Source organism: Salmo salar, chromosome 01 (assembly GCF_965601325.2).
Source record: "Salmo salar chromosome 01, fSalSal1, whole genome shotgun sequence".
In the NCBI taxonomy this organism is placed as follows: domain Eukaryota; kingdom Metazoa; phylum Chordata; class Actinopteri; order Salmoniformes; family Salmonidae; genus Salmo; species Salmo salar.
Window position 1 is genome coordinate 45,914,424 of NC_138291.1, and position 103,854 is coordinate 46,018,277.

At 44.1% G+C, this 103,854-nt stretch overlaps 3 protein-coding genes across 10 annotated transcripts; 1 reads left to right on the forward strand and 2 right to left on the reverse strand.

The window, feature by feature from the left end:
* Nucleotides 1-30,662: 30,662 nt before the first annotated feature.
* LOC106603155 (intron Large complex component GCFC2) lies at nt 30,663-46,861 on the reverse strand. Of its 7 annotated transcripts, XM_045718366.2 has the most exons (17): nt 44,335-44,956; nt 37,560-37,748; nt 37,075-37,320; nt 36,128-36,234; nt 35,892-36,019; nt 35,543-35,726; nt 33,811-33,934; nt 33,557-33,620; nt 33,353-33,438; nt 32,938-33,137; nt 32,591-32,735; nt 32,355-32,476; nt 31,925-32,001; nt 31,734-31,800; nt 31,321-31,467; nt 30,998-31,131; nt 30,663-30,883 (listed from the first exon to the last, which is right to left on the reverse strand). In XM_045718366.2, exons 1-17 carry the CDS (start codon nt 44,612-44,614, stop codon nt 30,781-30,783), a joined length of 2,403 nt encoding a protein of 800 aa, XP_045574322.1. In that variant the 5' UTR covers nt 44,615-44,956; the 3' UTR covers nt 30,663-30,780. The 7 variants fall into 7 exon arrangements, with proteins under 7 accessions (XP_045574322.1, XP_045574329.1, XP_045574321.1 ...); XM_045718373.1 differs by lacking the exon at nt 44,335-44,956 and adding an exon at nt 46,730-46,861 and having other exon boundaries at nt 35,892-36,234; XM_045718365.2 differs by having other exon boundaries at nt 32,938-33,134; nt 35,892-36,234; nt 44,335-44,958.
* Nucleotides 46,107-84,521, forward strand: itsn2b (intersectin 2b). 2 transcript variants are annotated; one of them, XM_014196451.3, is made up of 39 exons: nt 46,107-46,319; nt 57,964-58,039; nt 59,929-60,021; nt 60,155-60,218; nt 60,339-60,517; nt 60,602-60,916; nt 61,139-61,232; nt 61,376-61,518; nt 62,316-62,379; nt 62,525-62,662; nt 62,780-62,868; nt 63,016-63,278; nt 63,365-63,514; nt 66,158-66,298; nt 66,413-66,500; nt 66,756-66,895; nt 67,586-67,725; nt 68,860-69,635; nt 69,849-69,973; nt 70,092-70,309; nt 70,485-70,578; nt 72,010-72,206; nt 72,377-72,432; nt 72,522-72,688; nt 72,777-72,822; nt 72,936-73,057; nt 73,157-73,253; nt 73,384-73,578; nt 76,873-76,994; nt 77,099-77,205; nt 77,331-77,514; nt 77,801-77,899; nt 78,110-78,277; nt 78,356-78,568; nt 78,787-78,905; nt 79,051-79,133; nt 79,225-79,308; nt 81,311-81,484; nt 81,742-84,521. In XM_014196451.3, exons 2-39 carry the CDS (start codon nt 58,033-58,035, stop codon nt 81,897-81,899), a joined length of 5,712 nt encoding a protein of 1,903 aa, XP_014051926.1. In that variant the 5' UTR covers nt 46,107-46,319; nt 57,964-58,032; the 3' UTR covers nt 81,900-84,521. The 2 variants fall into 2 exon arrangements, with proteins under 2 accessions (XP_014051926.1, XP_045574310.1); XM_045718354.2 differs by having other exon boundaries at nt 61,202-61,232.
* A 2,803-nt stretch (nt 84,522-87,324) lies between these two features.
* kcnk13a (potassium channel, subfamily K, member 13a) lies at nt 87,325-97,686 on the reverse strand. The gene is made up of 4 exons (XM_014196436.3): nt 97,330-97,686; nt 90,522-91,060; nt 89,941-90,195; nt 87,325-89,194 (listed from the first exon to the last, which is right to left on the reverse strand). The coding sequence occupies exons 1-4, from the start codon at nt 97,658-97,660 to the stop codon at nt 89,033-89,035; spliced, it is 1,287 nt and encodes a 428-aa protein (XP_014051911.3). The 5' UTR covers nt 97,661-97,686; the 3' UTR covers nt 87,325-89,032.
* Between the last annotated feature and the right edge of the window lie 6,168 nt (nt 97,687-103,854).

The window sequence follows — 103,854 nt, forward strand, 5'->3', positions numbered from 1 at the left end:
GTGTGTGTGTGTGTGTGTGGGTGTGTGTGTGTGTGTGTGTGTGTGTGTGTGTGTGTGTGTGTGTGTGTGTGTGTGTGTGTGTGTGTGTGTGCCTGAGAGCTGCAACAATGATCAAAGAATCTGAAAGAGCCAATCAAATGCCATCAGTGTTAGATGATAAGGAAACATGACATCTGTCTTTCACTCTGTTGAATGAAAAGGCTGTTGACTGCATAATTTATTCTACCAGACCTTAGTAATGCACAACATACCAATACAACTTTTTCCCTAGGGAACAACAATATACACAACTTTGACCAATAACGCACCATCGCTCACAACTCTCACACAACCTTTAAGAGAACAACACAACCACCATACAACCTACACACAACCCCATTTCACCTACCTCTTGACCTGCCAACAGGGCAGCCATTCAGTCCTCTGTGTGAGAACAGCTATTGTGTGCCTCTATGATTGTCCTCTCTCTTTCTCTCTGTGTGTGTGTGTGTGTGTGTGTGTGTGTGTGTGTGTGTGTGTGTGTGTGTGTGTGTGTGTGTCAACTTTGTATATACTGTATATATTATATGTATTTATATATTTCTTAATTCCATTCTTTTACTTTGAGATGTGTGTGTAATGTTGTGAATTGTTAGATACTACTGCGCTGTTGGAGCTACAAACACAATTCTGGATATTGTCGTTTGCTTACAACCAGGAAATGTAGATGGCCCGTGTCTACCGGTGAGATGAAGAAATGCTCATTCGAATGACGCATATTACATGTTAATAACATATTAATGACTAGATTAGGAGAGGGACTCACAGAAAGAGAGAAAGCCCGAGAGAGAAATCTGGATAAAGAGGAGAGGAAGAGGACGAGTCAGATTGGGCCTCTGCTCCAGCTGACTCGGTCATGGGAATGATTCGATTAGCACTGTGCATGAGCACGACTTACGTAACATACACACAAACATCTCAAAAAATAATGAAGGGACTGTCTCTGAGCCAAAAACCCAAACCAACCAAGACTAGCATTCAGATAGAGGTCACGTCAGGGAAAATACACCTCCCTTTTTCTCCAGCACATACAGTATACTGTATAAAAATACTTTTAGCGGTGTTAATACAAAAAATGACATTAACATGTCGCAATGGCAGATGATTGCACGACTCAAGACTGTGTGAGCCCACTGAGCTAAAAGTGTGAGCCCACTGAGCTCAAGTTACAGGCAAGGGTAGCTCTGCTCATTAGGGAATTGACAGATGTGTTAGTGCAGGGGTGGAGAAAACCCCTGCCTTAAAGTTCCAGTGAGAAGCTTCACATGAATTAGTCACATTCGATTTATATAGATACAGTATACTGCACAATGGAGATGGAGTGCTCTCAAAAGTAAACACTTCTCTGATAAGTGGGTCATGGAGTGCACTTGAGAGTTGTCACTATGCAGACGTAGCGGCGTACAGGACATTTCAGTGTCGTTAGTGCGCATTGCTGCCCCTCACTTACCCACAACCCTCTGTGCCTCTATCTCATTGGAGGATCATTATGTAACCTTTCAGCCATTGTCTCTCTGTGCTGAAAGAATTTCCTCCACTAACCCTAAGAAATAATCTGCCTTCAGGTTACAAAGATCTTTGTTTCTGTGAGTTGTGTTGACAATGCTTGCTCTCTATAGATGTGATGTTGCTCTCCATGTTGTTCTCCAACCGTGCGTGCGTGCGAGTGTGCGTGTGCATGTGCGAGTGTATGCCTGTTTGTCTCTGTGTATGTGTTTGTGTGTGAAACAACATGGACGTGTGGAGAGATTCTCTCAGACTGCCCGTCCTCCATTTTTAGAGGTTTCAACCAGAACTGAGCAACAAACGTAACACATCTTTAAGAGCACTTTGGTCCTAACCACGTGACGAGAGAGCAGCAGCAGAGTGTGTGTGTTTGTGTACTGCCGTGCGTTCTTGTTAGTCTCTCTGCCTGTGTGTGTGTTGGCCAGTGAACAGACAGAGATTGGTTAACAAACCCACTGTACCACACAGCCTGTCATCCACTGGCTCCTCTCCAGTGTTACACTGTCATATAGGCTTTACTGAGGGTTTGACCTCAGGGCCAGGTTAGGGATGATAAAAGCCATGTGTTTGTTGTGTGTGTGTGTGTGTGTGTGTGTGTGTGTGTGTGTGTGTGTGTGTGTGTGTGTGTGTGTGTGTGTGTGTGTGTGTGTGTGTGTGTGTGTGTGTGTGTGTGTGTGTGTGTGTGTGTGTGTGTGTGTGTGTGTGTGTGTGTGTGTGTGTGTGTAATATTGGCTAAGTGTGGGTTTAACCTCAGTGCCAGACAGGATTCATTCAGGCTACATCAGAGTTAAGCTCAGTTGAACTGACAGTGCACTCAGATATAGATTTCCTTCATGAGTAAATTCATTTACACAGCTTCAGCTCTAAAACATTCAGGATGTGTGTGTGTGTGTGTGTGTGTGTGTGTGTGTGTGTGTGTGTGTGTGTGTGTGTGTGTGTGTGTGTGTGTGTGTGTGTGTGTGTGTGTGTGTGTGTGTGTGCGTGTGCCATGTGTGTCTGCAATCACATACAGTGAGGTCCATTTGGACAGTGACAAATGTTTTGTTGTTTTGGCTCTGCACTTGAAATTATACAATGACGATGAGGTTAAAGTGCAGACTGTCAGATTTCATTTGATGGTATTTTCATCCATATTGGGTGAACCGTTTACAGCACCTTTTGTACAGAGTCGCCCCATTTTTGGGAACCAAAAGTATTTGGACAAATTAACTTAGAATGTGTATTAAAGGATATTTTTTTACAACCAAATCTCTATTTTTGATGTAAATGGCATGTTATAGAAGGGTCCAGATACTTTTTTTCACTTGTTTTTGAGAAATCCCAACCAGCGATTCACTTCCTCATCCTCGTTGTGCAGTACGGGGGCTCATGAACAAATGCTCCACAAACACTCAAATATGTCCTTTTAGAAACTGAAAAGCTCTCAGTACAGTGATGCAGGTCTTTAAATGTTTTTGGTCTTTAAAAAAATATTCTGAGCCCCTGTACTGCACAACAAGTATGAGGAAGTGAATCGCTGGTTGGGGTAAGTGCACTTAATTCCCTTTTAAAGTAGTCAAATATTTAGTATTTGGTCCCATATTCTTAGCACACAATGACTACATCATGCTTGTGACTCTACAAGCTTGTTGGATGCATTTGCAGTTTATTTTGATTGTGTTTCAGATTATTTTGTGTCCAACAGAAAATAATGTATATGTTTCTGAACACTTCTACATTAATGTGGTTGCTACCATGATTACGGATAATCCTGAATGAATTGTGAATACTGATGACTGAAAAAGATACAGAGGAACTAAGACCATACCCCCAAGACATGTTAACCTTTTACCATTACCAATAACAGGGGAGGTTAGCATGTCTTGGGGGTATGATATTTGTGCATCTGTAACGTTCTCACTCATCGATATTCATGATTCATTCAGGATTATCCGCAATCATGGCAGCAACCACATTAATGTAGAAGTGTTCAGAAACATTATATTCTTATTTACAATAAAAGTTCATCTAAAATGACACAATACATTATTTACCAATCATCTGAAACACAACCAAAACAAACTTCAAATACTTCCAACAAGTGTGTAGAGTCACAAGGCTGATGTAATCATTGCATTCTTGGAATATGGGACCAAATACTAAACCTTTAACTGCATTAATTTACACATACAGTTGAAGTCGGAAGTTTATATACACCTTAGCCAACTACATTTAAACTCAGTTTTTCAACACTCCTGACATTTAATCCTAGTAAAAATTCCCTGTTTTAGGTCAGTTAGGATCACCACTTTATTTTAAGAATGTGAAATGTCAGAATAATGGTAGAAAGAATAATTTATTTTAGCTTTATTTCTTTCATCACATTCCCAGTGGGTCAGAAGTTTACATACACTCAATTAGTATTTGGTTGCATTGCCTTTCAATTGTTTAACTTGGGTCAAACGTTTCGGGTACCCTTCCACAAGCCTCCCACAATAAGTTGGGTGAATTTTGGCCCATTCCTCCTGACAGAGCTGGTGTAACTGAGTCAGGTTTATAGTCCTCCTTGCTCGCACATGCTTTTTCAGTTCTACCAACAAATTTTATGTAGGATTGAGGTCAGGGCTTTATGATGGCCACTCCAATACCTTGACTTTTTTGTCCTTAAGCCATTTTGCCACAACTTTGGAAGTATGCTTGGGGTCATTGTCCATTTGGAAGACCCATTTGCAACCAAGCGTTAACTTCCTGACTGATGTCTTGAGATGTTGCTTCAATATATCCACGTCCTTTTCCATCCTCATGATGCCATCTACTTTGTGAAGTGCACCAGTCCCTCCTGCAGCAAAGCACCCCCACAACATGATGCTGCCGCCCCCATGCTTCACGGTTGGGATGGTGTTCTTCGGCTTGCAAGCCTCCCCCTTTTTCCTCCAAACATAAGGGTGGTCATCACTGCCAAACAGCTATATTTTTGTTTCATCAGACCAGAGGACATTTCTCCAAAAAGTACGATCTTTGTCCCAATGTGCAGTTGCAAACCGTAGTCTGGCTTTTTTTATGGCGGTTTTGGAGCAGTGGCTTCTTCCTTGTTGAGCGGCCTTTCAGATTATGTTGATATAGGACTTATTTTACTGTGGATATAGATACTTTTGTACCTGTTTCCTCCAGCATCTTCACAAGATCCTTTGCTGTTGTTCTGGGATTGATTTGCACTTTTCACACCAAAGTACGTTAATCTCTAGGAGACAGAACGCGTCGCGTCTCCATCCTGAGCGGTGTGACGGCTGCGTGGTCCCATGGTGTTTATACTTGCGTACTATTGTTTGTACAGATGAACATGGTACCTTCAGGCGTTTAGAAATTGCTCCCAAGGATAAACCAGACTTGTGGAGGTCTACAATTTTTTTTCTGAGGTCTTGGCTGATTTCTTTTGATATTCCCATGATGTCAAGCAAAGAGGCACTGAGTTTGAAGGTAGGCCTTGAAATACATCCACAGGTACACCTCCAATTGACTCAAATTATGTCAATTAGCCAGTTAGTCAATGTCAATGTCAATTAGTCAATCAGAAGCTTCTAAAACCATGACATCATTTTCCGGAATTTTCCAAGCTGTCTAAAGGCACAAAGTAGATGTCCTAACCGACTTGCCAAAACTATAGTTTGTTAACAAGAAATTTGTGGAGTGGTTCAGAAACGAGTTTTAATGACTCCAACTTCCAACTTCAAATGTAAGTGAATTTGTCCAAATACTTTTGGTTCCCTAAAATGGGGGACTATGTACAAAAAGTGCTGTAATTTCAAAACGGTTCATCCGATATGGATGCAAATACCTTCAAATGAAATCTGACAGTCTGCACTTAGTCATTGTATAATTTCAAATCCAAAGTGATGGAGTACAGAGCCAAAACAACAGAAAATGTGTCACTGTCCAAATACTTTTGAACCTCACTCTGTGTGTGTGTGTGTGTGTCTGTAGTTCGGTTAATAATGTTATCGCCAGAGGGGGTTGGAGACTAATTGGAGCATTTGAACAGAACATCTGAGATGAGATGAACGCAGACAGTTTAACAGGCCGTAGCCGCGAGGCCCCAAACCCTGTCCTTCAGCTGAGGAGTAGAATCAGGTGTGTTAGAGCAGGGTTGGATCTAAAGCCCTCTTCAGGTATACAGCTGAAATGCATATGGGTCTTTCTATAAACTAGGCTACCAGTGAGGATTTCCTACTCTGGACAACTTCTTACAGCTGTTGATAAGTCATTGATAATAATCTGCCAATTTTGTTCATGTCTGTAACAAATTATGCTAGTACGAACTCCAACCCAGGCGCAGAAAAACACAGCAAGCAGAGGTAAGGGTAAATCCAGAACATTTACTTAGAGTCTTCACAAAAACAAGGCAACAGCACAAGAGCACACTAATAAAACATGAGACCTAAGCAATGATACAGGCCAACTGAGAAACCTAAATAACAAGGCAACCAGGTGAACAGAGAAGGTAATTAAACATTGGTGAATCCAATAAGTAATAATCAGGGTGACCTGGAAACTAGAAAACCAGGTAAGGGTGCACTCCAGCGGTAACCTAAGGAAACAACAATCAAATAACACAGAAATAGTGACACATGTCATTACGTTAAGATATAAAGGTGGAACATAGCTATCTATATTTAATTAAATTCACAAGTTGATTTAAAACCTGCTTAATAACCCTTTATCGTGGTTGGTGTCTTGCAGTTGTGTGTATTCATGGATGCCAAGTGAAGCTAAGCTTCCCCAAAAATTTGACCAATAAAAAAATGTAAATGATAAAATAATGTATCTTTCTTCTCTCTGTGTTTTCCGTCAATTCGCAAGTGTTGATGTTGTGTTGATGTCCTTGCTAAATTGTCGCTTTCCTAAGCCATGGATGGAGATGTGGATTTGAACTTGTGGTTTTGACTTAATTCTCTGTACAGGCCAATGATTATGACAGCGATTCTGATCTAATCATAAATGAATTATCTTGTGCCACTGGCCTGAGATGATCAATAGGTAGCCTAGATAACTAGCTAGCTAACATAGCTGGTTCATTGTTACCCATGCAAGGAAGTTAGGCTAGAAAGCATTTTAGCTAGGTAGCCTATATGCATATGGGTCTAAAGGCACAAAATGTTTGTTTTCAGTGTATTAAACTAAGCATATATAGCCTTGTTGATTTGATGATGTTTAAATGTTTAAGTTGAAATGGTGCTGGAATAGTGGAAGGGAAGCTTGTGGAAGGCTACCCGAAACGTTTGACTCAAGTTAAACAATTTAAAGGCAATGCTACCAAATACTAATTGAGTGTATGTAAACTTCTGACCCACTGGGAATGTGATGAAAGAAATAAAAGCTGAAATAAATCATTCTCTTTACTATTATTCTGACATTTCACATTCTTAAAATAAAGTGGTGATCCTAACTGACCTAAGGCAGGGAATTTTTACTAGGATTAAATGTCAGGAATTGTGAAAAACTGAGTATTTGGCTAAGGTGTATGTAAACTTCTGACTTCAACTGTATATGCTGTATCCTATTCTATTCTACTTTATTTTAGTCTATGCCGCTCCGACATTGCTCGTCCAAATATGTAGATATTCTTAATTCCATTCTTTTACTTTAAATTGGTTGTATTGTGTGTATTGTTGTGAAATTGTTAGATATTACTTGTTAGATATTACTGCACTGTTGGAGCTAGAAACACAAGCATTTCACTACACCCTCAATAACATCTGCTAAATATGTGTATGTGACCAATAAAATTTGATTTGATTTATTCCGCCACTGTGTGACTGTTGTCTTTTTGTTGTCACGACCATATCATATCTCACAGTTGCGAAAGAGTTGCAGAGCAAACAGTGCAATTATCACAACATAAGTTGTAATATGGCTTTTTTACTGGCTTGGCTTCCCCAGTGATTTTACCCACGCACCACTGCTGGTGTGTTGACAGATTTGTCCAAAATTGTGTTACATTACTTTTCTGTCTTTTCATTTATAACAATATTAGATATCATTATATCATATACAGTATTAAGCATTAATCAGTTAATTTAGACATTGAATTTGAACCCTGTACGAATCCTGGATCTAGCTGTCAGACAGTTTTTATGTATAAAGATCTTAGAAATGTAGTGTAACATTTCATGTCTCATGTTAGGGGGTGAAAAATGTTTCTAAACGAAAGAGTCACCTTACCTTGATACTTAAAATCTAAATCGATACTGTCATTAACGTTTCTTCAACAATTATGCATAATTGCAATGACAAAGCGAAAACAGGTTTTTAGACATTTTATCAAATGTATAAAAATAAAATAAAAACGTATTTACATAAGTATTCAGACTCTTTGCTATGAGACTCCAAATTGAGCTCAGGTGCACCCTGTTTCCATTAATCATCCTTGAGATGCTTTTACAACTTTATTGGAATCCATCTGTGGTAAATTTAATTGATTGGATATAATTTGGAACGGCATACACCTGTCTATATAAGGTTCCACAGTTGACAGTGCATGTCAGAGCAAAAACCAAGCCATGACGTTGAAGGAAAAGTCCGTAGAGCTCCGAGACAGGATTCTGTCGAGGCACAGAGCTGGGGAATGGTACCAAAACATTTCTGCAGCATATAAGGTCCCCAAGAACACAGTGGCCTCCATCATTCTTAAATGAAAGAAATGTGGAACCACCAAGAATCTTCCTAGAGCTGACCGCCTGGCCAAACTGAGCAATCGGGGGAGAAGAGCCTTGGTCTGGGAGGTGACCAAGAACTTGATGGTCCCTCTGACAGAGCTCTAGAGTTCCTCTGTGGATATGGGAGAACCTTCCAGAAGGACAACCATCTCTGCAGCATTCCACCAATCAGGCCTGCTCCAGAGTGCTCAGGACCTCGGACTGGAGCAAAGATTCACCTTCCAACAGAACAACAACCCTAAGCACACAGCTAAGACAACGCAGGAGTGGCTTTGGGACAAGTCTCTGAATGTTCTTGAGTGGCCCAGCCAGAGCACGGACTTAAACCCAATCGAACATCTCTGGAGAGACTTGAAAATAGCTGTGCAGCGACGCTCCCCATCCAACCTGACAGAGCTTGAGAGGATCTGCAAAGAAGAATGGGAGAAACTTCCCAAATACAGATGTGCCATGCTTGTAGTGTCATACCCAAGAAGCATTGAGGCTGTAATCACTGCCAAATGTGCTTCAACAAAGTAGTGAGTGAAGGATCTGAATAATTATGTAAATGTGATACGTCATTATGAGGTATTGTGTGTAGATTGATGAGGGGAAAAAACTAAACCATTTTAGAATAAAGCTGTAAAGTAACAAAATGTAAAAAAAGTCAAGGGGTATGAATACTTTCCGAATGCACTGTAGTATTTGTTTGCGGACCTCAATAATATCAAAGAAGAAGACCCCGTACTGTAGATGGCAGCAATGCACCAATAGGTGTAGTCTGACATAAAACTTTAAAGCATTACATGGGCTTGCTCCTACCTATCTTTCCGATTTGGTCCTGCCGTACATACCTACACGTACGCTACAGTCACAAGACGCAGGCCTCCTAATTGTCCCTAGAATTTCTAAGCAAACAGCTGGAGGCAGGGCTTTCTCCTATAGAGCTCCATTTATATGGAATGGTCTGCCTACCCATGTGAGAGATGCAGACTCGGTCTCAACCTTTAAGTCTTTATTGAAGACTCATTTCTTCAGTAGGTCCTATGATTGAGTGTAGTCTGGCCCAGGAGAGTGAAGGTGAACGGAAAGGCACTGGAGCAACGAACCGCCCTTGCTGTCTCTGCCTTGCCGGTTCCCCTCTCTCCACTGGGATTCTCTGCATCTAACCCTGTTACAGGGGCTGAGTCACTGGCTTATTGGTGCTCTTCCATGCCGTCCCTAGGAGGGGTGCGTCACTTGAGTGGGTTGAGTCACTGACGTGGTCTTCCTGTCTGGGTTGGCACCCCCCCTTGGGTTGTGCCGTGGCGGAGATCGTTGTGGGCTATACTCGGCCTTGTCTCAGGATGGTAAGTTGGTGGTTGAAGATATCCCTCTAGTGGTGTGGGGGCTGTACTTTGGGTGGGGTTATATCCTTCCTGTTTGGCCCTGTCCAGGGGTATCGTCGGATGGGGCCACAGTGTCTCCTGACCCCTCCTGTCTCAGCCTCCAGTATTTATGCTGCAGTAGTTATGTGTCGGGGGGCTAGGGTCAGTCTGTTATATCTGGAGTATTTCTCCTGTCTTATCAGGTGTCCTGTGTGAATTTAAGTATGCTCTCTCTAATTCTCTCTTTCTCTCTTTCTTTCTTTCTCTCTCTTGGAGGACCTGAGCCCTAGGACCATGCCTCAGGACTACCTGACATGATGACTCCTTGCTGTCCCCAGTCCACCTGTTCGTGCTGCTGCTCCAGTTTCAACTATTCTGCCTGCGGCTATGGAACCTTGACCTGTTCACCGGACGTGCTACCTGTCCCAGACCTGCTGTTTTCAACTCTCTAGAGACAGCAGGAGCGGTAGAGATACTCTCAATGATCGGCTATGAAAAGCCAACTGACATTTACTCTTGAGGTGCTGACTTGTTGCACCCTCGACAACTGTGATTATTATTATTTGACCATGCTGGTAATTTATGAACATTTGAACATCTTGGCCATGTTCTGTTAAAATCTCCACCCGGCACAGCCAGAAGAGGACTGGCCACCCCTCATAGCCTGGTTCCTCTCTAGGTTTCTTCTTGGGTTTTGGCATTTCTTGGGAGTTTTTCCTAGCCACTGTGCTTCTACACCTGCATTGCTTGCTGTTTGGGGTTTTAGGCTGGGTTTCTGTACAGCACTTTGAGATATCAGCTGATGTAAGAAGGGCTATATAAATACATTTGATTTGATTTTGAAAGAAGAAGAAGGTGTTCACGAAGAACGTCCAGAATATTTGTGTTTCCACTGTAATTCACATTAAGACCACAAGATGTCGCAAAATTATTTTCCCAACACTTTCCCTGGCTGCCACTGCTCTTGCTCAACAAAAATGTTCCTGTTTCATCACAACATTTGGAGATAATTCAACAAAACAATTTTGTGCTAAATTGAACCATTTTTTTAACATTTTGAAAAAGTTGTAGATATATTCCATTGAAGTTTGATCTCATTTTTTGTTTAATATACAAGGAGGAAAGCCTTAAGATAAATAATCCACTTGTTTAGAAGGAAACATTCACATAATTTTTGAGTAAAGTAGTAAAATGTTGAATGAGTGTGTTGGGGACAACTGGGGGCTAGTTACCCCTTTATGGTTATGAATGTGTTTCTACCTGACTTGCCCAGTAGGCGCTAGTTTATGCTAACTTGCTAGCTAGCAACTTCACCCACACCTACGGTCACCTACTTTTTCACTCCACGGGGAGTTGAGATGTAGCAGGGTGCTGCGTTCCCTCCTCCAAGAGGCGTACGTAACATCAAGTAACAGACACATCTCAACATCAACTGTTCAGAGGAGACTGCATGAATCAGGTCTTCATGGTCGAATTGCTGCAAAGAAACCACTACTAAAGGACACCAATAATAAAAAGAGATTTGCTTGGGCCAAGAAACACGAGCAATGGACATCAAAAGATGGAGCCGAAGAACAAGACTGACGTTTTACAATCTCCCAACCAATTGTGCTATTGTCTTTTTGCGTGTTGTGTAACTTCTTTTTTAACTTATTTTGTACATAATGTTGCTGCCACCGTGCTTCTTTCACATGCATTGCTTGCTGTTTGGGGTTTTAGGCTGGGTTTCTGTACAGCACTTTGAGATATCAGCTGATGTACGAAGGGCTATATAAATACATTTGATTTGATTTGATTTCCTACTGTCTTTTATGATTGATAATAACTTCTGGACATCAGACAGCGATTACTCACCGCGGACTGGAAGAAACTTTTCCCTTAATCAAGTCTGACGAGAAGGATACACTGCTTTCACTGGAATAGGCCCAGATCCCCGTAATTTGCTTGAAGAAAAGGAGCAGGAAAAGGGGCCGCAGCTCGGGCTGCCTCCTGAGAATCCGTAGGCGAGCGAATTAACACCCACTGCTCTCCATTCTACTGGCTAACGTGCAATCGTTGGAAAATACAATTGATGACCTACGATTAAGATCATCCTACCAACGGGACAGTAAAAACTGTAATATCTTGTGTTTCACCGAGACGTGGCTGAACGATGATACGGATAATATAGACCTGGCGGGATTTTCCATGCACCGGCAGAACAGAGAAACTATGTCTGGTAAGACGAGGGGTGGGGGTGTGTGACTATTTGTCAATAACAGCTGGTGCGCGATGTCTAATATTAAAGAAGTCTCGGGGTCTTGCTCGCCTGAGGTTGAGTACGTTATGATAAGCTGTAGACCACACAATCTACCAAGAGAGTTCTCATCTATATTATTCGTAGCCGTCTATTTACCACCACAGAATGAAGCTGGCACTAAGACCGCTCTCAACCAACAGGGACTTTAATGTAGGGCAACTTAAATCAGTTTTGCCAAATTTTTACCAGCATGTCACATGTGCAACCACAGGAAAAAAAATCATAGACCACATTTACTGAACACACAGAGATGCATACAAAGCTCTCCCCCGCCCTCCATTTGGCAAAGCTGACCATAATTCTATCCTCCTGATTCCTGCTTACAAGCAAAAATGAATGCAGGAAGTACCAGTAACTCGCTCAATATGGAAGTGGTCAGATGATGCGGATGCTACACTACAGGACTGTTTTGCTAGCACAGGCTGGAATATGTTCCGGGATTCATCTAATGGCATTGAGGAGTACACCACCTCAGTCATCTGCTTCATAAATAAGTACATCGACGACATCGTCCCCAGAGTGACAGTACGTATAGTTGAAATTGGAAGTTAACATGCACCTTAGCCAAATACATTTAAACTCAGTTTTTTACAATTCCTGACATTTAATCCTAGTAAACATTCCCTGTCTTTGGTCAGTTAGGATCAGCACTTTATCTTACGAATGTGAAATGTCAGAATAATAATAGAGAGAATAATTTATTTCAGCTATTACTTCTTTCATCACATTCCCAGTGGGTCAGAAGTTTACACTCAATTATTATTTGGTAGCATTGCCTTTAAATTGGTTAACTTGGGTCAAACGTTTCGGGTAGCCTTCCACAAGCTTCCCACAATAAGTTGGGTGAATTTTGGCAAATTCCTCCTGACAGAGCTGGTGTAACTGAGTCAGGTTTGTAGGCCTCCTTGCTCGCACACACTTTTTCAGTTCTGCCAACAAATCTTCCATAGGATTGAGGTCAGGGCTTTATGATGGCCACTCCAATACCTCGACTTTGTTGTCCTTAAGCCATTTTGCCACAACTTTGGAAGTATGCTTGGGGTCATTGTCCATTTGGAAGACCCATTTGTGACCAAGATTTAATGTTGCTTCAATATATCCACATTAATTTTCCATCCTCATGATGCCATCTATTTTGTGAAGTGCACCAGTCCCTCCTGCAGCAAAGCACCCCCACAACATGATGCTGCCACCCCCCTGCTTCACAGTTGGGAGGGTGTCCTTCGGCTTGCAAGCCTCCCCCTTTTTCCTCCAAAAATAACGATTGTCATTATGGCCAAAACTTTCTATTTTTGTTTCATCAGACTAGAGGACATTCCTCCAATAAGTACAATATTTGTCCTCATATGCAGTTGCAAACCATAGTCTGGCTTTTTTTAAGGTGGTTTTGGAGCAGTGGCTTCTTCCTTGCTGAGCAGCCTTTCAGGTTATGTCAATACAGGACTCGTTTTACTGTTGATATAGATACGTCTGCACCTGTTGCCTCCAGCATCTTCACAACGTCCTTTGCTGTTGTTCTGGGATTGCACTTTTCGCACCAAAGTACGTTCATCTCTAGGAGACAGAACGTGTCTGCTTCCTGAGTGGTATGACGGCTGCGTGGTCCCATTGTGTTTATACAGTGAGGGAAAAAAGTATTTGATCCCCTGCTGATTTTGTACGTTTGCCCACTGACAAAGAAATGATCAGTCTATAATTTTAATGGTAGGTTTATTTGAACAGTGAGAGACAGAATAACAACAAACAAACAAAAAATCCAGAAAAACGCATGTCAAAAATGTTATAAATTGATTTGCATTTTAATGAGGGAAAAAATTATTTGACCCCCTCTCAATCAGAAAGATTTCTGGCTCCCAGGTGTCTTTTATACAGGTAACGAGCTGAGATTAGGAGCACACTCTTAAAGGGAGTGCTCCTAACCGCAGCTTGTTACCTGTAAAAAAGACACCTGTCCACAGAAGCAATCAATCAATCAGATTCCAAACTCTCTACCATGGCCAAGACCAAAGAGCTCTCCAAGGATGTCAGGGACAAGATTGTAGACCTACACAAGGCTGGAATGGGCTACAAGACCGTCGCCAAGCAGCTTGGTGAGAAGGTGACAACAGTTGGTACGATTATTCGCAAATGAAAGAAACACAAAATAACTGTCAATCTCCCTCGACCTGGGGCTCCATGCAAGATCTCACCTCGTGGAGTTGCAATGATCATGAGAACAGTGAGGAATCAGCCCAGAACTACACGGGAGGATCTTGTCAATGATCTCAAGGCAGCTGGGACCATAGTCACCAAGAAAACAATTGGTAACACATTACGCCGTGAAGGACTGAAATGCCCGCATTGTCCCCCTGCTCAAGAATGCACATATACATGCCCGTCTGAAGTTGGCCAATGAACATCTGAATGATTCAGAGGACAACTGGGTGAAAGTGTTGTGGTCAGATGAGACTAAAATGGAGTTCTTTGGCATCAACTCAACTCGCTGTGTTTGGAGGAGGAGGAATGCTGCCTATGACCCCAAGAACACCATCCCCACCGTCAAACATGGAGATGGAAACATTATGCTTTGGGGGTGTTTTTCTGCTAAGGGGACAGGACAACTTCACTGCATCAAAGGGACAATGGACGGGGCCATGTACCGTCAAATCTTGGGTGAGAACCTCCTTCCCTCAGCCAGGGCATTGAAAATGGGTCGTGGATGGGTTTTCCAGCACGACAATGACCCAAAACACACGGCCAAGGCAACAAAGGATTGGCTCAAGAAGAAGCACATTAAGGTCCTGGAGTGGCCTAGCCAGTCTCCAGACCTTAATCCCATAGAAAATCTGTGGAGGGAGCTCAAGGTTTGAGTTGTCAAACGTCAGCCTCGAAACCTTAATGACTTGTAGAAGATCTGCAAAGAGGAGTGGGACAAAATCCCTCCTGAGATGTGTGCAAACCTGGTGGCCAACTACAAGAAACGTCTGACCTCTGTGATTACCAACAAGGGTTTTGCCACCAAGTACTAAGTCATGTTTTGCAGAGGGGTCAAATACTTATTTCCCTCATTAAAATGCAAATCAATTGATAACATTTTTTACGTGTTTTTCTGGATTTTTTTGTTGTTATTCTGTCTCTCACTGTTCAAATAAACCTACCATTAAAATTATAGACTGATCATTTCTTTGTCAGTGGGCAAACTTACAAAATCAGCATGGGATCAAATACTTTTTTCCCTCACTGTACTTGCGCACTATTGTTTGTACAGATGAACGTGGAACCTTCAGGCATTTGGAAATTGCTCCCAAGGATGAACCAGACTTGTGGAGGTCTACAATTGTTTTTCTGAGGTCTTTTCTGATTTCTTTTGATTTTCCCATGATGTCAAGCGAAGAGGTACTGAGTTTGAAGGTAGGCCTTGAAATACCTCTACAGGTACACCTCCAATTGACTAAAATTATGTCAATTAGCCAATCAGAAGCTTCTAAAGCCATGACATAATTTTCTGGAATTTTCCAAGCTGTTTAAAGGCACAGTCAACTTAGTGTATGTAAACCTCTGACCCACTGGAATTGTGATACAGTGAATTATAAGTGAAATAATCTGTCTGTAAACAATTGTTGGAAAAATTACTTGTGTCATGCACACAGTAGATGTCCTAACAGACTTGCCAAAACTATAGTATGTTAACAAGAAATTTGTGGAATCGTTGAAAAACGAGTTTTAATGACGCCAACCTAAGTGCACGTAAACTTCCGCCTTCAACTGTACATATCCAAACCAGAAGCCATGAATTACACCGCAACTTCCGCATCGAGCTAAAGGTTAGAGCTGCCGCTTTCAGAGCAGGAGCAGGAGACTAATCCAGACGCTTATAAGAAATCCTGCTATGCCCTCAGACGATCCATCAAACAAGCGTCAATCCAGGATTAAGATTGAATCGGCTCTGACGCTCGTCGGATGTGGCAGGGCTTGAAAACTATTATGGTCTACAAAGGGAAACCCAGACACGAGCTGCCCAGTGATGTGAGCCTACCAGATGAGCTAAATGCCTTTTATGCTCGCTTCGAGGCAAGCAACACTGAAGCATGCATAAGAGCACCAGCTGTTCTGGATGACTGTGTGATAACGCTTTCAGTAGCCGATGTGAACAAAACCTTTAAACAGGTCAACATTCACAAAGCCGCTGGGCCAGACGGATTACCAGGACGTGTACTCAAAGCATGCGCGGACCAACTGTCAAGTATCTTTACTGACATTTTCAACCTCTCCCTGACCGAGTCTGTAATACCTACATGTAATACCTTCAAGCAGACCACCATAGTCCCTGTGCCCAAGGAAGCGAAGGTAACCTGCCTAAATGATTACCGCCCCGTAGCACTCACGTCGGTTGCCATGAAGTGCTCTGAAAGGCTGGTCATGGCTCACATCAACAGCATCCTCCCGGACCCCCTAGACCCACTCCAATATTATGTTTGGACACGACAAATCCTTTTCCCCTTCAGGACACTGAAAAGATTTGGCATGGGTCCCCAGATCCTCAAAACGTTCCACAGCTGCACCATCGAGAGCATCCTGACCGGTTGCATCACCGCCTGGTATGGCAACTGCTCTGCATCTGACCGTAAGGCACTACAGAGGGTAATGCTTACGGCCCAGTACATCACTGGAGCCAACCTTCCTGCCATCCAGGACCTATATAAAAAGCGGTGTCAGAGGAAAGCCCATCAAATTGTCAGAGACTCCAGTCACCCAAGTCATAGACTGTTTTCTCTGCTACTGTACTGCAAGCTGTACCAGACAGCCAAGTCCAGGACCAAAAGGATCCTCAATAGCATCTTCACCCAGGCCATAAGACTGCTGAACAATTACTAAAATCGCCACCGGACTATTTACATTTGCCCCCCCTCCCTTTTGTACACTGCTGCTACACGTTGTTTATTATCTATGCATAGTCACTTCACCCCTACCTACATGTACAAACTACCTCAAATAACCTGTACCCCCGCACACTGACTCAGTACCGGTACCCCTTGTACAGTCGTGGCCAAAGGTTTTGGGAACGACACAAATATTAATTTTCACAAAGTCTACTGCCTCAGTGACTTTATATACTTTTGTCAGATGTTACTATGGAATACTGAAGTATAATTACAAGCATTTCATAAGTATCAAAGGCTTTTATTGACAATTACATGAAGTTGATGCAGTCAATATTTGCAGTGTTGACCCTTCTTTTTCAAGACCTCTGTAACCCACCCTGGCATGCTGTCAATTAACTTCTGGGCCACATCCTGACTGATGGCAGCCCATTCTTGCATAATCAGTGCTTGGAGTTTGTCAGAAGTTGTGGGTTTTTGTTTGTCCACCCGCCTCTTGAGGATTGACCACAAGTTCTCAATGGGATTAAGGTCTGGGGAGTTTCCTGGCCATGGACCCAAAATATCGATGTTTTGTTCCCCGAGCCACTTAGTTATCACTTTTGCCTTATGGCAAGGTGCTCCATCATGCTGGAAAGGGCATTGTTTGTCACCAAACTGTTCCTGGATGTTTGGGAGAAGTTGTTCTCGGAGGATGTGTTGGTACCATTCTTTATTCATGGCTGTGTTCTTAGGCAAAATTGTGAGTGAGCCCACTCCCTTGGCTGAGAAGCAACCCCACACATGATTGGTCTCAGGATGCTTTACTGTTGTCATGACACAGGACTGATGGTAGCGCTCACCTTGTCTTCTCCGGACAAGCTTTTTCCGGATGCCCCATACAGTTGGAAAGGGGATTCATCAGAGAAAATGACTTTACCCCAGTCCTCAGCAGTCCAATCCCTGTACCTTTTGCAGAATATCAGTCTGTCCCTGATGTTTTTCCTGGAGAGAAGTGGCTTCTTTGCTGCCCTTCTTGAAACCAGGCCATCCTCCAAAAGTCTTTGCCTCACTGTGCGTGCAGATGCACTCACACCTGCCTGCTGCCATTCCTGAGCAAGCTCTGGACTGGTGGTACCCCGATCCTGCAGCTGAATCACGTTTAGGAGACGGTCCTGGCATTTGCTGGACATTCTTGGGCGCCCTGAAGCCTTCTTCACAACAATTGAACCGCTCTCCTTGAAGTTCTTGATGATCCGATAAATGGTTGATTTAGGTGCAATCTTACTGGCAGCAATATCCTTGCCTGTTACGCCCTTTTTGTGCAAAGCAATGATGACGGCATGTGTTTCCTTGCAGGTAACCATAGTTGACAGAGGAAGAACAATGATTCCAAGCACCATCCTCCTTTTGAAGCTTCCAGTCTGTTATTCAAACTCAATCAGCATGACAGAGTGATCTCCAGCCTTGTCCTCGTCAACACTCACACCTGTGTTAACGAGAGAATCACTGACATGATGTCAGCTAGTCCTTTTGTGACAGGGCTGAAATGCAGTGGAAATGTTTTTTGGGGATTCAGATCATTTGCATGGCAAAGAGGGACTTTGCAATTAATTGCAATTCATCTGATCACTCTTCATAACATTCTGGAGTATATGCAAATTGCCATCATACAAACTGAGGCAGCAGACTTTGTGAAAATGTAACGATCGTCGTAGAGAGGGGACCAAGATGCAGCGTGGCACGTGTTCATGATTAATTTATTTGAATCAAACAAACACTCGAACAAAAATAACAAAGGGAAACGAAAGCGCACAGTTCTGTCAGGTACAGAAGCACAAAACAGAAAACAACTACCCACCAACACAGGTGGGAAAAGGCTGCCTAAGTATGATTCCTAATCAGAAACAACGATAGACAGCTGCCTCTGATTAGGAACCACACTCGGCCCAAAACAAAGGTGCGGAAAGGTGCGGACTCCCGGCCGCAAACCTGAACCTATAGGGGAGGGTCCGGGTGGGCATCTATTCTTGGCGGTGGCTCTGGTACGGGGCGTAGCCCCCACTCCACCCGCTGATCCCCCCGCTTCTGTGTTGCCGGAGGAACCAGACCGTGGATCATCGCCAGAGGCTCTGAACTGCCGACCGCCGCTGAAGACTCCGGACTGCAGGCCGCCGCTGAAGACTCCGGGCTGCAGACCGCCGCTGAAGACTCCGGGCTGCAGACCGTCACTGAAGGTTCCGGGCTGCAGGCCGTCGCTGAAGGTTCCGGGCTGCAGGCCGTCGCTGAAGGTTCCGGGCTGCAGACCGTCTCAGGAGGTTCCGGACTGTGGACCGTCGCTGGAGGCTCCGGACTGTGGAGTGTCGCTGGAGGCTCCGGACTGGGGAGCGTCGCTGGAGGCTCCGGACTGGGGAGCGTCGCTGGAGGCTTCAGACTGGGGAGCGTCGCTGGAGGCTCCGGACTGGGGAGCATCGCTGGAGGCTCCGGACTGGAGAGCGTCGCTGAAGGCTCCGGACTGGAGAGAGTCGCTACAGGCTCCGTGCCATGGATCATCACTACAGGTTCCACACCATGGATCATCACTGGAGGCTTCTTGCCATGGATCATCACTGGAGGCTTTGTGCCATGGATCATCACTGGAGGCTTCGGACCATGGATCATCACTGGAGGCTTCTTACGTGGATCCGGAACAGGTCTCACCGGACTGAGGAGACGTACTGACAGCCTGGTACGTGGAGCAGGCACAGGGCGTACCAGGCTGAATAGACTCACTGGAGGGAGAGTGCGAGGAGCAGGCATAGGACGTACTGGGCTGTGGAGGCGCACTGGAGGGAGAGTGCGAGGAGCAGGCATAGGACGTACTGGGCTGTGGAGGCGCACTGGAGGGAGAGTGCGAGGAGCAGGCACAGGACGTACTGGGCTGTGGATGCGCACTGGAGATACATCGTGCATCACCACGATAAGCACGGGGAGTTGGCTCAGGTCTCAACCCTGACTCCGCCAATCTACCCGTGTGCCCCCCAAAAAAAATAATTTGGGGGCTGCCTCTCGTGCTTCCATCCTTGCCGTGCTAGTTCCTCTCTCGCTGCCTTCACCTGCTTCCCCGGCAGGCTTCTGTATCTCTCCAATACTTGCCCCCAAGTCCAGTCTCTCCTTTCCTCAAACTCCTCCAGAGACCAGGAATCCATCTCCTCCCGGGCACGCTGCTTGATCCAGTTGTGGTGGGTAGTTCTGTAACGATCGTCGTAGAGAGGGGACCAAGATGCAGCATGGCACGTGTTCATGATTAATTTATTTGAATCAAACAAACACTCAAACAAAAATAACAAAGGGAAACGAAAGCGCACAGTTCTGTCAGGTACAGAAGCACAAAACAGAAAACAACATTTTCAACCTCTCCCTGACTGAGTCTGTAATACCAACATGTTTCAAGCAGACCACCATAGCCCCTGTGCCCAAGAACACTAAGGTAGCCTGCCTAAATGACTACCGACCCATCTGTAGCCATGAAGTGCTTTGAAAGGCTGGTCATGGCTCACATCAACACCATTATCCCAGAAACCCTAGACCCACTCCAATTTGCATACCGGCCCAACAGATCAACAGATGATGCAATCTCTATTGCACTCAACACTGCCCTTTCCCACCTGGACAAAATGAACACCTATGTGGGAATGCTATTCATTGACTACAGCTCAGCGTTCAACACCACAGTATCTTCGAAGCTCATCACTAAGCTAAGGACCCTGGGACTAAACACCTCCCTCTGCAACTGGATTCTGGACTTCCTGACGGGCCGCCCCCAGGTTGTAAGGGTAGGTAACAACAGTCCCCTCCTGTACTCCCTGTTCACTCATGACTGCATGGCCAGGCACGACTCCAACACCATCATCAAGTTTGCCGATGACACAACAGTGGTACATGTAAGCCTGATCACAGACAACAATGAGACAGCCTATAGGAAGGACGTCAGAGACCTGACCGTGTGGTGCCAGGACAACAACCTCTCCCTCAACGTGATCAAGACAAAGGAGCAGATCGTGGATTACAGGAAAAGGAGGACCGAGCACGCCCCCATTCTCATCAACAGGGCTGTAGTGGAGCAGGTTGAGAGCTTCAAGTTCCTTGGTGTCCACATCACCAACAAACTATCACAGTCCAAACACACTAAGACAGTCGTAAAGAGGGCACGACAAAGCCTATTCCCCCTCAGGAGACTGAAAATATTTGGGATGGGTCCTCAAAAGGTTCTACAGCTGCACCATCGAGAGCATCCTGACCAGTTGCATCACTGCCTGCTCGTCCTCCGACCGCAAGGCACTACAGAGGGTAGTGTGTACGGCCCAGTACATCACTGGGGCCAAAGCTTCCTGCCATCCAGGACCTCTATACCAGGCGGTGTCAGAGGATGGCCCTAAAAATTGTTAAAGACTCCAGCCACCCTAGTCATAGACTGTTCTCTCTGCTACCGCATGGCAAGCGGTACCGGTGTGCCAAGTCTAGGTCCAAAAGGCTTCTTAACAACTTCTTCCCCCAAGCCATAAGACTCTTTAACAGCTAATCAAGGGGCTACCCAGACTATTTGCATTGCCCCTCCCACTTATCTTTTTTTTTACTTAACACTTATTTATCTTAACTGCATTGTTGGTTAAGGGCTTGTAAGTAACAATTTCACTGTAAGGTTGCATTCGACCCATGTGATAAATAGAAATTAATTTGATTTATTTCCCTTTATAGTTTATTCGCCTTAGCATGACCTTCATACACATACAATTTATTTTCCAAACATAGTTTTTTTGTGTCAGCAATTAGACATTGTTCTTAGGGGGAGCTAGTTACCCCCTAGTACCCTAATTGTGCCTGGATCCACTTTAGATCTAATATCCCTAGCGAATTGATGTTGATCATCTGTTGTCTGCTTGATATACAGCAGGGTTTAGTTCTTTAACAGAGAAAGCATCAAGGTAATGAGTCCATGTTTTTTTGCGTCGGATTGGACACCGACTGTAATGTGCACAATTGTGTAGGATAGAATACTGCACAACACTCAACACTATTCCTATTAATTATTCTGGATATAATGACAACAAATGACATAGCCTAGTGGGCTATTCACACCTTGATCTGGTAATGAAGTAACATACATTTTGTTTTCCATGTTACACCTTCAATTTTAAACATTACAAGTGGGGGATAGATTGAAATTTACTGGGGGGAGGGGTGGTGAAAAATATGGGAGGGTTGTCCCCCCCAAAATTGCTTTGGGGAGGGTTGTGTGATTTTTTTGGGGGGGGGGGGGGGGGGGGGCACAGGGGAGGGTAGGTTGTTTTTCCATTGTTTACATTCGCTCTTCTGCTCGTATTTTTCCTATAAACAATGGCTTGACTTACTTTTGATATTACCACAATTAAGTTTACTGGAAGAAAGAGATCTACACACTGTCGAATAAAGGAATAGATCCAAAACTGAGGCTTGAATGCAAAATAAAGATGTTTATTGGAACATCATGGTGCCCAAAGAATATATCATAGTGCAAGATAGTGCATCAATTAAAGGTAAAAACAAACGTTTCAGCCTCAGGCCTTCATCAGTGTAAATTATCAGCACACACACCTGTTTTCCATTGCAATGATAATTGCATATGTCACATGATTGGGCAAGAAAAGACATCAGAAAATCTATAAACTGTATTTATTTATTTTATTTCACCTTTATTTAGCCAGGTAGGTAAGTTGAGAACAAGTTCACATTTACAACTGCGACCTGGCCAACAATAAAGCAAAGCAGTTCGACACATACAACAACACAGTTACACATGGAATAAACAAAACATACAGTCAATAATACAGTTGAAGAAAATATATATACAGTGTGTGCAAATGAAGTAAGAAAAGGGAGGTAAGGCAATAAATAGGCCATGGTGGCGAAGTAATTACAATATACCAATTAGACACTAGAGTGATTGATGTGCAGAAGATGAATGCGCAAGTAGAGATACAGGGGTGCAAAGGAGCAAGATAAATAAATAAATACAGTATGGGGATGAGGTGTTGGATGGGCTATTTATAGATGGGCTATGTACAGGTGCAGTGATCTGTGAGCTGCTCTGACAGCTGGTGCTTAAAGCTAGTGAGGGAGGTAAGAGTCTCCAGCTTCAGTGATTTTTGCAATTCATTCCAGTCATTGGCAGCAGAGAACTGGAAGGAAAGGCGGCCAAAGAAGGAATTGGCTTTGGGGGTGACTAGAGAGATATACCTGCTGGAGCGCATGCTACGAGTGGGTGCTGCTATGGTGACCAGTGAGCTGAGATAAGGCGGGACTTTACCTAGCAAAGACTTGTAGATGACCTGAAGCCAGTGGGTTTGGTGACGAGTATGAAGCGAGGGCCAGCCAACGAGAGCGTACAGGTCGCAGTGGTAGGTAGTATATGGGGCTTTGGTGACAAAACATATGGCATTGTGATAGACTGAATCCAATTTGTTGAGTAGAGTGTTGGTGACTATTTTGTATTTTGTATTTTGTAAATGATAGTACCTAGTACAATAGAATGCATGATCTACTTAATATACAAAAGCGGACAGTGAAACATCATAAATTACTGCTTATACATATACTGTCCCATGTGAACATTTCCTCATAAGAAATAACACAGGATTTAAAGAGTAGGAAGCTAGAGACACCACTAGATGGAGGTATAAAACACAGAGGCAATATACCAGTTACAGAAAACACTTCAATAACAATTATTCATTCAAGCCTGATGGGTGGAGAATTTTTAAATAGAACATCCACCTGCATTCTATCTGGAGAAGACTTCATTGAAGATGGCCACTCCTTTGTGAACGTTTTATCTGCTGTTAAACACAGAAGGATATGGAAGAGACGGGGTGACCGCCCTCTGAGAAATGACATGCGATAGGGGATTTAGTGTCATTTCTCCTTACAGTACTCTTGTGTTCTATAATACGTGTTCCTATCGGTCTGGTTCTTACTGGTTTTGCCCACATATTGCTTATTGCATGGACAAGAGATAAGGTATATGACATTTAAAGAGCTGCAAGTGAGGAACTGTTTGATAATGTATTGTTAGCCAGTGGCAGGAATCCCTACATGCCGCACAACTGCGACAGGGGTAGAAGTCACCTCATCTAGTCTTCCGTCATTTCTTATAGGGGAGACATGAGTGTTTGCCCAAGCAATGAAGTCCCTGATATTCCTGCCCTGCAGCGTGAAAGGAGAGGGGGGTCAGATAGATTTTTTGGGCAAGCAGGATCAGCCATAAGCACATTCCAATGTTTCTTAGCAGCTCCCTTGATGTCATCGCTCAAAGGACAATATGTAGTGGTACAGATACAATGTTTTATTTTATTACTTTTATCCCTTCTGGTAGAGGTCTCATCAATGGTACGTACTTTACTGAGAGCGTCATCAAGCCATTCTTTCGTGTATGAGCGGGCCTCAAACAGTCTATACATTTTCATAGCCTCGTTTTCAAAGTCCGTTTTACTAGTACAAATGCGTTTCAGTCTCAGAAATTGTGTGTACGGTAATCCCTTTTTCAGAAATGTGGGATGCGCAGTAGCTGCATGTGGGAGACTTTTCTTGTGTGTAGGCTTTGTGTACAAAGTAGTGGACAAAGTAGACCCTGAGTGAAGGTGCACCAGTGTACCAAGGAAAGATATATCGCCATTACCAATCTCTGCTGTAAACTTGATAGATTGAACCATAACATTAAGGTCAGCGAGAAAATCAAACACATTGAGGGGACCGTTCCAAATGAGAAACACATAATCAACATATATTTTACACATACTTATATGATAGGAGAAGGGTTATTGTGCCCAATGAACTTGTCTTCAAGATAACCCACAAATAGACATGAATTGTTAGGAGAGAAAATGGAGCCCATAGTCGCTACCTGTTTTTGTAAATAGTAACAGTCTTAAAATAAAAAATAGTTATTGAACAGGAGGGTACTCAGATCCAACAAAAAACCTGTAGAGGACGTTGTGTCCCCCTCTCTGTTCCAAAAATAACTTCAAAGCCTCCAGTCCTTTGTCATCTAGGGTGATGAGAGAGATAGCTAAATAGTCATCCCCAATTTCAAGTTCAGATAGTTGTTTAAGGAAATCGCCCGTGTCTCACGAGTATGAGGGCAATTGCACCACTATAGTATGTAGGATCCAGTCAATATAATGGGAAATAGGTTCAGTTAAACTGTCCTTACATGCTACAATAAGCCGTCCAGGAGGCTTCTCTAGTGATTTGTGAACCTTAGGAAGGCAGTACTTAAGAGCGACTGAAGGAATGCGCTTTGGAGAAAAGAGTCAAATTCATCCTTAAAATTGTGGTATGGTTGCTTTTCAAGTTGGTGTAACAAGTCTCATTAGAGAGTTGGGACATGAGTTCAAAGTCTTAATTCTCTTTATTTAACAATACTAAGCCGCCTCCTTTGTCAGTGGGTTTCCAAACCACATTCCTGTTGCTGCTCAGGGACAATAATTTATCACATTAAACTTTACCAATATCTCTATGTTTAGAAGACTGCAGGATTAAGTCAATATCTCCATCCACCAGATTACAAAAAGTATCAATAGCGACATTGTTGACTGGTGGACAAAAGTTACTTTTGACTCTTAGAGTGGTTTGCACATTGTCTTTGTTGTAGAAATATTTCAGCTTGATGGATCTATAGAATTGGAACATCTGAACTTTAAGCTTAAATGGATTAGTAGTAGAAGGGGGGGACATATGACAAACCTTTCTTAAGAAGGCGTTGCTTGGGACGGTGTCAGGTTGTTGTCAGACAGATAGATGATTAGGTTATTGTCCTGCTGCTCGGGTGGTGCTGACGTTTTTCTCCCCATTCCACATCGACCCCCTCCGCACCCACTTTGTCTGGTATTGTAGCGGTACTGTTGGGGTCTTGATCACGTTCCGGGGCTGTGTTGTCCTTCTTCCCGTTGACAATCCTGGTCCTGGCTTTATTGAGGACCTCACACCACTTGGTGCAGAATTTTTAATCTTTGCGACCCAGAGTAGGTACTTTCTGAATACGGAGGCCTCTTGGGATCCTCTTAGACCGTACGTACTCACTCAGTGTCATGCCATGTAGTTTTAGCCTGGTTTCCTTTAGGTGCAGATATTTCAGATTGGGAGAGAGGTTGTCAGCTGAGGGAGCTGGCATATGGACATGGCCCGTGTCAGGAAAAAGGATGTTTTCAATGTCCGCATCGATGTAAATCTGTGTGTGTGCTTGGCATCAGTTAAGCCTCGGATTTCTGCAAACGAATAATGTTTAGAAATTTGGTATGGCTATTATTAAACTTTAGCTACCACAGGCCTATGATTTTAAGGCAGTGGGCCCCGTCGCTCCAACTGGCTTGGACAGTTGAATTATTTTGTTTTTTTTAACCTTTATTTAACTAGGCAAGTCAGTTAAGAACACATTCTTATTTTCAATGAGCCTAGGAACTGCTTTGTTCAGGGTCAGAACGACTGATTTTTACCTTGTCAGCTCGGGGATTCGGTCTTGCAACCTTTCGGGTTACTAGTCCAACGCTCTCACCACTAGGCTACCTGCCGACCTCACTTGAGGTGAGGAAGATGGTTTCAGGTCTACCAGAGTTACTTCTATAATCTAACAATATAATGCTATCTTCATACAAAATATTTGGATCGAAAATTAACGAATTACCCTTCTTCTGAACGTCTATATTTGTATAGCAGACGCAGTAGCCATCTCACAAAAATAAATGCATGCCTCCAGCATATCTCTATCCCTCTGGGGTTAGGCCTAAGCTTCTCTTTCTTTATACTGTAAGCTGTACAGGGTTCTGTAAGATCAAACAGAAGTTAGACATTCCGATATGTCCAAATAATGTTTATTTGGAGTGTAAAATATTTAATGCTAACTCAAAAACAGAACTGGGTATTCAAGAAGAATGTTATATGATCTCTACAAACCATTTCTGTATGGACCTCGCTTTGTGCATGGGGGCATTGTCATGGTGAAACAGGAAAGGGCCTTCCCTAAACAAAGTTGGAAGCACAGAATCGTCTAGAATGTCATTGTATGAGGTAGCGTTAAGATTTCCCTTCACTGGAACTAAGGGGCCTAGCCCGATCTACGAAAAACAGCCTCAGACCATTATTCCTCCTCCACCAAATTTTACAGTTGGCACTATGCATTGGGGCAGGTAGGGCTCTCCTGGCATCCGCCAAACCCAGATTCATCCGTTGGACTGCTAGATGGTGAAGCATGATTCATCACTCCAGAGATCGCGTTTCCAACTTGGTAGTGAGTGTTGCAGCCAAGGACAAATTCTTTTTTACACGCTTCAGCACTCAGCAGTGATGTTCTGTGAGCTTGTGTGGTCTACCAATTTGCGGCTGAGCCTTTGTTGCTCCTAGATGTTTCCACTTCACAATAATAGCACTTACAGTTGACCGGGGCAGCTCTAGCAGGGCAGAAATTTGACTGACTGACTTGTTTGAAAGGTGGCATCCTATGACGATGCCACGTTGAAAGTCACTGAGCTCTTCAGTAAGGCCATTCAACTGCCAATGTTTGTCTATGGAGATTGCATGGCTGTGTGCTCAATTTTATACACCTGTCAGCAACGGGTGTGGCAGAAATAGCTGAACCCACTAATTTGAAGGGGTGTCCACATACTTTTGTATATAGTGTATATTAAAAGGCTTTCCCAAAAACGTTCGCAATTAGTTGTTATCAAGAAAGTAGCCTATGCTTACCTGGCAGAATGGCTATTTTCATCAATCCAGTGGGCATTTGTTTTGCAAACTCTACCATCACATGTTCACTACAAAAACACGACTTAACAATAGCCTCTTGATAAGTGCACACTTAAATGAAAGGGTACCCCAAAATAAAAATGTATTCTCTTTTCTTTTTATTTACAAATCTCAAAAGTGGTTTCCTGATGTGGTTTAAGCATTGTGGTGCACTTATAACACCACATTTTATTGTTTTTCTATTAATAAAAGTGTGATATTGAGAGCGAAAACTGTTTTTTTTGTGTGTTTTAATTTTTGGGATTTTACCCCCTTTTTTCATGATATATAATTGCGATCTTGTCTCATCGCTGCAACTCCCCAACGGGCTCGGGAGAGGCATACATCCTCCGAAACATGACCCGCCATTCCACGCTTCTTAACACTCGCCTGCTTAACCCGCAAGCCAGCCCCACCAATGTGTCGGGGGAAACATCATCCAACTGACAACCCGAAGCTAGCCTGCAGGCACGATCAGCCAAGTAAAGCCCCCCAGCCAATCCCTCCCCTAACACAGACGATGCTGGAACACCCTATGGGACTCCCGGTCACAGCCGGTTGGGACACAGCCTGGGATCAAACCCAGGTCTGTAGTGACACCTCAAGCACTGCAATGCAGTGCCTTAGACCGCTGCGCCACTCGTGAGGCCTAATTTTTTTGTTTTAATAAAATGCATAATTTGAAGAACAAACATTGTGGCAATTCATATCTTGCAGTAAAACTGTAAATAAGACTTTAATCTCAAGAGAAGACCGGTTAAATGTTAAAAAGGTTGAATGTTCTCTTACTTAGAAAATAGTCCTGATCATTCAAGCCTAGGCAGTATCCAAAACAACTAACAATACACTGAATATAAATTCAATAATTTCACTGTGTATTTCAGATGGAATTTAGGCATTAGAATGTACCACCAAAAGAGAACCCTGGGGGACACCTGGCTGGTAACTTGTATTATTTGGCGGGCTGCTCTATGTACTTGTGGAAAACACTGGTCTAAGTGAACGTTATCTTTAAAAATTGTACTCTTTATGACAATACTACATACAGATAACAGCCAAAATAAAGGAAACACTTGAGTAAATGAGGAATACAAAGTATATTGAAAGCAGGTGCTTCTACACAGGTGTGGTTCCTGAGTTAAGCATTTAACATAAATGCCCAGTTGCCCATTATTTTGTCTACCATGGCTAGAAGAGATCTGGGACTTTGAAAGCGGCATCTCAAAAGAAACTTATGTGGTTTAAAGGTTACGTGTTTGTGTCTCAGTCACCAGATCTCAACCCAGTTGAACACTTATGGGAGATTCTTGTCCTTTTAAAAACCTGCTCTATGTAAAATATTGTGTGATATAGCTTGGAAAATAAACATGACTGGAAGACATGATGTTCGTTTCCAACATACGGGCTATTTTCGTAAAGAAGTTCAATTCTCATGTTTTGTTTCTTTGCCACGAAACGAATGAAGATACTGGTATTGTCCCAGCCATATTATTAAGATACTTTATGTTGGTGTTGCATTTATTATGGCAGATACCTGTATATCATAAGCCTTTTTTGTTGTTGTTGAGTTATACCTTAACACATTGGTCTGAAACTACTGAACATCAAGCCGGCAAGCCACATTATACTGGCTTGCAAAGTGATGTGTAATTCCTATTGGAATCCAGCCAGAGTGAGGATGTCTAACAATTTTTGAACTTTTAAATCACCTGCAACCTGCTTTCAGAATGACTGCCCAGGTAAGAATTGATTATTGAGCCTACCTAAATAATATAAACTGGAACAGCCATCTCAGTAACGGGTGCAAGTCCAACTAAAATATTGGATTAGTTTAGAAAAATGTATGGCTAATGCTACTTCCTGATGTTCAGCCAATCAGGTTGCGGCAGTCTGTTGTTTACCCCCGTCTGAACGCAGTATGCAACATCAAGAAGTAGCATTCGCCACTCTAGCATGGTGGTGGAAAATTCTGTTTTATTAAGAGGAAATGGGTGGGGTTATATCCTGCCTGTATCGTCAGACGGGGCCACAGTGTCTCCTGACCCCTCCTCTCAGTCTCCAGTATTTATGTTGCAATAGTTTGTGTCAGGGGGCTAGGGTCAGTCTGTTATATCTGGAGTGTTTCTCCAGTCTTATCCGGTGTGAATTTAAGTATGCTCTCTCTAATTCTCTCTTGGAGGACCTGAGCTCTAGGACCATGCCTCATGACTACCTGGCCTGATGACTCCTTGCTGTCCCCAGTCCACCTGGTCGTGCTGCTGCTCCAGTTTCAACTGTTCTGCCTGCGGCTATGGAACCCTGACCTGTTCACCGGACGTGCCAACTTGTCCCAGACCTGCTGTTTTCAACTCTCTAGAGACAGCAGGAGTAGTAGATGATGATCGGCAATGAAAAGCCAACTCTGAATGATCGGCAATGAAAAGCCAACTGACATTTACTCCTGAGGTGCTGACCTGTTGCACCCTCTACAACCACTGTGATTATTATTATTTAACCCTGCTGGTCATCTATGAACATTTGAACATCTTGGCCATGTTCTGTTATAAATCTCCACCCGGCACAGCCAGAAGAGGACTGGCCACCCCTCATAGCCTGGGTCCTCTCTAGGTTTCTTCCTAGGTTCCGGCCTTTCTAGGGAGTTTTTCCTAGCCACCGTGCTTCTACACCTGCATTTCTTGCTGTTTGGGGTTTTAGGCTGGGTTTCTGTACAGCACGTTGTGACATCAGCTGATGTAAAAAGGGCTTTATAAATACATTTGATTGAACTTTGATTGAAATAGAGGAAATGGATGCCCTTGCACCCTGAATGTAGAATGTTTTATGTACGAGCCGGGCGCTGGGGGGGATACGAGTGTATTGCCGGCTACATAAATTCCAGTTGGGATGCAGACAAACGACCTAAAAGTTAAAATAGTGCCATCTGCCGGCCACCCGTGATACATTTTGCACACGTCAATAAAAAAAAACTCCACTGCCATTACATACTGTAAAATAACTTGTTTTCTCCTCATATATACACACTAAGACCTATTCAACAACATTTTTGAAGGATGGATGCATACTTAGCCCTGGGGATGAAGTTACAAGCACTGACTTTTTCTGAAAGAGGTAAGACAGAAACAAAAATAAAAACAGTTTGGAGGGGAACTGGACCAAACATCTGTTAGATGTATTTATATATTAAAAAAATAAGTACAAATATAGTTGTGTAATGTACAAAATTACAACAAATATTACATGATGTATGGTTGACACAGTAGGACACACTAGGACACCAGGTCTTTGTAATGGTATTTGTCTGATATAGTCGACACCTTGTCCCAGGCCTTGATGCTTCCCAGAACAGTCAGCACATCGCTCACCACGGCCCTACAGGAAATAGAAACCACATTACATACATTATCAAAACACTACCCTGACCATATCACATGATTCTGCCTGTATCATAAAAGTATATATTTGAGGTAGGTAAGGCAGTGTTACCGTGTGTTGGGGTGGTCAGGCTGTTGTTTGTAGACTGAATGGGCAGTCTGCAGGAGATGGTCACTGAAGGACTTCAGCTGAGAGGGACAGGAGCTCACGTCTTTAAACCAGGACTGAGGAAAACACGCCGCGACCTGCTCAGCGAAAGAGATGGAGAGACGAGAGAGAGCAATAAATCTCAGTTAATTTTGAGAAAAACCTGAAAATGACACCACTAAACTGAGCCATCTCGAAGACGGCAGAGCAATTACTCCCCTAGGAAACACCTTGAAACCCCCGTAGACAACACACTAACATTAGACACACGCAATTCACCTACACACATTTTTGCATTTATGGACAGAGTCCTGAGATTGGGTCTCGTTGAGTAGCGTCATCATCAGGTAGCAGTTCAGAAGTTTGTCCAACATCAGCTCCTTTAGAGCGTGTTCAGGTATCAAACCGTCCCACTGGCCCACGTTACCTAGGAGCTGACACGCAAGAGAAACACCACTAAAGCAATGCATGTTACGGAAATGGCAAGAGAGAGCACGCAGTAAAGGCAGGGCAATAGCTGCACATGGCAGCACACAAGGAGCTGTGACGAAAGCCCTCCCATCTCTTGACTGGACTTTATTGGTAGATGTTGTAATGGGCTAACTAGCCACATGGTCCCTCACCACAGTACACTATACCCCTCTCTTAGAAAACACATCGTTGAAAAAAAATCATCTTTAAACGGAGTGTTGTTACGTACCTTCACAGCTGTCCAGAACTGCTGGTCTCTGAACCGCCTCTGTGGAGAAGACTTGTCATCTAAAAACCTGCCAAAAGACCAGGCCGTTATGGTAAAGTACTGTAAGCTACGGTAAGACACATGAATTCCAGTAACTACTTAAATAAATCACATGTCCTCTAAGTGTTGAGATATCTGGTGGAGTCACTCACTTCTTAGGGTAGTGAGGAATGAAGATTTCATTATCCACTGAACTCCCCAATCTGCCACTCACTGCTTCTAAAAACACCTGGCAGGGGACAGGACAGGGACAGACAGAGGGAACAGGACATATTTCCATTCTGACACTCACAGGTAGTAGTTAAGTTTCAAAAGGTGCTCTCTCATTTTGTGACTGCTGTCTGGCATTCTTTGTGACTAGAGCCATGAATAGAGTTTGGTCCGAATGTTGGATTGTCTGTGAAAGCCATTTTACATTTTTTGTAAAAAAAAAAAGTTGGGATACAGGCAAGTGGTACAAACGTAGGAAGGGAGGACACGGGGATTGAACCAAGGTCTCCGGTGGGGAGTAGTAAATATGACTGGCTGGGAGAAATACTGCTAGTGCGGGCACTGCACTGTGGAAGCAGTTTTAACTGTTACCTTGACTGCTTTGCTCTGCTCTCCCTCAAACAGAGAGTAGTCGTCCTGCAGCCTGCGACACAGCTCAGACAGACACACTGACTGACGGCTGGACAGAGGGTCCCACACTAACTCCACAATACCTGTGAGGAGGACACATTAAAGTGAGACACACCTCAGTAAAATCACAGGGACACTCATGACAAAATTGAAAGGGGAGTGCTATACACATCCATAGGGTGTGTGTTTCTGTAGACCTTGTATCTTGGGTAACAGGGTCTTCTCTATGATAGCAGGCAGTGTTTTTCGGTCTGTGTGCTCTGCCTCCTGGTAACCCAGTCCGTGACAGAAGGTCTCAACAGCAGAGTACCACGGCAGAGCCTCAAAGTCCTCCCCTGCAGCCTGATACACAGAGAGAAAATGACAGAGGCACTGTCGCTCAAATTACATACATTTGAAATGAAAATGAGCTCTGTCAACAGATATAAATCTGAAACACAGACTTCCAGTACTAATTTTCAATGCTGATTTTGGCTAATACAATTAGCATTACCGCCAGTGCTAAGATTTACCATTGCACTAGGTTTGTGTGTATATAGCGTACCTGTAAGGGGTTCCAGCCTAAGAGCTGGAGTCTGATGAGTGGGTTGAGTAGTTTGGGCAGACAGAGGCTGATGTAGGCTGAGTGGTAGGACTCGGAGAAGGCTCCTCTCCATTCGTCGAAGCGAGACAGAACCTTCTTCACCACCCAGAAGTCCTCATTCACGTCACAGAACACACCCTGGGACCTGCTCAGGATCTCTGCTGGATTAGACAGGAGGGAAAAAGATGTCTGTTATTCTATGGGTTAGAGAGCTAGCACTAACTAATTCTGTAAGGAACAGAATGGCCAATTGTTTGATAAAGAAAAATACAGAAACCAATTTGGAAATTAAATACTGGGCTAAAATCAAGGTGTCACCAACACATTTGGTAAGTGGAGGACATTTGTCCTCGCCCAGTACAGCTACAATCCTCACCTCTCCCCTTCTGCAGTTCTGCCTCTTCCTCAGTTGAAAGCTCACTGTCGGCCGGCAGGCTACCACAGTCCTCCTCACCTGGCTCACTGGATGGAGAGACAATGATATCATAGAGTACATCAGGATGCAGTGAAGAATGAAGGAATTCACCTAAAAGCTAAAGCGACGTGAAGTGTCAGTAATAAAGGGAATATTCCCACTCACAATTTATTCTGTTTTTCATTCACGCTTTCCCCTGAATCTCCTTCACAGTGTGGAACAGTGGCATCTGGAGAGCGAGAGAGCAAGTTTATAAATGCACCCGACTACAGCTAATCAAAAATAAACAGATCAACGGTGTGAGGAGGTGAACTATGGTAGAAAGTTCACCTCCCGCCATTTCACTGACTGGGACCACGCACACGCACGCACGCACGCACGCACGCACGCACGCACGCACGCAAAAAAGAACAACTCACAGCTGAGCTGCTGTAAGCGAGAGGACTCCAGTTGTACGGCCTTTCGTCTCCTTGACAACAGTTCCTCCGCCTGTTCAGACAGCAGAGTGTGCATGTCCACCTCCACACTGTTGATCTCCACCACCTAGGGATGATCAATCCATATGTTTTATTACATGTAAAATGTGACCCCCCCCCAACCTCAATAACACTGTCTGATCACCACATTTTACATTTGAGTCATTTAGCAGACGCTCTTACCCAGAGCAACTTACAGTCAGCGCATTCATCTTAAAATAGCTAAGTGGGACAACCACATATCACAGTCAGAGTAAGTACATTTTTCCTCAAAGTAGCCATCAGCAAAGCCGGTGCTAGAATGGGGGGGGGGGAGGGGGGGAGTCACGTGCGAGTGTTAGTTCCCAAAAGGGGGTGCTGTGGGATTATTTAAGACACTTTCAGATACAGTGAAGAGCTTTGACGGCTGAGTGGGAGCTGCCTTCCTGTAGGGGTGGAAGGGTAGAGAGACCAGAGGTGGCAGAACGGAGTACTCGGGTTGGGGGGGGGGGGGGGTAGGGTTTGAGCATAGCCTGAAGGTAGGGAGGGGCAGTTCTTCTTGCTGTTCTGTAGGCAAGTTCCATGGTCTTGTAGTGGATGCGAGCTTCGACTGGAAGCCAGTGAAGTGTGCAGCCGGGCGGGGTGACATGGGAGAATTTGGGAAGGTTGCACACCAGGCGGGCTGCAGCGTTCTGGATAAGTTGCAGGGGTTTGATGCACAAGCAGGGAGCCCAGCCAACAGCAAATTGCAGTAGTCCAGATGGGAGATAAGTGCTTAGACTAGGACCTGCACTGCTTCCTGTGTGAGTTAGTATCGTACTCTACGGAATTGTTGTAGAGCATGAATCTGCAGGAGCGAGTCACTGCTTTGATGTTTGCAGAGAACGACAGGGTGTTGTCCAAGGTCACACCAAGGTTATTTGCACTCTGGGAGGGGGACATTGTAGAGCTGTCAACCATGGAGGAACCATGCAGGCCTTTCCCGGGAGGAAGAGCAGCGCCGTCTTGTCGAGCTTGAGGTGGTGGGCCGACATCCAAGCTGAAATGTCTGCCTGGCATGCCTTTTATATCAGAAAAGAAAGAAAGAAGGGATACCGATCTGTAGTTTGATGTCAGAGGGGTTGAGTGTTGTTTTCTTGAGGCGGGGAGCAACTCTGGCCATTTTGAAGCCAGAGGGGACGCAATCAGTGGTCAGGGATGGGGGAAGTGAGGAATGAGAGAAGGTCTCCAGAGATGGTCTGGAGGGGATGGGGTCGAGCGGGCTGGTTGTCCGGTGGCCAGACCTCACTGGTCGCAGGATTTCATCTGGAGAGAAAGAGGTCAAGGCGTAGGGTAGTTCTGTGTGAGAGGGACCAGTGGACTCAATAGGCTGAGAGAATGAGGAGCGGATGTTGACAAAGTCGTCCACTGAGAAGGAGGAGGGGGATGGAGGCTTGAGGGGGGAGGAGAAGGTGGAAGAGAGGCAGAAGCTTTAGAGTGATAGAAAGTGGTTTTAGCAGCAGATACAGAGGAAGAGAAGGTAGAGGGAGTGGAAGGATGATAGGTCCTTCAGGAAGTTTAGTTTTCCTCCATTTTCACTCATTCTACCTCAAGGTGGTGCTTCTTGTCATTTTAAAGACTTATAAAACACCTAACACTTTCGGCACAGAGCATGCTAACAGACTCTTCATGTTACCCAGAAGCCCTCTGATCTGACCTTCTCTCTCAGACATTCCACCAGGTTCTGAACGTAGGCGGTGGTGGCGCGGTAGAACCGTAGCTGGCGGTCGGCGGAACTGTCCTCAAGGTTCTCCAGAGAGGTTCTAGAGCTGTCCATGTCCACCTCCATCCTCCTCAGGTCTGCCTCATGAGCCCTGTGGACCTCCCGCAGATCACACAGTCTGGTGAGTAGGAGGAGAGGAATGGGGAGAGATATGTAGGGAGGAGGAGAGGAAAAGAGAGAGATTTACTAGACAAGCATCTTATCTTGCAGTTCAATTACATTAGGTATATAGTATAGAGAGGCCAATGTAAAGATAGATGAATGGAAAAATGAATTAACTCACTTCCGAGTGATCCTCTTCTTGACCATGCTGAGGCTGACGGGAGGCAGAGACTCTGGGATGTTGACTCTCTGTTTCCGCCTGCTGCTGCTTATCCTCACAGAGCCACTGCCTTCACTGCCTGATGGACTCTGCAGGGGCAGACAGACACACAGAGAGAGAGAGAGAGAGAGAGAGAGAGAGAGAGAGAGAAAGTGTGTTTGTGTGTGACTTAGAAAGTAGAGGGGTGAATATCGTACCTGTTCCCCAGGGTGTCGCTTCACTCCCTTCCCAATCTGTTGCTCCTCCCACAGGTTATTATCCTCTCTCTCCTGGTCATCAGAGCCACTGTCACCACCGTCACTCCCTCCAGTATTAATAAGCACGGAGTGAGCCACCGAGCCAGATACAGAAATACAGAGAGAAAGACATTCACTACCTCCTGTACCAACACAACAAGGACTAAAAAACAAAGCGCATAACGACAACTGATTTCAGCACCCAGTCAAAGGAGGTGTGATATACGCCGAGTATACAAAACATTAGGAACACCTGCTCTTTCCATGACATAGACTGACCAGGTGAAAGCTAGGATCCCTTATTGATTCCATTTGTTAAATCCACTTCAATCAGTGCAGATGAAGGGGAGGAGACAGGTTAAAGAAGGATTTTAAGCTTTGACACAATTGAGACGGATTGTGTATGTGTGCCATTCAGATGGTGAATGGGAAAGAAAAAATATTTAACTGCCTTTGAACGGGGTATGGTAGTAGGTGCCAGGCACATCGGTTTGCGTCAAGAACTGCAATGCTGCTGGGTGTTTCACACTCAACAGTTTCCCGTGTGTATTAAGAACGGTCCACCACCCAAAGGACATCCAGCCAACTTGACAACTGTGGGAAGCACTGGAGTCAACATGGGCCAGCATCCCAGTGGAATGCTTGACATCTTGTAGAGTCCATGCCCTGACAAATATTAGGAAGGTGTTCCTAATGTTTGATATTCTCAGTATTAGTTCAGCTGCAACTCTCACGCCACTTTCTATAACCGACGCATATAACATTCTGGGGTTTGATTATAGATTGTCTGTTTATTATCCATGCATTAGCCTAATGTTTAGTGCAAAAAAATGTTTAAAAAAAGCTTAAACGGTCATCCGAGAGAACAAATCAATACATTCTCTCTTCCTGTTCCCCTCCTCTGTTACCCATCTTCTCTGCTATCCTCTCCCTGATTGTTTTGGACCGTGGGGCAAACTTGATCCTTCGCTCATGGTCATCTGGCGTATCATCATCATCATTATCCTCATCACTGCGTTCCTCCAGGTCCTCGTGGTCTGGTGTCCGGGGGGAGCTCTCCCAGTCTCTGCCCAGGGAGATGTGGTCCTTCTGGGCTCTGGCTTTCTGACGCTGCCTCCTGGCTGCCTGAATCCTCCTCGTGTCCGGAATCACCACTACACACAACAACACAAGGGATATCATTCAGAACACTGCCTATCTGCCTGTCTCTGTGTAGACCAGGGGTGGACCACCCTATCTTGCAAAGACAGGTGTGGAGGCAAAAAAAATTTGTGAAGACAAACTCACTCTTGATAATACTGTGCATGGAAGTATTCATACTCTTTGATTTTGTTTACTTAATTTATTGCAGCCTTTCCGTTGGAGAGCGAGCCTAGCCATCGGCGTGACTGACCTGGTTTATGTTTCTGAGTGGAGGACATGGAGGATCTGGAAGACTTGGATGATCTGGATGACATGGAGGAGGCAGAAGTGGATGTGGTTGACTTGGCGTCTCCGTCGCTCTCTGGGGACAGCTCTTCTCCGGACACATCACTACCGGACTGCTCTTTCGGGGACGCAACCACAGTCACATCTCTCCTGGCTGGGGTCAACACCGAGACATGGTTAGAGAGATCAATCATGTATCCTAAACAGGGGTGTGTTTTTACAACAATATAGATAGGTGATCATAAAGAAATTGTGTTTTTATGTCCGTGACTAGTGTCTCTTGTCTAGATTATTTGTGGTTGTAGTAGTAGACAATTTGACAATAAATGCCAATGTTGTGCTTGCCACGACGGGAAGTCTTGACGGGAAGTCTTTGCAGGGGAAGCCTCCTTCCTCCTGGCTTGGATACTTTTGTACCGGTTTCCTCCAGCATCTTCACAAGGTCCTTTGCTCTGGGATTGATTTGCACTTTTCGCCACAAAAGTATGTTCATCTCTAGGAAACAGAACGAGTCTCCTTCCTGAGTGGTATGACGGCTGCGTGGTCCCATGGTGTTTATACTTGCGTACTATTGTTTGGACATATGAACGTGGTACCTTCAGACGTTTGGAAATTGCTCCCAAGGATGAACCAGACTTGTTGAGGCCTACAATTGTTTTTCTGAGGTCTTCGCTGATTTCTTTTCATTTTCCCATGAAGTCAAGCAAAGTTTGAAGGTAGGCCTTGAAATACATCCACAACACCAATTGACTCAAATGCTGTCAGGCCCTACACCCAAACAAGGGCACTGCGTTCATCCACCTCTGGCCTGCTGGCCCCCCTACCTCTGAGGAAGCACAGTTCCCGCTCAGCCCAGTCAAAACTGTTCGCTGCTCTGACACCCCAATGGTGGAACAAGCTCCCTCACGACGCCAGGACAGCGGAGTCAATCACCACCTTCCGGAGACACCTGAAACCCCACCTCTTTAAGGAATACCTAGGATAGGATAAAGGAATCCTTCTAACCCCCCCCCCCCTTAAAAGATTTAGATGCACTATTGTAAAGTGGTTGTTCCACTGGATATCATAAGGTGAATGCACCAATTTGTAAGTCGCTCTGGATAAGAGCGTCTGCTAAATGACTTAAATGTAATGTCAATTAGCCTGTCAGAAGCTTCTAAACTATGACATAATTTTCTGGATTTTTCCAAGCTGTTTAAAGGGACAGTCAACTTAGTGTATGTAAACTTCTGACCCACTGGAATTGTTATACAGTGAATTATAAGTGAAATAATCTGTTTGTAAACAATTGTTGGAAAAATTACTTGTGCACAAAAAAGATGTCCTAACCGACTTGCCAAAGCCATTGTCTGTTAACAAGAAATTTGCGGAATGGTTGAAAAATGAGTTTTAATGACTCCAACCTAACAGGCTGACTACACCGCTCGCGTCGCGTGCATTGCAAGAAATTTTGAAATCTATATTATTCAAATTATTGCACCCACACTGTGCGCTCCAACGAGTGTCTGAGTTGCCAAGGGCTAAAATAGCAGTCAGTTCTATTTCTGACGCAGATCGCGCTGCAGATCCTGCCTCTCCCATCTCCTCATTGGTTTATAGAAGCAGATGCCCACGTGCCATCTCATCATTGGTTATACCCACGTCCAGCGTTGAGATTGCCTGCAATGACAACAAGCTCAGTCCGATGATGCTGCGACACGCCGCCCCAGAGCATGACGGATCCTCCACCTCCAAATCGATCCCTCTCCAGAGTACAGGCCTCGGTGTAAGGCTCATTCCTTCGACGATAAATGCGAATCCTACCATCACCCCTGGTGAGACAAAACCGCGACTTGTCAATGAAGAGCACTTTTTGCCAGTCCTGTCTGGTCCAGCGACGGTGGGTTTGTGCCCATAGGCGACGTTGTCGCCGGTGATGTCTGGTGAGGACCTGCCTTACAACAGGCCAACAAGCCTTCAGTCCAGCCGCTCTCAGCCTATTGTGGCCAGTCTGAGCACTGATGGGAGGGATTGTGCTTTCCTTATGTAACTCGGGAAGTTGTTGTTTCCATCCTGTACCTGTCCCGCATCTGTGTACGGATGTACCAATCCTGTGCAGGTGTTGTTACACATGGTCTGCCACTGTGAGGACGATCAGATGTCCATCCGGTCTCCCTGTAGCGCTGTCTTAGGCATCTCACAGTACGGACATTGCAATTTATTTCCTGGGCCACATCTGCAGTAATCATGCCTCCTTGCAGCATGCCTAAGGCACGTTCACGCAGATGAGCAGGGACCCAGGGCATCTTTCTTTTGGTGTTTTTCAGAGTCAGTAGAAATGCCTCTTTAGTGTCCCAAGTTTTCATAATTGTGACCTTAATTGCCTACAGGGTCCTGAAAAAGGGCAGTTTCTTTTTTTGCTGAGTTTATGTACATGTAGGTAGAGTTATTAAAGTGACTATGCATAGATAATAACAGGAGAGTAGCAGTGGCATAGAGGGGGGGGCAATGCAAATAGTCTGGGTAGCCATTTGATTAGCTGTTCAGTAGTCTTATGGCTTGGGGGTAGAATCTGTTAAGAAGCCTTTTGGACCTAGACTTGGTGCTCCGGTACTGCTTGCCGTGCAGTAGCAGAGAGAACAGCCTATGTCTAGGGTGGCTGGAGTCTTTGGCAATTCTTTGGGCCTTCCTCTGACACCACCTGGTATAGAGGTCCAGGATGGCAAGAAGCTTTGGCCCCAATGATGTACTGGACCTTACACACTACCCTCTGTAGTGTCTTGTGGTCAGAGGCCGAGCAGTTGCAATACCAGGCAGTGATGCAAGATTAGGATGCTCTCGATGGTGCAACTGTAAAACCTTTTGAAAATGTCAGTGAAGACACTTGCCAGTTGGTTAGTGCATGCTCTGAGTACACATCCTGGTAATCCGTCTGGCCCTGCGGCCTTGTGAATGTTGACCTGTTTAAAAAGGTATTACCCACATCGGCTTTGGAGAACGTGATCACACAGTCGTCCGGAACAGCTGATGCTCTCATGCATGTTTCAGTGTTACTTGCCTCGAAGTGAGCATAGAAGTGATTTAGCTCATCTGGTAGGCTCGTGTCACTGGGCAGCTCTCGGGTGTGCTTCCCTTTGTAGTCTAATAGTTTGCGAGCCCTGCCACATACGACGAGCATCAGTGCCGGTGTAGTAAAATTCAATCTTAGTCCTGTATTGATGCTTTGCCTGTTTGATGGTTCGGAGGGCATTGCCGGATTTCTTATAAGCTTCCGGGTTAGAGTCCCGCTCCTTGAAAGCGGCAGCTCTACCCTTTAGCTCTGTGCGAATGTTGCCTGTAATCCATGGTTTCTGGTTGGGGTATGTACGTACAGTCACTGTGGGGACTACGTCCTCATTGTACTTATTGATAAAGCCAGTGACTGATGTGGTGTACTCCTCAATGGCATCGGAAGAATCCCAGAACATATTCCAGTCTGAGCTAGCAAAACAGTCCTGTAGTTTAGCAACTGCTTCATCTGATGACTTTTTTTATAAACCGAGTCACTGGTGCTTCCTGCTTTAATTTTTGCTTGTAAGCAGGAATCAATCAGGAGGATAGAGTTATGGTCAGATTTGCCAAATGGAGGGCGAGGGAGAGCTTTGTAGGTGTCTCTGTGTGTGGAGTAAAGGTGGTCTAGATGTTTTTTTTCTCCTCTGGTAGCACATTTAACATGCTGAATGAAATTAGGTAAAACTGATTTAGGTTTCCCTGCATTAAAAGTTCCCGGTCACTAGGAGCACCGCCTCTGGATGAGCAGTTTCCTTTTCCAGCAAATCATGGGGATCTGGGCCTGGTCGGGTGTCTGTTGTAGTATATCCGACTCATTGAAGAAAAACTCTTCGTCCAATTTGAGATGAGTAATCCCAGTTCTGATATCCAGAAGCGATTTTCGGGCAGAAGAGACGGTAGCAGCAACATTATGTACAAAACAAGTTATGAACAACGCGAAAAAACAAACAAAATAGCATGGTTGGTTAGGAGCCGATAAGACGGTAGCCACCCCCTCCGGCGACATTATCACTGATTAATGAGTATGGAGATTTTTTCATTTTACCTTTATTTAACTAGGCAAGTCAGTTAAGAACAAATTCTTATTTTCAATGACAGCCTAGGAACAGTGGGTTGACTGCCTTGTTCAGGGGCAGAACGACAGATTTTTACCTTGTCAGCTCGGGGATTTGATCTTGCAACCTTTCGGTGACTAGTCCAATGCTCTAACCACTAGGCTACCTGCCGCCCCAAGATGTGAAGGTGTGAAGCAGGAGTCATTACTGACCCAAATTAGAGCAATGTTAATCTCAGAGCCATTCCGCAATTATGCAAGCATGACATGCCCAGTTATAAAATAGCAAATTAGGTAGTGCCAGGCCTCCTAAATTATATGGTAGCTGCAGTTTACTAATTGTCAACCTTGGTCTTTTTCTGTACCATATACAGACTGAAAGGTATTTACTGAGTTAATTACAAGTATTTTTCATTATATAAATAATGGGACCGCCTGGGGAGGATACAGTCTGGGGAAAACATTCATTTCAAATCAGATTCATTCTACCCAACCATTATAATGGCATGTCCCTCTACCTACCTAGGTCTTCCTTAACTGCCCTAAATACAGGTGCAAAGTTGCCATTAGACAGGTTGTGAAGTTTATTCAAAATGTTTAACCCAAGATAAACAAAACAATTTTTTGTCCAATTGAACAGGAAGTCATTCAAATTGTTGTTGTCACTCAAGCTCCGTAGAGGCATAGCTTCTGATTTACTCAAATGTATTAGGTGGCCAGAAAAATAGCCACATCTCTTAATTAAGTCAGTAAGAATGGGAATAGAGGTTTCTGGGTTAGAAATCAATAGCAAAATAGTATCTGCACAGAGATATAATGTGGGTTTGTTTTCCAATCTTGACACACGCAAGACCTTCCTGGCTATGTACAGTGCATTTGGAAAGTATTCAGACCCCTTACATTTTTACAAATGTTGTTACGTTACAGCCTTATTCTGAAATGGATTAAATAACTGTTTTCCCCTCATCAATCTACACACAACACCCCATAATGACAAAGCTTAAACAGGTTTAAAAAAAATTTTGGGCACATTTATAAAAGATAAAAAAAAAGAAAAACCATATTTACGTAAGTATTCAGAATCTTTGCTATGAGACTCGAAATTGAGCTCAGCTGCATCCTGTTTCCATTGATCATCCTTGAGATGTTTCTACAACTTGATTGGAGTCCACCTGTGATAAATTAATTTGATTGGACATGATTTTTAATGGCACACACCGGTCTATATAAGGTCCTACAGTGGACAGCGCGTCACATCAAAAACCAAGCCATGAGGTCGAAGGAATTGTCCGTAGACCTAGACAGGATTGTGTCGAGGCACAGATCTGGGGAAGGGTACCAAAACATTTCTGCAGCATATAAGGTCCCCAAGAACACAGTGGCCATTCTTAAATGGAAGAAGTTTGGACCCATCAAGACTCTTCATAGAGTTGGCCGCCCGGCCAAACTGAACAATCGGGGGACAAGGGCCTTGGTTAGGGAGGTGACCAAGAACCCGATGGTAACTGACAGAGTTCCAGAGTTCCTCTGTGGAGATTGATGGACAACCATCTCTGCAGCACTCCACCAATCAGGCCTTTATGGTAGAGTTCCCAGACGGAAACCACTCCTCAGTAAAAGGCACATGACAGTCCGCTTAAACCAAGATTGAACTCTTTAGCCTGAATGCCAAGCATCACGTCTGGAGGAAACGTTGCACCATCCCTACGGTGAAGCATGGTGGCAGCATCATGCGGTGGGGCTGTTTTTCAGCAGCAGGGACTAGTCAGGTTCAAGGGAAAGATGAACAGAGCAAAGTACAGAGAGGTCCTTGAGTGAACCCGATCCAACATATCTGGAGACCTGAGAATAGTTGTGCATCGACGCTCCCCATCCAACCTGATGAAGTCTGAGAAAATCTGCAGAGAACAATAGGAGAAACTCCCGAAATACAGGTGTACTGAGCGTGTAGCGTCATACTCAAGAAGACTCAAGGCTGTAATAACTGCCAAAGGTGCTTCAACAAAGTACTGAGTAAAGGGTCTGAAAACTTATGTAAATGTGACATTTAAAAATACCAAAAAATTACACTTGCAAAAATGTCTAAACCTGGGGTGTGTAGATTGAGCGGGGGGGGGGGGGGGGGGCAATTTAATCAATTTTAGAATAAGGCTGTAACGTAACATAATGTGGAAAAAGTCAAGGGGTCTGAATACTTTCCAGATGCACTGTATAGCTAAGGAGAGGAGTGAATCTCAAATGTATTCTTGATTCCACATATCCTCCCTCGTCTCCTTCTCAAAATTCATTGGAGGATTAATTCTGAGGTCCCTCTGATCTTCTCTTCCAATGTGTTTTGAGGAGGCAAGGAAATACAATTGATTCACCCCTCCTTGTTAATCTCCTTAGTTCTACCTGCACTATGGAACTGGGCATGTGAAAGCAAAATCCTGGAAGATATTTTACATATTGCTGCGATCTGTCCTGTGTTTCCAGATAAATACAAAGGCACAAGGAGGGAAGCCATGTAAGAATTTAGATGCAGATGCACCGCCCACTGTACTGTTAAATTAGAGACGTTAGAAATGTATTGGGCTTGTACTTGCCTTTTTGGTCTTTGGTAAATACTAGTCTATGATGCTTACATTAAAAAATATTAAAAAAAGTAACCGCCTACCTTTGTCGTCAGAGAAGCTGAGCACGTTTATTTTATTTCGTCCATCCTTGTTCTCTTTGCTGTGAGGCGATCTAGTAACCGCGAACGGTCCACTATCTTCCACTACGTCTTCAGCACCACTCGAGTCCGACTTGATCTGCGACGACTTGGAGGGCTTTATGCTATCAGCGGTAACTTGTGTTTTACCTAGGTCATCACCCTCTCCGTTCTTCTGTTCATCTTCATCGCTCGAGTCTCCTTTCCTTTGCCTAAAATTTCTTCGTGGTTTCTTGTTGAACATATTTTCTGTATCGGGGTATCGCCATGTAAATAAATCACAATACGTTAAGTCGTAAATAAATATCAGACGTACATATGTCGCAATCCTCTCCGGGTCTTGTAGTTAGTCGGTGTCGAGGACGCGGTCGTGCTTGGGGTGCATTCACAATCGCAATGAATTTTCAATACGATTATTTTACCAATCTTTGACATGATAGCTTATTGAAAAAACGCAATGGGAGTCTGGAAAAACGCTGATATTAAATATGTTTTGTTACAATTGTTTCTTAGTCCTCCTTTTTAGCTGATCCAACAAGAGGAATAGAGTACCACAGTATGAGTTATAATACCCATATACCTAGCTGTCAAACAGGGAAATGGTTCCAATAGTTTTCCCACCATTCATTTTTCCCATAGGGGATTTTAGAAACAGTTAAAGAAGGGCTGTGGTTCATGTTGGCTTACTCTGGCGTGACGTTTTGATAACTGTAAATATTTCATGGACAAGGTGACTTTTATCAATATATTCACCTGTATTTACCCCCCCAGAAATGAAATGCTAATTAGATTAAAGAACTGCACATGCCATGATGATCTGAAAGAGACTGCTGAATCGAAGCAAAGGAAAGAATCTCTGGATTAACTATCTAATGTTAGCTAAATGTAGTAATGAATAAATTGGCTACATTTCTTTAAATGGACAATTCTGTGAACTATCATGGGGAAGTTTTAAATTGACACTACCTGTTAGCAAAGGTGTCAGTTAGAGATGACATGCAGGAGCATGCAGAGATTTGTAGTTTTGCAATATCTACGTTGATGCTAATTAGCATTTTCGAATAGGAGTAACATTAGATAGTTAATCCAGCGATTCTTACCTTTGCCTCGATTCAGCAGTCTCTTTAAGATCATCATGGCATGTGCAGTTCTTTATGATAGCCACATTAGCATCTAATTAGCATTTAATTTCTGGGGGGTAAATACAGGCGAATATATTCATAAAAGTCACCTTGTCCTAGAGAAATTTACATGGTTATCAAAACGTCACGCCAGGGTAAGCCTACACGAAACACAGCCCTTATTTTAAGTGTTTCTAAAATCCCCTATGGGAAAAATGAATGGTGGAAAAACGATTGGAACCATTTCCCCGTTTGACCGCTAGGTTTTACGGGTATTGTGACAACTCCACTGCGGTGCTCTATATCTGTCATTGGAAATGTTCTGTTCTAATATGGGGCTCTGATCCTCTGTTCCCCATGCAATGAAATTCAAAATGGATCAAATAGCAGCAACTTCGAGGGGTGAGCCTTGTGGATGGGTGTGTGTGGCTGGCTTGGGAGGTCGGTATGCCCGTAGGCATATACATTCTGGATCAGTTTACCCTCTCGCAGTACCAGCCTTAACCGCACAATAGCTGACCGCTGAAACTGACCTTAGATCAGCGTTTAGGGAAAATCCATGCGCGCGCCCCCGACGCTCTCTCCACCTCCCAGTCCCGGTCAAACGGAGCCGTTCTCGCGCACCGTCCACCCACACCCGCCTGTCAGCCATGTTGTTCGTGTGACCCAGCTGTCAGCAACAGGTCCAGTTGACTAAACTAGACATTCTTCTCGGAATTACATCATTTTGCCAATACGAAACGACTGCATAACGCCAGGGAGACTTTCACTGCGGATAGAAAAGTGGAGAAAGTTTTTTTTTTTTTTTTTGCCCGATGATTGTGAGAGGTAAGCGACGTAACGCTTTAGTCACCCGAAACTGCCTTGCTGCTTTCCTAGCGAGTCCATGTTATTGCTTGAACGTTGACCTACTGCTAGGCGTAAAATACAATATTGATTGCATGTAGTTAACTACTTAACTAATCATGTTATTACGCATAGGGATTTTGATACACTGAAATATGTAACTTATATCAGCCATTAGAAGTGTGCCCTCACACGAACTTGTTTGAAGTTGGTAAAAGGAAAACGACCTGACCTAAAGTGATGGTAGTTAACGTAGCTAGCTAGCTCCCTCAGATTCTTTAAACATAACTTGTTGAACAGGTTACAAACGTGTCTCTCGCTTTAGACAAGTGAAGGGAAAGCACCAGTAGCGTTAGTGTATCAACTTTAGATGAGATAGCAATTTCACTTACTGTACAATGTAGCGCTCTGCGAAGTGGCTCTGATTCTACTGCTGCTCTTATTCATAATTAAACTATCCTCCACTTGAACTCAGGGACTCCATCATTGTCAATCATTATTCTACCAGGTCATTCCAAACAGGATATGCCTATGCATCGTTTTTGTTTTCTGGCAGCAAAGCTTGGTGTTGTGATTCAAAACTTACCTAAAATCCCATCCCCCAGGCAGGCTCCTGTTAAAGCTGTCATTAATAGTGGACGTGGTATTATATTTGTTAGCCTGTACTGTCTTGCCTGTATTCATTTGGGTAGTGCTGAATGGTCCGGACTCACCTGGTGTCAGTATACAGATGTTGAAGGTTGATTATTTAACACTGTCATACAGACTGCAGACAAACTACTTTCCATAACTTTAGGGCCATCGAACAGGGATCAACAACAGAACTAGTGAGGGACAGGGATAAACAGAGCTGTGTCAGGGCACGGGTTGGTTGGCTGTGGTCCAAGGATCCTTGTGTAAAGTGCAGATTGCATCTGGGCCCGGGGGACAGTGGTGGTCGCCCTATTGTCGTCTCTCTCCACTGTCACGATCGATGTGGGGTGTGCTCCGGCACAAAATGGCTGCCGTGGCATGCATCAATCCTGGTGGGTACTATGCCTACACACAACCCCACAGTGCTCGCCATCATGTATACCGTTAATAACAGAAAGTACAGTTATTTAACAGTAACATTCTGTCTTAGGGTATACCATTGGAGAGGCGTGCAAGATATTTGCTGTACTTGTGCCTGTTTGGTAATGCTTTTCCCAAGCCTGAGAGTATATCCATAGTTCGTGGACGGGTCTGATAAGGAATGCGTTTTTTACATTGTCGGCCAGTGCCCAGGAAACAATTAAATCCACTTGTTAGACACTACCACCCTCCTCCAAATCAAATCCAAACATGGATGTCAATGTTGCGCACCCGCGCTTCGTTCTACTTCCTGTGCGGCAGCATGATACCAGGATTGCAAAGCTGATAAGATAGACAAACCGGAGTGAAACCCTGACAGGTGTGCACGCTAAGCGAGACACCGCATGGAGTCCATGTTTGGTTTTCATTTGGAAGGGGGTGAGCCTCTAACAACTGAATATCATTATTTCGTGGACACTGCTTGGTGACGCAAACGAGTTTTCGTTCAGAACCGTCTACCGATTGCGTATTTACCTTTGGTCGTGGGAAAAGTGTCGCCAAACAGTCACGGGCCAGCAAATAACTCACAAGGTGGGTGAATGTTATACAGCTAGACCAGAGTTCTACTCTGGTCAAGGAAATGGGTTAGCCAACACATTGAGGGTGTATTGGTTGGTTTCCTGGTGAAAAGCACTGTTTCAGTCATCGTTGGTGATGGAAGTGACTCTCGGTGTCATGGCCACTAGCCTACCTTTGTACACAGATATAGCAAACTAATCCATCTGCCTTTTAACACACAGCACAGCAGTTCACAGAAACAACTGTTCTGCCAAAAATGCCACTTTCCCATTCATGCAGCAACAATGCACATTCCACCAAATAGTTTTATAGTACTTAAAAAAATGGTGTCTCTGGTTAAAGATCGAGCTTCGATGTCCGTTCGAGTACTCTATTACTCAGGCCCGTCCCTACTAGCAAGCAGATTTCCAGCTGTGATCAGGAATCGTTTTTTTTTTAGTAGTTCCACATCCGCTAATCCAGATTAGCCTTAATCCAGACAGTCAATTCAGTTTAGAAGAGTTCAATTGAGCTAATCTTCTCTAGATCTTCTCTCTCTGAGCAGAGGACTTGATCTCCATCTTGTCTCTGTGGCTTGCTGGGGAGACGGTGGCGCGGGTCCAATTAGATAAATTCTATGTAGATCCACACAGATAATGAAATCTTTACAATGTCTGGAGAGGTGTTCAACATGTTTCACGCTATAACGAGAATCTGCGCTGGCCTGTGTAGGATGCCTGTGTAGAATTGGTGCATGTGGATGGAACCCACCCAAAGGCTCCAGGATGAAGCAATGTAGGTAGAGCTAGGGCGAGACGTGCTTCGAAAGAAAGAAAAGTAAACATTAATCTAAGCCAGTCGGAGATGTCGCAATATGGACACTGCAGGGCTTAGAGAGTTGAAAGTAGGTTTGTCTGTCTGTCCGTCTGTCTTCATTAGAGCTTGTCTTCATTAGAGCTAGTAATTCACCTAACAGACACCATGGTGATGGAAGTTAATTGTAAGAGCACAGTAGTTGAAGTGGTGAAGAATTCATTTCAAGTACAGGCCATGTTGCAGTGATTCTTTCCAAAGCCCCTATTGCCATTTAAACTCATTATATCACCATGGTGAGATCAGCTTTAGGCCACGTCACGGCTAGACCTGTCCCTCTATATTTACCTTATATCAACTCTGTTCTCCTCTTTCCTTCTATCAGCCTTCATCCTTTCTCTCCATCTCCCTCTCAGAACTGTCAGTCTGCATTCCTGAGCTGTGACGGACAGGAAGGCTCGTGCGTGTCTATATAAGGGATGGGCTTGAGTACCATAGTACACGAACTGATGCCAAAGCTTGTTTTTTTTGTTAGTGGAACTATTTGGTGGAATGTGCTTTGTGGCTGGCGGAACGAGCAAGTGAAATTTTGTCTTGAAGACAATGTTATTTTGCTTTGACTCTAGTGTTCCATTTGTACAAGTGCATTTCCCGGGCACAACAAAGAACAAACCAAGCCGAGCATCACACTCTTCTTCTCCCTAAATTCCCTTTCCCCTCTGTGTCTCATTCACTCAATTGCGTTTTGACCGCTCCCTCCACACACACACACACACACACGAGTGTGCACACATGCTCCCGTTAGGCCTACAGAAGTAAATGCCCCAAAAAATGTATATAACTGATGGGATACACAAGCTACATTCCTTGCCAAATGATGACAGTTTTATCACAAATTCAAAATGGACTGTTTGATTGAAGTAGGAAAATATGTGTTCTAAAAAAAACGAGCTGCCGTTTTGGAATATTTTCATCATGTCTATTTTCCACTTAAGATACTTTGAGCTGCTAGTGCCATTCAAATTGGTTAGCCTAGGCCAGGTATTCCCACCCAGGGGTACGCGCAATGCCGTCGGGGGGTTCGCCAAATAATACACATTTTCAAGCAGTCCATTTATATTTTTCAACGGGGCTATACATTTGAGTGAGTTTTCTTGAGTTTTCTTTTTCTCTCTCGCCTGAGTAGCCTCGTTTCACTGCCAAAAATAAAATTAAACCATCTAGTGTTCAGCAAAATAACAACACAATGTCAAATACAGGTAGCCTAGTCAAATAATTAACATCCAATCACATTAACCGTTACTCTCTTGTGCAAATTCCATTAACAGTCCGTATGAAGCCAAACGTAGCTGCTGCTCATTCCATTTGCTCGAAAATGGTTTTAAAAAATGAAGGCCCGCATCCATAGACACATACCAGCTCTACTGATAGTACTGCTACTACCAGCAGTACTACACCTACACCTGTCGACGACACAAGCTGTTCTCCTTCCATGAGCACATTCAATGCTAGCATCAGTAACGCTACATTTGTTGTTTGCCCAGCTAGCATGGATATTGACAGTTGTGAATCTGATGCAGCCGAAGAGCTACTGCCCCCTTAACCGGGAAAGCACCGAACAACAGACAGGGACGTTGGACCATCGAAGAGGCGCAAATATGATGAGAACTACATTGATTTGGGGTTCACTTATATTGGGAGTAGTGCCTTTCTTCAGCCACAGTGTGTTATATGTGGAAAAGTACTCTCTCACAACTCGATGAAACCTTCACTCTTGCGTAGACATTTAGAAACAAAACATGCCAATTTGAAAAATAAGCCACCAGAGTTTTTTTTTGCGAGAATTAAGATGACTTTTGAGTAGTAAGATATGTATAAAAGCAACAGATACCATTAATAAGAAGGGGCTAGAAGAGTCCTATATGGTGAGCTACCGAGTGGCTAGGACAGGCAAGCCCCATACTATTGTGGAGGACTTAATTCTTCCAGCTGCCGCAGATATGGCTGGGACAATGCTGGGGATAAAGGCCCAAAAAGCTATACAGACAATGCCTTCATCAAACAACACTGTTTCACGACGCATCAGTGACATGGCAGGAGATGTTTTGAAACAATTACTGCTTCGTATACAAGCCAGTGAATTCTATTCATTACAGCTGTATGAGTCAACAGACGTGGCGGGCCTGGAACAGCTCCTGGTATATGTCTGTGACGTTTATGGGGGGTCAATTAAGGAAGACATCCTCTTCTGCAAACCACTGGAAACCAGGACAACAGGAAAGGATATTTTTAAAGTACTGGATAGCTTTGTGACATCAAATGGACTTTGGTGGCCAAGATGTGTTGGTATCTGTACTGATGGCGTAAAAGCCACGACGGAGACATAGTGGAGTGGTAACGCGATTCCACTTTTGTATGCTGCAGCATCCACCGAGAGGCTCTTGTTGCCAAGGGAATGCCTGACAGCTTGAAAGATATTTTGGATACTACAGTGAAAATGGTTAACTTTTAAGCAAGGCCCCTGAACTCTCGTGTATTTTCTGCGCTATGCAATGATATGGGCAGCGACCATGTAACTCTTTTACAACATACAGAAGTGTGCTGGTTATCAAGGGGCAAAGTATTGACACGTTTTTTTGAATTGAGAGACGAGTTTAAAGTTTTCATTACGGACCATCATTTTCACTTGTCTGACCACTTGCATGATGACGAGTTCCTCACACGACTGGCCTATCTGGGTGATGTTTTTTCTCGCCTGAATGATCTGAATCTAGGATTACAGGGACTCTCCACAACTATATTCAATGTGCGGGACAAAATTGAGGCTATTATTAAGAAGTTGAAGCTCTTCTCTGTCTGCATTAACAAGGACAACACACAGGTCTTTCCATCATTGTATGATTTTTTTTCTGTGCAAATAAACTCAAGCTTACAGACAATGTCAAATCTGATATAGCGAAGCACCTGAGTGAGTTGGGTGCGCAATTACTTTCCCGAAACGGATGACACAAACAACTGGATTCGTTATCCCTTTCATGCCCTGTCTCCAGTCCACTTACTGATATCTGAACAAGAGAGCCTCATCGAAATTGTAACAAGCGGTTCTATGAAATTGAATTTAATCAGAAGCCACTGCCAGATTTCTGGATAGGGCTGTGCTCAGAGTATCCTGCCTTGGCAAATCGCGCTGTTAAGACACTGATGCCCTTTGCAACCACGTACCTATGTGAGAGTGGATTCTCGGCCCTCACTAGCATGAAAAATAAATACAGGCACAGACTGTGTGTGGGAAATGATTTAAGACTGAGACTCTCTCCAATACAACCCAACATTGCAGAGTTATGCGCATCCTTGCAAGCACACCTTTCTCGTTAACCTGTGGTGAGTTATTCACAATTTTTGATGAACAATTAAGGTTTTATATGTAAGATGGTTAAATAAAGAGCAAAATGATTGATTATTATATTATTTGTTCTCCGGTCCTATAAGAGCTTGACAACTCACAGTCATTCTTATGTTTAACAAATGTATCGTATAGTGTCTGTGTGGCAGGCTTACAATTATGGCGAAAAACAACATTTGAGAGTGCTCTGACCCTGGTGCTAGACCCTGGTACGCAGCTGGAGGTTGAATGTTTGAAGGGTTCAGGACTATAAAACATTTGGGAACCACTGGCCTGGGCTATTACCCCCCTCTAAATATAGACAGGTTCCACACTGAAAATATGAAGAAACATTTTTCATATTTTCGTCAGAAAAGCATATATACGTACTCACCAAACAGATGTCGTGGCTGTAATTCATCACCCTGCAGTGTTCAATGTGGAATTGTTCATCCATTTTGAAAATTCCAAAGAACAGGCAGAATAAACGAAATAAAATGTCTGTATATCGAAAGACTGATTTTGGTTTGTAACCTTGGGAAAAATTATTAAATCCAGGTGAAAGCTATCATCTCTTATTGATGTCACTTGTTAAATCCACTTCAATCAGTGTAGATGAAGGGGAAGAGACAGGTTAAACAAGGATTTCTAAGCTTTGACAATTGAGACATGGATTGTGTATTTGTGCCATTCAGAGGGTGAATGGGCAAGACAAAATATTTAAGTTCCTTTTGGGAACAGGGTATGGTAGTAGGTGCCAGGCGCACTGGTTTGTGTCAAGAACTGCAACGCTGTTGGGTTTTTCACGCTCAACGGTTTACCGTGTGTATCAAGAATGGTCTTCCACCCAATGGACATCCAGCCAACTTGATTTAACTGTGGGAAACATATGAGTCAACATGGGCCTGCATCCCTTTCGAACGCTTTCGACACATTGTGGAGTCCTTGCCCCAACGCATTGAGGCTGTTCTGAGGGCAAAAGGGTGTGCAACTCAATATTAGGACAGTGCTCTTAATGTTTTGTACACTCAATGTTAATAAATGCTGAAATTACTTTCCAGTGCGGGCCTTGTTCAGTGTTTTTTTTTGTTATTAGAGTACTCAAAATAAAATAATGTGTGTACTTATCAGTCAAATGCCCATCCCTAGTGGCTGTGTCTGTGTGAGCTCTGTTTCAGGGAGAGACTCTTAATGCTCAGATGGGAAATAGACCAGTGTTAGATATATGCAGTGACTCTGCATTGTTCCTACTCTCTCTCCTTCCTGTTAACTCTCTGGATATCAGCCCTGATTGGCAGGTAACAAAAAATAAAATAAACACTTGTGTCTGACAGAGAGGGGAGAATAATGACAGGGTTAACTCATGTGGTGATGAAGCCATCTCTACTGGCCCAGAGTTCCCACACCGTTCCCACACCGTCGCAGTATTTTATCTTTCATTTTCAACGAGGATGTAGTCAGTGTAGAATCATCTGATCTGATGCTTTATTTATTTTTAACATTGTGTTGTCTGCTTTTATTTATTTTTAACATGGTGTTGTCTGACCTGTCGAGACTCCAGTCTCTACTGTTGTGCTGCTGCTCAGTGTTCACCTTTTTTCAGCTTGACCCACTCCTGATTTTACCACACGATGCAAAACACATGCAAATAACAGCAAGGCTGGGTGCTTGTGTGTGTTTGTACAGACAGAGCAGGCTGCTGTATGTGTCAGCAGGCTCCACAGAAGGGGATCCCTGTGTGTTTGTTCACTAAAACCAATTTGCATCCTGTATTTCTGTACACGGACACCTCTCTCACTGATACAGACATAGGCAGAAACAACCCCTAACCTCTTCCACCTTAAATCCTAAGTAATTTGGGAGGGTGAATGAGAGAGACACATGGGTTCAGAGGGAAAGTGATATGAGGAGGGACTTAGGGGACAGAAGAGGGATAAATACCCACAGGAAGAAGGTATATAGAAGGAGCAGATGGTTAGCACGCTCCCCATTGTGAGGCCATCTTGCTTGACCACATTCTCCTGGACTACCCCCCCCCTCCTATCGTCTTCCTCCATCCCTCCCTCTGTCTCTTCGCCCTACACTAATACCACACTTGTGTGCCACCAGTACCCCCATCCAACCCCTTCACATCTGTGTTTGAAATTCACTGCTCGACAGAGGGACCTTACAGATAATTGTATGTGTGGGGTACAGAGATGAGGAAGTCATTCAAAAATCATCTATTGCCATGCAGTCCATGCAACTTTAATATTTTTACTCCTGAACTTATTTAGGCTTGACATAACAAAGTGGTTGAGTACTTATTGACTCAAGACATTTCAGCTTTAAATTTAAAAATAACTTTAACATTTCGAAAAACATAATTCCACTTTGACATTATGGGGTATTGTGTGTAGGCCAGTGGCAATCTCAATTGAATCCATTTAAATTCAGGCTGTAACACAAATATTTTTGTAAGTCAGTGGGTGTGAATACTTTCTGAAGGCCCTGTAGAAGGTTCTAGGGTTAGGTTAGGGGCTAAGGGTTGATTTGGGACTGGACAGGCCAACTCTAAAGTCTGGACCTCCAGCATCCTGAAGGGCTTCCGTAGAGTACATTTTTTTTTACTGTTTTATGGCTGAGTCATGTAACCGCCACAGGAAGAACCTCTGAGGGCTGCCACAGGAAGAACCTCAGAGCTGCCAGGGACTTCCTGTCAGCTGACTGGCTGGACAGGAAATGTTGGTATCCGTGTGTGACTGGAAAGGAACAGGAAGGGTATAGTCATTGGAATTCTCCCTTTTCCTTGTATGGCCTCATTGACATGCCCTGTCCCTTTCTCCATACTTTTCTGGTACTTTTCCTTGTGAGCTCTCCTCAGTGTTGTAGTATTGACCACTGTCAGCGGGTTGTGAAGGTGCTCGTGTTGTTTGTACACACCTTCCTTCATACACCTCTCTACCTGCCCTTTACCTGTGGGGACAGACAGGCAGACATGCATGCAAGTGACGGGTGTTGTCATTCAGGGGGACAATAAGGGTTTCTTCTAAGAAATATAAAGAGAATATCCACATTATTAGAACACACACACACACACACACACACACACATCATGGTTGATCAGTATGTATACAGTCTACCATGATGTCCTTCTGACCAGTGTAATCACTATTATGGCTCTTTTGTTGTGTTTATGAGTTGGCTGCAGTTTCTCTTTTACGGTCTCATGCTTGTGATGTAGCCTTGCTGGGATGTGTGTGTCCGCTTGCAATCAGGATAAAAAGGGAATTGATGGGAGTTTAGGGAACAACGAGAGGAAGCTAAAGTGGGGAGAACAAGTATTTGATACACTGCCGATTTTGCAGGTTTTCCTACTTACAAAGCATGTAGAGGTCTGTAATTTTTTATCATAGGTACACTTCAACTGTGAGAGACGGAATCTAAATCCAGAAAATCACATTGTATGATTTTTAAGTAATTAATTTGCATTTTATTGCATGACATAAGTATTTGATACATCAGAAAAGCAGAACTTAATATTTGGTACAGAAACCTTTGTTCGCAATTACAGAGATCATACGTTACCTGTAGTTCTTGACCAGGTTTGCACACACTGCAGCAGGGATTTTGGCCCACTCCTCCATACAGACCTTCTCCAGATCCTTCAGGTTTCGGGGCTGTCGCTGGGCAATACGGACTTTCAGCTCCCTCCAAAGATTTTCTATTGGGTTCAGGTCTGGAGACTGGCTAGGCCACTCCAGGACCTTGAGATGCTTCTTACGGAGCCACTCCTTAGTTGCCCTGGCTGTGTGTTTCGGGTCGTTGTCATGCTAGAAGACCCAGCCACGACCCATCTTCAATGCTCTTACTGGGGGAAGGAGGTTGTTGGCCAAGATCTCACGATACATGGCCCCATCCATCCTCCCCTCAATACGGTGCAGTCGTCCTGTCCCCTTTGCAGAAAAGCATCCCCAAAGAATTAAGTTTCCACCGCCATGCTTCACGGTTGGGATGGTGTTCTTGGGGTTGTACTCATCCTTCTTCTTCCTTCAAATAAGGCGAGTGGAGTTTAGACCAAAAAGCTCTATTTTTGTCTCATCAGACCACATGACCTTCTCCCATTCCTCCTCTGGATCATCCAGATGGTCATTGGCAAACTTCAGACGGGCCTGAACATGCGCTGGCTTGAGCAGGGGGACCTTGCGTGCACTGCAGGATTTTAATCCATGACGGCGTAGTGTGTTACTAATGGTTTTCTTTGAGACTGTGGTCCCAGCTCTCTTCAGGTCATTGACCAGGTCCTGCCGTGTAGTTCTGGGATGATCCCTCACCTTCCTCACGATCATTGATGCCCCACGAGGTGAGATCTTGCATGGAGCCCCAGACCGAGGGTGATTGACCGTCATCTTGAACTTCTTCCATTTTCTAATAATTGCACCAACAGTTGTTGCCTTCTCACCAAGCTGCTTGCCTATTGTCCTGTAGCCCATCCCAGCCTTGTGCAGGTCTACAATTTTATCCCTGATGTCCTTACACAGCTCTCTGGTCTTGGCCATTGTGGAGAGGTTGGAGTCTGTTTGATTGAGTGTGTGGACAGGTGTCTTTTATACAGGTAAAAAGTTCAAACAGGTGCAGTTAATACAGGTAATGAGTGGAGAACAGGAGGGCTTCTTAAGGAAAAACGAACAGGTCTGTGAGAGCCGGAATTCTTACTGGTTGGTAGGTGATCAAATACTTATGTCATGCAATAAAATGCAAATTAATTACTTAAAAATCATACAATGTGATTTTCTGGATTTTTGTTTTAGCTTTCGTCTCTCACAGTTCAAGTGTACCTATGATAAAAATGACAGACCTCTACATGCTTTGTAAGTAGGAAAAGCTGCAAAATCGGCGGTGTATCAAATACTTGTTCTCCCCACTGTATGTAGTAGGGTTGGGACGTGGCCCTGGTGTCTCTGTGTTGCAGTAGGGATGGGACGTGGCCCTGGTGTCTCTGTGTTGCAGTAGGGATGGGACGTGGCCCTGGTGTCTCTGTGTTGCAGTAGGGTTGGGACGTGGCCCTGGTGTCTCTGTGTTGCAGTAGGGATGGGACGTGGCCCTGGTGTCTCTGTGTTGCAGTAGGGATGGGACGTGGCCCTGGTGTCTCTGTGTTGCAGTAGGGATGGGACGTGGCCCTGGTGTCTCTGTGTTGCAGTAGGGATGGGACGTGGCCCTGGTGTCTCTGTGTTGCAGTAGGGTTGGGACGTGGCCCTGGTGTCTCTGTGTTGCAGTAGGGTTGGGACGTGGCCCTGGTGTCTCTGTGTTGCAGTAGGGATGGGACGTGGCCCTGGTGTCTCTGTGTTGCAGTAGGGATGGGACGTGGCCCTGGTGTCTCTGTGTTGCAGTAGGGATGGGACGTGGCCCTGGTGTGTCTGTGTTGCAGTAGGGATGGGACGTGGCCCTGGTGTCTCTGTGTTGCAGTAGGGATGGGACGTGGCCCTGGTGTGTCTGTGTTGCAGTAGGGATGGGACGTGGCCCTGGTGTCTCTGTGTTGCAGTAGGGTTGGGACGTGGCCCTGGTGTCTCTGTGTTGCAGTAGGGTTGGGACGTGGCCCTGGTGTCTCTGTGTTGCAGTAGGGTTGGGACGTGGCCCTGGTGTCTCTGTGTTTGACTCCCTGACTGAGGAACAGGAGAAACCCTGTTGAAACCTGCTGACCAATGAGAAACGGGGCAGCTGCTACACTCTCTCTCTCTCTCTGAGTTGGTGTGAGCAGCGCTCAGCCCTCCCTACATTATTAATGAGCGGAAGTTTCGCTTGTTTTGTGTGCGTGCAGACACTAATGTGTGTGTTTTGCAGATGACTGCGAGCTAGCCGGCTGAGTCGAAGAACGGGAGTCCCCCCCTGCCCCCTCTGCCACCTGCAGCCATGAATGGTAAGACCACGTCTTTATTACTCTGTGTGTGTGTGTGCTATGACGTTCTCCTGCTTTCTCAAGGGCACATTTAGCTGTTTTTTTTTTTTTTTTTCCTGTCTTTTTCTGCTGAGTCTCTTTTCTTGTCCTCCGGTGCAGCAGCAGTGTGTAGTGTATCGCTCACTGGGCTGTTCACTGCAGCACGACTCTCTCTGTCCAGCTCCTATATCTGCTGTACCTGATGCTGTAGCAGTGTTGTATCTAACTCTACACCCCTGTTCATAGATCCGATCAAACACTACGCCCGAGTGGCGCAGCGGTCTAAGACACTGCATCTCAGTGCTAGAGGTGTCACTACAGATACCCGAATCCACACTGTATCACAACCGGCGCATAATTGGCCCAGCGTCGTCCGGGTTTGGCCGGTGTAGGCCGTCATTGTAAATAAGAATTTGTTCTTAACTGACTTGTCTAGTTAAATTTTAAAAATGATCCTGTCTAAGCCCCTGTTCTTAGATCCTGTCTAACTCTACGCCCCGTTCAATCCTGTTCAGTGTAACTTAAATTCATTTCAACTGAACATTTTATTAACATTTTGTTCCGTTCTATGCTCTGATTGAAACAGGGAAAAACGCCACTGAGATGACGGATCTCGTTTTAAGTCCGTCACATCACAGCAGTGTTTCCCTTCACATTTTCTTTCAGCAGCGATGGCAGAGTTATATATTTACATTTTGAGGTGGCAGCCACGATATAGCAGCAGCAGTGCGCCGCTGCTAAATGCATATAGGGGAAACGCTGCACAAACATATTCTACCTACTGGGTGAAAATCAATAGACTGAAATAAAATGGGCCTGTACTGTACTGTAAGACCGTGGCCCAATTACAGTGAGCCTACTGTGATCCATGGTGCAGGGCTGGAATTGATTGTGTCGTGGACAGTCCCCGAGCCTGTCAATGTAGACCGAGATAAGAGTGAACTGGTTTATCTTTATTATTACTGTATAATCAGTGGTTTTAAACACACAGACACTAAAAGTGATGTTAGTAGCAATGATGTGGACAATAAAACAATAAAGAAGCGATAACTGAAACGGGATAGGAGATGTCCATGTTTTAATGTTTGGAATTTCTGTTGATTACTACGGCTCCCCCTTAGGCCTACCAGTGTGTATTTTGCAAATGCCGCGTCTCTATGGCTAGACTCATCACTCACCCAACTTTCGTCAAAATCAGGCTTGTAGTGTTTGAGATGTAACGTACGAACGAACGGAAGGAGACCGGTTCATAGTCCCCCTCCGTTTTCATTGTGGGGGGACAGTAACAATGTTTTAGACCTCCACCTTTTTAAAAGAAGAAACAAGCGAAAGTAAAAGGGGACTGAGTGGTTCTGTCTTGTATGACTGCTGGGTGTTTCACTAACCATGAATAAAAAAAGGCAACAGTAAATATAGTCCCCCACGAATGATCCAGCGCCCCCCTTGGGCCAATAAGTGTAATTTTGTAAATGACGGATCTCTATTGCAAGACGCATCATTCACCCAAGTTTCGTGCCTAACGGACGGAGACAGATCCACAGTCCCCTCCCTGATTTCATCGCGGGGGACAATTTAATGTCTAAATTCCGTCCTTGTTCTGTCTATTCATACGGTCGCTCTGATTTGGTAACATTAAGAGGCTTTGCCTGGTGTGTGTTTATTGCGTGTGTTTTAGCTTGAGGTTGACTTGTGAAACCTCAGCTGTTTCCTGTGTTTGGAGTTGTTGCTCAACCTTTGTGTGTGTGTGTGTGTGTGTGTGTGTTGGTACCACACACCTCTGTTTGCCTTGTACCTATAGATTTGTAGGCCTTTTCCCACAGAGGGCTGAGATTGGTATCTGAAAATGATTTATCTCTCCTCTCTTTCTCCAGGCGGCCGCAATGTGTGGGCGATCTCTCCAGAGGAGAGAGACAAACATGATAAACAGTTTGACACCCTCTCTCCCGCCATGGGCTTTGTCTCAGGTACCAAGACGATGCTTGCATGCACACCAATATTTTCATCTCTCCATACTGTAATGTCGCTCACTCTCTCTCTCTCTCTCTCTCTCTCTCACTCTCACTCTCACTCTCACTCTTTCTCTTGTTCGCACTCCAGGGGAGCAGGCCAGGAAATTCTTCCTGCAGTCGGGTCTTCCCTCCTCAGTGCTGGCAGAGATATGGTGAGCACACACACAGATGGGCTTCCTTCTCTGTGCTGGGAGAAATCTTGTAGGCAGCTGCTCTCCAGTCACACACACTTGATTGTCCTGAGGAAGTCATGACCCTCTCTCTACCCCCAGGGCCCTGGCTGACATGAATAAGGATGGGAAGATGGACAGGTTGGAGTTCTCCATCGCTATGAAGCTCATTAAGCTCAAACTTCAGGGCACACCCCTTCCCTCATCTCTACCAATCATCATGAAGCAGCCGCCAGTGCCCGCCCCTGCCTCAACAGGCGCCATGTCCTCCTCACGCTATGGTACGATAACGCTTCTATTCTGTTTTTATTTCTATGTTCCATCTTATCTTTCTAATAATGTGTGTTTCCTCTGTGTCTCTCCAGGAATGGGCTCCATGCCAAACCTGTCAATGATGCCTGGAACCATCGCCATGCTCACTCCCATCCCCATGACCCCTAACCTCTCAACCATGACCCCTAACCTCTCAACCATGACCCCTAACCTCTCAACCATGACCCCTAACCTCTCAACCATGACCCCTGTGACTGGCCTCACTCCTATGGTCCCAATGGCAACAGGCATGGTCCCCCTGGTTGCCACGTCAACAATGCCCCTGCTGCCGTCCCTGGGCAGCCCCGCTCTCCCCAATGGCACTATGGGTATCCTACAGCACCTTCCACCAGGACACATGGGGACAGGTAAGAGGAGGACAGGCTCTCTCTCTTTCTGCATCTTTCTCTCTCCTTCTCGTTCCACACCCCCCCTTTCTCTCAATCTGTATGGAAGTGAATAGAGAGTAGAAACTGCCCTGTCACCATTCTCAGTAGTTGAGTGGATATCATGGTGTATTTGCAATATAACCATACGGTAAATATCAATTGAAATTGATAAGGACTTTTATAATGCGTGTGTGTGTCAAGGCCTGCCTCTCTCTGTGCCCTACGCCTCCTCTCCTCTGGGTTTCTCTCCTGGGATGAACAAAGCTACGTCACTGCTGGACCTAGGCTCAAGCAGGTAACACACACACACACACTTTATAGGATCTGACCTACATCTCTACTAATTTAGATGCCAATGGACTGTTTCTACATGGGCTAACTCTATAATATGCTCTCTCTCACCATCCATCTCTCTCTCTCTCTCTCTCTCCACTCCAGCTCCAACTCTTCATCCACCACCTCCCTGGCAGGTAGTTCTCCGAAGACGGCGCCTTCTGACTGGGCCGTGCCTCAGGCCTCGCGCCTCAAATACAGACAGCAGTTCAACAGCCTCGACAAACACATGACGGGATACCTCACAGGTGGGCGCTGCTGGGAAATATAGGCAAACAGATGGGCAGCCGTCCGACAGGAGGGTGGCTATGGGTAATGTAGTTTACCTAAGCAACCACAATGGAATTAAGTAATTGACTTTACTGTGTTATCCCTGTCAGTTTTTAAAATGTATGTACTGTGTATATGTATTAAAACCAATCAACCGCACAGGCAGGTGGGTAACTGTGCATAATGCAGCTATATGAGGGATGGTGGTAATGTTCATGTAGTAGTTAGGAAGGGAAGACACAAGTGGATTACGATGCACCTCGTGATGGGTAGAAAGCCGGGCATACCTGTGTGTGTCATACCTGAACCGAAGCATTTGTGGAATGCCGGGTGTGGTTGTCGGCGATTGTGTCCAGTGGGTGGATGACTTTTCCTTTAACATTCATAACTTATGCCCTTGTAGCCTTGTTGTGGAAGACTGCTGCTCTACTGGCCGTTCGTGTGTGTGTGATTGTTCTACACCTTCTCCTTTCCTCTCAGCTACCTCTTGACAGACCTGTTCTGGGGAAACTGCCATGTTATCTTAAGACTCACTGTCGGGAACCAGTGTAGAATCACTTGGCAACTGTTTCTGAATCCTTTTAAATCGTTCTTATAATTTAGAGGTTGTCCACAAAGGCTGCAAGGGAAGTATAAGTTATAAAACAAAACTTGACGTAATCGACTGAGATTGCTTTATTCTCGGTGTGTGTGTGTGTGTGTGTGTGTGTGTGTGTGTGTGTGTGTGTGTGTGTGTGTGTGTGTGTGTGTGTGTGTGTGTGTGTGTGTATTTTAGGTCAGCAGGTGAGGAATGCCATGGCAACCACTCTGCTCACTCAGACACAGCTGGCCACCATCTGGTGAGTACACCTTCATCATTATCATCATCAACTTCCAGTTGTACCTGTATGACAACGTTTGACCTTTGCAGTAACGCGCTTCAAAGGAGGAACCTAAGAATGTGTGTATGTGCGCGCTAATCACTCGTATCTCTCTGTCTGTCAGGACCCTGGCCGATGTGGATAAGGATGGGAAGCTAAGAGGAGAGGAGTTTATTCTGGCCATGCATCTAGTGGACATGGCCAAGGCAGCCCAACCCTTACCTCTCACACTACCCATAGAACTAATACCACCATCACAGAGGTACACACTCTCTCTCACACACACACACACACACACACACACACACACACACACACACACACACACACACACACACACACACCCCTACCTAACCCTTCCCCTCTCTCTTTCTGGTAGGGGTGCTGTGAATGGGACCAGTTTATCTCTCTATGCTGGCATCACTGAAGAACTGGAGGCTGAGCCACCACAGAAAACCAAAAGCAACTGTATGTACACACACACACGCCCACTCACTCTTCTCCTGTATGACTACAACACATACATAATGCATCTGTACACATCTAATGCCTATTGACTTATGATACTCTCGTCTCCCTGTCCTCTCTCTCCCCATCCATCCCTGCCTCCTTCAGTATCGTTTGAGGATAAATTCAAGGCCAACCTGGAGCGAGGGAACGCGGAGCTGGAGAAAAGACGACAGGCTCTGCAGGACGCACAGAGGAGAGAGGAGGAGAGACGCCAGCAGAAGGAGAGAGAGGAGCGAGAGAGGAGAGAGAGGGAGGCCAGAGAGCAGGAGGAGAGGAGGAGGAAGGAGGAGGAGAGGAGGCTGGAGCGGCAGAGGGAGCTGGAGAGACAGAAAGAGGAGGAGAGGCTGAAGGAGATGGAGAGAAAAGAGGTGAAGAGGCATGTTCTATAATGGGCCAGGGCTCTGTGTGTGTGTGTGTCCACGTGTGTGTGTTTGACTGCGTGTGGGTTCCCCAGGCGGCGCAGCGTGAGTTGGAGCGCCAGAGGAAGGAGGAGTGGGAGAGGAGGAGGAGAGGAGAGCTGCTGAGCCAGAAGAGTCAGGAGCAGGAGGACATCGGCAGACTAAAAACCAGGAAGAGGAACCTGGAGATGGAGCTGGAGGCTGTGGTGAGGCTACACTAGGGCTGTTGCAGTGACCGTATTACCGCCACACCAGCAGTCACGAGTCATGACTGCAGTCAAGTTCTACGTGACCGTTTATTCACAGTAATTAGTCTTCTCCAAACTCTGATGCTGCTGATGGTCGTTAGTAGCCTACCAAACTTGCTAACTGCCTGGTACTCAGCACTCTATTGTCCCTCTAATCACTCTGACATCAATGCAAATGTGATCGAAAATCCAATCAAACACTTCATGAGGGCCCATGATCTCATGTTGCGCAACATTTCTATAGGCTATGCAATTGCGTGAGAAAAGTTTTGATGGCCTCTTAAAAAGAGGATCCCATCAGCTTTCTATAGGTTAGGCCTACTATATTTATATCTCAACTTTCCTAATATTAAGCACATTGCTTCGCTTTACAACAGGAGTATAGCCTACCTGGCTGGAATGAAAATTAACCACTGGAAAAGCTTCCTCCATTCGCTTTTTAAATGCTTAGATCACATGTATTTTTTTCCCCCCTGTTCCGAGATAGATAATGGTCCATCGTAAGTCAAAACTAATTTCACACTTTGAAAATTATTTAAAATATGTGAGGACAAGATTCATCAAGAACAGTCTGATGGGTGACGATATCACTTGTGAATGATGCCCAGCTTGTGTGCAGTAATGCAAGAAACAGCGCATGCCTTTTTCAAGTCATAGTCCCACACCTCATGTAGAACTATATGTTTCGATAAGGTTTGTATCACAACTAAAGTGGCCAATTAACTTCTTAAAATGAAGCAAATTAATCTGCTTTACAACCGGTATAGAGCCTAACTGGTATACATAGGTGGCGCGTGAGTTTCAAGTTTAGGGAAGATCACTTTCACCATAAAAATGCACCTTTTTATAATAAAGCATTTCATGCGTAATCGCATTTGTGGTCACTTTTGATAATGGTGTTTTCCCGCTAATTGATTGCGTTTTGGAACATTCATGCTTATAGCCTACTGCCGTGTGCGCATGGCTGTGCTTATAATGTGAAGAAATAGCCTAATAGTTTAGTAACATTTTAAGCTAACTGTTCTGATCTGTTGCGTCAGTCTCATTGCTTTCGAAAGGTTTTTTTCTCCTTCGGTGTGAGTGGTTGTATTAATTTGGGATCTATCGCATCCCACAACTTTCCCAGACTATGTTTGGAATATTTATTTATTGCACAGAAGGACAAGTTAATCAATAGAATAGGTCAACTTTTGTACTATAGGGGATAGGAGATTGACATAGGCTAGTGCTTTTGCTGTTCGTTAGGCCAACTCATCTTGTTGGCTGATGAAAAGTAAATGTGGATAGTTCTAGCATCTTCAATATGTACCTCGGAATTCAATAAGAAGGACGTGCGCAACTGCGTCCCCGATGTGTCTGTCTTCACTTGTAGCCTACTTTGGAGCTGAGATAGATGCCTGTGAGAAGAACCCGATCACGTGACCGGCATTGGCCATTAAGTATTTAGATATCTGAGAGAGCCATGTGAGTGAGAGGTGCTTCGGAACACGCAGCCTGTGATCCGAAGAATTTCATTATTACATTCAGCCCAATATTGGCCGCAAAAGGCATGGATTTTTTTTAAGAGGCATTACGGCAATACTAGGGGGATCCCGCCGGGAAATCCAAGGCATTATCAAGTGCTTGTCAAAATGTGAATGAGAGACTGATGAAGCTTGTGCAAAAAAACAAAGCAGAGCTCATGCTTTTCAAGCAACTTTTTTCAAATCATTATTAGTCTCATCATACAGCCTTAGAATTTATAAAAAAATCTAAACATATAGCCCAACTTTTGTAAATAAAGTTGCATAAATAACTCTTAATTAAGCAAATAGGAGGACCTGTTTCTTTTGTTAACCGCTCAACCCAGAATAAATAGCCCCATGTGCGCACTCCCTCAGAAATCATTTGGAGAAACCATCCTTTCAATTTTATTCAGCTATGTTGAATTGTATTCTTCATACTATGAAATAATCTAAAATAATACCACGGAATTCTTAGCTAATCTTGTCTGCTAAATGAACTAGTGTTGCCCATTTTTGGCATAGCCAGATCAGGACCTAACATAAGGACAACTCAGAGTATGCGATTCTGTTCTTCTGAGATGGACGACATTTTCTTCATATCATGTTTCTTTAGTCCTGTCTAAAAGAAATCATGGATTTATTCTGATGGTGTAGGCTATATTAAATTGATTTTAGACTTTTTTTTTTAAATGTAATGTTCCAAAGGTCTGCATCAGTGGCTTGTATTCTATGTGTGGAAGCCAGGAGATGCTAAATGTGTTTGTCAATTAACGGTCAATTACCGTGAGACCGGCAGTTATTTGCTTGACAATCAACAACTGACAATTTCATGACCTCCACAGCCCTAGGCTACACACACACACACACACACACACACACACACACACACACACACACACACACACACACACACACACACACACACACACGGCTATAGTCAGTCAGTCACACTCACTCTCTTTCACTCTCGCTTCCATTTTCACTCACAAATTCAAATGAGCTTCATTGGCATACACAATCACTCTGTTTCTCCTTTGGTGTCATAGTTCCTAATCCACCAGAATCCCAACGGTAGCTGACCACATCTCTCTCCCAGGGTAACAAACACAGGCAGATCTCTGAGCGGCTGCATGATGCTCAGAGCAAGAGGACGGTGCAGCGGAGCGAGCTGGAGCGGACCAACCAGAGACGAGACACAAGCAGACTGGACATCAACTCCCTGCAGAGACAACTAGAGGTGCCTGTCTCAGTATTAACTGTATTCTCAGTTACTGTTCGCCTCATTCCTTCCTTCCTGTTTCTGGTGTGTCGTTGTCCCCCTCCTGATGATGCGTTTGTTCCTGTGCTTAAGGAGTACCAGAGGAAGCTGTCCCAGCTGACTCCAGAACAGCAGAGGCTCAGTGACAAACTGAGGAACATGGCCCTCAACAACCTGCCAGGTATGGGCTGGGGTTAGGTTAGGCTGAGCCTGTGGCTAATGTAGGCTTTTAGGCTGGGGTGGAGTGCTAGACTAGTGTTTATGGATTGTTTATACGGTAGGACTGGGTTATATGGCTAGACTAGACAATTCTTCCCATTTATTCAAACATGACAATCTCACGTGACTGAATAGGAACCTATGTTGGAAAACCATAGTGAATTGTACTAACCATTTTCCTCCTGTCATTCCCTGGGTTGTTACTCTTCTTCCCCAGTCTCCACCATGTCCACGCTGAAGCGCAGCGCCAGTGAGAAGGACGGAGTGTGTCGCAAATTGAAGCAGCAGCTGGATGCTCTGGAGAACGAGACGGCCGCTAAACTGGCCGACATGGACCACTACCAGAACGACATACAGGTACGGACATTATACATTTTAGGTCAGCTGGATGTCTAACACCCACGTCTCAGTGAATATTAACACTCACTTTGAGAAAGGGCTGGAATGATTCAGTATTTGTTTTGGCTAATATGATTGATAACCAGTCTGCTCTGCTGCTTCTCTCTGTGTCTAAACTACCACTACAACACTGGCCTTTTTCTCCTCCTTTTCTTCCTCTCTTTCCCTCCCTCCCTCCATCCTTTCCTGTCCCCCTTCCCTCTATCTCCTTCTCAACTCTCTCTCTGCCCCCTACATATTCTCTCCTCCCTCTCTCCCGGGCCTGTCTTGCTGCAGTATGGGGATGCTGATGACTGTCTGCTTCATGGTCTCCTCTCTCTGGTCAACTGCCTTAGTAACCTCTTCTACCTCCTAAAGGTGCTCTCTCACACTTTCTTTTCTTCTCTCTCTCTCTCTCTCTGTATTTGTGTCTAGACTCTAAACCACTATCCCCTGAGTTCTCCAACTCCTCTCACCCCTGTGCTTGCTGTGCCACCTTGTGGGTTTGTAGTTTGTGCTTCATGTCAAATCCTATGCCGTTACCTCTCCCTCGTCACAGGCCATTGTCAGTCAAAGATCATGTTGTGCCTTTGTTATTCTGAATACGTCCCACCCCGTTAGTATGTGAAATGTGCCCTCTTATTGATGTTGCGCGTATGGTAATATCAGGATCTGAGAGAGAGCCAGCGGAAGCAGCAGTCGGCTCTGGATAAACTACGGAGCATCAAAGAGGACAAACGGAGAGAACTGGAGAGACAGAGGGCGCAGGAGGAGGAGAGGAAGAGGAGGGAGGAGGAGGAGGCCCAAAGGTGACCTGGTTACGTTATAGCCTTATTCTATAATTTATTAAATAAGAAATTGTCCTCATCAATCTACAGACAATACCCCATGATGACAAAGCAAAAACAGGTTTTTAGACATTTTTGCAGATAAAAGTATTCAGAGCTTTTGCTATGAGACTCAATTTGTTTCCATTGATCATTCTTGAGATGTTTCTACAACTTGATGATTTGCAAAGGGGCACACCTGTCTATATAATGTCCCACAGTTGACAGTGCATGCAGAACAAAAACCAAGCCATGAGTTTGAAGGGATTGTCTGTAGAGCTCAGAGACAGAATTGTGTCGAGGCACAGATCTGGGGAAGGGTACTAAAAAATGTCTGCAGCATTGAAGGTCCCCAAAAACACAGTGGCCTCCATCGTTCTTAAATGGAAGAAGTTTGGAAACACCAAGACTCTTCCTAGAGCTGGACGCCCGGCCAAACTGAGCAATCGTGGGAGTAGGGCCTTGGTCAGGGAGGTGTAGTGGGGATGTTTTTCAGCGGCTGGGACTGTGAGACTAGTCAGGATCGAGGGAAAGGTGAACAGAGCAAAGTACAGAGAGATCCTTGATGAAAACTTACTCCAGAGCGCTCAGGACCTCAGACTGGGGCAAAGGTTCGCCTTCCAAGAGGACAAAGATCCTAAGCACACAGCCAAGACAATGAGTGGCCCAGCCAGAGCCCGGACTTGAACCCGATTTGAACGTCTCTGGAGAGACCCGAAAATAGTTATGCAGTGATGCTCCCCATCCAACTCTGCAGATCCTCTTAAGCTCTGTCAGGAAGAATGGGAGAAACTCCCGAAAATACAGATGTGCCAAGCTTGTAGCGTCATACCCAAGAAGACTCGAGGCTGTACTGAGTAAAGGGTCTGAATACTTATGTAAATGTGAGATTTCAATTTAATTTAAAATATATTTGCAATCTGTTTTTGCTTTGCCATTATGGGGTATTGTTTGAAGATCAATGAGGGGGAAAAAACGATTTGATACATTACATTACAGCGTTATTCAAAAATGTAACAAAATGTGCAAAAAGTCTTTCCAAATGCACTGTATACACACTCAAGCATGATTTGTTTTGACGTAGACCTCTCCCTCCCTCCCTCCCTGTCTACCCAGGCGCATTAAGCTGGAGAAGGAGCATCAGTGGCAGAAGAAGCTGCAGAGAGAGGAGGAGGAGAGACAGATGAGGTTGCAGGAAGAGAGGGAGGCCAAACTGAGAGTGGAGGAGGAGAAGGAGATGCAGGCCCGCCTCTTAGCTGCTAAAGAGCAGGCAGAACGAGAACGCAGAGCGGAGGAGAGGAGAGAGCAAGAGAGGAGGATGCAGGAGGAGAGGAGAAGACTGGAGGAAGAGGAGAGGAATATGAGGGAGGAGGAGAGAAGGAAACAGGAGGAGGAGAGGAAGAGAAAGGATGAGGAGAGGAGAGAGGAAGAAAGGAGGCGGCAGGAGGAGAGGAGGAAGCAAGAAGAGGAGGATCGGCGCAGAAGAGAGGAAGAGAGGAAGAGGTTAGAGGAGGAGATGGAGAGAGAGAAGGAGGAAGAGGAGAAGAGGCGGCAGCGGGCTGCGGACGCAGCAATCCGAGATGCAGAGGAGAGGAAGAGAGTGGAGGAGGAGAGGAAGAGAATGGAGGAGGAGAGGAGAAGGCAGGAAGAGGCGGACAGGAAGAGGCGCGAGGAGGACAGGAAGAGAGTGGAGGAGGAGAGGAAGGAGGAAGAGAGGAGGCGGCGGCGGCAGGAGGAGGAGGAGAGGAAGCTGAAGGAAGAAGCGAAGAGGAAGCTAGAGGAGGAGGAGAAGAGGAGAAGACAGGAGGAGGCGTTGCAGCAACCGAGTGCAGGGAAGACTAACATCCATGACAAACTGTCAGCCCTTCTCAGAGGACTAGAGGAGAGGAAAGGTAAGGAGGAACAACTAGACATTCAGCTGTTTAATTCCCCTGCATTCTTTTCATTCAGTCATTCATTACCTTTATTAAACCTATATTATGATATCGAAAACAAAAAGGCACATGGTTGCTCTGGTCAAAAGTAGCTCGCTATATAGGTGTAATGAAAGATTAATATATTTTAAAATGTAAACTGAGGTGCTGTTATGTGACTGGCTGTTCCAGGTGGTCTGCAGCCCCAGGCCATGGAGCACAGGAAGTCTGCGGCGCTCACTTCCTTCCGGGCGCTCTACCCCTTCACCGCTCGCAACCAGGACGAACTCAGCTTCGAGGCCGATGAGCTCATCGAGGTTAGAACCATAGAGATGACTAATTCTAAATGTAATTCTACACTCTGACATCATTTCTGAGTACAGGTTTGTGCTTCTTTGTTGTCTGACCTTTGTGTGCCCATTCACGTGTGTCTAGGTGGATGAGAGTACGGAGCGGGAGCAGGGTTGGCTGTATGGCTGTCGGCAGGGGAAGATGGGCTGGTTCCCAGAGAGCTACGTGGAGAGACAGGCCAAACCAGAGACACCTGCTGCTGCTGCTTTTAATGCAACTCCAGCTGCCACTACCACTGCTGTTTATGCTACTGTTGCTAAACAGGCCCCCAGACCACAACTATCCACCCCCAAACACACAGGGTAGGAAGGCTACCACACACACACTCACACACACACACACAATTGCTACCCATATGTCCTTTGCCTAGGACTGTGTTACCTTTCCTGAACCCTGATACATTTTATATGGTGATTCATGTAAATACTGTACTACTGACAGAAAAGTTCATGACATTTGACCCTTGACGTCTTCTAGGAAACCCGGGGGAGACGCTACCATGCCAACGGGACAGAACTCCGCCTTCACACCTACACACGCCCCTCACCACGCCCCCTTGGATCCGATACAGGTATAGGAGAGGGGTGGAACGAGCCAGTTGGAAGCAAGGGATGAGTTGGTGGCCAATATCGTGATTGGTGATGGATGGCTCCACCTTCTCTAGAGCACGGCACACTGGCACACCTGTTTCAATTAGTCAAAGGCTTTATGATTTGTTGACTAATTGAATCAGGTGTGCCAGCTTAGGGTTAAAACTAAAATGTAAAACGTCTGGGGGGGTGCCAAGGAAAGGGTTGGGTAACCCTGGTTTGGACTCTAGAGAGGGTCCGTCTTAAATCTGTTAACACTGAAGGGATAGGGGCAAGGGGTTGTTATTGCACCAGGTATTCCACAGTACCGTGCTGCCATAGCCGTCCTCACCGTCGCCTGTACACAATACAACCAGGACGCTGGAGTGGAGGAGCAGGAAGTGTTGGGTGATATTTACACCGTAACACCCCACACAGATCACGTTGCTACATAGTTAGCTAGAGGACTCATCTTTGTATCTGTCCCACATGCACAGCCATTGAGGCCATCTCCGTTTTGAAATGGTCCTGAACCATATCTTGTGTGTCATTCATGTGTTGTGGCCACTAAAGGGCAGGGATATAGCGCAAAGACAAGGAAGGCCACCAAATTTGAAGACAATGCTCTAATCATTGGCTGATTGCTCCCAACCAATAGGAATCCCCACCCAGTTGATTACTTTAAAATGGTGAAGCCCTCACTGGCAATATCCCTGCAAAAAAACCTGGTTATATCCGTGATGAGTCCTCTAACTCAGTGTTTACAAACTTGAGTAATCCCCACAGTACACATTTGTATTGTTTCCCCAGACAAACATACCTGATTCAACTTGTCAACTAATCATCAAGGAGGTGTGTTTGTCCCGGGCTACAATGAAAATCTGTTCTGTTACAGCCGATTTTGACATATTTGTGTAAAAGACACACAGAGCTCCGTGTGTGTAAATATATGATGGGGGTACTTGAGGACCAGAGTTGGGGAAACACTGCTCTGACTTAACGCTGTGTCGCTACCAGACTAGACAGATTATTCCTTATGCCTACTCTGATATACACACAGATTCAGACCGCACTGGTTAAAAGGAAGGGACTGGTGTAAGGAATATGACACAAACTCCCTCCAGCCTGCTTACACCAGTCAAGAACCAGTCTAGAACTAGTCTAGAATTTTAAATTCATTAATAGTGAAAAAGAAGAGCTAAGGTCCTGTAGGTTTTCGCTCAAACCCTCATCTAGCGCACTGGGGTTGGAGTGAAAACCTGTAGGAAGGTAGCTCTCCAGGAACAGGGTTGGAGAGCCCTGAACTACAATCTCCCAATTTGACTTTGACCCCTGTCCTTCGGCCCTCTCTCCCCCTCAATCTCTTCCTCCCTCCGTCACCCTCTTCCTCGCTATCTTTAACTCCCTCCATCTCTTCTTCTTTCCTTGTCTAGGTGGTGGGTAGCCTGCAGGCCCAGGCTCTGTGTTCGTGGACAGCTAAGACAGAGAGCCATCTGAACTTCAGTAAGGATGATGTGATCTGGGTGCTGGAGCAGCAGGACAGCTGGTGGCTGGGGGAGCTCAACGGGGTGCAAGGCTGGTTCCCCAAAACATATGTCACACTCCTGGGAGACAATGAAGACACCACCAAGTAAATACACACCACACACATTTTTGGCAAACAGGCCCTTTTGTTATCAGTGAAGGAATTCAGTCGTGTGTGTTTTTGTGTAGAATTCAGTCACGTGTGCCTGAAGATATGTGTGCATGTGTTTACTTATGTTATAATCGTTTTAATAATGTATATTTGTCTTGTTCTAGCTCAATAAATTCCCCTCCTGATGGATCTGAAGCCACAGATGCTGCTCAACAGGAAGGTAGTTTGACATTTGTGTCTCTGAGAGCTCAAGTTTTGTGTCATCCAATCAGAATGTCTCTGAGGTTATGTTTCGTGTCGGACAATCAGAGTACGTGGCGCTGTACACCTATGAGAGCCCAGAGCCTGGCGACCTGACGTTTAGGGAGGGTGACGTCATCCTGGTGACCCAGAGAGAGGGAGAGTGGTGGAGCGGAGGCATCGGAGACAGCACCGGGGTGTTCCCTTCTAACTACGTCAAACCCAAAGAGACAGACGTAAGACGCACGCAAACACACGCACGGTGTACTGCGACTTGTACCTGGCTTGCACTTAAGACCTAAGTACTGTAACTTGTTCTTTCAGACATCCAGCAACTCTGGAAAGTCAGGTCAGCCTGGGAAGAAACCAGGTAAGGACATCACACTACATTATTCCCATGCTGGGAAAGTATAGCATGGCTGCTCCTTTTTCCTTTTAACGTTCCTCTAAATCTGATGGAACTCCCTACTTGTGCGTGTGCAGAGATAGCCCAGGTGAGCACAACATACACGGCCACGGGGACAGAGCAGCTCAGCCTGGCGCCAGGACAGCTCATCCTCATCCTCAGCAAGAACCCCACCGGCTGGTGGCTCGGAGAACTGCAGGTTGGCCGACTGACTGGTTGTTTTAGACTAGAATGAAATCAGGCAATATGATTTTGATCGATACAATTTGCTTAAATTGTTCATTGATTGATCTCTAAGGCGCGGGGAAAGAAGCGTCAGAAGGGTTGGTTTCCTGCCTCGCACGTCAAAATGCTGGGATCCAACAGCGGAAAGTCCACGCCAGCACCTCTACCAGGTAAAAAAACACACCTATCTCAGGAAACACACGTCTTCAGTAGGTAATGGGTGAAGAAGAGCGGCTGTCCTTTATTTGGAACTTCTATGCCCTCTCACACCTTGCTCTCCTCTCTCCCCCTCTCCTCCAGTGTGTCAGGTCATTGCCATGTACGACTATAAGGCAGCCAACGAGGACGAGATGAGCTTCTCCAAGGGTCAACTGATCAGTGTGTTCGACAAGAACGACCCCGATTGGTGGAAAGGGGAGGTCAACGGGGTCACCGGTCTGTTCCCAACCAATTACGTCAAGATGACCACTGCCGACACCGACCCCAGCCAGCAATGTGAGTACATCACCTTTTTGATGTGCTTTTCCAAAGTCGTCATTTCTCAAATTATAGTTTCTCAATTTAAATGTTCACATGACAAGGTGGGCAGATAGATGCCTACCAGTACACATGACATAATATATAAGATGATAGTAGAGCCAGTTAGCATGGTGAGTCAGACTAGTCTAAAGTTGAACCCCCCCAGGGTGGGTGCACGTTTAGGTTTTTGCCCTAGAACTACACAGCTGATTCAAATAATCAAAGCTTGATGCTGAGTTGGTTATTTGAATCAGCTGTGTAGTGCCAGGGCAAAAACCAAAACGTGCACCCACTTTGGGAAACCCTGGGTAAGAGTTTAGCAACGGTATTATTTATACTCTTGGGCGAAATCTTTCCCTGTTGATTCCTTTCTACCATTTCTTCTAATTTTCACCTGTTCATCAATCCATCCATCCATTCTTCTCACTCACGTTTTCCTTTCACTTCTCTCCCTCTTTCCCTCCCTTCCTCTTTTCTCTTCCCTCTTCATCTCTTTCTTTCTGTAGGGTGGTAGTGTCTCCTCCTCCTCCTCTCCGTCTGAGACCCACTATCACGCTCTCATGAGCTGGACTGTTGGAGGCCCCGCCCCTTTACTAACCTCTGACCCCTGTCTGGTCACACCTCTCTGACCTCTAACCTCTGACCTTCTGCCTGTGTCTGTTTTGGAGTAGGTTGACGTTATCCTTAAACACAAATCTAGGGTCAGACTAGCCAACCCATAATGCTAACTTTTTAAAGGGATAGTGCAAAATACTGGAAATTAAGCTGTTTTTTTACTTACCCAGAGTCAGATGAACTCGTGGATAGCATTTTTATGTCTGCATGCAGTTTGAAGGTGCAATCATCCATGACTTAATCTGTTTTTGGGTAAGTAGAAAAATGCTGTAATTGCCATAATCTTGCTCTGTCACTTTAACCACGAGGGGAATGAAATAACATCTGTGCCAGTGGTTAGGGTTTAACTTGTACCTACTCTTCCACTGATACAGGGTCTGATAGGTTGTCATCCCTTAGTGCAGCGTTGCCCAAACTCTGTCCTGGTGACCCACGGGGTGCACATTTTGGTTTTTGTCCTAGTACTACACAGCCAACTCAAACTATCAAAGTTTGATGATGAGATGATCATTTGAATCAGTGCTAGGGCAAAATCCCTAATGACCACTCCTTAGGGTCCCCAGGAGTTTGGGCAACGCTGCCCTAAAGATCAGAGTTAGCATTAACGTTAGGCAACCTGATTCTAGATCTGTGGTTCGGGGAAGCTACCTGGAGCATCTGTCCCTTTCCTTCCTGCTTTTTCAAGTCAACTCCCACCAACTGGCTTTTTTTAACCTGGACTGAACCAAGAGCTGAGATTTGACCCGTCTGTCTGTATGCCTGCTGTCGTTAATGCATCCAATGACTTTTCTGACCTGATGTAGGACCCCTGGCTGAATCTAAAGGAAAAACGTATGCAAGTTGAAGCAAACATGCACACTCCTAAACGGTTTTCTATATTAGGACAATGTTTTGGTGTTTGGTGACCCTGAAGTGCAATGACACTAATGTTGATCTAGTGGGTCTCTCTCTGTGGCTGTTCCCCTTCACCTGCCTCCTCCTTTCCTCCCATTTTCTCTTAGAAGGAGCAACATAATTATATTAGCCCCATTTTATTTTCTTTATCATTAAGGAAGTTCAGCTCGCAAAGAACCCACCATCTTGCTCTGATTCCTTACTTATTCAATAATGATGAATCGTTTGCTTTGGCCACACTGTATTTGTTATGGGATCCGTGACAATCAAAAGGAGTCCTCTCGGATTCAACTGGAACGATTCATCGTTGATTGAATTGTAATAATTCATTTGCTCGGGCCACTGTGTGTGTGTTTCCAAGCCGTACCTGATTGTGATGATTCATAGCTCTTTGAATCAACTCTTTGAGCTTTGCAGTGTCGAGCAGAACAAACAACTAGTTACAATCGCACCTTAATTCTCTGGCGTTGACTATATTATTATGATTACTGATGATGTTTCTCTGCTGTGCCTATTCCGTTTTAGTGCATGATCAAGCTAGAGTGAAGTAGCTAGCTGCTGTAACACTGAAAAGGAAACGAATCTATGCAAACTAATGTATGTTGTTGGACAACCAAGCACTGTCCAGGGGTTGGATTGCTCTTTCTCTACACCCTACTACAGCTTCTCCTACTCTCTTCTGCTAAGGGACTTGTTCCACATCACACAGTGAGACGATTTTTGAAAATGTGCCTCTCTTTGTTTCTATCTGAGTCTCGCCCAACCGGTAGTGTGTAGCCGGCTGCGTAGAGTCCAGTTGGACACCCAATGACAAAGGAATGAGGGCGCCACCTGCCGCCCGGTTGGGCTAATCTGAATCCATGGTGAAATTAAAGGCTGCTTTTGAAATGTGTGTCGTCATCCCTTGGTGCGAATGTTAGGACAGCGCTAACGGTATGACCGTTTGTCTGTGGAAGAGATCAGCGTGTGTTTACAGTCAACACGACACCATTGCTATCTGAAATAAACACACACATATTCAGAACTGGAACACAGTATCTAGATATTCTGATCTCTGGTTACCGTTTATTTACCCAGTGTCTTCCCAAGGCAGGGTGAAAGTTATGTTGATCATCTGGAAGTACACACAGTCCTTCTCCTATTTTGGTACAAACAGATTTAGCTGCGTGTCTTGCTATGGGCTTAGTGTCTGTGGATGAGAGGGCAGGAGGGATAGAGAGGACAAGGTGAGGGAGAGAGGAGAACACCGGTTAGAGGGTTGGCGAAAGCGTCTCATAGTCTACCTGGGTAGAGCGAGACAGCAGAGAGAGCATGAGTTTACACAGTGAAGACAAGCTGCAGTTTCTAAGGCTCTGGGATAAGACAGAAGAGAGGGAAGAGGGGAGGGATACTGAGAAAGAAAAGGAGACCACCTGTATGGGACTCCACGGCTGTCAGAATGGGCACTCTGCACAAGGTAAGAGTGCCCTTGCTTTGGTTGAATGTGTGTGGTTGGTTCTGAGACGGACTATCGATTGATAGGCTTAGGGGTGTGTCTGTGTGTGTGTGTGTGTTTTCAGAGTGTATACAAATGTGAATGTGCGTTTCTGTTCTGAGTATATACAGACGTAGGATCCTAATTTGACCAGTATTGTCTCAGCAAAATAATCCTGCAGCTACAGGAAAATTCTCAGCAACAAAAAGTGATCAAATTAAGATCCTGCATCTGTATGATTCCCTCCTCTCACTTGCTCTCTCCTCCTCTCTCCTCTCCTCTTTCAGGGTGTGCTGACCTGAACAGTTTAGACTCTATGAGTCCCCAGGAGAGGAAGAGACAGGGCTACATCCACGAGCTCCTCCAGACAGAGGAGAGATATGTAGAGGACCTACAGATAGTCCTGGAGGTAACACACAAACACAGACGCTAGAATCGGCGCACAGACACACACAGCAAGCACACGTATGTACTGTACTCCGTGTGTGTGTGTGTGTGTGTGTGTGTGTTCAGGTGTTCCATAAGCCCATGTCTGAGTCGGGCCGTCTGACAGAGGCAGAGATGGCCATGATCTTTGTCAACTGGAAGGAGCTCATTGCCTGCAACACCAAACTGCTAAAGTACGTATTGACGTGGAGTAGGTTTAGGTGTGTGTTCACGACTGTGATCATATGTATGGGTGTCTCGGGCCAGATGGTAAGAACATGTGGTGTTTGTGTGTGTTTAAATGTGTGTGTGCCCGTAGGGCTCTGCGTGTGCGTAAGAAGACGGGGGGTGAGAACATGCCCGTCCAGGTGATCGGGGACATCTTGGCGTCCGAGCTGGCTCACCTCCAGCCTTACATCCGGTTCTGCTCCTGTCAACTCAACGGAGCTGCTCTGCTACAGAGTAGGACTGACAACCAACAGGACTTTAAAGACTTCCTCAAGGTGAGAGGGGGAGCTAGTGAGAAGAGAGGGAGACTGGGAGGGAGGGAGCATGAAAGAACATGCAGTGAGTGAAGGAAGACAAGAGTACAGAGGAGAGAGAGGAAATGAATGACAAGACAACACATTTAAGTTGGAAGAAGAAGGGGCGGGAGGTAGAATACAACAGGAGAACGTGGGGTGGGTGGAGGAGGAGAACATGAACATTTCTGACACATACCAACCGGAGAGTGCTGATTATACATGGAAGGTTGTGTGTTCATATTAAATATTGGTTTTCCTCCATCAGAAAATCGCCACAGACTACCGCTGTAAAGGCATGCCCTTATCCAGCTTCCTGCTGAAGCCCATGCAGAGGATCACACGCTACCCTCTACACATCAAAAACGTAAGTGTGTGCGTGCGTGTTTGTCTGCGTGTATAGTACCTGTGTGTGTGTATAAGTCATGTGAGTGTGTGTGTGTGTGTACTTTTAACCAGTGTGTATTTTCCATCTGCATTGTTTGTTCTTTGGAAAGCACTTCGTGACAACCTGCTGATGTAAAAAGATTGGTCGGCGTGTGTGTGTGTATTTAACCCTGTCTATTGGTTGTCTCAGATCCTGGAGAGTACCCAGGAGGACCATGCAGACCGCAGGCCTTTGAGAGAGGCTCTGGAGCGGGCTGAGGAGCTCTGTTCTCAGGTCAACGAGGGAGTCAGGGAGAAGGAGAATTCCGACAGGCTGGAGTGGATACAGTCACACGTACAGTGTGAGGGAGTCACAGAGGTAGACACGCACACCGTATACCCACATACACAGTATCTCTCACACATGTCTGTAACCCTCCCTCTCTCTCCCGTGCAGAACTTGGTGTTTAACTCTCTGACTAACTGCCTGGGGCCTCGTAAGCTGCTCCACAGTGGGAAGGTGTATAAGATTAAGAGCAATAAGGAGCTGTGGGCTTTCCTCTTTAACGACTTCCTGTTGCTCACCCACGCTGCCAAACAGTTCAGCTCCTCAGGACCAGACAAGCTCTTCAGCACCAAGAACAACACACAGCTCAAGATGTATAAACCGGTGAGAAACAAACGGCACGGACGTGTTCGCACACGCAGGCATTTGTTCCAAATGGCTCATTTTGACAAGGTATCGAAAGGACACTTCCTATTTGAGAAGTGTTTACTCATCGCAGCCCGTTCAAATTGAGAACATCCCTGTATCCATTTATTTTGTTTCTCAATGGTTATGACATGGTTATGACAGCCTTATGAAGTGTCTTATGTTTCCTCCTGTAGCCGGTGTTCCTCAACGAGGTTCTAGTGAAGTTGCCTGACCCCTCCAGTGAAGAGCCCTTCTTCCACATCTCCCACATCGACCGAGTCTACAGCCTCAAAACCGAGAACATCAACGAGAGGTACACACAGGCACAAACACAAATGCAGGTACACATGCACACACACTAATATGCAGGGACTCCACTCGCATTCCATTACCCTTGCTCGTGTGTGTGTGTGTGTGTGTGTGTGTGTGTGTGTGTGTGTGTACTTTTCGTTCTGCAGGACGGCCTGGGTGCAGAAGATTAAAGCTGCCTCGGAGGACTTCTTAGAGACCGATAAGAAAAAGAGAGAGAAGGCATACCAAGGTCAGTTTTCTGTTTTTCTCTCTCACACTCACTCCAATAGTTAAAGCACGAGTCCTAGTAGTGGTGTGACTATTCTCGTGTGTGTGCGCAGCTCGTTCCCTGAAGGCCAGTGGAATCGGCCGGCTGTTAGTCACCATCCTGGAGGCCACTGAACTCAAGTCCTGCAAATCCAACGGTGAGTTTTATGAACATCATACATACAGTAGCAAGAAAAAGTATGTGAACCCTTTGGAAATACCTGGATTTCTGCATAAATTGGTCATAAAATTTGATCTGATCTTCTTCTAGGTCACAACACAATAGACAGTCTGCTTAAACTAATAACACACAAACAATTATTTGTTTTCATGTCTTTATTGAACACACCGTGTAAACGTTCACAGTGCAGTGTGGAAAAAATGTGAACCCTTGGATTTAATAAATGTTTTACTCTCCTTTGGCAGCAATAACCTCAACCACACATTTTCTGTAGTTGCGGATCAGACCTGCACAACGGTCAGGAGGAATTTGGACCATTCCTCTTTACAAAACTGTTTCAGTTCATCAATATTCTTGGGATGTCTAGTGTGAACTGCTTTCTTGAGGTCATGCCACAGCATCTCAATCGGGTTGAGGTCAGGACTCTGACTGGGCCATTCCAGAAGGCACATTTTCTTCTGTTGAAGCCATTCTGTTGTTGATTTACTTCGGTGTTTTGGGTCGTTGTCATGTTGCATCAACCAACTTCTGTTGAGCTTCAATTGGCGAACAGATAGCCTAACATTCTCCTGCAAAATGTCTTGATAAACTTGAGAATTCATTTTTCCGTCAATGATAGCAAGCTGTCCAGGCCCTGAGGCAGCAAAGCAGCCTAAACCATGATGCTCCCCCCACCATACTTTACAGTTGGAATGAGGTTTTGATGTTGGTGTGCTGTGCCTTTTTTTTCCACACATAGTGTTGTGTGTTCTTTCCAATCAACTCAACTGTAGTTTCATCTGTGCACAGAATATTTTGCCAGTAGCACTGTGGAACATCCAGGTGTACTTTTGCAAACTTCAGATGTGCAGTAATGTTTTTTTTGGACAGCAGTGGCTTCTTCCATGTTGTCCTCCCATGAACACCATTCTTGTTTAGTGTTTTACATATCGCACACTGGTCAACAGAGATGTTAGGATGTTCCAGATATTTCTGTAAGTCTTTAGCTGACACTCTAGGATTCTTCTTAACCTCATTGAGCTTTCTTCGCTGTGCTCTTGAAGTCATCTTTGCAGGACGGCCACTCCTAGGGAGTAGAAACCGTGCTGAACTTTCTCCATTTATAGACAGTGTCTTACCGCGGGCTGATGAACGTCACGGCTTTTAGAGATACTTTTGTAACCCTTTCCAGCTTTAACAATTCTTAATCGTAGGTCTTCTGAGATCTCTTTTGTTTGAGGCATGGTTCACATCAGGCAATGCTTCTTGTGAATAGCAAACTCAAATTTAGTTTGGCTTTTTTATAGGGCAGGCCAGCTCTAACCAACATCTCCAATCTCGTCTCATTGATTGGACTCCAGGTTAGTTGACTCCTGACTCCAATTAGCTTTTGGAGGAGTCATTAGCCTATGGGTTCACATACTTTTTCCAACCTACACTGTGAATGTTTTTAAATGATGTATTCAATATCAACAAGAAAAATACAATCATTTGTGTGTTATTAGTTTAAGCACACTGAGTTTGTCTATTGTTGTGACTCAGATGAAGATCAGATCTAATTTGATGACCAATTTATGCAGAAATCCAGGTAATTCCAAAGGGTTCACATACTTTTTCTTGCCACTGTAGTTTACCTACACAGCAGACAGGTACTAGTACCACTTATTACAATGAGGAAGCTTCACTTAAGCAATAAGGCCTGAGGGGGTGTGGTATATGGCCATATACCACAAACCCCTGAGGTGCCTTATTGCTATTATAAACTGGGTACCAGTGTAATTAGAGCAGTATAAATAAATGTTATGTCATACCCATGGTATACGGTCTGATATACCACGGCTGTCAGTCAATCAGCATTCAGGGCTCGAACCTCCCAGTTTATAAATGTAAACATAACACATGTACAGACTGTATTCGTGTCTTGAGCACTGGTATGTATTAAAACCTTTCCCTCCTCTTCCTCTCTCCTTGTCATCCCTCTCCTCCTCTTCCTCCCCCAGGTAAGAGTAACCCTTACTGCGAGGTAACCATGGGGGCTCAGATCTACACCTCTAGGACCCTCAGTGACACGGGCAACCCCAAGTGGAACTTCAACTGTCAGTTCAACATCAGAGATTTGTACCAGGACGTCCTTTGTGTCACGATCTTCGAGAGGGACCAGTTCTCCCCTGACGGTCAGCACACACACACAAATCCAGACATTGTGGCCGCGCCTGGCCAGGCAGACTAAATTCAGACGCGTGCCAGGTCTCAAATAGTTGTTGAACGTATCAGCTCACCACGTCAAATGATAGAGCAAACGGATGCCCGACTGTGAAGTTGGTGTAGTACAGTTTATGTATTGCAGCGTCTGCGATGTAGTTGGCCTGGAACGCAAACTCTATGTATGTGTCGGACTGCTAACTAGTGTCTCCTCTCTGCCTTTTCCCAGACTTCCTGGGTCGTACGGAGGTTCCCGTGGCGACCATAAAGAAGGAGTTGGAGAACAAGGGTCCAGCAACGCGCCGTCTGCTCCTCCACGAGGTCCCCACTGGAGAGGTGTGGGTCCGCCTCGACCTGCAGCTCTTTCAAAACAGAGCATCCAAATAAGGACTTCTGGGCCAACACTGCAACTCTTCCAAACGAAGGATGCCAAAATAAGGACATCCTGGTCTGCCGCCACACTTGCAGCCTTGGTAGAAATTGTATGTAACTGCTGGTCCAGGGTCTGATACTGTTAATCTTCCTAATGGTTAAGTTTGGGGTTGCCGGTTCCTAGATCTGTGGTTAAGCCAGGGCTAACTTTTACCTGGAGCTGCCATTGGTAACACTAACCACATGATGAGCTAATGGGAACCCTCCCCTCCCTCATCTGAGGTCAGAAGTTCAGTCCTAAGCACTGATCTGAAGACAGTTTTTAGCTTTTGAGGTTTGACTGGGTTGGGTTAGTGTAAAGCTGATCCTAGATCTGTGTTTAGGAGCAGCTTCTAGCAGTAGTGGTTCTACTTGAACCAGCACAACACTTATGGCCTATGCACTCCTCTGCTACTGACTCTCACTCTGCCAAGTGTGCTTGTTGTAAACTCAACCCAGGCCAATGTTTGTTGAAGCTGTATTTATTTCATTACAGATAGTCTTTAACTCCACAGTAAATATTTGTTAAAGCTAAGATTTTGTTTGGGAAAGTAATGTGAGGTAAAATGGAGAGCGGTTAGAAAAGTGCGGTCCTTCTTGCCACGATAGTTTACCACTGGACATGAGACTAATCTCAGGATTTAAGTCTTCTTCCTTTTACTGTCAGTCTATATAACTGTATCAAAACCTGCCTCTTTTATTTTTATCTCGATCTGTTTATTTTTCTCTCTTATTAGTGTAGTAACATTAAAGATACATGTGCAGAGGATCTTTAAGATACTGTGGCGACACTAAGATCTGAGTTTTGAAACGACCAGGTCTTTCTGACTCCCTTTATGCTTGTTATACTTCACAACATACTTCTGCCATGTGCTCCCTCTCCAATATATGGGTGTTTCAATGGAATAGTTTATTTTGTCTTTGATCTATTATGAATGTTGTGGAGGTCTTGTTCTTTAATTGTGGTTTAGTTGCCTCAAATCCTAAAAGGGAAAAGTCTCTTTTTGTTTCTTCCACTCCCGGGCCCATATTCACAGAGGTTCAGAGTAGGAGTGCAGACATAGGATCAGTTTTTCCTTTTAGATCATAATGAATAAGATGATATGGATAGAGGGGACCTGATCCTAGATTAGCATTAGCCTGGTCCCAGATCTGTTTTGTGCTTTTGCCTACTCCATTGTTATTGTCAAGCCAAACATGCTCTGCATGATCATTCGGTAAGGAGTAGGCAAGAGAGCAGAAACAGACCGGCACCCAGGCTAGATCAGCACTCCTACTCTGAGATACTCAGTGAATATGGGCCCAGATGCCTCCAGTGGCTCTATAACCATTAGTGGTGTGGCTGCAGATGACTGGTGAGCCGGAGCTTCTCTTATTGATTTTAATTTATGCAACTATTAACTATCCAGAGAATTTGATCATCAAAGCATTGTATTCAGTGTCTGAAAAAGTCTTTCAGTAGCCTTTTCATATTTTACAAAGGATTTCCGAGAATAATCTTTGAAGGATAACAGCACATTTGAACTACATTATGTAAGTCTTAAGTTTGTGTGACAGGAAGTGATTAGCTGGACAGCCAAGTAAAGTACTGATCTATCAGTCTCTCGCTGCCTTTTCTCCTAATTTTATACTGAACAAAAATGTAAACAAGCAATTTCAGTGATTTTTTTTTACTGAGTTACAGTTCATAAACGGAAATCAGTCAATTGAAATCAATTCTTTAGGCCCTAATCCATGGATTTCACATATCTGGACAGGGGCACAGCCGTGTGTGGGCCTGGGAGGAAATAGGCCCACCCACTGGGGAGCCAGGCCCAGCCAATCAAAATTAGATTTCCCCCACTAAAGGGCTTTATTACAGACAGAAATACTCCTCAGTTTCATCAGCTGTCTGGGTGGCTGGTCTCAGACGATGCCACAGGTGAAGAAGCCGGATATGGAGGTGATGGGCTGACGTGGTTACACGTGGACTGAGGCCGGTTGGACATACTGCTAAATTCTAAGTTCTAAGTTGGAGGCGGTTTATGGTAGAGAAATTAACATTAAATTCTCTGACAACAGCTCTGGTGGACATTCCTGCAGTCTGCATGTGTGACAAAACTGCAAATTTTAGAGTGACCTTTTGTTGTCCCCAGCACAAGGTTCACCCGTGTAATGATCATGCTGTTTAATTAGCTTCTTGATATGCCACACCTGTCAGGTGGATGGATTATCTTGGCAAATGAGAAATTCTCACTAACAGGGATGTAAACAAATGTGTGCACCACATTTGAGAGAAATAAGCTTTTTGTTCATATGGAACATTTCTCGGATCTTTTATTTCAGCTCATGAAACATGGGACCAACACTTTACCTGTTGTGTTTATATTTTTGTTCAGTATAATTTGAGCTGCACAAGTCTTCTATTGGGTTTTATTAATTTGAGGTTTAACTTTAAATCATGTTTTTTTTTGTGTCAATGATTCTATGTAATGATTACAGTGCTAACAGTGTGGATCCTACATTGCTACCTAACATGCGGTGTGTTCACAATGGGCACAGCATGGCACTCACTGAATCATGGCTCTTTTAATGATAATAAAAGGTATTGAAAACAAACTGTCCAAGATATCTAAGCTGAGATTGCCCCTATAGTCATTGGTTTGTATAGACCTCACCAGCTTGTAGTCATAAAAACTGATTTACCTCTGGTTCGTTCAGCTATTCCTACGGGCAAAGTGAATTAGGAAAGAATAGGATTTTGGAATAAATGCAGGAAAAAAGGGCTCTATTCAATCAGATCCGCTTTAGCCAACATCCGCATAGCGGTTGTTTTGATGGGTGTCTGAGGTGGAACTGCTTTAGCTCTGTCAAATCCACACGTGGCCCCTGCCATTATACCTAAAGCGGACATTGCCATTGGCTGCATGGAGTCGCATTAACAGAAATCCCATGCAGCCTTGTTTACAAGTTTGAACAACGGGATGTGAGATGTAATCTTCACCTCAATTAGGATGAGAGAAATCCTCATTTTGTTTAATGATTTTTGAGGGCAATTATTTCTATATAGCCTACACTTTCCTGTTCTGAACTTGTAATGCTAGTGGGGCAGGTGTGGCTTCCTGACAAGGATTGCAAGAACAGCTGCTCACTGATTTGATGGATTCAATGCAATTTCTGACGCCGCCAAAACATCAGCCATGCATGCGGGTGTCTGTGGTCGCAGTTAAAGCTTGATCAGAATCTAGGCCAAGGTTAACAGGCTTATGAGATCTTACACATTTTGTTCTGAGATAATATTAGTTAACATGACCTTGATGAATTATAAAGCTTTTGTGTGCCTTGTTTATTTAATTACATAAATCCTTCAAAATTCACAAGTGAGGTTAGTTGATTATGATTACCTCATAGAACAAAATGTACAATATCTCCTAAGCCTGTGTTTACCACAGACCTTATTTTTGGCGTTTATCCAAAAACAAATTTCCCCATAGGCTTTGTTCAACGAAACATGGCGGAGTTAGTGCCTGCGCAAAGATATCAGTACTATAATTGCTCTCGATTGTCTACTCTGGGTGGTTGCCATGGCAACATAAAGCATTGTCTTTCACACCTGAATGTGTATGTTGTATTACACTACCAGTCAAAAGCTTGGACACACCTACTCAATCAAGGGTTTTTATTTTTACTATTTTCTACATTGTAGAATAATAGTGAAGACATCAAACTATGATAACACAAATGGAATAATGTAGTAACTAAAAAAGTGTTAAACAAATAAATAGATTCTTCAAAGTAGCCATCCTGTGCCTTGATGACAGCTTTGGACACTCTTGGCATTCTCTCAACCAGCTTCACCTGGAATGCTTTTCCAACAGTCTTGAAGGAGTTCCCACATATGGTGAGCACTTGTTGGCTGCTTTTCCTTCACTCTGCGCTCCAACTGGGTTGAGGTCGAGTGATTGTGGAGGACAGGTCATCTGATGCAGCACTCCATCACTCTCCTTCTTGGTCAAATAGCCCTTACACAGCCTGGAGGTGTGTTGGGTCAATGTCCTGTTGAAAAACTAATGATAGTCCCACTATGTGCAAACTAGATGGGATGGCGTGTTGCTACAGAATGCTGTGGTAGCCATGCTGGTTAAGTGTGCCTTGAATTCTAAATAAATCACTGACATTGTCACCAGCAAAGTACCATCACACCACCTCTTCCATGCTTCACGGTGGGAAATACACATGCAGAGATCATCCGTTTACCTACTCTGCGTCTCACAAAGACACGGCGGTTGGAACCAAAAATCTCAAATTTGGACTCATCAGACCAAAGGACAGATTTCCACCGGTCTAATGTCCATTGCTCGTATTTCTTGGCCCAAGCAAGTCTCTTCTTCTTATTGGTGTCCTTTTAGTAGTGGTTTCTTTGCAGCAATTCGACCATGAAGGCCTGATTCACGCAGTCTTCTCTGAACAGTTGATGTTGAGATGCGTCTGTTATTTGAACTCTGTGAAGCATTTATTTGGGCTGCAATTTCTGAGGCTGGTAACTCTAATGAACTTATCCTCTGCAGCAGAGGTAACTCTGGGTCTTCCTTTCCTGTGGCGGTCCTCATGAGAGCCAGTTTCATCATAGCGCTTGATGGTTTTTGTAACTGCACTGGAAAAAACTTTCAAGTTCTTGAAATTTTCTGGATTGTCTGACCTTCATGTCTTAAAATAATGATGGACTGTCATTTCTCTTTGCTTATTTGAGTGGTTCTTTCCATAATATGGACTTGGGTTTTTTACCAAATAGGGCTATCTAATGTGTACCCCTACCTTGTACACAATGGATTGGCTCAAACACATTAAGAAGGAAAGAAATTCCACAAAATAACTTTTAACAAGGCACACCTGTTAATTGAAATGCATTCCAGGTGAAGTTGTTTGAGAGAATGCCAAGAGGGTACAAAGCTGTCATCAAGGCAAAGGGTGGCTACTTTGAAGAACCTCAAATATAAAATATAACACTTTTTTGGTTACTACATGATTCCATATGTGTTATTTCATAGTTTTGATGTCTTCACTATTATTCTACAATGTAGAAAAGAGTACAAATAAATAAAAATCCTTGAATGAGTAGGTGTTCTCAAACTTTTGACTGGTACTGTATGTACCAGCTGCTTTCACTCGGGTCTATCCTGTTGAGAAAATACACAGTTTTTCCACACAAACATCTTTGAAAAGTTTGAGGGCTTGAGAGAAACATTATATCCCTGGTGTTAATTTGGGTATGATACATTTTAAAGTATTGATCTTTGTGTATTAGAGTGAACTGTTTGACAGGGGCAACATAAGCCTGTTCGATGTTTTTCTCTGCCTCCAGTGAAGTACAAACTGACAAAGCGTAAGAAACAATGTCCTGTTACATAATATACAACAATAATAAAAATAGAAACCTTTAATTATAGCAGTGGCAGATGATAATGCATTGCCAGAAGGATGCAAAGCCCTCCAGAAAAGAGGCCTACACTGCTGACATAATGTGCTATATGATCATAACATAAAATGGCGTTAAAACACACAAAGAAAATAGCCAGTCAATTCAAATGTCTATCTCCACATTATGTTTATACAATCCCTTTCATTCTCATAAAATCCTAACACATCGCTCTGTTTACATTAGTTCAACACACTGTTAGGGATTTCTTGCATCGTTTCAAGTAGCGCACAGGGACTGTAACAGGGAGAGAGATGGGAAGACGATATTATAAACGCTTTCTGAGGTTGCTTTTTATGTAAAACAAGGCTCCAAACCCTGCACTCAACAGTGCGTTATGTCGTGACTCAGGAGTCCCCTGATTTAAAGTGTGAAACTTCCCCGACAGAAATTCAAAGAAGATCAATGAGAGAGAGGAAAATACAAAAAAAGAGTGTGGGGAAAAAGAAAAGGTCTTTTGATGTCCTGCATCATCCATTATTCAGGTCTGTGGTGACTCCATGTTCCAGACCACCCACACGCACACATACATCAGCTATCCAGCTACAAACACAACAGCTGTCCGATTAGCAATTCAGAGCCACATTTACATTAAGTTCTACCTTCAAAAGACGTAAATAATGATTTCCTCCAAGGAGAAGTGGAGCGCTGAGATAAATACAATTTACTTATAAATTCTGTTTATATGCCTGCATACTTTAATTGATTTTAGTTTTTCCTGGAACATTGCAAATGTCTTCTTTTTAACTGTATTAAAAGGGGTGCAGGGTAAGTTTGAATTAGTATGTGTAATTTCAAGTAATAGATTTCAGTCTTCTTTCAATTTTTCTTAATCATATTTAAAAACCAAAGAGAGGAAGAAGTACTACTCTGTTACAGATAAATGACAGCTAGCACTTTTAGAATCAATCAAATGTATCAGTACAGTGTTTTCTTATAGTTATAGTTTCTAACATTTTTGGAACTGTATTTACAATATAGTGTGATATCTTGATTTTTTTATAGCAGAGTGAAGAGGAGTTCCTCAATCAAGATCTTTATGAATTTGATGACTGATTTCAACTTCTGGGCACCTATTCAAGCATAAAAGCATGATCCGTCTCCTACAAAACAACACCATAGCTGTCAATAACAAATACTGTACACATGTCAATAAGGGAAAGACAAACATGATCATGGACAAGACCATTTGGCGTCATAACCCTTAACATCTCCACCACGATGGCTGATGTGTCATGGTCACTGAACATTCTCGGACAAAATGGCTGCCATGCATAACGAAGAGTGCCACGCATTGCTGATAAACGATGAGTCATTATCACGCTATGTAAAGCTCTTATGACGTCTGCTCTTTGAGACTCCATATGATGTTTTCTGATATTCTTATTGTAGTTGTTTTCTCTACAGTGTACAGTGCCTCTATGGACCACGTTCAGTGGGCTACAGCAATGGTTCCATTCCAAAACCTTTTCCAACTGTGACCTATGTAAAAGTTTTGGACCCGACCCAAACCAGTTTTTGGGAATCCCTCCTTCAGTGAGCACCTGGTGTCCACTTTGTCTCTCGAATCACATGGTTTTGAGAGATGTAGTATCTGTTTTGATCCTTCTCTGTATGGTGTGCAGTAAGCCTGCATAATGACTGTAATATTCAGTCATCTATCCACACTGGTCTCAGCCAGCCTGTTGTTCATGATGCCCAGCGCCCCGACTCCCCCAGAGAAACCATTCTGTCTGTTTTGGTTGGAGACGGAAGGCCGAGGGATCCCATTGGTTGCTGCCTCTGATAGCTGCTTCTGCATCAGGTCCAGGTTCACCTGGAGAGGCGAGGAGAGGTTCACATGATACTTTCATAACTAGACAAAAGATAAGACATTATAAAGGCTCCTCTACATGTTCATAACAAGATATAAAGCATGCCGCAGGCTTTAAAGGTAGACTCAGCAAGATGACGTTGCAACAAGAAGCACAGCAGATATTGAGACGAGCGCGATGCAAGACTTTGCTCTCACACATTGTCACACAGAGTACGTGCAGATGTGCGCTTTATGCTGCTACAACGTGGCAAAGAAGTTTAGCCTTGAGCTTCTTAGAGCTCGGTTCAATCCGTAGCACCGAAGATCTGTGTTGTAGCCCAGTTGACATTTAAAGGTCATTGTGTTTACTTCGTGCATGCAACTTCATCTCACTGGGTGTACCTTTAAGTGTTAACAAACTTTCCTGTCCCTTTGTACAGTTAAAATAGCGCAGGGTTTGCATCTCCAAACTGCTTGCTTACCAAAAGGATATACATAAATATATTTCCAACAATACAGACAATAGATCATACATTCCATATTGCATGACAGCACTAAGAAACATAGATCAGGTGCAGTCTGAAACGTAGATTTAAATTGGTCCCTAGCCCTACTGGTCACTCCGGGTACTAGACACTGAAAATACAGTCAAAACATGCCAAAAACCCATGCCCTCAATTTATAAAGTGGAGGGGCAACACTTTTGACTAGAGATGAAAGTAACAGAGTGAACTTTTAATGTTCTTTTTACCCGGTGACCCTCTCACCTTATTGGCTGCCAGGAAGTCCCTCATGGAGATCATCTCCCCTGACATCCGCCGTCCTCCATCCGTCTCACTCTCGTTCAACGCGTCCGTTTCTATGGAGACAGTCCGCCGCGCCCGGAAGTGTCCATGTCCTGTGCCGCTGGGCATCACGGCATTCCGGCGCGGGTGCAATCTCTTCGCGATCCCGGCGGGGCAGCAGTGGCAGCAACCTCGGCAGCAGAAGATGTCCAGCTTTCTCAGCAGCCAGTTGAGAGTCTGCTTGAGTTTTGGGAAAATGTATTGTTTTTATGAAACTTTGAAATTCTGTGACATTATTAATGATAGTGCTCTGGTAAAAAACCCACAAACCTAGAGAAAGAGGCTGGAGTGTGTGTGTGTGTGTGTGTGTGTGTGTGTGTGTGTGTGTGTGTGTGTGTGTGTGAGAAAGAGAAGAGGAAGAGCAAGAGAGGGATAGCCAATAGGAAAGGACAGAGTAAAAACAGAGAGTGAATGCACGCCATCTCCCACAATGTGTGGGTCTGTGCATGCGTGCAACCACAACTGCTCATAAAACAAACATAAATAAAACAAAAAATCCTCACCTGCTTGATGACAATGGATATGACGTTGAACAGCGAGTAGATACAGCAGACACCCATCAATATAAACAGGAAGTTCCCCAGTCTGTAGGCTGTCTGGTTCCCGTCGTACATAACCCTCTGGCTGCTTACCATGTCCCCGAACCCGATGGTGCTGAACGCCACAAAACAGAAGTACAGCGAGTCCAGATAGCCCCACCCCTCCACCGCTGAATACATGGCCGAGGCACAGCAGGATATCACCACAGCAGCTACACAAAGAATCAGCATCACGTAGTACACAGAAGGCTTCCATCCAGCGAGACTGTCCCTGTCTCTATTTCTGGGTCCTGGCGGTGGCGCCCCCCTGGGGCCATCGTGGGGCATGACGCCCGGTCGCCGGCGCTGCAGGTCGTGGCATGACTTGAGCACGAAGGCGAGCACGGTGATGATGCGCTCCAGGAAGAGGTTGAAGAATAGGATGGTGGAGGCGCAGCCGATCAGGCCATAGAAGATGAGGAAGACTTTGCCACTGACCGTGGTCGGGGTGGTCATGCCAAATCCTGACCAGAGAGAAGGGGGAGGGGTGGAGGAGAAGAGAGGTTTGGAGGGAAGGGGGGAGAGAGATGGTAGATGTTCAGGAGAGAAATTAAAATGGTGAAGGTTCATTCATCATAATTACCTTACCCTCCCTGTCTGTTCCTAAAGTGCCCACCCTCTAAAGTGCTCATCCCTTCATAGGTGGCATTGTCTCATAATACCTTTTCTTGGCATATCTCATTGAGTTCAATGCTAATTTAGCGACTGGGTTTTTAATTACCATTCTGACAGATGTGCTCCTCAGAGATGAAAGATACATCCCTAAAAACTCATCCTTTTAAAAAGAAAGAGAGTCAGGGCTGAAGAACAGGCTTGAGACTACTGGAGGAGAGGGAACGGAGATGCTAGCAATAAAGCACTGCCTTTATTGGCTTCTGTTAGTGTGTCTAACGTTTCATTCTCTCATTGACATTGACGGAGGTATATCCTATTGCCTATATTATAACCTTTTTTAATTTATTTTTTAATTATTATTTATTATTTAACCAGGAAGGCCAGTTGAGAACAAGTTCTCATTTACAACTGCGAGCTGGCCAAGATAAAGCAAAGCAGTGCGACACAAACAATAACACAGAGTTACACGTGGGATAAACAAAAGTACAGTCAATAACACAATAGAAAAATCTATATACAGTGTGTACAAATGGAGTAAGGAGGTAAGGCAATAAATAGGCCATGGTAGCGAAGTAATTACAATTCAGCAAATTAACACTGGAGTGATATATGTGCAGATGATGATGTGCAAGTAGAAATACTGGTGTGCAAATGAGCAACAAAAAAGTAAAAACAATATGGGGATGAGGTAGGTAGTTGGATGGGCTATTTACAGATGGGCTGTGTACAGCTGCAGTGATCGGTAAGCTGTTCAGATAGCTGATGTTTAAAGTTAGTGAGGGAGATATGTCTCCAACTTCAGCTATTTTTGCAATTAATTCCAGTCATTGGCAGCAGAAAACTGGAAGGAAAGGCGGCCAAAGGAGGTGTTGGCTTTGGGGATGACCAGTGAGATATACCTGCTGGAGCGTGTGCTGAGATAAGGCGGGGCTTTACCTAGCAAAGACTTATAGATGACCTGGAGCCAGTGGGTCTGGCGACTAGAGCATACAGGTCGCAGTGGTGGGTGGTATATGGGGCTTTGGTGACAAAGTGGATGGCACTGTGATAGACTGTTTGCTGAGTAGAGTGTTGGAGGCTATTTTGTAAATGACATCGCCGAAGTCGAGGATCGGTAGGATAGTCAGTTTTATGAGGGTATGTTTGGCAGCGTGAGTGAAGGAGGCTTTGTTGCGAAATAGGAAGCCGATTCTAGATTTAATTTTGGATTGGAGATGCTTAATGTGAGTCTGGAAAGAGAGTTTAGCCAGACACCTAGGTATTTGTAGCTGTCCACATATTCTAAGTCAGAACCGTCCAGAGTAGTGATTCTAGTCGGGCGGGCAGCGATCGGTTGAAGAGCATGCATTTCGTTTTACTACCTTTACCCAATACTGTTTCAAATAGCCTGTGGTCCCTCACAAATACATTTTCAAACCAGTAACATAATATTCTCCCTCCACACCAAAAAAAAACATGTCATTGATATACAGTTGAGATAAAATTGAGGGCGAAAGGTAGCCTATCGGTTTAAGAGTTGGGCAAGTAACCAAAAGGTCGCTGGTTCGAATACACAAGCCGACAAAGTGAGAAATCTGTCAAGGTGCCCTTGAGCAAGGCACTTAACCCTAATTTGCTCCAGGCCGCCGTACCACTATGACTGACCCTGTAAAACAACACATTTCACTGCATAGTGCACATTGTCACCCCATACTGCACAAACAGCCTTTGAGCATCATCATGTTCTATATGAGTATCATGTACTCAACTTCTAACCTCTGGCTGTATCGTCCGCTGCCCGTAGGTTATATACTTTATTTGTGTTACACACTCTCAGTAAAGGATATATGGACGCCAGGAAGGAAGCAAAGTGCTCAACTGTATCTGATTTATAATCGTTGACAGCATACTGGAAACAAGAACAAAAACAAAAACAAGAATATGTAGGTGCGAGCAGCAAAGAAACAGGGTTTACAGGATGACAGAAAGGATACAAGCTCAATTAGATAAAGCAAGAACTCCATCATGTAGGAACTTCCTTTATGTGTAATCAGTGAAAGCACTAACATGTTTATCTCTCAATACCACAAGGATGACACTAGCGAAGTTTAGTCTAGTGCTGTAGGTTGGTCTGAGTAGGTTGGTCTGAGCAATGTGAGCAAGTCCATGCACCAAATAATATAAATATGGTTTGAATATGATTTGTCGTTTCAGAATTGTTCTCTTAACTCTTTTGTTTTTGACTCTGACTCTTTTTTACAAATAGGATTCTCCAGAGTTTCTTAAGCCAATTTGTCCAGAGGCAACAAGGTGAAAATGTACAAATTATTTAAATCTCAGTCGGTACACTCTACATTAGCATTCCAAAATACTTAAATTCCATTCTCACAGCTGTAATACGCTGACTGTGCAAGCGGCAGGACTTCCGGTTTCACATTTTCCTGAATAAAATATCCACTTTTTACTACGTTGAGACAAAATAATAGGGCAACAATAGGTGATTATACAGATATGCTAATCACAATATTTCAGAAAGAAAATATGAAGAAAAAAAATATATTTAAAAGAATGTATATTTTTCAAAAAGGAGAGGGATACGTAGCATTGGAAATTATGCACACAATTACATTGACAGAAGCCACAATCTAAAATAATAAAGCTGATCTACCCCCTAATTAAAAAATAAATTACTATTTTATTTTTTAAATTTTTGGGGTAGATCAGCTTTATTATTGTTATACTCACACAGCTTCTAAGGACATATACATAAGGTTTACATACCAAATGTTAATGCCCCATGTCCATCGATTCAGTTCTTATAGCCCTGGTGTGATATGGTGCCATCTAGTGGTGTAGCTTGGTTGACTTTGAATGCAGCAAATACTCATTCGCAAATTCATTAGAGGCTAATTTATTGAGTCTACATACCAAATCTGGAGTCAATCTTATTTATTGTTCATGAGAAGAAGTTCTTTAAAGCATTTTTAGCATATTAAGCATACAGTGCATTCGGGAAAGTATTCAGACCCCTTGACTTTTTCCACATTTTGTTACGTTACAACCTTATTCTAAAATGTATTAAATCGTTTTTCCCCCCTCATCAATCTACACACAATACCCCATAATGACAAAGCAAAAACGGGTTTTTAGATATTTTTGCAAATGTATTAAAAATAAAAACTGAAATATCACATTTACATAAGTATTCAGAACCTTTACTCAGTACTTTGTTGAAACACCTTTGGCAGCGATTATACAGTCTCAAGTCTTCTTGGGTATGACTCTACAAGCTTGGCACACCTGTATTTGGGGAGTTTCTCCCATTATTCTCTGCAGATCCTCTCAAGCTCTTTCAGGTGTCAGGTCTCTCCAGAGATGTTCAATCGATCAACGCTCCCCATCCAAAATTAAAAGCGGTACCGGAGCGCCAAGTCTAGGACCAAAAGGCTCCTGAACAGCTTCTACCCCAAGCCAAAAGACTGCTGAACAATTAATCAAATGGCCACCCAGACTATTTACATTGACAGCCCTTTGTTTGTACACTGCTGCTACTCGCCGTTTATTATCTATGCATAGTCACTTAAAAAATTACATTGACTAACCTGTACCCCAGCACCACTGTATATGGCCTCGTATATTTTTGTATGTTACTTTTTGATGATTTAATTTTTTAACATTTTATTTTATTTTGTAAATATTTTCTTAACTCTATTTCTTGAACTGCACTGTTGGTTAAGAGCTTGTAAGTAAGCATTTCACGGTAACGTCTACACTTGTTGTATTCGGCGCATGTGACAAATAAAGTTTGATTTGATTTGATCTGACTTTTAGTCCATGAGAAGATTTTTACAGATTATTTTAAGCATTAGTGTTACATTGTAAAAAAGTGAATTGTTAATAGGTACCTTATTTTTTTAAGATACACTGTACATTTCAAACGTAACATGGTTCATCAAGGTAATGTCTGATGACCCTGAAAACTAAAGTTGATAGGCCATTGTGGAGTGGAGTTACAAAGGATTTAAATGTAAAATCACATAAAATCGGATTTCCTGATTTATCAACTCAGTCATCTCTTAACCAATCCCTTAGCTGTTTTCAAACTAAGTTAAGAGATGTATCACGGGTATGGGGGTTTAACTGAGACTGCTTATAACGGTACCCCCAATCTGTGCCACTCTTTTTGACCAAACCAAAGCAAATGACTTGCTTGGGCGGAGCTCAAAAACCGTGAGTGAAGAAGGCCGGGAAATCGCTGTCATTTGGTCCTATGGTTCATGAAAAGATTTTAAAGTATTTTTAGCATATTTTAGCATATTATCGTATGTGCTAATATGCATCTACTGGTATAGTAGATGGGCTCCCGAGAGGCGCAGCGGTCTAAGGCACTGCATCTCAGTGCTAGAGGCGTCACTACAGACCCTGGTTCGATTCCAGGCTCTATCACAACCGGCCATGATTGGGAGTTCCATATGGCGGCGCACAATTGCCTCAGCGTCGTCCGGGTTAGGGTTTGTAAATATGTTTTTTTTCTTAACTGACTCGCCTAGTTAAATAAAGGTTAAATAATACAAATAATAAAAAATAGTGTGGCCATCTTTTCTCAACATCTTCAAGAGTCCAAAGACTAAATTTTGATTGCATATGACATTTAGTCCATGAGAACATTTTTATGTTATATTTTAAGCATTAGTGTTACATAGTCAAAAAAGTGAATTGTTAATAGTTTCCTTATTTTTAAGATATCAATGTCAAACTCAACATGGTTCATCTTGGTTATGTCTTTGATGACCCTTAAAAGTTTCAAGTTCATTGGCCATTGTGGAATGGATTTACAAAGGATATAAATGGACACGTACAATTGGATTTCCTGATTTATCAATAACTTAGCCAATCCCTGAGCTTTTCTCAAACTAAGGGCTTGTTTCTGCATATTTTTGCATATTAGGTATGTGCTAATATGCGTCTACTGGTATAGTGTGGCCATTTTTGAATGCATCAATATAATTTTCTCAAATTATTTATGAGTGATGTGTTCAAAGAGCAAATTTGGAGTGCATATTACTTTTTTTTCATTTTGATGTTTTTCAAAGGTTTCCACAATTTCCATGATGGAGGAAAATCTATCCTGATGGAACTTATGGGTCCTTGAGGTAAATTTTTTCAGCATGAGGAAAGGTACCTACTTACATACAAAGTTTCGAGTCTATGTCAAACGGGGCAACATATATGAGGGTTTAAGTGAGACTGCTATAGGCCAATAAGTACCTTTTTCTTTTTTACCAAACCAATCTAAATGCGTTACTTGGGCAGTGCTCAAAGGTGCCCACTAGTGACTCATCGGTGCCATTCTATGTGACCAAGTTACTCATGGCCTCTAGTTTCTGTGTGCCAAATTAGACATTTTTATAATAGGTGTTCACAGAAAATAAATATCTGCAATGAAAATAAATAACCTGAATGATTAATAGCCATATCATTTTTTTGGCAAAACTGATGTCATCACTCATGTCATCAGTAACTTGATGTTCATTTTCCTTCTGCCTTAAAGCTAGCAATGATTGGGAGAAATAGGAGCTGCCAATTAACGGAAAAATGATTCTTGAGAAGGGCCAACGTCAACGCTCTTTGTCACATGGAGAAATGTATATTTAATGTCTCCAATATGCAATTTGTTTCTGTCTCCTTTATCTGCATGGTCATCTACAGTAGACTAAAGGAGAGTATTTCCAATACGCAAAATGCCTACATGTTTATCTACCTTGATTGTATCCTGCCATATCTATTAAATCGCAGACCTGCCTATACATTTTTCCGGCATAAATTCAGTATTCATTTCTCTCTCTCTCATTGATAGGGATGAAGATATATGGGTTATTCGGTTAATCAGTTTGTCAAGGTGTCACAGTGTCCTATCTTTTGAAGTGCAATTCATTTCCTGAATTATATAAACAACCATTTTTGAAAGGTATGCAACATAAAAACATTTTTTCTTGTAATCTGGTGCATGGCACCTATTCTAAATTATTCAAATGGTGCATTTAGATTAAAAGTGCATTTCTTTGCAATACACTTTTATACATTATTTTTTATACAATACATTCTTTACTGAACCTTCTGGCTTTGTTTCTGAGTTTACCTATGGTCGACACCACGGTTCCAACAAAGTAAAAGGCGCCGGTAAAATCCCAGCGCGGTCTCAGTGTATCCACGCGGATACCGGCGTTGTTCGCCTCCTCATAGTGCCGGAGAAATGTCTCCAACTCGGTCCGGTTAAGGTTGTGCTTCTGGGTGAATCTCTCGAAGCGCTGCGCCCACTGCTCGTTTGCCTGTAGCTCCTTCGGCTGCTCCAACGCAGAGAACACCGCAGCACCGCACAGCAGATACAGCACGATCAGCACCGCCAGCATCAGAAACCGCGCGTTATCCTCGTTCACCACACCGCAGCAGCAGCCTCTCCTGCACGCCATTACGGCGGCAGCGAGGACACTGAGGAGTACCCTGGGAGAAGGAGCCTCCGCATCGTGTCAGACGAAGGCACATGAAAACCTTCCTAATAAGTGGGTTGTTCCACCAATTCGGTGCCTTTTGAGAAGTGTAACTTGGTAAACAAAAAAGTTTGATTTCACTTAATTTTAACATTCTGTCATAAAGAGCACACTTTCAACTTCATAAAAAACATGTCTTCCCATCTCAAGTGGTATAACAATGAATATACAGTACCAGTCAAAAGTTTGGACACACCTACTCATTCAAGGGTTTTTCTTTATTTTTACTATTTTCTACATTGTAGAATAATAGTGAAGACATTAATACTATGAAATAAGACTTACGGTAGACCATTCCATTCTTGTGGGCCAGCTAAGGAGTATTGGTGTCTCTGAGGGGTCTTTGGCCTGGTTTGCTAACTACCTCTCTCAAATAGTGCAGTGTATAAAGTCAGAAAATCTGCTGTCCTAGCCACTGCCTGTCACCAAGGGAGTACCCCAAGGCTCAATCCTAGGCCCCACGCTCTTTTCAATTTACATCAACAACATAGCTCAGGCAGTAGGACGTTCTCTCATCCGTTTATATGCAGATGATACAGTCTTATACTCAGCTGGCCCCTCCCCGGATTTTGAGTTAAATGCTCTACAACAAAGATTTCTTAGTGTTCAACAAGCTTTCTCTACCGTTAACCCTGTTCTGAACACCTCCAAAACAAAGGTCATGTGGTTTGGTAAGAAGAATGCCCCTCTCCCCACAGGTGTGATTACTGCCTCTGAGGCTTTAGAACTTGAGGTAGTCACCTCATACAAGTATTTGGGAGTATGGCTAGATGGTACACTGTCCTTCTCTTAGCACATATCAAGGCTGCAGGCAAAAGTTACATCTAGACTTGGTTTCCTCTATCGTAATCGCTCCTCTTCCTCTATCGTAACCCCAGCTGCCAAACTAACCCTGAGTCAGATGACCATCCTACCCATGCTAGATTACGGAGACATAATTTATAGATCGGCAGGTAAGGGTGCTCTCGAGCGTCTAGATGTTCTTTACCATTCGGCCATCAGATTTGCCACCAATGCTACTTATAGGACACATCACTGCACTCTATACTCCTCTGTAAACTGGTCATCTCTGTTTACCCATCGCAAGACCCACTGGTTGATGCTTATTTATAAAACCCTCTTTGGCCTCACTCCCCCCTCCCCCCATCTGAGATATCTACTGCAGCCCTCATCCTCCACATACAAAACCATTCTGCCAGTCACATTCTGTTAAAGGTCCCCAAAGCACACACATCCCTGGGTCGCTCCTCTTTTCAGTTCGCTGCAGCCAGCGACTGGAACGAGCTGCAACAAACACTCAAACTGGACAGTTTTATCTCAATCGCTTCTTTCAAAGACTCAATCATGGACACTCTTACTGACAGTTATGGCTGCTTTGCGTGATGTATTGTTGTCTCTACCTTCTTGACCTTTATGCTGTTGTCTGTGCCCAATGATGTTTGTACCATGTTTTGTGCTGCTACCATGCTGTGTTGCTACCACGTTGTTGTCATGTGTTTCTGCCTTGCTATGTTATTGTCTGAGGTCTCTCTTTATGTAGTGTTGTGTCTCTTGTTGTGATGTGTGTTTTGTCCTATATTTATTATTTATTTTTAATCCCAGCCCCCGTCCCCGCAGGAGGCCTTTTGCCTTTTGGTAGGCTGTCATTGTAAATAAGAATTTGTTCTTAACTGACTTGCCGCAGTTAAATAAAGGTTAAATAAAATAAATACAAATTCTTTAAGTGCAGTCGCAACAACCATCAACCGCTATGATGAAACTGGCTCTCACGAGGACCGTCACAAGAAAGGAAGACCCAGAGTAACCTCTGCTGCAGAGGATAAGTTCATTTGAGTTACCTGCCTCAGAAAATGCAGCCCAAATAAATGCTTCACAGAGTTCAAGTAACAGACACATCTCAACATCAACTGTTCAGAGAAGACTGCATGAATCAGGCCTTCATGGTCGTATTGCTGAAAAGAAACCACTACTAAAGGACACCAATAAGAAGAAGAGACTTACTTGGGCCAAGAAACATGAGCAATGGATATTAGACCGGTGGAAATGAGTCTAAATTTGAGATTTTTGGTTCCAACCGCTGTGTCTTTGTGAGACGCAGAGTAGATGATCTCCGCATGTTTAGATTTCACCGTGAAGCATGGAGGAGGTGTGATGGTATGGGGGTGCTTTGCTTATTTAGAATTCAAGTCACACTTAATCAGAATGGCTACCACAGCATTCTGCAGCGATACGCCATCCCATCTGGTTTGCGCTTAGTGGGACTATCATTTGTTTTTCAACAGGACAATGACCCAGCACACCTCCAGGCTGTGTAAAGGCTATTTGACCAAGAAGGAGAGTTGATGGAGTGCTGCATCAGATGACCTGGCCTCCACAATCACCCGACCTCAACCCAATTGAGATGGTTTGGGATGAGTTGGACCGCAGAGTGAAGGAAAAGCAGCCAACAAGTGCTCAGCATATGTGGGAACTCGTTCAAGACTGTTGGAAAAGCATTCCAGGTGAAGCTGGTTGAGATAATGCCAAGAGTGTGCAAAGCTGTCATCAAGGCAAAGGGTGGCTACTTTGAACAATCTAAAATCTAAAATAAAATTTAACATTTTTTGGTTACTACGTTATTCCATATGTGTTATTTCATAGTTTTGATGTCTTCACTATTATTCTACAATATAATAAAAAATAAAGAACAACCCTTCAATGAGTAGGTGTCCAAACTTTTGACTGGTAGTGTCCTGATCACGTCTGGTGTGGATGGACAAAATCAACATGCACTCGCCCGGTTTAGTCAGCATGTAATCGGGAAAGCCTGGTGAAGTCCATGGCACAAAAGTAGCTACAAAGGGGTGGAAACCAGTGACTCCTCACAACACGTCAAGCCAATCAAATGACTTGCCTTGGGGTAAAAAAAAATATTGGTGTGACCACAACGTGATTTTGGAGTTGTGGCTACGCGAGACTAAATATGAGTAACAGGGTTGGCGTGGTACGCTCAACCCGCTCCGTTTTCCCCCACAAAACACAGCAAATGATCAAAAAGAGTAGAACCAGCTCACCTGCTTATACACTGATTTCACTTTTAGATGTTCAATGTTTCTTTTGAAAAAAATAATACTTAAAAAGGAATAGTTTCTCCATATTAAAACGAGAGTTCAGTTCAAGTAAAATCAGGGATAGACATAATTAAATCCCTAATCACATGAAATATATAATAATCTTCAGGAATGACTTTGTCAAAGAAACTAAATAACTAGGGCTTTACAATGATGGTGAAAACTTGGAGAAATGTTGGGGTTAAATGGGTTAATCACAGAGGGTGCATAGAGGGACATGTCAAAATGATGAATTTAATATGAATCTTTATATATATACAATTCAATACTGGTGCACAATTTCTACTGAAAATATCAAAGGGATGCAAAAGGCACTCATTTCGTGGGACAGCCCATGTATAGTTTGATATTCTGGCAGAAGTCCCATAACTGTTGGGAATGTTTCATTTAAAAAGATACCCAATTACCTCGACTCTCACCTTATCATCCACAGGAAATGTTTTATGTAGATGCAGAAAGTCAACAGAATAGTGGGTCAATTTCTAAGAGAGTTGAAGTGCAAGGCCCAACTTCTCTTCAGTTCTGGTCCCGTGGCTGCCACGCTGTAACAGCGTAACGCGAACCGGTGCACTTGCACAGCTACTGTGTGTAACTGTGTCATCTCAATGGGCGTGTTCGAGCAAATCACTATTGCCAAGTCGGTGACCATCGTTGGTTAGCGCCTTTCAAAGTGTGTTGCATTATGTCGACTGCATGAATTTGACAAAAATCATGTGAGTTTTTACTGCAAGTTTCTGCAGTTGCTCTTCACCAACCATCGCCTGCATCGTGGGAGGCTCTATTGTTAGTGTGTTTTTGTCAGACCCAGGAGAACTTGACCAAAGTCCTGACTGAAACAGGAACCAACTTTGTTGCAATTCATATACAGTGGATATGTGCAAATGAATATATTTGAGTCTCTCTCTCTCACACCAACTGATTGTACAATGTACACACATACACTGAGTGTACAAAACATTAAAAACACCTTCCTAACATTGAGTTGCACCCCCCTTTTGCCCTCAGAACAGCCTAAATTTGTTGGAGCATGGAATCTACAAGGTGTCAAAAGCGTACCTCAGGGATGCTGGCCCATATTGCGGGATGCTGGCCCATATTGCGGGATGCTGGCCCATACTCCAATGCGTCCCACAGTTGTGTCAAGTTGGCTGGATGTCCTTTGGGTGGTGGACCATTCTTGATACACGCGGGAAACGGTTGAGTGTGAAAAACTCTGCAGCGTTGCAGTTCTTGACACAAGAACGCCTGGCACCTACTACCACACCCTGTTCAAAGGAACTTAAATATTTTGTCTTGCCCATTCACTCTCTGAATGGCACACATACACAATTGATGTCTCAATTGTCTCAAGGCTTAAAAATCCTTCTTAATCCTGTCTCCTGCCCTTTATCTACACTGATTGAAGAGTATTTAACAAGTGACATCAATAAGGGATCATAGCTTTCACCTGGATTCACCTGGTCAGTCTACGTCATAGAAAGATGTTTTGTACACTGTGTATAATATTTATTTGTGAATGTGAGATACTGCGGATGGAGACATTTATTTTAACATTATAAAGCAAAACTTTTACAAACAAACAATGACATCGCTGTCATGTTGCACTGAGCCAGCCTTGCTGTTGGAAAACCATATCAGTGTCCGACTTTCGGCCGTTGCAGATGCACCTCACCGACTTCCTTTCAACTTACCACTCAGACACGCCCAATATCTGCCAACTTCATTTTGCTGAGTCTAACTTTAAAGTTGCATTGTTTGTCAGATTTCCTTAGAGTTGCCGATACCCCTCGTGCGAACTGTATTTGATAAATTCTGGCATGGGTAATGCAAAAATTATTCCAGAGAAACATCCACAAATAGTCTGGAACGGCCTACATCATTATGTTCTTATTATCTGAATGCAATTCGAATTAGCGAAATTGGGTGAGGTCAGCTTCACAGTGCAAACGACATGGGACCTTTAAAAGTAGCTTCTACAACTACACCGCTGATTATTATTATTTAACCTTTACTTAACTAGGCAAGTCAGTTAAGAAATAATTCTTATTTTCAACGACAGCCTACCCCAGCCAAACCCAGGCGACGCTGGGCCAATTGCGCTCCGCCCTATGGGACTCCCAATCACATCTGAATGTGATAAAGCCTGGATTCGAACCAGGTACTGCAGTGATGCCTCTTGCACTGAGATGCAGTGTCTTAGACCACTGCACCACTCAGGAACCCATCTGTTATCCATTAGCTGGTAGTCTACTGTAATGCCTCAATCACACCTACATGGTCTTGCACCTTGGTACACCAGAAGTAGCCAACATTCATTTCCAACGGAACGCTGCGTTTGCCTTGCAGCATTGTGTTGCAGAGGCAGTTGCAGTGCGTTCTGTATGGTGCAGATGTTGGATTTATCAAACGTATGCATCAAATTGTATGCATAGACGGCTTGACAGAAATGGTAGCAGAAGGTGAACGTTGAACTTTTGTTGCACACATATCCAGATGCTGCTGCTTACCATTTTGTGCAATGCCGCTGTAGGTGTGTTCGAGGCGTAAGTGATCATCAGGTAGAAAACTGCCTTGGTGCCTATCCCGCTCTCCAGCCCAGTCCCTCCTGTAATGGTGACTGACACGTCCTGCGTAAGCTACTTCCTGGTCTCTGATGTCTCTCGCCAAACAGGACAGAACCAGTCTCCTGTGAGTGGTATACAGGGCTACAAAGGGACACTTTAGCAGAGGACAGAGGAGCGATTCGGAGCAGTGCAGGAGAGGACTGAGAAACTGAAAGGTGCACAGTCGCTGTGTTCAGTGACGGAGGATGAAAGTAGTAAGCTTCAATGTTGAGTATTGTCAGCTGAGTATTGTTGCTCAGTTTTTGCTTCAGCCATAAATAATGAAAACAAAACATCTTTGGAGCAATGGGGAACCAATGGCCATGGCAATAAAAGGTAGCTTCTATCACAGTTGCTAAGCAGCAGTTGATTAAAATTTGAACATCCCCCCCAAAAATCTCAG

What these genes read in the sequence shown, in the direction of transcription:
- LOC106603155 (XM_045718362.2), bottom strand. Translation starts at nt 44,614, where the DNA reads ATGTTCAACAAGAAACCACGAAGAAATTTTAGGCAAAGGAAAGGAGAC. An exon ending in CAGCTTCTCTGACGACAAAG is followed by an intron (nt 37,749 to 44,334) that starts GTAGGCGGTTAC and finishes TGTTGACCCCAG; the next exon opens with CCAGGAGAGATGTGACTGTG. An exon ending in CACTCAGAAACATAAACCAG is followed by an intron (nt 37,321 to 37,559) that starts GTCAGTCACGCC and finishes TGTTGTGTGTAG; the next exon opens with TGGTGATTCCGGACACGAGG.
- kcnk13a (XM_014196436.3), bottom strand. Translation starts at nt 97,660, where the DNA reads ATGGCGTGCAGGAGAGGCTGCTGCTGCGGTGTGGTGAACGAGGATAAC. An exon ending in TATCCATTGTCATCAAGCAG is followed by an intron (nt 90,196 to 90,521) that starts GTGAGGATTTTT and finishes AAACTCAAGCAG; the next exon opens with ACTCTCAACTGGCTGCTGAG. An exon ending in ACTTCCTGGCAGCCAATAAG is followed by an intron (nt 89,195 to 89,940) that starts GTGAGAGGGTCA and finishes TCGCCTCTCCAG; the next exon opens with GTGAACCTGGACCTGATGCA.
- itsn2b (XM_014196451.3), top strand. An exon ending in ACAGAAAACCAAAAGCAACT is followed by an intron (nt 62,869 to 63,015) that starts GTATGTACACAC and finishes TGCCTCCTTCAG; the next exon opens with TATCGTTTGAGGATAAATTC. An exon ending in TGCAACACCAAACTGCTAAA is followed by an intron (nt 77,206 to 77,330) that starts GTACGTATTGAC and finishes GTGTGCCCGTAG; the next exon opens with GGCTCTGCGTGTGCGTAAGA.